This window comes from Schistocerca piceifrons, chromosome 6, assembly GCF_021461385.2.
Source record: "Schistocerca piceifrons isolate TAMUIC-IGC-003096 chromosome 6, iqSchPice1.1, whole genome shotgun sequence".
Classification (NCBI taxonomy): Eukaryota; Metazoa; Arthropoda; class Insecta; order Orthoptera; family Acrididae; genus Schistocerca; species Schistocerca piceifrons.
Genome location: NC_060143.1, coordinates 473,813,293 through 473,957,471, shown reverse-complemented (window position 1 = coordinate 473,957,471; position 144,179 = coordinate 473,813,293). Strand labels below are relative to the sequence as shown.

The 144,179-nt window shown below is 39.2% G+C and overlaps 1 protein-coding gene across 1 annotated transcript; it reads left to right on the top strand.

Moving 5' to 3' along the window:
- The first annotated feature begins 23,232 nt into the window (after positions 1 to 23,232).
- LOC124802791 (succinate dehydrogenase [ubiquinone] iron-sulfur subunit, mitochondrial-like) lies at positions 23,233 to 138,687 on the top strand. Its single transcript, XM_047263793.1, has 5 exons — positions 23,233 to 23,379; positions 57,419 to 57,617; positions 83,340 to 83,441; positions 128,598 to 128,720; positions 138,577 to 138,687. The coding sequence occupies exons 1-5, from the start codon at positions 23,246 to 23,248 to the stop codon at positions 138,679 to 138,681; spliced, it is 663 nt and encodes a 220-aa protein (XP_047119749.1). The 5' UTR covers positions 23,233 to 23,245; the 3' UTR covers positions 138,682 to 138,687.
- The last annotated feature ends 5,492 nt before the right edge of the window (positions 138,688 to 144,179 follow it).

Sequence of the window (144,179 nt, the reverse complement as noted above, 5' to 3'; positions counted from 1 at the left end):
GTTAACTTTTAAATTAAAAGTTTGTTCTTAAGTATCCATGCAAAGTGAAGTAAGAAAAACCTTACACTGATTCCTGATTACAAAAGCACAAGGACAAAGGTAAGATAGAGGCAGGTGAGCTAGAGATTACACTAATGCTTATGCAGTTAAGTAAGGACATCACTGTTGCTATTTTCTTTGATAATGTGAAAACTGAAATATTTTTTCATATTAAAATACGTGATTGTAGAGGTACTCCAGCGCGACAATTTTCAGGATGTTTTCATTTAATTCTGAAATGTCCTATCCTGTTCATTGCGGTGGAGGATGAATTCTACATGTTGAAATGATTGACTGTGAATCCAGATTTTCTTTTTGATACAATTAGAAAATAAAAAGATAAAGAATAACCAAATCAACACATACACAAAATCATTAGTATGTGCTTATTAAATATAAATGTGTATGTCTTGTTCAGAATATAAGTGACCTCACCTCATATACTGGTAGTTATCTCTGTAATAATGGTAGTGCTTGAATAAAATTGAGTAATATGGTGCTTTATCATATTTAGCCCATAAAACTGCAGTTCGTGTGCAGTAACATTTTCGGTGCAGTGCATTACTTAATATCAATAGTAGTGATGGAGGAGTAAATATTTACAAATTTTTTTCTCTAAACTTGACCATCGATGTTATATTTCATTCAGATTTCATACCTCTTGAAATGTTTGTGTAAAAGTGTGTCAAACATTGCTGGTACATAGTTAGTAGTGTGAGATGGTAGGATATTGTTTCAAAGATGGCATCCGTTTTAACAGGTGTAATTACTGGAAATAGATCCCACTTTTGAGTCCATGATAATATTTGAAGTTTTTATTCCAATTTCTATCTATAGGCCTACCCTACCTTAACTAACATGATTAAAAAATAACATATACGTCATAAGGTTCATTTAGTTACTTACATGTCTCTATATTACTTTACTGTTACCTTCCTTGGGCAGCAACATTAGAGTCAATAAAATGCCATGAAATTGCAGCCCATCTTATCACAAAGTTGTATTCATGTTTAAAAGCATGTTGCAACCAGTCTGATTAGTAAATGTTGTAGTGTTTGTTATACCAGACTTATCATACCCACACCAGTCATTTATTGAAGAAAATACTTTAGTGATTTCAGTAAGTTATCATCTATGATTATTCTCCAAGGATGATTTCTTACTCAGCAGCAGTGTATCTTTTCTGCATTAGTCATATAATTCCACTTACTAGTTTGTCAGTGAACATAACCTTCAAAAAAGAAAAGTTCCAGACACGAATTCCAAAATAGCTTGAGGGAAACAGTAAATTTTGTCCAAAGTTTTTCTCTTGTTATAAAACAAACAGCTTTATTGAGCATTGTTGCTTCAGTGCTTAAAAGGTAATTTTTGGTGACTGGAGCATAAAATACTAACAAAAATTACAAAAAGAACAGTCAGAAAGGTTAGTTTCAAGTTAGATTGTGGTTGCAAACTTTTCAATAACACAAGAATGGTATCCCTTAAAGAAATGGCAGCAAGGGATAAGTTGGATCACCTTGTGCACTCATTGTGTATGCCTGAGAGCCTCATTCAACAGGTTGCAGCTGTTCTAGCAGCCATTGAGCAGTGGTGCATGCTTGAATAAATGATGCCTGTCCTCTCAGCTGCGAGACCGTTCTGGATCATTCCAACAATTTGTAGATGGTGCTCAAACATCAACCTTGCTAATGGAATTTCAACAAGGTTCACAAACTCACAAACTGCAGCATTCTCTCCAGAACTGATCCCAGTCTCCTGGCTCTGAGTGTAGCGGAAGACAAACCAGGGTGTCACTTTTTTGACTTGATGTACAGGGGTGAGAAAGTAGGTTCTACCTAAATGGGTCAGGGGTGCACTACACATCAGAGACTGCTAAGTAGTTAATTAACTGTATGTGGGGTACATACAAGAATTTCTATATTAGGTATCTCTCCATCCAGACATTATTGTGATAGTTGTGGTTGGAAATGCTTAAGTATTAGTGCAAGACCAAAATAAATGCAGCACACAGATGAAACTGTTATAATCCTGGTGATAAACTGCAGAAGCATTCACAACAATGTGTCAAAACTTTAAGCACTGGTAGAAAGCAGGGGTCTCACTTAATACTAGGTATATAAAGCTGGTTAGAACTAGAAATTCATTATAGTGGAAGTATGGGGAACTGATCTGATGTATTGTGGCTGTAGATAGGAAACTCATATCCACCAAGATAGAAATATGAGGAAGGGCAGAAACTTTTAATTGGGTCCTTGTAGTGACCACCAGATTCTCCCTCAGATGTAACTGACAACTTGAGAAAAAAACCTCAGATTTCTAATGCATATGTTCTCCAGTCATACTATCATCATCGGAGCAGATTTTAATCTTCCACTAACTGGTAGGGATAATAACAGTTTTCTAAGTGGCAACACATCCTGAGAAACAATAGTAAATGATTTCTTTGAAAACTACCTAGAACGGGTAGTTCAGAAGCCTAGCAATGACAGAAATATAGTGGATCTAATGACATCAAATAGACCGGATCTCTTTGCAGATGACCACATTGAAACTGGTGTCAGTGACCACAGTGAGTACGTAAGTACAAATGACAACTAAAACAAGTACAAAGATTTACTTGTCCATAAAGCTGGTAATAAGGCAATAGGGTCATATCCCGAGGAGGAACTCAAAACATTTGTTTAGCTTTAGTCAGCAGCATTTGGAGGAAGAGTAACTCAAGTTTAGATGAACATTTGATCAAATGATGGATAGATAGTATACATTTCTTGTAAGATCTTCACTAACAAAATAGCTAGCACTGCACAATAGGTGTAAAACAGTGCACAGTGCTGTAGCTTGAGAAATGTTCATGGGAGGGATCTTCATGGTGTACAGTCTCTGTAAAGAACATTATCCCTCAAAAAAACTTGCAACTACTGCATATTAGATATAAAACGTATTGTGACAGAGCATAAGGCAATAGATAGAGAGAATTTGATCAAAATGTTTGGTTGCAAAAGAGCAATGAGTGAAGTCTTCAATAACTACCACAGCAGAATGTTACTAACGTATCTCTCACAAAACCCAATAAATACATAAAGGCTGTTAATAGCACCAAAGTTAGTATACAGTCAGTCCTGAATGACACAGGAATGGAAAGTAGATTCAGATTCAGATTCTTTATTGGTCATTCAGCATTATTACATGCAATAGACTTCATCAGTTCACTTAACCTATCAATTTTACAAAATAAATTTTTACATATTTAAGTTGATATTAGGCATTTCTCAAAATTCTTCTAATGAATAGAATGGATTAGTGAACAAGAAGTTATGTGCATTTTCTTTAAATAATTTGTCAGGCTTGATTGATGCATTCTTAGACAACTTGTTATATATTTTAATTGCCATATGCTTATGACTATTGTTAGTTTTAGCTAATCTATTTTGTGGCAACAGAAGAGAAGTACGGATTCTGGTTTAGTAGTCATGCCTTTGATTTGTTACACTTAAAGCTGGCTGGTGTGGCCGTGTGGTTCTAGGCGTTTCAGTCCGGAACCGCGTGACCACTACGGTCGCAGGTTCTAATCCTGCCTCGGGCATGGATGTGTGTGATGTCCTTAGGTTAGTCAGGTTTAAGTAGTTCTAAGTTCTAGGGTACTGATGACCACAGATGTTAAGTCTCATAGTGCTCAGAGCCATTTTTTTTTTGTTACACTTACATTAGATAGTTCAGAAAGTATGCAGTTAACACTGTAAGGATATATAAATTAAAAACTGTTAAAATTCATTATTTAATGAACAATGGTTTACAATGTATCCTATTATCTACCTTAGCCATTACTCTGATTGCTTTCTTTTGGATCACCACAATTTCATTTATTTTTCTGCTGTTTTCCGAGAGTATTAACCCATACCTTAAAACAGATTGAAAAAAGGCAAAGCATGCTGTCTTTATGTACTCAAATCTCACACAACACATCAGTCTCTTCAACAAATATATAACTCTTGACAACCTAACCACTATGTGATCAACACAAGAGTTCCGTGTTAGATTGTTTTCAAGTATGATACCTAAAACCTTGCCTTTTGTTTTTCTATTTTTGTAGTCTTTGATAGACTGAACCACATATTCTGGGTCTTTTCCTCATTTAATAGTAGACCATTTGCATTAAACCATGATGTTGCATTTTCTTTTGCCAATTTCATACCAATTACAAGGTCATCAAATACATGGTTTACAGATCATCTGCATTCATGTACGTCTTTACAGTTATATTTCCTGGTAAGTCATTTATGTGTACAAGGAAGAGAAGTGGTCCCAATTTAGATCCCTGTGGCACTCCATGTTGAACCTCGAGTATGTTTGACAGATGACTTCCTGAACTCACCACCTGTTTCCTTTTATTGAGGTATGATGTGATGAGTTTTAAACTTTTATTGCATATGCCATAGTACTCAAGTTTAGAGAGCAAAAGGGAGTGGTCAACATAGTCAAAGGCTTTTCTCAGATCACATACGGTTACCCGTGTGTGAGCATGGTCCTTGAATGCTGCTAATATGTCTCTGACTAAGAGCTCTATGGCAGGTATAGCTGGCCTTCCATTTCTGTAACCAACTGTTATGCACTTAACATATCATTTAGTTTAGTTCATGCGTCTGCTGATATATTATGCCTTCAAAGACTTTTCCTACTACTGGAATTAGTGAAATTGGTCTGTAGTTTGCAGGATGTGATTTGATACCCTTCTTAAAGACTGGAGTCACCTTGGATAGTTTGAGAGGATCAGGAAAGACCCCTTCTATGAGATACAGGTTTATAGAATATGTTAATGGTGCTGTAATGTAATGTATGATTTCTTTCAGTAGATTGTTTGACATATTAAAAATATCTGTACTGTATGAATTTTTCATTTCTTTGACTATTTTAAGAACTTTGTGTTGGTGTACCTCTTTAAAGTGTTTCAATGATGATCTGGCCCTATTATGATTTAGGTTTGCGCTCTTAAGATAATCTATATATGTTACATTGGGTTTACTGATCAACTTTTTGATATCATCAGCACGGCTTACAAAATATTTGTTGAATGTATCTGCTGTTATTGAGACTGTCTTGATAAAGTTTCTGACTTCACCTTTAACAGTATTAATTACTGATCAGGCTGTTTTGCATTGGTTTTTACCATTTTTTATGAGATTTGTGTTGTATCTTTGTTTTGCCAATTGTAATTCTTTCTTATACAGTTTCTTAGTGGTTAGGAAAGTGGAAGCAGTGAACTTCATTTTCAGTAGTTACTTTACAAAGAAAGATACAGGAATACTGCCCCAGTTTAATTCTTGCACCACTGCAAAGAAGTGATACAGGTATTAGTTTCAATGTCATTGAGAAACGATTGAAACTTTTAACATTAAACAACATTTGGGGTCCCTGTCAGATTCTCTGCAGAATTTGCAACATGGTTAATGCCAGTTTTAACCACTGTATGCTGTAGATCTGTAAAAAGTGAGTAAGATGGCAGCACGTGTAGATGTACTAATAAACTGATCCGCGGAAAATTACGAGTTTTTAAATCCTGTGTGTGTAAAATGCAGTAAGAAGATGAAATATGGTGTTAAATTATGTTCGTGGTAACAGTAATGGATCCATCGTCAATGTTTAAATGTCTTAGAGGAAAAAAACATGATCTGTGACTGTGGAAATGTGCACTGTAACTATCGTCATATCGTGTGTTTACAAACGGAATGCGAAGAAGAATGCACGACTTCTTCATTAAAATATGATCTTATGTTAGCTAAACTATATGTAGAGAAGCTTGAATCAGTGATAGATAGTGTACAGAAGCTGGAAGAAGTGATAGACCATTCAAAGGGTAGTGAACCGGTTGTAAACGAACAAAACGGTAACTTTATTAGGGCTAAAAAGTTTTGTCGTGTTAATCGTAGTGAAAACAACTTTCGTCTCCCACAAGCAAATAAGTTTGAATTTTTAACGTGTGATGAATATGAAATATGTGAAAAGAGCCAAAGAAAGAAAGTACTTTCATCAAATGCAGCGACCACAAATCATTTCAGTAGCCCTACGAAGTCCTGTAATAACATGAAAGGAAATACCAGAAAATACATGGAACATACTTATCATTCAAACAAGATATCTACCAATACAGGTAAGAAGAAAAAAGAAGATATTTTCATACTTTCAGACAGTCATGGAAAGGGCTTAGCCGACATTTTGTGTAACATGCAAACTATATTCAAGGTTAGTGGAATAACGAAACCGGGTGCCCCTTTGCGCGAAGTTTTAAAAGACTGTGAACATTCTTTGAAGCTGGGAAGCAACTGTCTAATAATAGGAGGTGCTAATGATGTTTATAGGAATGAGGGCAAACTCGCCACAAGAGCTCTAAGAAGTACATTACAGAAAATTACAGATGTTAACTTCTTCATTGCCAGTATCCCACAAAGACATGATCTCATAGAAGAATCCTGTGTCAACAAAGAAATCACAGTTACTAATAGGAAATTTGAGAAAATCTGCCGAAGCCTCCCAAATGCCACATATGTGGACGTACCATCCGCAGAGAGAAGTCATTTTACAAGACATGGGCTTCACAGAAATAAACTCGGAAAATCATTCATTAGTCGAGAAATCCTTAATGCAGTGAAGGCAGTTAAGGACAAGAAATGCACGACCATACCACTTCCACCACCAAACACAGCAACTGAAAATTTCCAACAAGAAAATGAAACTGAATCACTGACAACAGGTCCAGCACTAGAATCTCCACTTTCTTCAAAAACAGCTGAGATAAATGATTCAACTAGGACAGAAGTTTCCAAAGCAGCGTCAGCAGAAGCAGCTACATACTACGCAACTGCATCATTAACAAGAAAAAAAAATGCCTGATGTGCCAACAGCCAATGACCTTTCATCAGTATTGGCCGCTCCTCAGTCCTCAACAGTGAAAGACTTTTCACCAGCTTCACCATCATCAGCAGTAACAGAAGCAAACAGAAGAAGCACAAGAACCAGGAAACTTTCAACTCTGCAGGATTTTTGGTACCCGGCCTCAGTTACAAGACTAACATAAGGCAGATACCTTCAGATACACCAACTTCCAAGTCAAACCGGCAACAGACTCACCTCCACTGTCATCAACAGAAGAATAACCATGCCACCAGCTCATCTAAAGGATTTTTTAGCATCAGGTCAAAAGGGAAAGGCGCCACCAACATAAGTGAAAACAAATGCCTAACAGTGTTTCACCAAAACATTCAAGCCATAAAGAACAAAACACAAGAGCTGGAAGTAGAATTGGAAAAATTTGATAGCCAAATTTTGTGTATCACTGAACACTGGTGCAAAGGGAAGCAAATTGAACACATTGCATTAGCCTCATTTGACCATGCATGTTACTATAGCAGAATCTCAATGAATGGTGGAGGTTCATGTATCTATGTAAAAAAAGGTATGTCATTTAAAGTAAGATATGATCTTTTAGATCTAGGTGAGGACAAACATTTCGAACTTTCCGCTGTTGAAATAATAGGACCTGGCATAGCAAAAAAATTAGTCATATTTTGTGTGTACCGCTCTCCCAGTGGAGACATTGATATATTCATCTCAAAAGTGGAACAAAGCTTAGACAAGGTTTCTGGACCAAAAGCAAATGTAATTATCTGTGGTGACTTAAACATTAATATGATGAAGCCTGATAAGGCTAGCAACATATATGTGAATATTCTAAGCTGTTATGGAATATCCTCCCTTGTTAATTGTCCAACTAGAATAACGAAAGAATCCTCCTCATCTATAGATCATGTAGCTACAGATATTGATAGTAGAAAATGTCATATTGTTGTCCAAAACCTGGGCCTAGCAGACCACCTCTGCCAGATCTTAAAAACTAACATTCATGTAGAAACTTCTCCTAAACTTTGTACATACAAAAGAATGTTTTCCAAATCAGCCCTGCATCAGTTTAAATCCCAGCTAGAATATGAAGATTGGAGGGAAGTCTATGCAGAAACCAACGCAAATCAGAAATTTATCAAGTTCATGCCAATTTTAAATTCAGATTTGAAGAGATGTTTCCCAAAACTCTTTATTAAATTAAAACTACAAAGAGAAATCAGTGGGTGACTACAGGTATCAAAAAATCCTCAGAAACTCTTAGATATCTCAACTCCATAAAAAATAATCAATCTAACCCAGAAGTTCTGCAATCCTACAAAAAGTACAGGAAAATTTACAGAAAGGTGTTACTAGCCGCAAAAAAACTTTCAAACAACAAAATATTACTTGAAGCTGAAAACAAGAGCAAAGCAGCCTGGAACATCGTCAAACAGGAAACATCTAACTCTGCTAAAAAGGACCTCAATTCACATACTAAAAACAAAGATGTACCAGTAGGTAACCCTAAAAAATTAGCTGATTTTGTAAACTCATATTTCAGTAGTATTGCAAAAAAATTACAGCATAAATTTCCAGATACGTATGATTTACCTACTCTGAACCAGCCAACAAACTCAATGGTGCTCTTGCCAACTACAGAAAGGGAAGTGGCACTAGTAGTACACCAACTAAAAAATAAAACTTCAGTAGGACTTGATGAAATCCCAGTCTGCGTAATTAAAGATTGTATAGACTCCATAAAGGACCCATTAACAGACATAATTAATGAATCTTTCGAATCTGGATACTTTCCGGAGTACCTAAAACAAGCAAAAGTTATACCTATCCTTAAAAACGGAGATGTGGAAAATGTAGAGAACTACAGGCCGATCTCTATACTGTCTATCATTTCTAAAATAATAGAAATACTAGTCAAAAAGAGACTGCTAAATTACCTGAATAAATATAATCTTCTTTCCAATGACCAATTTGGTTTTAGGCCCGGAAAAGGCACACAATATGCTATAGCACAGTTCACTAAAGTAATTTTAGAAGCACTGGACAAAGGTGAAAATGTAAGTGGTATCTTTTTAGACTTGTCCAAGGCCTTTGATACAGTTGACCACAAAATCTTACTTCATAAATTAGGGCAAATAGGAATAAGAGGTGTGACAAAGAAGTGGTTCAAATCATACTTGGAAAACAGAGTTCAATGAGTTGAGATATCACAAGTTTCAAACAATTCCCTTATAAAACACCTGTCTGACCCAGAAAATGTGAATATAGGCGTCCCACAGGGAAGTGTATTAGGCCCAATATTGTTTCTTATATACATTAACGACTTCCCACAAAGTATCAGATATGGCGAAAAAATACTTTTTGCTGATGACAGCAACATAGTAATAACAGGTGAAAATCCAACACAACTGTCAGAAAGAGCAAACGAGGCGCTCAATGATGTCCACAACTGGTCATTAAAAAATAAAGTAACCCTAAATGTAAAGAAAACTAACTATATTAACTTCCAATTGAACAAAAAACACAATGCCACTAGAATAAAAGTTAATAATAATGAATTAGAATGTGTAACAAGTACCAAATTCTTAGGGATGAATGTAGACAGCCAACTGAAATGGACAAACCATGTCAACATTTTGGCAAAGAAATGCTCTTAGAATCCTTGCACCGGTATGCAATAATACCTGTCTTAAAATAACATATTACGGATATCTACACTCAGTCCTCAGCTATGGGATCATGTTTTGGGGAACAAGTGCCAGTAACATACAAACTGTGTTTAAAGTACAAAAAAGAGCCATAAGGATAATAACAAATAGCAACAACAGGGCCCACTGTCTAGAATTATTTAGAAAGCTAGGAATTCTAACTGTTTCTTGTGAGTATATCTTTCAGAACATAATGTTCATTAAGAAAAATCTCAACATGTACAACACAAACAGCCTAATACATGACCATGAAACAAGAGCTTGTCACCACCTCCATCTAGATAGAAAGAACAAGGCAAAGATGCAAAAAAGTATATTTTACAGTGGGATAAAACTGTACAACAAATTACCACAAGAAATTAAAGAAATAAATGAGCCCCTCACTTTCAGACAAAAGCTTAAAACCTTTTTAGTAAGTAAAAGTTGTTATACTGTAAAAGAATATTTAACATAGATGTAGATTATTAGCAACATATGACATTATCACCAAAATATTATGTAATTATAAATATGTGTATGACTAGTTATAAAAACTACACAAAATATGAGAAACCTGTTTAATTGTAAATGTAAATGTGTGCTCATGTGTTGTAATCTGACGACATCCATACAATATTTATTGTTCCACGGATGAATAAATAAATAAATAAAAAGATATAAGCTGTTACTAGTTTTTGTAAGAAAGTGCAGATCACTTCTGTCTACAAGAAATATAGCAGGAATGATCCACAAAATGACCATCCAGTATCATTGACATCCATTTGTTGTAGAATATTACAAAATGTTATGGGTTAAACTTTAATGAGATATCTGGGATAGAATCATTTCATTCATGTAAACCAGCATGGATTCCAAAAACATTGGTCACACAAATCCCAATTTGCAATTTTTTGTATTATGACACCCTGAAAGCCATAGCCCAAGGAAGTCATGTGGTTGCAGTATTTCTTGAGTTCCAAAAAGCATCTGTTCAGTATCACACAATATTTGTTAACATGAAAGCAGAGTACCTGGTATTTCCCAGGTATGTATTTATTCCGATTCCGTTAGCGCATCTCCTTCCTCTCTCTTTGTCCATCTTCTAAGTCCTTCTCTCTGTCCATCCCTTTGTCTTCTTTCTCTCTCTCTCTCTCTTTCTGTCTACCTCCTCCACCCTGCCCTCCCCAACTGTCTGTCTCCTCCAGTCTCTCTCTGTGTCTATCCGTTCCTCTCCCCTCTCTCTCTGTCCATCTCCTCTTCCCTTTCTCCCTTTGTTTCCTCCTTCCTCCTCCCCCTCACTTTTTCCATTGATCCTCCCTCATATCTGTGTCCATGACTTCTTTCCCCCACTCTGCTGTCTACCTCTTCTCCCCTCATCTCTTTCCATGTTATCACATTCACTCCGGTAGGAGGTAGCTGGTTCTTATCCCCACAGCATTTCTTTGCAGATAGTAAGAAGTGTATCACATTTGGTAGAAATCAATCCAGGGGTTTAGGAGGTGATTTTTAGCCATGGATTTGTCAAAGTACACATGTGTCACACATATTTCACATTTATTTAACATATTTCACAGATATTTAGACACATATTTCACCTGTATCTGAAGTACAATTCAACATGTAGTTTTTATTTCATGCAGCTCAGTCTATGTGATGTCACATCTCCAGAACAATGTATCATACAATGATATAATTTTACAAGTGTATTCAGTGATATATTTTTATACTGTTTGTAAAATTTGTTCCTAATAGCATTCATAATGTGGCAACTTTTCAAACAGCTCAGTGTGATTGATGTCATATCTCCTGGGCTATGTGTCATACAGTGATATAATTTATATCTAAAAAGAAAGATGATGAAACTTACCAAACAAAAGCGCTGGCAGGTTGATAGACACACAAACAAACACAAACATACACACAAAATTCTAGCTTTCGCAACCAATGGTTGCCTCGTCAGGAAAGAGGGAAGGAGAAGGAAAGACAAAAGGATATGGGTTTTAAGGGAGAGGGTAAGGAGTCATTCCAATCCCGGGAGCGAAAAGACTTACCTTAGGGGGAAAAAAGGACAGGTATACACTCGCACACACACACACACACATATCCATCCACACATACACAGACACAAGCAGACATTTTGTAGATACATTCAGCAGCACATGTGGCTACTGTCTTCAAATTTTGTTGTGACTAAAGCTGGTAGCAAAGAAGTAATAAATTTAAATGTCATGCCTGGCGTGGCAGTTTTACTGCATGAATAGTGAAAATGTAGTAAGCGATGAACTTTTTCCATTTATCATTTTGTGGGGGTTATCTGTAAGAGAAAGTTTCTCGAAGGTTTGAAATTAGTCAATAAGTGCTCTCATTCTCAAATACTGCCTGAATAAAGTCTTCAAATTTGCACGTCGCGAGCTACATTACTCTTTCACCCCCTCACCCCCCCTCCCCATTTCCCTGCCCATCATAGGCATGTGGTTCTTACCCCCGAAATTTATTATCTTCAGACAGTAGGTGATATGTGCATGAAGTTTGGTTGAAATTGGTCCAGTGTTGTAGGAGGAGACATGGAACATACATACATGCTCACATATGTACGCTGATTTTTTTAAATATGTATGTATTCTAGTCACATGGGATATCAAACAAAATTTGTGAGTGGACTGAGGATTTCTGGCAGGCAATGTCAATAAAATCTCAGATTTTTTGCAGATGATTTAGCTGTCTACACTGAAATACTAGAGTGGTAAAATTTCAAAGTGAAGAAAAGATTGGCATCTTGCTCTAAATGTTCAGAAATGTAAGGCTGTTCATTGCACAAAACACAAAAAGCTGTATCCTATGACTGCATATCAGTGAACTGCAATTAGAATCAGTCAACTTATACAAATACATGAGTGTGACAATTTGTAATGATATGAAATGTAATGATAATATAATATCAATTATACATAAAGCACGTGGCAGACTTCAAATCATTGGTAGGATGCTGGGAAAATGAAGTTATTCTACAAAGGAGGCAGCTTACAAAACACTTGTGCATTCTATCCTAGAATTTTGTTCTGGTGTGTGTAACTCATGACAAAAAAGACTAACAGAAGATGCTGAACATATGTTTAATTCACAGGAGAGCACCATGAAAATGATGGTAAATGGGAACTGGTAGATGCCTGAAGATACACACCACATATCCCACAAAATCTTACTTACAAAGTCCAAATAATAAGAATTAATTGAAGAATCTAGGAATATGCTGCAGTCCCCCTTAATACCACACCCACGGGTAATACCACTCCCACAGGGACTGCAGAGATAAAATTAGACAAATTACAATGTGCACAGAGGCATTTAAACAAGCGTTCTTCCCATTCCTCATACACAAAGGAATGATTGGAAACCCTTACATATAGTGAAATGGGAAGTACTCCATGCCATATACTTCACAGTAGTTTCAGAGTAAAGGCTGATTATAATTAAAGTTAAACTTTCAAAACGCTGTAGTAGTAACACCACTGGTCAGAATGACGTCAAATTGCAAAGGAATATTATCAGAGAAGGGGAAAAATGTATGGCAGAAGAAAAAAAATAGTGTGAAAGTTGATCAATAAATGGCACTGTATGTATAAGAACACATAAATGAAAATGTCTGTCAAGTGCACGACCCCTTGGTCAGTATAAAAACCCTGGGTACAGGGCTTTTCCTTCTTTCGCAATTGCGACGTTTGCCATGACTGTCTCAATGCAGGATCACGCTCTGCTTGTAAAGCTTTATTACAAGAATGATGACTTTGTACACGTTGCTCTGCAGAAGTTCCAGACACTGAAGGGTTTGAAATAAGGCGTTGGCCCAATGACTGGTCTGGCGAAAATGATTCGGAAATTCGAAAAGACGGGTTCTTTTGGTGTGCAACCTGGTAGAGGGAGGGAACAAATTGATTCATTGTCAGTGGAAGCAGAGGCCACAGCAATGCAGGAGGAGATGAGTGGTGGTGTGCAAACGTGTAGTGCATGGAGAACTGCGCGAACATTGGACATACCCATGAGCACGGTGTGTAAAATCCTATGAAACATCCTTCTTTGCTATCCATTCAAAATTACCCATGTGCACGAGTTGCTTCCTGTTGACCTGCCAGCAAGAAAGACCTTTGCTTTAGAATTTCTTGCTCACATAGAAGTGGACAATGATTGGCTGTGGAAGATTTGGTGGACAGATGAAGCTCACTTCCATCTGACAGGATATGCCAATACGAGGTGCATTCAAGTTCTAAGGCCTCCGATTTTTTTTCTCCGGACTGGAAAGAGATAGAAACATGCGCATTGTTTTAAAATGAGGCCGCGTTCATTGTCAATACATCCCAGAGATGGCAGCACTGTATGGGAGATGGAATTTTACCGCCAGTGGCGAGAATGAGAACTGTTTTAAATACTTCAAATGGCGACGTTTTCCTTACTTGAACAGCGTGCAATCATTCGTTTTCTGAATTTGCGTGGTGTGAAACCAATTGAAATTCATCGACAATTGAAGGAGACATGTGGTGATGGAGTTATGGATGTGTCAAAAGTGCGTTCGTGGGTGCGACAGTTTAATGAAGGCAGAACATCGTGTGACAACAAACCGAAACAACCTCGGGCTCGCACAAGCCGGTCTGACGACATGATCGAGAAAGTGGAGAGAATTGTTTTGGGGGATCGCTGAATGACTGTTGAATAGATTGCCTCCAGAGTTGGCATTTCTGTGGGTTCTGTGCACACAATCCTGCATGACGACCTGAAAATGTGAGAAGTGTCATCCAGGTGGGTGCCACGAATGCTGATGGATGACCACATGGCTGCCCGTGTGGCATGTTGCCAAGCAATGTTGATGCACAACGACAGCATGAATGGGACTTTTTTTTCGTTGGTTATGACAATGGATGAGACGTGGATGCCATTTTTCAATCCAGAAACAAAGCGCCAGTCAGCTCAATGGAAGCACACAGATTCACCGCCACCAAAAAAACTTCGGGTAACCGCCAGTGCTGAAAAATGATGGTGTCCATGTTCTGGGATAGCGAGGGCATAATCCTTACCCATTGCATTCCAAAGGGCACTACAGTAACAGGTCCATCCTATGAAAATGTTTTGAAGAACAAATTCCTTCCTGCACTGCAACAAAAGTGTCCGGGAAGGGCTGCGCGTGTGCTGTTTCACCAAGACAACGCACCCGCACTTCGAGCTAACGTTACGCAACAGTTTCTTCGTGATAACAACTTTGAAGTGATTCCTCATGCTCCCTACTCACCTGACCTGGCTCCTAGTGACTTTTGGCTTTTTCCAACAATGAAAGACATTCTCTGTGGCCGCACATTCACCAGCTGTGCTGCTATTGCCTCAGCGATTTTCCAGTGGTCAAAACAGATTCCTAAAGAAGCCTTCGCTGCTGCCATGGAATCATGGCGTCAGCGTTGTGAAAAACGTGTACGTCTGCAGGGCGATTACGTCAAGAAGTAACGCCAGTTTCATCGATTTCAGGTGAGTAGTTAATTAGAAAAAAAATCGGTGGCCTTAGAACTTGAATGCACCTCGTATGCAGAATTGTCAAATATGGGCAACGGAAAATCCACACACAAATCAACTAGTACCAATTCATCCTGAAAAGGTCACTGTGTGATGCGGGTTTACGGCACCATTTATCAAGGGCCATATTTTTTTGAAGAGACAGGTGCTTCCAGTCCTGTTACCTGTACCATCAGTGGTAAGCGCTATGAGTGACTTTTGTGCAACCATGTCATTCGAGCTCTCCAACAGCGTGGATGTGTGGATGGGATCATTTTTATGCAAGATGCCATACCTTCGCACGTTGCAAATCCAGTTAAGCAACTGCTGAAGCACCATTTCGGAAATGCTAGAAATATCAGCTGCCGTTTCCCTACAACCTGGCTGTCCTGATCACTTGATCTTAATCCGTGTGACTTCTGGCTGTGGGGCTGTAAGGTAACGGGATAATATGGAGCTCTTTCAAGTAGTTCATAATATAAATTTAAAGCACAGCAGCAGGAACAATATGTTGGGCAACATAGACCAGAAAATACTTATTTTGTGTTTTGATGGGCATTGTAGTTCTTTCGCATCGTGTTTTGTCTTTCTTTTAATTGCAATGAATTACAAAATTGTGGTGATAAATGTGTATATAATGTATTTATGTTTAAGTATTGAAATCTTATAAAAAATTGTAGACAAATTGTGGCCATCTTTAGGGATTATTTTGACTAATGTAGTGTCATGTGACCCGACCCAGGACTGTGGATATGAGCGGGAAAATTGGGGTCTTTTGTCGTTGTCCATTGTGGTGGTAAGTTGGGAGCGGCAAATGCAAGTGTAAGCATGGACGCCAGTGTATGTGAAGGAACAACGTGAAAGTGTGTAGGTGCGAACAACGTGAACGTGTGTAGGTGCGAGACAATAAACAGTGTACAAATTGCACCAATTATTAGTATTTATACAGATCAGATTTATTTGTGAACTTAAAAATGCATGTCCACAAGGTTAAAGTGTTTCTTTTGAATTAATAAGTTTCAGTCTGAACTTGTATAGTTCAATTCACTGCTGTTCAAAAGCTAGCCAATATATGACTCAATAGTAGGGGCACAAATGCAACTGTTAACTACCAACCCCCTTTGCAGATGAGCCACGTAAAAAAAAAAAAAAAAAAAAAATAAAAAAAATATATATATATATATATATATATATATATATATATATATATATATATATATATATACTCCTGGAAATGGAAAAAAGAACACATTGACACCGGTGTGTCAGACCCACCATACTTGCTCCGGACACTGCGAGAGGGCTGTACAAGCAATGATCACAAGCACGGCACAGCGGACACACCAGGAACCGCGGTGTTGGCCGTCGAATGGCGCTAGCTGCGCAGCATTTGTGCACCGCCGCCGTCAGTGTCAGCCAGTTTGCCATGGCATACGGAGCTCCATTGCAGTCTTTAACACTGGTAGCATGCCGCGACAGCGTGGACGTGAACCGTATGTGCAGTTGACGGACTTTGAGCGAGGGCGTATAGTGGGCATGCGGGAGGCCGGGTGGACGTACCGCCGAATTGCTCAACACGTGGGGCGTGAGGTCTCCACAGTACATCGATGTTGTCGCCAGTGGTCGGCGGAAAGTGCACGTGCCCGTCGACCTGGGACCGGACCGCAGCGACGCACGGATGCACGCCAAGACTGTAGGATCCTACGCAGTGCCGTAGGGGACCGCACCGCCACTTCCCAGCAAATTAGGGACACTGTTGCTCCTGGGGTATCGGCGAGGACCATTCGCAACCGTCTCCATGAAGCTGAGCTACGGTCCCGCACACCGTTAGGCCGTCTTCCGCTCACGCCCCAACATCGTGCAGCCCGCCTCCAGTGGTGTCGCGACAGGCATGAATGGAGGGACGAATGGAGACGTGTCGTCTTCAGCGATGAGAGTCGCTTCTGCCTTGGTGCCAATGATGGTCGTATGTGTGTTTGGCGCCGTGCAGGTGAGCGCCACAATCAGGACTGCATACGACCAAGGCACACAGGGCCAACACCCGGCATCATGGTGTGGGGAGCGATCTCCTACACTGGCCGTACACCACTGGTGATCGTCGAGGGGACACTGAATAGTGCACGGTACATCCAAACTGTCATCGAACCCATCGTTCTACCATTCCTAGACCGGCAAGGGAACTTGCTGTTCCAAAAGGACAATGCATGTCCGCATGTATCCCGTGCCACCCAACGTGCTCTAGAAGGTGTAAGTCAACTACCCTGGCCAGCAAGATCTCCGGATCTGTCCCCCATTGAGCATGTTTGGGACTGGATGAAGCGTCGTCTCACGCGGTCTGCACGTCCAGCACGAACGCTGGTCCAACTGAGGCACCAGGTGGAAATGGCATGGCAAGCCGTTCCACAGGACTACATCCAGCATCTCTACGATCGTCTCCATGGGAGAATAGCAGCCTGCATTGCTGCGAAAGGTGGATATACACTGTACTAGTGCCGACATTGTGCATGCTCTGTTGCCTGTGTCTATGTGCCCGTGGTTCTGTCAGTGTGATCATGTGATGTATCTGCCCCCAGGAATGTGTCAATAAAGTTTCCCCTTCCTGGGACAATGAATTCATGGTGTTCTTATTTCAATTTCCAGGAGTGTATATATAATAGGTAGTGAACGAGCCCGAGTACAGTTGCAATTGGGGGCTCATGCAGGATGGGACTTTCTTCTCTATTCCATAGTATTTCAGAATCGGGTGTCCATCTGATTTTTAGGCTTTTGGGCAGTCAGTGAGGGGGCTCTGAGCTAAATCGGTGCATTAGCAGTAGCGGCGTGTTTGTCCTCGACAAGATACGTGCTGCCCCTTGCTTACGCCGATATAAGGCCACCACGATTGTGAGGCAGTCATTAACACAGCCTGATGAGTTGACCACATGTTGCCTTGGGTAAAACTGCTGTCAGTGCCATGTCCATGTGTTGCCGTGGGTAAAATAGTTGTCCGTGCTGTGTCCATGTGTTGCCGCAGAAAAAAAACGAAACTGTCGTCCGTGCTGTGTCCATGTGTTGCTGCGGGTATAGCAGCTGAAGCTGTATCCATGTGCTGCCAATGATCAACGCCATCATCTGTGCTACCAACCAACACGACTACGTGCTGCCAGGGGCCCATGCAATGTTTTCTCGCTCCTGATCGAGTTTGCTGCATGTCCATGCCGCCGACTACGATTCATTGCATAGCTGTACTGCTGGCACTGACTGTAGACGTTGCATCACACAAGGATATAAAAGATAAGTATGCCAGCAACTACACTGCAAAATTGTGCCCTTTCGTTAGCCATGGCTGATGAGATGCGTGGATCTCAAAGTGAAGGTGAATCAGTGGATGTTAGGAGTAACTGTAGTAGCCCTATCATGCCAAAAGAAATAGGCTGGGTACCAGGAAGTGACCTGAGTGCATTTTTTGTAAAACTTACTAGTAAATTAGGAGAAATAGGTTCAAAAATAGGGAATATAAAAACTGAAATAGTTGGAGAAATGGATTCGAAAATAGGAGATACTGAATTGAGGCTTAGTGATAAAATAAAGACAGTGAGTGAAAAATGTGATCATCTACATCTCAAATTCACTCAAATTACAGATAAAGTCGAAAACACAGTTAAAATTGTTGAGGGAATTATTGAGAGAGTTGATGAGGTTGAAAAAGGACTAGCAGCCAAGGTGGACACTGTGCAAATTCAGGTACAGGAACAGAAATGCACATTATTTCAGAAACAAACAGAGGCAGACATTGAATCCATTAAGATAGGAGTGCTGGATTGCCATAAAGGGATTACTGACATTAAGAAGGAATTAGGAAGATGTAGGTGAATTGGTTACCAAATAGTATAGGCACTGAGTCATTAACAGGCACACAAACAAAACTGGAAACTTTACTAGCTTTTTGGATGAATCCTTTTTTGAGCTGTAGTACACACACAGACCCATCATGCAACTCCCCCCCCCCCCTCCCCCCCCCCCACACACCATGAAAGTCTATCTGTCCTCTCCTCCTTCCTCTCCCCCCCCCCCTCCCCCCTCTCTCTTACACACACACACACACACTCACACTCACACAAATGTGTAAAGGTACAGAAAGTACAGTATGGTAGCTGAATATACAGTACTGGGACTGCAGTTTTGGAGGTGGGCTGGGGTGAGAGGTTGTGGGGGTGGATTGGGTTAGGGGAAAAGGGAAGTGGAGGGAGGAAGGATTGGAGGAGTGTGGCTGGCTGCTTGGAGGAAGGTAGCAGGTGTGTGGGATAGGAAAGTGGATGCAGGCAACTGTGGGCTCATGTAGCACGTGATGATGAAGATGTGGGGAAGTGGGTTGTAAGGGTGTGACAGAACTGATGACGGGGAGACTGTGAGGAAGAGGGTGTGTATACAGAATGAGTGAAGTTGGGGTCCTTGGGCAGGGACATGTAGATCAGATTGTTGCTTTGCTTGGTTATTGAAAGATCTGTGGGCATCCTGAATGATGACAACTGAAGGCTACAGACTTGAAATTTGCCAGGAATCCCTCTGACATTACAAGACTACAGGTGATGGCTTTCTGTATTCAGTTGTAACTACAGAGATAATGTGGGTACACCACTACAGACCAGAGACAAAATGTCAATTCATGGAATATCAACACAAAGGTGCCATGGGGAAAAAAATTAAAGACACAGTCCTGAGCTGGAAAAATCATAGCATCATTGTTTTGGAACACAGGCAGTACTATCCATTCATGGAGGTATTTTCTGTGTATGCAACTAGTTGAAGACAGTTCATTTATTGCCATACGCATTTGCTGCTTTTATTTGTGAAGCATCTTCAGTGGCCTGTAAACATGCTTCTTTTTATACACATAATAAATTTATTATGTGACAGTTACAACATGTTACCAATATGGTACTATGGTACAATTTGTCATCTTTTTCCCTTTTTAAGGTAAGAATCAACTATTTTAGTACAAATTTCATGATGCAAAATAATTGTTCAGTGTTACCTACAATTTCCAATGTGTTAGCCCATGTGTATGGTCCTGGAGATGTGTTCATTAATCTCCATGCTCCAGTTGGTCGATTTCTGGCATTTTTTCACCCACATTTGTTTTAATACATTACTTACGTCACTTGCACTTTACATTTTGTGGTCAGCATGTATATGTTTAAGGTGTGTTGTGTTGCCAACTGTCGCTGTGTATTTATCTGTCATTATTTGTTTGTGTTGTATGTATGGATTTGGTCATTAAGTACCTTCTTTTCCATTGCAAGGGCTCTTTATACTTGAAAGTACACCTTTTGTTGTGATTATTCACTCTAATAACTGTCACGTCTTATGCCATGTGGGGTTGTTTATGCCCATGTGTTAGCAGATGTTTGGCGAAGGTAGAATGGTTATTTTCATATTTCCAACTTCTTATATGTTCTTTATATCTAGTTTTGAAGTTCCTACCTGTCTTCCCAGATATATTGATTCACATTCTTGGCACTCTAACTGGTATATACCTACTCCTTGGTAATTATCTGGTTTGTTTGTTGTTTGTAAATGTGACTGAAGTGTGTTTCTTGCTTTGTAAGCAATGTGAAATTCCCGTTTCTTTAATATATTTGCTGTCTTATGTGTTGCTTTGTGTTTGTACATTAAAGTGTACCATTTCTTCTGTCAGTCATGTCAAGAGGGTCACTGTTTTGTATTTCCGTGTGTTCTGTAGTGTCTGTGGGCTTCTTTGGCATTTGTTTTCTCTGTTTATTTTCGTTTTTCTTTAGTTGTGTTTTAATTTTTTGGTTAAGTTCTTGTACTACATGGGTGTTGTAACCATTGTTTGTGGCTATGAGTTGTAATGTTTCTAATTCTTTATCATAGTTTTCTTTCCTGAGTGGGACATTATTTAGTCTGTGTAACATGTGTCATAGGTCCACAAATTTTTTGATTTTGCAGGTGGTTGGATGAAACATGTCGCTGTTGGCTTTCTGAAGATGTCAAACGTGTGTTTATTGTCGTCTCTCTTTATTGTTATATCCAAGAAATGTATTTGCTTTTATATCTCTTTTTCCATGGTATGAAGTTTATCAATTTTCTCTGTTGGTTCATCTACCATATAGATTATGTCAGCCACATATCTGTACCAGTAAAATATCAAGTCACACATATGAACCCACCCACCCTCACACGCGCGCACACACACACACACACACACACACACACACACACACACACACACACACACACACACACACACACACACACAAAAATTATAAACAAAAGACAAATGATAAACACGCAGCGACAGTTGGCAATACTACACACCGTAAACACACACATGTTGAACACAAAACGTAAAGTGCAAGTGATGTAAGTGATGTGTTAAGACATATGTGTATGAAAAAAACACTGGAAATTGCCCTACTGGAGCATGGAGACTAATGAACACATCTCCAGGACCATACACATTGGCTAACAGCACTGGAAATCAAAGTAAGTAACACTGAACGATAATTTCACGTCTCGAAATTTGTGCTACAAAAGTTGATTCCAACCTAAGAAAACAAGAGAAAAACATGAAAAACTGTAACTTAGTAACATACTGTAACTACCACAAGATACATTTATTATACATATAAAAAGAAACATTTTACGGGCCACTGAAGATGCTTCACAAATAAAAGAGACAAAATGCTATTAATTTAGAGTGTTACTTCACAATGCTTCACAATACCTTTGATATGATGAACAACAAGCACCTGAAAGGTAAAAGGAAATGTTTTCCTATTGCTTGACAATACCAGACCAGGCACTTCACATGCCATCTGAACACAACTTCAGAGATGGAGGCTCACCACTATACAGGGTGAGTCACCTAACATTACTGCTGGATATACTTCATAAACCACATCAAATACTGACGAATCAATTCCACAGACCGAACGTGAGGAGAGGGGCTAGCGTAATTGGTTAATACAAACCATAAAAAAATTCACGGAAGTATGTTTTTTAACACAAACCTACGTATTTTTAAATGGAACCCTGTTAGCACATCTGAACATATAAACAAATACGTAATCAGTGCCATTTGTTGCATTGTAAAATGTTAATTACATCAGGAGATATTGTAACCTAAAGTTGATGCTTGAGTACCACTCCTCCGCTGTTCGATCGTGTGTATCAGAGAGCACCGAATTACGTAGGGATCTAAATGGAACGGTGATGGACCTTAGGTACAGAAGAGACTGGAACAGCACGTTATGTCCACATGCTAACACCTTTTTATTGGTCTTTTTCACTGACGCACATGTACATTACCATGAGGGGTGAGGTACACGTACACACGTGGTTTCCGTTTTCAATTACAGAGTGGAATAGAGTGTGCCCCAACATGTCAGGCCAATAGATGTTCAATGTGGTGGCCATCATTTGCTGCACACAATTGCAATCTCTGGCGTAATGAATGTTGTACATGCCATGGTACATTTGGTGTAATGTTGCCGCAGGCTGCCACAATACGTTGTTTCATATCCTCTGGGGTTGTAGTCACGTCACGGTACGGTACACATTCTCCTTTAACGTACCCCACAGAAAAAAGTGAATGTCTATAATTAAAGAGCACATTCTGAGGATTATCTCTGTCTTTAGTTTATTTGAAATATTCCTATCAAAAAGCAAGTTATGAAGGTGGAGCCATTACTGTTTCACAACCCTTGTACATTATTGTACTTTTTCCTTTCTGTTTGTGTTCTTCATAATTTATATATTTTATACTCCTTGACTTTGGAGTACTGAAATGAATGATGTTCTGTTTAGTAAGCACATGGTCACCATGCCATATTATTTGAAAAATCAGTTGGTGACCAAATCGTTACTTATATTATCATCTTAAAATTCACTATCTAATGATAAAGAAAAAAAATCTTCATACTTTGAAAATATATTGTACGCAAGATATAAATATATGAATCAGCAAGAAGATTAATCTTAATCTATGTCATAGTGAGGAAGTTTCGAATAGGTTTTTTGAGAAAATCTACTCTTTGGCTTTTTGCGGTATACCCACAGCATGTTCTTATTATGTTGCAAGCAGTTGTGGAGGGATGGTGTTGGATGCCTTGATGAAGATTAAGAATGAATATGATGGTTCCCTCACATTTCGTAGATCATGTCGTGAGGGGATATGTGGGTCATGTGGAATGAATATCAATGGGAGAAACCAGTTAGCATGCCTCAGGTAGGTTGCTGAATGTATTTACTGTTTCTCAAGTATTACTAGCTAATTAGTAGTTAAGTACTGGACAGCCAATGGACACATGACTAGTAAATTAAACACTCTTTGTCTTTAAATATGTCTGCTTGTGTCTGTATATGTGTGTGTGTGTGTGCGAGTGTATACCCGTCCTTTTTTCCCCCTAAGGTAAGTCTTTCCGCTCCCGGGATTGGAATGACTCCTTACCCTCTCCCTTAAAACCCACATCTTTTCGTCTTTCCCTCTCCTTCCCTCTTTCCTGATGAGGCAACAGTTTGTTGCGAAAGCTTGAATTTTGTGTGTATGTTTGTGTTTGTTTGTGTGTCTTTTGACCTGCCAGCGCTTTCGTTTGGTAAGTCACATCATCTTTATTTATTTATTTACATTTTCTTTGTGTGGAGCCATCATAATGATGGCTTTTCACACGTCAGACTTAATACTATGGTTATATTTATACTTATAAAGTACACTATATTCTGTAGCTGTTGCTTCTTATGTCTATTTTTTACATTTATCACATTACAACTGATATGCTAATGCCTCATGTTACAATCACTATCTTAAAATTAATTGAAAGAATATAAACATTTTTCTATTAGAAAAGATTTTAATTTTGTTTTAAAAACATTTCCCGTGTACATTCTTAGAGAGTTTGGTAGCTTGTTATACCAAATCAGACCACTGATATATGGACTTCTATCAGTCATTTTTAACGTTGTTCTGTTACGGAAATAGTTACACTTTGTTCTAGTGTTGTGATCATGTACATCACTGCCCTCGATCGCTTCTGTTGGTTGACTTATGAAAAATACAACTATTTTGAAGATGTACAGAGAATATATTGTCAGATATTCGTGCTGCACGAACACTTCACGACATGAATCTCTATGTCCTATCCCATGTATAAGTCTTATTACTCCTTTCTGTAGTAGTAGTGTTCTTTTTAAATGTACATCAGCTGCACAGCCCCATAGTTCAATTCCGTAATTGAGAAAGGGGTAAAGTGTTCCATAATATACTAATTTCAGTGCTTGGGTAGGAACTATCTTTACGAGCTGGCTGAGGAGATATATGGCACTACTGACTTTTCCGCATATGAAATTAATGTGGTATGTCCACCGCAAATTTTCATCAACATATACACCCAGGAATTTTCAGTTACCATTTTCTGTTGCAGAGATATTACACACACTATTCATATTGTTGTGATGAGAACTGCCTGTTTTAAATGTCAGTAGTGGAGATTTGGTGACATTCACCTTGAGTCCCTGATCATTGAAGTATTTTGTTACTTCTTTTACACCACTAGTAGCAAGCGATTCTAGCTCATTAGATTCGCTCCCATAAATAAGACTGACGTGTCATCTGCATAGCTTACAATATGGGAGTTAATGGGTTGTGCAATGTCGTTAATATATATAAGGAAGAGAAAGGGTCCAAGGATTGAGCCCTGTGGTACACCTTGTAATACAGGTTCACTGGTGGACTGGGAGTTCATGATTTTATTATCTAGTTTGTATGACAATTTAGTGCTTTGCTTATGATTCAACAGGTATGTGGTTAAAAGATTTATGGCTTGATCCCCAATACTACAAGGTTTTAGCTTTTTAAGAAGTACCCTATGGTTTACCATATCAAATGCTCTTGTCAGGTCCAAAAATATACCTGCAGTCTGCATCTTCTGGTCCAACAGACAGTAAACTTCATGGATGAACTGTGTAACTGCTGTGGTTGTACTTAGCTCGTTTTTGAAGCCATCCTGCGAATATACAAGCAGTTTATGTTTCGTGAAAGAGGCACTTAGCTGAGAAAGGATAATGCTTTCGAATATCTTGCTAAAAGTGGGAATTAATGATATTGGTCTATAGTTGGAGACTTCTTCTTTACTTCCCTTTTTATACACTGGTTTCGCTACGCTCATTTTTAGAACCGTTGGATACATGTTTTCTCTAATGCTGCAATTAATCAGGTGAGTAAGAGGTTTAGAAATTTCTTTTAAGCATGCTTTAGTAATAGCACTGGATATGCCATCCCATCCAGATGAAAATTTTTTCTTTAGCATGTATATTGCCCTGCGAACCTCCTGCTCATTCACTTCCACAAATTCAAAATCAGTACACTGGGTGAGATGGCACCGGAACTCTATCTGTGAATCTGTAATATGTGTTGATTGTTCACCAGAAATGTAGTAGTTATTAAAAATATTACATATAGTATCTGGGTTTTTTATAATGTTACCATCATGTGTTATGCTGAGTGGTTCCATGTTCATCATGTTGGGACCTTTTCGGTATTTGTCAATCAGCTTCCGAGATGCTTTGCTTATGTTGTCAGACCGTTCTATTGTTTTACTGTTAATCTGCTTCCTTAGATTGACTATTTCAGTTTTAAAAGTTTGCTTGGCCCTATTGTATTTTTCCTTGAAAACCTGCATAGTAGTACCTTTATAAAGCTGGTTTAGATCATGTACTTGCGGCCTGAGCCTAATCAGATTTGTTGGGAGTTTTAGTCTAGGAATACTTCCATTTTGACAGTGTTTAACTACCTTCTGGATTTCTCTGACTGGGCAACTATATTCATAATGATGCAATAGGGTTGAGTAAAATTCATTCCATTTCTCATCCGACCCTTTTACCTCCTACATAGAACCCTATTTCTCATTTACTAGTTTGTCTTTAAGAGCATTAATATTTGAGGTATTCAGCATTCGTTTCTGTAGCACAATTTTTGTTATTTTAGGCACAACTGAATTTTTGTATTCTATCACCTGACAGAAGTGGCCAGAATAAAGAAAATCTAAGTTACTGTAATTTACCTTGTCTATAACATCTTTGTTGATTATAGCATAATAGTGGAACATGTGTCTGTCACTCTGGTGTCAGGGTTCACTATATTTACAAGGTTGTATGAGGTCAGTACATCACTGAGTGTCAAGTTTACTATACTATTTGAGTTTGCATCTATATTAAAGTCACCTAATATAGTAAGGTCATTAGAACCAGCCTGACCAGGAACACTACTAAGTTAATCCATAAACAGCATTACATCAGCATTTGGTGGCTTATACACTCCAATCACTTTATGCTTTGGTAACTTAAGATCATTACTGTGGAGTACAATGCCTGTCATTTCAATTGATCCTTCTTTGGTGTGGTGTTCAAGAAAGAAAATTTTTTTAGCTTCTACATCCTTATTAACATGAATTTCCACACCACTACCTTTATGGTTTTGCCTACAATAACTACTTGCAAGTAAGTAACCTTCTAATCTATAGTATATTATTTCACTGCATTTTAGCCCATGTTCCGTTATTACTAGTACATCTGGCAAGTGTTCCTCTATGAATGTTTATAGAATGTCTAGTTTGTTTCTGAGATATTGCACATTTAAGTGCATTAACTTTAAGGGTGTTATCCCTTCTTGTTTATTTACCATTTTGCATGAATCAAAATTGTTTGAGTTACACTTTTTATGACATTTTGCATACACTGGTTTTTTGGAACTGACCTGCAATGACTGAGCACTTACTTTACAGCCTGGCTTTTCTTTGCGCACACGAGACTCAGTCACATCCGAAATACATCCCTGAAAACTATTATTATGGTCCTTTATTCTAAAAAAGTCTCGCTGTTGTGGCCCAGGGCAATTGGAGCTTTCTCCACACTGTCTTTCTAGCACAGTTTTTCTATACGTCATTGCCGACGCCAATAATCACAACGTGAGTGTCCTTGTCCAGTTGACTTGTTTCTGTTGTAATATTCTCCACCACTGCATTTAACATTGCACCAGGCTTGATTTTCGCGAAAACTGAATGCTTTGAAGGCATACTTTCGCGAAAACGTTTGGATAGATCTTTTCCATGACTGTTGGCATACAGAAGAAGCCCTTTGGTGCATCTTAAGGTTGGCAAGTTCTGTTTTGGTTCTTTAGCGGGAGTTTTGTGATAACTTTCTGGTTTTTTTATGTCTATTGTGTAACCACCATCCGCTACAAGTGCTGAGAATTTGTTTGATAATGGTATCACATGTGCGGCAGCTGCCACATAGCTTCGATCTCAGTGGCTACAGAAAATGGCCATAAATCGTTTATCTCTGACGAAGATCAAGTTACACATCTCAAATTTATGTACAGTGTAGATCGCTATAATGTCCCTAAGCATGTCAAAAATCTGCTCTTAATTTTAATTAGGGCTAGAGTTACGATAGCTCATTTAAAACAGATGAAATTTTCCTGTTTGCGTAAACAGCTTCAAACTTACCAAGTCATATCTTGAAAACTATTGAACACATAATCAATTATTCTAAATGACAGTCACAATCGCATTATTTATTTTGCCACCAACTGGTTTCAACCCGCAGTGGGGTCATCTTCAGGACAATTTACACCGTTTGGTGGCTCGCTGAAGTCATCACTCTTCTTGTGCACGGCTGGACAGTTGGACAGTTACCAATCGTGCACAGGCAGGGTGACGACTCTAGCAAGTGACCAAATGGTGTAAATTGTCCTGAAGATGACCCCACTGCGGGTTGAGACCGGTTGGTGGCAAAATAAATAATGCGATTGTGACTGTCATTTTGAATAATTGATTACAAGTAAATTAATTGCTGTATATCTCCATCCAACTATGTTGTCCAAAAATTTATTGAACACATGGTAATACTTTTTCTGTTGATTACTAGATACCTTCCATGACAATAAATCTTTGGAAAGTTGTGTATTACATTGCACTTCCTATACCTAAGCTTCTGAGAATGGCATTTTTATGAGGTTGTATTTGACTCAAAAGAAGTATGAAGTTTAAAGTTTCCATCTTGTACAAAAATAACATAAAAATTCTGACATTCATTTATGGTAAAGCTCTCAGTAGCATATATTTTTTTTATTTTAATTATGATTTGTGTTTTGTTTATTATTGAAATGGAAGAAATTTTCATGAATGAATGAAGTTTTTTGCTTATCACTGCATATCTCTAAAACTATTACGTGCATTGAGATAACATTTTGACGTCTGCACAAAATCAAATACATTTAAAATGAAGTCTAACTTTCATAAGCAGATGATGTCAGCAGGCTTAACAGTATTCCTTAGTTTCACAATGTCAAAGAGAAATTGATTGAGGTAAGTAGACAGACACAAGGCTTAATGCAAACAATAGGTTCATTTAAGTGCAGTAAACTCTATACACTGGTCAGACAATGGGAAAAAAGCTTAATTCAGTCTGAGTCAGTGAAACTATCAGTGTTGCTGCTTGTAGTGACATATATATATATTTAAATCTTCATGTACCATTGTAATATACCTGTGGGAATCGAGATGTTACATACAGTAATATCAAACCTAACATTAAGTATTCGCTCGTTTATAATGAATTAACTTTATTTTGATCATGTCGGTACAAACACATCTGCTCGAATACAGAGTTCGGAACACACTGAGATCAACAGTTTTCAAAGAAGTTCATTCTCAAAGATGAGGCGGTCGACTCTTGCAGTCAATAACCGCCACAGAGCCACCGCCGGTAGTGCGGAGCACAGTAAGGATTATGAGAGGTGTGTGTGCACCTGGCCGGCTGATGGCACAGGTGCGCATGACCGATCGTGTTGTGGCAGGCGCTTGTGTGAGGTGCGATCGGACTGTTTCTCGATGTCTTGGTAGGCATGACCAGTGGAGGGAAGGAGGCACAGAAGGCGTCCTCAGGTTGACCATGCCATGCTGCTGATGGCACAGTGGAAGCAGAAGGCGGCGGCGTGTCGGTGCGGAGAACATTGTCATGTTGAGGCTGTGCGGGGCAGCAGGGTTTTGATCCAATCAAAGGTGCAGAGTGCGTCGAAGATGTGATGCGATGTATTGCCAAAGTATTTGCCGGTGAGTGCCACGGTAAGTGCAACTTGTCCGGTAACAGTTTGTTATTGGCCGTATGACATAAAGGAGCAAGCATGCTGTGGCTTAACAGGTTGTGTAAGAGATGCCGGATGAGCAACACTCGTGGTAATGACAGAGCTATAGAGGTGCTTGATGTCACAGCAGGGGAGAAAACAGCAAGCTGCACATGACTGACCTTGGTGGTGGATGACTTTGGTGTAGACGGAAGTGTCACCTTTGAGTCTGTGGACGGTGAGTGTGTTATAGCGGTAGATGGCAGGATGTTCCAAGGAGTTGACAGTGTCGGTGTTTTGATGTGCAAAACAGCTGTGATTGAAGTTTGGGGCGTGTGGCCGTGAGCCCTGTGCATGAGGCACGGCAACGGCGAGAGGTGGTGGTGGTGGAAGACAGACGTGGTCGGTGAAACCGTGGTCGGAGCAGAAGGCGATGAGACGTAATGTGAATGTGAAGGAGTCAAATCGGCAGATGAACTACTGGTCCACGGCGGAGAGGTGACACAGTTCAATGGAGCTTGAGCTCTGTGTGTGTTGTCGCTGCGGTCGAGTTGTAAGGCTGCAAGCTGCTCGCGCGAAACTGCTGCACAGTCATGTGTCGGAGCGGAAAGATGCTCATTCGTCAAAGCAGAAATGGCAGATGTGTTGGTCATACATAGCAGAGGTAGTGAAGAGGGCGGCAAAGCAAGCAGCACTGGAATGCGGCTGGTTATGCCATGGTACAGAAATGAAGTGTCTGGAACTACCAAGGAAAGGTGGCAGCGGCGTAAATAAGTTGCTTGTATCACATCAGTAACATAGAATTTCCACTTGAGGCGGCGTGATGATGACAGTTGTGACATCTGGGACATAGATCCATGTAGCTTGATTGTCAGGGTATTGGTTGTAGGTGGTAGTAATGGCAAAGGATCGTCAGCAGTCAGAGGTGGAACAATGACAGGTGTATCTCGTTGCATGTCGTGCTCGGTCAGTGTCGACTGCAGCATATTTAACTGATCTTGTACCAACAAGTTGTATGACGCAATTTGCTCACGTACCTGTTGCAGTTGTTCAGGCAAAAATGTATGTAACGGCGAAGGATTGTCAGCAGTCAGAGGCGGAACAATGACAGGAGCATCTCGTTGCATGTCGTGCTCGGTCGGTGTCGGCTGCAGCATGTGTAACTGATCTTGTACCATCAAGTTGTATGTCACAATTTGCTCACGTAGCTGTTGCAGTTGTTCAGGCAAAAATGTATGTCATGAAGCAGTCTGCTGTGTATCACTGACTAAGATGGGGTCGAAATCAGAATCTGTCTCTATCAAAGGGTAACCTGGCGTACAAGACAAGGTTGGCGGCACAGTGTTGATGTAACAGTTCGAGTAGAAGAGATCGTGTGTGCGATCGCAGTTGTGAAACTCAGTACTCAGCGGCGGTGGAGTGAGAACACATTCACTGCTGTATGAAGCGTTGATGTGGCTGAAATCATCTTCTGGGGTGGGTGAACAAGTTGCGGACACGATTGATTAGTGAACGGCTGGGCGGTAAGCGAGCGTATTGTTGGTGAGCTATTGACAAGATGCGGGTGCGGTAGCCGTGGCAGGATCGTATGTCACGCAGCTGTTTGTTTTGTCTGGGTCGAGGTCAGTGAGCCAGCAGGCGGCGGCCGTGATGCCGCTGTCGGTAGCAGTCGAGCAGAGTTGGTGCGGCTCGGGTGCTGCGTAGAGGGAGGCGTGGCATGTCGTGTTGCACTGAGAAACAGCCGGCATTGTTGTCGGTGTAATTGGTGCATTGTCATTGATCGGTAGGATGCCCTTGATGAAATTGTTCCTGTGATGTTGGTGACAGGCGCTGAATTAAAGCAGATTTCGCTCTGGTGTACTTGTCACTCAAATTGTCACAGATAATGTCTGTAATTATATAATGATAGTCCTTTAGGTGCCTGAAGAGTACGAGGTATTTTTCACTTTCGTTGGTGATGCCATAAGAGGAGAATATATACTCCGCGGCCATGAACCACATTGAAAGTTGGTCCGAGAGAAATGTTGGTAGTTGAATGCTGCAAATGAGGGACAAGCGCGGAGAAGCAGCTGAAAAGTTGGCGCAAACATTCGAACTCTGGAAAACGGGCTGTACGGAAACTGGGTCGAACGAATTTGCATGCAGCGTGGAAGACATGGTAGCCGTGATGGGCGTTTGTGAATTCGACCAGGCATGCGATTTAGCCATAGTTCAGAGTTCATGCGAACTGGGACTTGCAACATAGTCTCCGTTTGTTGCAGTCCATTGTTTGGCATGATTGTCCGATGTCGAAGCACCACACAAAGTTAATTCATTACACAAAAGCAAGTCAAAATTGTCCAAATTAATCGGCAAAGGAGCACTGCACTGTCTGGAAGTGAAATTACTGACGCGTTGAGTGGGTTTTGATGGGCGACGTGTGTGCCTCAGTCGCATTCTCGATGTGTGAGAAGGTGACGAAAGTTACCAAAAAGCACGATTCACACAAGAGTCGGGAATTTACACACTAATTACACTTACTGTACACTGCATCCAGATGCGGCGCGATGTGAAGTCGATGGACGTAGAAATCGGACAAACGGTTGCTGCATTGTTTGTCCATGGTGATGTTCCAGTACACATTTCTGGCATCGTAAGTGGCGTTCGTGAGCGTCGGGGTCACCAGTGTGGGAATCAATGTTACGTATGGTAATATCGAACCCAACATTAGTATTCGCTCATATGTAATGAATTAACTTTATTTTGATCATGTCAGTACAAACACATCTGCTTGAATACAGAGTTCGGAATACACTGAGATCAACAGTTTTCAAAGAAGTTCATTCTCAAAGACGAGGTGGTTGACTCTTGCAGTTGATAACTGCCACATACCTTTATCATTCTGTGCTGCTTGTATCATTCATTTCACATATTTCACTGCCTTTCGACTGTCACCAGGTCTCACTTTTTCAGTTCCTGCCTTTAAAAAATGTATTCCACTTCAGCCAATGTATTTTTTTCTGTTGTGTAGCAATATGACATTTGACGTAAGCTGACATGAGTTCCGTTAGATAGATAGGGATACAATCTGAGAATTTTATACTTTTATTTTTTTGCAATTTCATCCACAAAGTAAACTGGACATTTTGGCTTGTGTTGCAACACAATCTGTAATAATTAAGCTCTTTTCAAGCCACTGTCAACTGGTATGTTAAGTTTCTCTAGCCAGCAAGTCATGTCTCTCCTTGTTGCTTTTGTGGGCCCTTATCTTGTATGTCGAACAGAGAAATCGGAATGAGACATTTTGAAGTTCTGGCATGTGCTGCAGTATTTTCTTCCTTCTGCCAATTGGAGCTACCATACTACCGGTGATGGTATTGACTATAAAGCATTTTTTTTTTTAAGAACTGTGTCCAACATATACCCATGTTTCATTAAGACAAGTGACATCATCAGAATTTGTCCCTACTACTTCCTGCAAAAAATGGAGTTCCAGGCAATAATGTCTTGCTGTTCCCATAATAAATTTTGGCCACAATACATTTATAACAAAATCCTAACTTTTTTTCACAGCTTGTAGCAGGAACATTTTCTTTCTCTAAAACAGGTCTGCTGCTACAAGAGTGGAATTTAGCTTTTTAAGTGTCAAATTCTCTTCCCTTGAATCACATAATTGCATCTTCCAGAAAGGTGTTGAGTTTTACAATCCTCCTCTCAAGGCACCTCTTCTTCAAAGTATTGCCTATTTGCACTGAAGAGCCAAAGAAACTGGTACACCTGTCTAATATCATTTAGGGCCCCTACGAGCACACAGAAGTGCCATAACATGACATAGTGTGGATTCATCTATGTCTGAAGTAGTGCTGGAGGGAATTGACACTATGGATCCTGCAGGGCTGTCCATAAATCCATAAGACTATGAGGGTATGGAGATCTCTTCTGAACAGCATGCTGCAAGGCATCCCAGATATGCTTAATAATGTTCATGTCTGAGGATCTTGGTGGCCAGCATATAATACCATTTTGAAAGATTGCGCCAAGTATATCGCTAAGCTCACAGACCGCGTTACCCTCTGGGAGGATTTTTTTTAGTGTTTTGACCCTGTGTTTGCACCTAACGGATAGAGGGTATTGAACAATAATTTTGTATATATGGCAATCAATAGAAAACTTAACAGGCTGTACTTTGCGGGTAATGAAAGTAGAGAAGTGCAAACAAATGAAATAACAAATGGACACCAGCCTAATTAGGCATAATAATTTTAAACATTATGTTCAAGGAAATTGAATATGAGTAGCTAAAGTGACTTTCATTAACACTCCCTTTGAATTGTGCAAAGGGTGAACTAAGTTATAGGTAGCAGTAGGTACCATTAGCACAAATCAGTAATAATAGGGAGATAACTGGTACTTCCCTCTTAATAATAATAGTTATGATTGAAGTCATTAATCAACACAGTACTGTGATGTTACTATATGAAACACTGGACTAAAGTTGGGCATGAAAGGAGTTCTGACTTAACTAACATATAAATACCACAACTGAAATTAAATAATACTACATAGACACTTTTTCTACTCTCATTTATGGGAATGCATCAGTTTTCTTTAGTAACAACAAATATCCCAGTTACCTGTCTAATATGAGAAAAACTACAATGAAACCATAAACTGTTACTGTCTCTCCAGGCAAACTCTGTGATTATTTCAGAACCAAAGTGTAATTCACTAATATTGATTCCTAACCTCACCTGGAATAGTTTATATTTTATTTTCCTCCTTTAAAGCAAATTACTCAAACAGAAAGCTCAATTAACCTCAGAAAATAGTTCACGTTAACAATCAATACTAAATTACATTTCATATAAGTTCAATTTATGTGCCTTTTTCACCACCTGTGAAGTGGTATTTTAGATAGCAATATTTACACACTCTGGCACTGAACTTTAGCACATTTAATCCAGAAGTAAATCACTATTTAGTTAGAAACAGGATACTCAGTTTCTGCACATTTAGGATGGAATCCTGCATTGGTTCATGATTAGGACAACTTTAAGGTTCAAACACAGGTTTACAGCACTTGTATTATTATTGAAAAACACTCACACAAATATACTGGTCCATGCGATAATACATATCTGTGTTCCTGAAGTTGGCGGAGCAGTGGGGCAATAGTGGTGGCAAACAATGTGGCAGCCAACTGGTCTCACACTCTTGATGTTGAATGCTCTATACAGTTTCTTCTTGGTGATGGATTTTTCTCGTTTTAGAGCCATTCCATAATACCAAGAGCACTATGCAACAACCGAAACCACATCCGAGGCAATTTTCCATATAAAACGGCTTCCAAATGCCTCGACGTTTACAGTACAATGGCTAGCCACTGACTGCGTAGTGTTCTCACCAAGTAGCTGCCCAGATCGACCGCCAAAACCACCTTTCATGGTGCACCAAGCCATTTTTGTAGCAGAGGGGGTTCCCTGCAGCTTTTATACTGTACAATACAAGTTCCCTAAGCATGAACCAGCTTCCAAAACATTAATCTTTCTTTACAACCATACATATTTTATAAAATGTCATTATTTTTTAAACATTCTTTAACTTTTACAATACATACACAATAAACTTTAAATTTCCTCTCACCAATCAATTAGTAAAGAACTATCACTTCATAGCCACACACATACATACTTACCTAGTATAACCTACTTACAGCCGATATTGGTGTTACAAGCAGAAGTGTTTAACCTTGGAAGAGTGTTCCTGGAGCCAATCTGTAGCAATTCTGGATGTGTGGGGTGTTGCATTGTCCTGCTGGAATCACCCAAGTTTGTCGGGATGCACAATGGACATGAATGGATGCTGGTGATCAGACAGGATGCTTACGGATGTGTCACCTCTCAGAGCCATATCTAGATGTATCAGGGGCCCCAATCATTCCAACTGCACATGCCCCACACCATTACAGAGCTTCCACCAGTTTGAACAGTTTCCTGCTGACATGCAGGGTCCATGGAGTCATGAGGTTTTCTCCATACCTGTACACATCCAGCTGCTAGATACAATTTGAAATGAGACTCATCCAACCAGGCAACATGTTTCCAGTCATCAACAGTCCAATGTCAGTGTTGTCGGACACTAGTGAGGGGTAAAACTTCGTGTCATGCAGTCATCAAGGGTACACGAGTGGGCCTTTGGCTCTGAAAGCTCATATCAATGATCTTTCATTGAATGGTTTGCGTGCTAACACTTGTTGATGGCCTAGCATTGAAATCTGTTGCAATTTGTGGAAGTGCAGCACTTCTGTCATTTTCAACAGTTCTCTTCAGTCGTCATTGGTCCCATTCTTGCTAGATCTTTTTCTGTCTGCAGTGATGTCGGAGATTTGATTTTTTACTGGATTCCTGATATTCATGGTACACCCGTGAAATGGTCATACAGGAAAATCCCCACTGCATCACCACCTTGGAGATGCTGTTCTATCGCTCGTGCACTGACTTTAACAGCATATTCAACCTCTCTTAAATCTTGATAACCTGCCTTTGTAGCAGCAGTAACTGATCTAACAACTGCACCAGACAATTGTTGTCTTATATAGATGTTTCTGACCACAGCATCTTCTTCTGCCCGTTTACATATCTCTGTAGTTGAACATGCATGCCTAACCAGTTTCTTTGGCACTTTAGTGTAGATGACTCACCCAATTCTTTCATCTTGAATTTATCCTTGCTAATTCTTATTACTGTTTGTTCACTGATTTGAAGAGCAACTTAAATTCACTCCATCACTTTGTCCAAAGGACCATGTGACCTGCTTGCATCTGTCTTTCAAAATATTACCTCAAGAGAGACACAAATTCACACAATTAACTGCATTTAGTCAGCCACTCTCCAACTCTTTTTGAAAGTATCCTAGGAGAGTGGATCCTACATCTGCCCTTCTTTTAATTACTTTTGTCATACATGGCAAGGCATGTGAAATTGAAAGTTACCCAGTTGTTTTACTACAGTGGCTCACTGAGGACTGGCTTACACAATGCTTTACAGAGAATAGCACAGTGCAACTGAAGTGACAACACAGTGGGAGCTGGTAGTGCCAGTCTCTCATTGATGTACTGCTGTTGAGGGCCTTCTGGCATGCTACCTGTCAAGTGACAGCTAATTTCAGTCTGACTATAAAATGTCACATCCTGCATGTAGGTACTGGCCAGCAATTCTGTATCAAAATTTTATGGTTTTCTTGAATGAATTTTCCTTTTTATATTTAACACATGTTACAGTCTAACAAATAACCCTTACTGCTCAGTTTGGATTGCTACAGAAATAACAGGCAATTCACAAAACCAGTCAGCTGGGTCTTAGTGACTTTGTAGAAAGCAAGCTAAGATAGTTCTGAAGAGTCCATTATGATACCAAGTATTTCAGCAGCAATGTAGTTGGCAATCCTTGGAGTATCCAAAGAAAAATCCACATAAACATTGAGGATGGTATTGTAGCACAGCATGATATGCAGTGTCAATCTTTTTGTGCAGTCAGTTTTATATGCTGCCTGAAAATGCCCACATGATAGTCTTTTGGTTCTTTCTATTGGCTGGTGGTGGTCCTCAGCAATGATGATAGTAATTTATTGACCTCGCTAAGGACGGAGATATATTTTCCCTTCCCCCTTAAACTGGCCTGTATGGCTGAAAGTGTCTTTGCTGGTAGTGGACTTGCTGTACTGGTAGGGGACAGGACAGTGAGGGATTTGATGTTCATCTTGACATTGATTGGTATTGGTGGCTGTGGATCAGTGATCACACTTCCCTCTGGTTGTAGCAGGGTGTCATCTCGATGTCAGAGTCATTAGCACTGAAGGAGATAAGGGGGCCAGCTCGATGGGGGTGGACCAACTTTGACGTTTCTGGAAATGTGTTTGTTAATTTGACTTAGTGTGGCATTAAAAGTTATAGTGAGCCAACTCCAGGCCAGTGGGGGAGCTTGTGGTGGAATCTGTGGGGTGTGAGTTCACTTGGTTTGCATCCCATAGCAACATGGTGCCACTGGGTTCCACAGTGAACATTAGTCATCCTCAATGGCTATGATGATGATGCTGGGTAGCTATGCTTGTGCACTTCCAGAAGTGAAAGCCCAGACCTCTGGTGCCCAGAGAGTAGCAAGGGTGACAGCTGAGCTGGTGTGGGCATGTTGTTGGTCACAGGAGGTGTTGGCAGCCGTACAGCAGTTCTGCCAGAATTTATTCTTGGATTGGTGTTGTCCTGTAGGATGCCAGGAACTTGTTTGCAGGTCAGCCGTACATTTTTTCACACTTGCTACCTTAAAGGTGCAAATGGACCACTTGGCTTCACCACTGGAGTTGGGATGGAATTGTGCTGTTGTTATATGCATTATGCTAACACAACAGCAGAAACACTGAAACATACTAGAAGAAAATTGAGGACAGTATCCTGAAATGATTTTTTCTGGATACTATACAGTGGTGAATATTTTCTGCACGGCACTGATGGTTTTCCTTCCTGTGGTATTCTGCAATTGACGGACATAAGAGAATTAACAGGCACTGATGACATCGAGCCTCATCTCTTGCAGGAATGGAACGGCTATCCTCATGTACATGCTCCTGCAGGTGCTATGGCTTTGGGCAGATGTGGAGTTGTTATAGAGGCAGTGACTTGGTTGACACAAGGGTAGTGCAATAGTGGGCTGGCGGAAGTAAAGCTGTGAGGATGGGGTGTGAGTCATGCTTGGGTAGCTCAGATGGTAGAGCACTTGCCTGCAAAAGGGGAAGGTCCTGAGTTTGAGTCTCGGTCTGGCACACAGTTATAATCTGCCAGGAAGTTTTATATCAGCACACACTCCACTGCAGAGTGAAAATCTCATCCTGGAAACATCCCCCAGGCTGTGGCTAAGCCATGTCTCTGCAATATCCTTTCTTCCAGGAGTGCTAGTTCTGCAAGGTTCGCAAGAAAGAGCTGTGAAGCTTGGAAGGTAGGAGACGAGGTACTGGCGGAAGGAAAGCTGTGAGGATGGGGCGTGAATTGTGCTTGGGTAGCTCAGATGGTAGAGCACTTGACCGTGAAAGGCAAAGGTCCCGAGTTCGAGTCTCGGTCCGGCACACAGTTTTAATTTGCCAGGAAGTTTCATGATGTTACAGCTTCTACATATTGCTGGGTTGATTACAGTCCTTTATGACTCAATATGTGTTTTAAGTATTACACCAAAGCCCATTTTGCTGTAGTATTTGGAAAATTAGACCTTTGTTTTCAAGAGATTGCTCTTTTGTAGCTCCACTTACTAATATATCATCCAGGTACTTGACTGAATTCAATATGTGTTGATCAATTGCACCAAAAACCCTCAAAAATTCTGGTGCACTCACAATTCCTAACGGCAACCAGTTATATCTGAAAAAATTTTAATGGTGTGTTAATAATCATGAATTGGTGTGACCGTTTGTCTGTTTGTAATTGCAGATATGCTTTGGATACAGGGCCATACCAAAAGTATGATGCGGTAGGCCACCTGGAGGAAGGGGATGGTGGTGGTGGGGGGGGGGGGGGGTTATGAGAGAAGAAGATACTTGCTTTCAGAATTAACTGGGAGAGGTGCATAGGACCAGTTTGAGTAAATTTTTCCACACAAGTAATTTATTTGCTTGCTCCGTCCCCATTCCTTCCCCCTCTCAGCTCTTTACCCTCTTACACTTTCATCCATGCCAGTAATTACGATATGCACAGTATACAAATTGAGCACCTGGGTAGTCAGGTGCTTCTCTCAGTTTGGTACCCCAAGCGGCCTCTGCTAAATGCAATACACCGTAGGCATCCACTTGTGTCTCTTGGACTTTAAACCAGCCCTGGAGGTGTGTCAGTTATTGTACCCAAGTTTCTATCGTCTGCATATGAGAAGAACCCCTTCCCTTGGCCCTTGATTGTAAGCTCATGCTTTTAGCAGGAGAGCTTATGTGAAATTTGGAAGGTAGGAGGTGAGGTATTGACAGAACTGGAGCTGTGAGGATGGTTTGCAAGCTGTGCTTGGGTATCTTAGTAGGTAGAGTACTTGCCTGCAAAAGGCAGAGGTCCCGAATTTGAATCTCGGTTGGGCACACAGTTTTAATCTGCCAGTAAGTTTCATAACAGCACACACTCTGCTGCAGAGTGAAAATTTTACTCTGGAAACACCCGCCAGGCTGTGGCTAAGCTATGTCTCCGTAATATCATTTCTTCCAGAGGTGCTATTTCTGCAAGGTTCGCAGGAGTGCTTCTGTGAAGTTTGGAAGGTAGGAGATGAGGTACTGGCAGAATTGGAGTTGTGAGGATGCATTGTGAGTTGTGCATGGGTAGCTCAGTTGGTAGAGCACTTGTCCACGAAAAGGCAAAGGTCCTGAGTTCAAGTTTCAGTCCAGCACTCAGTTTTAATCTGCCAGGAAGTTTCATGCTGCCTTCATTGTACCATCCTAACACCATAATTTCATCCGCCAAAAAAATCACTGCTACCAAAGAGATGTCTGTCACTAATGTGGTTTCTGTGGCAACAGTGCATTTAGGTCACTTGACTGCTGACCGTTGCCTACAGAGCTCACTCATGTTCAACAGTGGAGTTCTTGCAGCTAATTTGCTCCAGATTGTAGGATCTCAAAAATCAGCAAGCGGATGCTGAAGCAAATATGTTATTTCAATGAAGGCTTCTGATTTTTGGCAATTTCTGTTTACTGAGGACTGGAGCAAGACTGTTTTGGGTTAGAGGGCTTGGAAGTATTTCATAGAGTAATAAGAGAAATGAAAAACAGATCTTAGTATGTCACAATAATTTATCTGACTTTGATTTTCTGTCAGGAAATGCCTTACATGAAAGATCTGTGTCTTATTTTGAAAAATATGCAGCTGCTTTTGGTACCAAGTATCTGCTTCCAAGTTTGATTTAGGAATTTTAATGTTTTTTACACAGTATGGGTTATATCCAAATATCACTATAATATTTAGGATATTTATGACAATGACACTGAGTGGAGCATCTTGTGAATGCAATTTCAGCACATAAAAAATGAAAAATACTATTCAAGTTTGAATATGAGTCAAGACAGACTGTCAAATTTAGCTATATTTTCCACAAAATATGACACAGCTGCTAAACTTGACTTCAAAGAGGTAAAGAATGATTTTGCTTTGTTCAAATCAAGGAAATGCAAAGTAAAATTATAATAGAAACACAATTCCTGGAGAGAGAAATTTTCTCAATTCTTGACTGTACCCCTAATGTTTTATTCCTAATTACTAATTTATGAGGAGCAAATCACATCTCTTCTTTATCATGCATTATATTAAAACCAGTGTACAGAATTCAGGAGTAAAGATAATAACTCACTGAATAGTAGAAAAGTCAAACCATTCACAGTCGCATTAATGAATCTGAAAACTTTGCTAGCTTATGGACAAATTGTTTTCCCAGCTAGAGTACACATAAACACACATACACAAATACACCAAGTCTTTGATTCAGTTTAGTAGTCAATGACTCAATGCCTCTACTATTCAGTGAGTTATTACCTCTACTCCTGAATTATGTATATGTTCTACTAGAGCTTTCCAATTCCATATTTAAAATGTATACACAGTAGCTGCCATAAACTATAGTACATAGATTTTGTCATAAGCAATATTTTTCGTCAGTAAAGTTCATTTAAGTAATATTTTTGAATAGGGCTTCATTTTTGCTAAACTACTTACAAAATCATAAAATTTGCTGAATATGCATAGAAACAGTTGAAGAGAGATAGTTTTACAGAAAACGTGGAAAGGCAGGAGAGGTAGAGTGGGGGAGGGGAATGGGTGAGGGTTTGATGGCACTGTTCAGATAAGATAGACAATTTTAGAGAAGTGCTGGCCACCAGATAGTTGTGACATCGGCTCTTGTGGCCATGGAATGGGATAGAAAGCAATACCTGAGTGTATATTTATGGTTGCTTTGGAATTATTGTAAAGACGAAAGGAACCATTTGGTTTGTATAAAACTACCAGTGATGTTGTCTATTGACTTAATGTGAGGAGTATGAGGATGTCTTGTTACACTAGATGATCTAATTCCATCTTCAGGTCATTCCACAATGCTAATGACACTTGTCCAGTTTTAAAGTAATAAGGTACTTTGAAGACTTTTGAGATACGTAATTATTTGCACACCCTAAGCCTGATGAAAGTAGATCTGAAAATTCAATCCACTTTGATTCTAGGTCATCAGATTGTAATAATTCTGTTGGTAATGTTGACTGGAATAAACTCTTCGAAGCTCTGAAAGTATCAAGGATAAAATACAGGGAGCAAAAAGTTATATATAACTTGAACAGAAGACAGGGTGAATGGTATGAGTCTAAGGGAAGTGGTGGTTGAGAAAGGAATGAGACAAGGTTGTCGTGTACCCTCAATGTTATTTAATCTGTACATTGAGGAAGCAATGAAAGAAATAAATGAGAAATTTGGAAATGGAATTATAGTTCAGGGAGAAGAAATTAAAAAATTCATGCATGCCAGTGAAACTGTAATTCTGTAAGACAGTAAAGAACTTGAAGAAGCATTTGAACTGAATCAATAGTCTCTATAAAACGGGTTACAAGATGAAACTTCCCGTCAGATTAAAACAGTGTGCTGGACTGAGACTCAAATATGGGACCTTTGTCTCTCGTGGACAAATGCTCTACCGAGTGAGCTACCCAAGCACAATGCACAATCCATCCTCACAGCTTTACTTCCAGCATATCTCATCTCCTACCTTCCAAACTTCAAAGAAGTTCTCCTGTAAAACTTTCTAGAATAGCGCTCCTAGAAGAAAAGATATTGTGGAGACATGGCTTAGCCACAACCTGGGGGATGTTTCCAGAATGAAATTTGCACTCCGCAGTGGAGTATGCACTCATATGAAACTTCCTGGCAAATTAAAACTGTGTGTTGGACTGAGACTTGAGCTCAGGACCTTTGCCTTTTATGGGCAAGTGCCCTACCAATTAAGCTAACTAAGCATGACTTATGACACAACCTCACAGCTTTACTTTTGCCAGTACCTTATCTCCTGCCTTCCAGACTTCACAGAAGCTGTCCTACAAAACTTGCTAGACTACCACTTCTGGAAGAAAGGATGTTGGGGAGACATGGCTTAGCAACAGCCTGGGAGATGTTTACAGAACGAAATTTTCACTCTGAAGCAGAATGTGTGTTAATATGAAACTTCTTGAAAAATTAAAAGTTTGTGGTGGACCAAGACTTGAACTCTGAACCTTTGCCTTTCACAAACAGTTTCATCTGCCAGGAAGTTTCATATAAGTGCACATGATGTGCTGCAGAATGAAAATTTCATTCTGGAGTTACAAGATGATCATCAAAAGTCAAACAGGAATAATGGAATTGATCAAATTAAATAAAGTGATGCTGATTGAATTAGATTAGGAAATCAAATATTCAAAGCCATAGATGAGTTTTGCTATTTGGGCAGCAAAAAAAATGGTTCAAATGGCTCTGAGTACTATGGGACTTAACATCTGAGGTCATCAGTCCCCTAGAACTGAGAACTAGTTAAACCTAACTAACCTAAGGACATCACACACATCCATGCCCGAGGCAGGTTCCGAGGCAGGATTCGAACCTGCGACCGTAGCGGTCGCGCGGTTCCAGACTGAAGCACCTAGAACTGCTTGGCCACAACGGCCAGCTGGGCAGCAAAAAACTGATGATCACTGAAACAGATATTACATGAAAATTCAATAAGTTTGTGGTACTTATGATGCTCATCCTCTCATGAAACAGTGGAAGGTTCAGGCAGGAACATCAAAACTGTTGTGAAAAGGATAGATTGCTACTACCTGTAAAGACGACACATTGTGTTAGAGACAGGCACAACGAAGAGACTGTTATACACTGAGATTTTGGCCAAAGCTTTCTTTGAAAAGAACGGAAAACACATACACATTCACACAAGCAGGCACACTTCATGGACACATGATCACTATCTCTGGGTGCTATGGCCAATCTTTAGTTGTTGCACTGAGTGAAAGCAGCAATCCAGAGTTGGGCATGGAACAGGGAAGAATAGCAATGTACAGGAGGAGATGCTGAATTGCAGATAGGCACATCAAAAAGACTGTCTGAAAGAGGGCTTTCGGCCAGCAAGGCCTTTGTCGATTATAGACAACATACACGCACACACCCACACAAATGCAACTCACACACACATGACCCCGGTGTCTGGCAGCTGAAGCCAGACTGTGAGCAGCAGCACATGATGGGAGAGGCAACAGGGTGATGGGGGTAAGGAGGGGCTGGACGGGGAGGGGGAAGGATAGCAGGGTAGGGATGGGGGATGGTGAAGTGCAGCTTATGGGAGTGTACAGGGATGAGGTGGAGAGAGGCTTGGGAAGATAGATGCAGTCAGGAGTTTAGATGAAGGATGAGGGCAGTTGGTAGTGGAAAAGGAGAGAAGTAAAAAGAATGAGGGTGGGTAGGCGGAATAGAGGTCTGTGTATGCTGGAATGGAAACAGGGAAGGAGCTCGATGGGTAAGGACAATGACTAATGAAGGTTGAGGCCAGGAGGGTTACACGAACATAGGATATATTGCAGAGAAAGTTTCCACCTGCACAGTTCAGAAAAGGTGGTGTTGGTGGGAATGATCTAGGTGGCACAGGTTGCAAAACAGTAATTTAACTGAAGAACGTCATGTTGGGCAGTGAGCTCAGCAACACGGTTGTCCAGCTGTTTCGTGGCCACAGTTTGTCAGTTGCCATTCATGTGGATTGATAGTTTATTGGTTCTCATGCACACATAGAATGCGGCACAGTGGTTACAGCTTAGTTTGTAGATCTCATGACTGGTTTCACAGATAGCCCTGCCTCTGATGGGATAGGTGATGTTTGTGATCGGACTGGAGTAGGTGATGATTGGAGGACGTATGGGATAGATCTTGCATCTAGGTCTATTACAGGGATATGGGCCACGAGGGAAGTGGTTGGAAGCAGGGGCTGTTTAGGAATGGATGAGGATATTGTTTAGGTTTGGTGGGTAGCTGAATACCATTGTGAGAGGTGTGGGAAGGGTAGTAGGTAGGACATTTCTCATTTCAGGACATGATGGGAGGTGGTTGAAACCATGATGGGGAATGTAATTCAGTTGCTCCAGTCCTTGGTGGCACTGTCTTATGAGGGGAATGCTCCTCTGTCACAGATGGTGGGACTTTGGCAGGTGGTGGGTGACTGGAAAGATAACACATGGGAGATCTGTTTTTGTACAAGATTAGGAGTGTAATTATGGTCAGTAAAGGCTTCAGTGATACCCTCAGAATATTTTGAGAGAGAATGCTCACCACTACAGGTGCGATGGCCACAAGTGGCTAGGCTGTGTGGAAGGGACTTCTTGTTATGGAATGGGTGGCCACTGTTGAAGTGGAGGTGTTGCTGCTGGTTGTTGGCGTTGATATGGATGGATGTACTGATGTAGCCATCTTTGAGGTGGAGGTCAACAATGATGAAGATGGCTTGTTGGGTTGAGAAGGACCAGATGAAGCAATGGCGAAGAAGATGTTGAGCTTCTGGAGGAATGTGGACAGGGTGTCCTCACCCTCGATCCGTATCACGAAGATGTCATCAGTGAATCTGAACCAGCTGAGGGGTTTGGGATTGTGGGTGCTTAGGAAAGATTCTTCTATATGGCATAGGATGGTGCCATGCAGGTACCCATAGCTGTAAACTGAATTTGTTTGTAGGTAATGCCTTCAAAGGAGAAGTAATTGTGGGTGTTGGAGTTGGTTATGGTTACTAGGAAGGAGGTTGTTGGTTTGGAGTCCATTGGGCATTGGGAAAGGTAGTGTTCAATAGTGATAAGGTCATGGGTGTTAGGGATGTTAGTGTAAAGTGAGGTGCATCAGTAGTGATGAGCAGGGCACCGTGTGGTAAAGGAACAGGGACTGTGAAGAGTCAGTGGAGGAAATGGTTGGTGTATTTTATATAGGAGGGTAGGTGGCAAGTAATGGGCTGAAGGTGTTGGTCTAAGAGAGTAGAGATTCCGTCAGTGGGGGCGCAGTAACGGGCCACAATTGAGTGCCCTGATTGGCTGGGTTTATGGACTTTAGGAAGCATGTAGAAGGTAGGAGTGTGTGGGGTGGTAGGGGTGAGGAGAGAGGTGGACTCCAGGAAGAGATTCTGGGAAGGACCTAAGGATTTGAGGAGCGACTAGAAATCCTGCTGGATTTGTGGAATGGGGTCACCTGTGGAGAGGAGTCACTATGGCAGGGTTTGTAGGTGGATGAATCTGACAACTGGTGGAGTCCTTCTGCCAGGTAATCATTGCAGTTCAAAACAAGATTGGTGGAGCCTTTGTCAGCAGATAGGATTATAAGGTTGTGATCAGTTTTTAGGTGGTGGATTGCAGTTCTTTCTGTGGATATAAAGTTAATTTGCATGTTGGGGGATTTGGGGAATGATAGTGAGGCAAGGTTTGAGGTTAAGAAATTCTGAAAAGTTAACAGTGGGTGATTTGGGGGCAGTGGGGGTGGATCATGGTTGGATGGAGGAGTGAACTCAGTTGTCAACCCCTCCCCCGCCCTCCATCTGACCTCCTGACTGCACCTAGCTTCCCCACCCTCTCTCCACCTTGTCCTTGTACGCTTCCACAAGCTGCACTTTACCATCCTCCACCCCACCATGCTGTCACTCCCCCCTCCCCATCCAGCCTCCTCGTTACCCCCATTACCCGGTTGCCTCTCCCATCATGTGCTGCTGCTCGCAGTCTTGCTTCAGTTGGCAGAGACTGTGGTCATGTCATTGTGGGTTGCATCTGCATGTCTGTATATTGTCTGTTTTTGACAAAGGCCTTGTTGGCCAAAAACTCACTTTCTGGCAGTTCTTTTGTAGTGCCTATCTGCAACTCACCATCTCTGCTATATGGTGAGTAGCAACCATCCTTTTCATAATATTGTTACATTCCATCCTTTCTTTTCCGTTGTCTGAATGTATAGGTGGAGGGAGAGGAGAGCACTGTTTGGCAAAGTGTGCTGGTACTAGAAGGTGGCAGGCTAAGGCTGCCAGGTGTAGTGCCTGAAGGCTCTGGGAGAGAGGGTGGGGAGGAACGGGGAGTGGAGAAGGAGAGAAGGAGAGGAACACAGAGGGGGAAAAGATTGGTGGGTGCACTGGAAGGAGGAGGTGCACAATGGGGGTGAGGGGTTGTGAATAGAAGGAGGTGATAGGACAGAGGTGGTGGAAACTGCTGGGTGGAGTGTGTGGGGATAACCTGCGATAACCTACAGCCTGAAGAGCCTCCACCCAAGTTTTCACCCCCTGTATCCTATCGCCTCTCTCAATTCCTATCTCCTAATCCTCGTTGTGTGTGCTGCTCTCTGCCAATGCACCCATCGACCTTTGCTCTTCTCAGAGCATCTCTCCTTTTATGCTCCCAATTCCCCCCCCCCCCCCCCCTGCCCCCCTCCCTTTGCCATAGCCACAGCCTCCCGGTGCTGCTCCTGGCAGCCTTTTCCTGCTGCCTTCTAGTCCCTACACACTCCGCCAGACAGTGCTCTTCTCTCCTTCCATCCATACTCTGCTATTCCTCCCTCTTCCCTGCCTCACTCCAGATTGGCGCTTTTGTTCAATATGATTGTTGCAGTCTGGCCAGAGATAGCAGTCATATGGGCATGAGGTGTACCTGCTTGTGTGAATGTGTATGTGTTTTCCTTTTTTCTGTAGAAGTCTTTGGCCAAAAGCTCAGATGTGACAGTATTTTCGTTGTACCTGTGTGCAACTCAATGTGATATCTTTACAGTGAGTAGCAATCTTCTTTTTCACATTATTGCTCCTCATGTTTCTTACTTATCCTGTGTCTCTGTTTGCACTATTTTATATATTACAGTGCAATCTTTTGTTTCATACAAAAAAAAACTCTTTGCAGCAGGAAAATGGTTGCATCAAAAGTAGTCCATTATTGTTCAGAAAGAGAGTGAAGATTTTTCGCCCTTTTACAGCCAAAAAAAGAGTTAGCTGGTTGCCTTAAGTCTTTGTAAAAGACACAAGACAGCAAATTTCTGATTGAGATCATTTTACTCCAGTAAGCAATGAAATTACTCATAGCAAGAATGAGGACTACTCTACAATTAGCCTGTGAATTTTAAAAAGCATTTGTAAGGTCCCTGGGATACACTGTAACTTTGCAGACGCACATGCTAAAGAATTATTGAAAGACTGATGTGTTGTGAAACAAGTAATGCTATAGGGGAGAAACAAAAAAATTATTTTATTTATTTATTTATTAAAAACAGAGTTCAGTATACCTGTGTTCTGGCGTAAGTAAAGGCACGGTATGAATGCCTTTAGATTTGACCATTTAAACCAAACTTTGTCTCCACCAGTTGTCAGATTCGTCCCCATACAAACCCTGCACAGTGACTCTACAGCACAGGTGATCCCATTCCACAAATCCAGCAGGATTTCCAGTTGCTCCTCAAATCCTTAGGTCCTTCCTAGAATCTCTCCTCAGAGTCCATCTCTCTCCTCACCCCTACCACTCCACACATTCCAACCTCCTACATGCTTTCTTAAGTCCATAAACCCAACCAATCAGGGCACTCCATTGTGGCCCATTAATGTGCCCCTATTGAGAGAATCTCTGCTCTGCAACCTACCCTCCTATATAAAAGATACCGACCATTTCCTCCACTGACTCTCCACAGTTCCTGTTCCTTTACCACATGGTGCCCTGCTCATCATGACTGATGTCACTTCCTTTTACACTAACATCCCTAATGCCCATGACCTTATCACTATTGAACACTACCTTTCCCAATGCCTGATCCCAAACCAACAATGCCTGATCCCGTGAGATATTCAGATACTGTGGTTTGGACATGCTGGTGTTGGATGTAAAGGTAAACCTATATGTGATAGATATTTATCATCAGCACATGTGGAGGGATCATTTTTAAAGTAGGGTCTATATTTTAATAACAAGAAAACTAGTAATTATATCACCAAATATTTTTTATTTTACCATTTATACCTCAACCTTTTTTCCTACACATTTTTTAAAGTAATATCTGTATTTCAGTAACAATGAAACTAGTAAAGGTATTGCCAATTTTTTTTCTATTCCATTTCTTAAACCATAAGCTTTTTTCTACACAGTTTCCTCCATTATTTAACAAATTATTGTAGTATTGTACTAATTTGCTTATGCCCACATCATGGACGCCATCCACCTGCTAGTACAACCAATCTTCAACTACTTTTTTTCACTTCTTCCGTCATTGTCAAACTATTAACCAGTGAATAATCCCGTCAGGTAGCATAACAAGAGGTAATCTCTTGTTGCAACATCTTGGTTCTATAGGGGTTGGTCCATTTGCTCCCATCCAAATGATATGATTAACTCTTGAGCATGAGTGACAGAATGAGGTCATGAATTGGCATGCAAGGGAAAAAAAAAACCCTCCAGATGACAGTAAGCCATATCACTTCTGCTGTATAGTTTGCTGAAAGTTACTCAAGGCCATAAGTAAGCAGCTGAATTTGTTGTTGTTCCTTGTGACATAAAGATAACTAACAGAGCACCAAATCTGCCCAAACAAAAGTTGCTACAATCTTGCACATTGAAATGGTTTCTTTGGCTTTCACTTTGTTCAAGAATTCCTGTGCCAACATTCTACTGACTGATATTTTGTTGATGGAGCCATGCAAGACACTCACTGTTCCAGCTACAATGTAGTCTAGAAGTTAATTTTCCTCACTGAAAATTGGATCACAAATTTTAAAGCACTGGCCATTCTCCTGTTAAAATGCTTCACTGAAAGCAGTGTGAGAACCTGACACAAACAAAATTTTCTTAACTTTATCTTTTCAGACATTCTGTGTAGCAGTCTCTTGCACAGATGTGGGAATAGCAGTAGAAATCGTGAACAAGTTTTCAACAATTTCTGTATCAACTGCTTGTTCTAAATTGTCTCCAATTACAGCAGGTCAACCTGATCACTGTTCAACACTGTCTCACTTATCTTAGAATGGCATTTCCCATTTACACACATTACTGTCACCCACTGCTTTAGGGCCATACACCTCTCATATCTGGTGTTGAATGTCTGCTGCAGACAAATTCTTTGTTGTTGAAAATCAAATTACAGGCCATATTTAACAGTTAGTGTTGTCCACTCAGTTGTCATATATATTTTAACCTCAGGGTATAAAAAAGCACAAAAAAACCCAGTGACTGCAAATAGAATCTGCTTGTTCACAAGCACACTGGGAGTTGGCACACATATTTTTTTCTACAGGTGTGCAAAATTTATACAGCTGGAGTTAGTTTGAACTTATTTTAAAGAATACTCCACACTGAAGAATGATAATTACCTGAGGTTACAGTCACACTGGATGTGCCTCATATGGCACCTAGGTACCTTGCTACTCAGATGGCAACCCACTTTGCTAAGCAGACAGCTGTGACTTTTTGAGACCAGCCACACTGAGCACTAGATGACTAAGCTAGTTGCTCGGTGTATCATTAGATGAACAGTCATGTTGGTTCTTCCTGGATTGCCACCCAGTGGCTTCAAAGATTATACTACCTGATAAACACTTCTGCATATATAATTGCATTTTTTTCTTCTCTACCATGTGTGATGAAGCATTAATATCATAAATTTTCAAAAGAGAAAATCTGTGGAATCTAGCACATGATCTTCATAAAAATTAATGGTTCTAAAGATGTAGGAAGGTGTTGCAAAGGAAACTGGTAGCTCCAGTAAGTTTCAGTTTTATTTTTATTCATGAAAGCAACTACAAATTAGTTAACAATTGCAATTCCACAGCAGTAATCATAGTGGTTTACAGAATTTTTAATTTTGTAGGTAATTTAATTCTGAATACATTCCATGTCATGACCATCATGTTCAATAATGTTTTGAGACAGACAGTTAATTTACCAGGGCACCAAACCACTCCCATTGAAATAGTTATCCAGATATTCCTCATTGTAGATGAATATGGATTGGGGCTAAGAAATGAAAGAGGAAGCCGTCTAGTAGAATTTTGCGCAGAGCATAACTTAATCATAGCTAACACTTGGTTCAAGAATCATAAAAGAAGGTTGTATACATGGAAGAATCCTGGAGATACTAAAAGGTATCAGATAGATTATATAATGGTAAGACAGAGATTTAGGAACCAGGTTTTAAATTGTAAGACATTTCCAGGGGCAGATGTGGACTCTGACCACAATCTATTGGTTATGAACTGCAGATTAAAAATGAAGAAATTGCAAAAAGGTGGGAATTTAAGGAGATGGGACCTGGATAAACTGACTAAACCAGAGGTTGTACAGAGTTTCAGGGACAGCATAAGGGAACAATTGACAGGAATGGGGGAAAGAAATACAATAGAAGACGAATGGGTAGGTCTGAGGGATGAAGTAGTGAAGGCAGCAGAGGATCAAGTAGGTAAAAAGACGAGGGCTAGTAGAAATCCTAGGGTAACATAAGAAATATTGAATTTAATTGATGAAAGGAGAAAATATAAAAATGCAGTAAATGAAGCGGCAAAAAGGAATACAAATGTCTCAAAAATGAGATCGGCAGGAAGTGCAAAATGGCTAAGCAGGCATGGCTAGAGGACAAATGTAACGATGTAGAGGCTTATCTCACTAGGGGTAAGATAGATACAGCCTACAGGAAAATTAAAAACACCTTTGGAGAAAAGAGAGCCACTTGTATGAAGATCAAGAGCTCAGATGGAAACCCAGTTCCAGTTCTAAGCAAAGAGGGGAAAGCAGAAAGGTGGAAGGAGTATACAGAGGGTCTATACAAGGGCGATGTACTTGAGGACAATATTATGGAAATGGAAGAGGATGTAGATGAAGATGAAATGGGAGATACAGTACTGCGTGAAGAGTTTGACAGAGCACTGAAAGACCTGAGTCGAAACAAGGCCCCGGGAGTAAACAACATTCGATTAGAACTACTGGCGCCCTTGGGAGAGCCAGTCCTGACAAAACTCTACCATCTGTTGAGCAAGATTTACGAGACAGGCGAAATACCCTCAGACTTCAAGAAGAATATAATAATTCCAATCCCAAAGAAAGTAGGTGTTGACAGATGTGAAAATTACCGAACTATCAGTTTAATAAGTCACAGCTGCAAATTACTAATGCGAATTATTTACAGATGAATGGAAAAACCAGTAGAAGCCGACCTTGGGGAAGATCAGTTTGGATTCCGTAGAAATGTTGGAACACGTGAGGCGATACTGACCTTACGACTTATCTTAGAAGAAAGATTAAGGAAAGGTAAACCTACGTTTCTAGCATTTGTAGACTTAGAGAAAGCTTTTGACAATGTTGACTGGAATACTCTCTTTCAAATTCTAAAGGTGGCGGGGGTAAAATACAGGGAGTGAAAGGCTATTTACAATTTGTACAGAGACCAGATGGCAGTTATAAGAGTCGATGGGCATGAAAGGGAAGCAGTGGTTGGGAAGGGAGTGAGAGAGGGTTCTAGCCTCTCCCCGATGTCATTCAATCTGTATATTGAGCAAGCAGTAAAGGAAACAAAAGAAAAATTCGGAGTAGGTATTAAAATCCAGGGAGAAGAAATAAAAACTTTGAGGTTTGCCGATGACATTGTAATTCTGTCAGAGACAGCAAAGGACTTGGAAGAGCAGTTGAACGGAATGGATGGTGTCTTGAAGGGAGGATATAAGATGAACATCAACAAAAGCAAAACGAGGATAATGGAATGTAGTCGAATTAAGTCGGGTGATGCTGAGGGAATTAGATTAGGAAATGAGACACTTAAAGTAGTAAAGGAGTTTTGCTATTTGGGGAGCAAAATAACTGATGATGGTCGAAGTAGAGAGGATATAAAATGTAGACTGGCAATGGCAAGGAAAGCGTTTCTGAAGAAGAGAAATTTGTTAACATCAAGTATAGATTTAAGTGTCAGGAAGTCGTTTCTGAAAGTATTTGTATTGAGTGTAGCCATGTATGGAAGTGAAACATGGACAATAAATAGTTTTGACAAGAAGAGAATAGAAGCTTTCGAAATGTGGTGCTACAGAAGAATGTTGAAGATTAGATGGGTAGATCACATAACTAATGAGGAGGTATTGGAGAGAATTGGGGAGAAGAGGAGTTTGTGGCACAACTTGACAAGAAGAGGGGACTGGTTGGTAGGACATGTTCTGAGGCATCAAGGGATCACAAATTTTGCATTGGAGGGCAGCATGGAGGGTAAAAATGGTAGAGGGAGACCAAGAGATGAATACACTAAGCAGATTCAGAAGGATGTAGGTTGTAGTAGGTACTGGGAGATGAAGGAGCTTGCACAGGATTGATTAGCATGGAGAGCTGCATCAAACCAGTCTCAGGACTGAAGACTACAACAACAACAACAACAACAACAACAACAACAACATATTCCTCATATGTATTGCACTGTTTTTGCATCTGTGCTGAGGTCCTTGGGAACTGAATGTTGGCAAAAATTTTGTATCAGTTGTTTTTTCGAGTTGTTCATGCTCCATCACAAAGTTATGGAGAGTACATACTGCTTTTTTAATTATTATGGCAATACTTACATCAGTTTGAATAGCTTTTTTGCAGTACTCTGCACTTTGTTGCTATTATGCCAAATTCACAGTCAATGCTTCAGTGAGATCTCTAAAGAAGTAACTGTACACACTTTTTCTGTCATCAGAATACCTTTCAGGAAAAGGTTTCACCAAGTAATCCAGTAGAGGATAGCCATCATCCCCAATTAAAAGCAATGGAAGTGTGACATTTGTTCCTGGAATCTGTCTTGTCGTGGGAATGTTGAGGTGACTTGAGTCTAGTATTTGAAGCAATGCTAAATCTCAGAAGTTCATCAAGTCACTTTATTGCCCTTCTGTGGCAGTGTCAATGACAACAAACTTACAATTTGTATCTACTACAGCCTGCTTTAAAATAAAAGAGTATTGTTTGTAGCTGTAATTCATAGGTCCACTGTGATATTTGCCTTTTACATCCATGTCTTCCCCATCTGGTGCACCAATGCAGCTTGGAAAATTCCATTTCACAAAAAAGTTGTTGGCATTGTTTTACCATTGCACAATAGTAGCGATGGCAAGTCTTTAGCCTTCAGTGAGCCCCAGAGTATTTGACAAGTCTCCTTTACTATGCTGAGCAGCCTAGACAAAAATGGTACCCAGGAGATCTATAACTATGTCCAATAGCTAAAAATCTGAAATTAAAAATAATGAATATATTATTGTGATTCTTCAGTTTCTCACAGTGTACAGTTCACAGGTCTACTGCAGGTCCTTACTGACCCATTGGACACTATGAACTGGCAGTACACCCGTGGACTCTTTGAAGACATTATTATTTCACTTTGGTACCAATTGTACACTCAGTTTCTAATCCTGATATAATAAACTTAAGGAACTGCACAAGTCAACCAGCAAAGTGCAAAATGGAAATGTAGCTGATGATGTTGCCACAACATCTTGTCACTTTTTCAAACAGTTACAATTTAAGAAAAAAAAAAAAGAAAATACTACAGTGATCTCCGAACACAGAGATTCTAGTATTTTAGAAAGCGAAAGCAAACAACAGCATATGAAAGTGCTATGCTGTATTAAAATGTCCAATCTTCAGAGTTTGCCACATGTTTTTCACATATTGAATTTATATTTATTCATCTTTATGCTACCACTAGACACTCCTCAGGAGATAAACTAGCTTTGTAATTAATATTTTCTTTTTGTAGTTTTTCTGTAGTAGCCATGAGAAAGATGTTAAATGATTTTGCAGTCATTCATAAATAACCAAAAAATTTGCCTTGAAACTCCCAAAGTTGTTTGTACAACATGTTGAGTTCACCACATAAATTTCTCTCACAGTTAGTACTATGTACCCAACATGATGGGAGTTTCCTCATTTCAAAGAAACATTTTCTGACAGAAGCATTTTCTAACTCAGCATTGGAAGAAACATTTTGACAGTGTGAGCTAGCACTATGCCTATGGCGACTGGCATTGCTGTTCCAGTGTGGCCACCAAGCATCCAAGTACTTGGCACCAGGTGAGTAACAGTGTATCTAGGTGCCAAGTGAGGCACATCGGTCTGGCCGTAGTTTGAGTTATAGTCTCATGTGGTACAGAGAATGCCATTAACAAGAACTATAAATGATTCAATAGATAAAAAATCCACTCACCAAGCAGTGACAAGAAAACATAAATATAAAAGCTTCTCCTGCCATCGCTTAGTGAGTAGACCTTTTATCTATCCAATTACTTACATTTTCAAAGACTGATAAGTTTTGTTGACACATGAACAAGAACTGTATGACCGTACTCTCTTTACAAGATCTCTTGAATGTTATTTAAAAAAGTAAATAGTTTGATTTAGGAAACTATAGTTCCTTCTAATTGTTTGATAAAAATATTTTGAGTGTTATCATGCAGACAAATATTTCTTTCTTAGTTTACTGTTATGATCTTTTGAAAAACCTTTTTTCATATCTTGAACCGATAATGAGTTATAAGAGTTGTCCACTTTGTGTGAGGCACTTTCTTTAGAAATATATCTTCATGGTACATGTGAAATGTTATTAAGAAATCGTTGCCAGCCTTTAGTTGTAATATTCCTATGGACAGAAAATTTTTTTGTTTATGCCATGTTGTACACTTCCCATACAATCAAAGATGCTACTTTTATAAAATCTATTGTACTGCAGTCAGCCTCAAATGCTGGTTCTCTAAATTTCCTCAGTAGTGATTCACAAAAAGAACGTCGCCTTTCCTCTAGAGACTCCCACCCAAGTTCCTGAAGCATCTCCGTAGCACACGCATGATGATGAAACCTACCAGTAACAAATCTAGCAGCCCGCTTCTGAATTGCTTCTATGTCCTCCCTCAATCCGACCTGATAGTGATCCCAAATGCTCAAGCAGTACTCAAGAATAGGTCCTATTAGTGTTTTATAAGCGGTCTCCTTTACAGATGAACTACATCTTCCCAAAATACTACCAATGAACCGAAAACGACTATCCGCCTTCCCCGCAACTGCCATTACATGCTTGTCCCACTTCATATCACTCTGCAATGTTACGCCCAAATATTTAATCAATGTGACTGTGTCAAGCGCTGCACTACTAATGGAGTACTCAAATATTACGTGATTCTTTTTCCTATTCATCTGCATTACTTTACATTTATTTATATTTAGAGTTAGCTGCCAGTCTTTACACCAATCACAAATCCTGTCCAAGTCATCTTGTATCCTCCTACAGTCACTCAACGACGACACCTTCCCGTACACCACAGCATCATCAGCAAACAGCTGCACATTGCTACCCACCCTATCCAAAAGATCATTTATGTAGATAGAAAACAATAGCAGATCTCTCTCTCTCTCTCTCTAGTTGTGTGTGTGTGTGTGTGTGTGTGTGTGTGTGTGTGTGTGTGTGCGCACATGTGCACACACTCCCTTTGTGTAGAGATGTTTGCTTGTGATATTGTTTACTTTTAAAGATAATGATGAATATAGTAATTATACGGGATAAACGTTTTAATAGCTATGAAGAACATGTGTGGAAATATTTCAATCTTTGTTATAATATGTGATTAAAACTCTTTTCAAACAACTCATTCAAATCCTGTAATGTTATTTTAAAGCTGCTTTTAAGTAGTTTTACAAATTCTTTTGTTTGCACTTAACGTACTATTTTCATATCTACATTATATACAGGGTGACAATTATTGAACTATATGAAAAGAACATAAATTGGTTTCAAACTGTGGCATGCACACACTTTATTCAACATGTAAATGTCACTACAGAGATTTGCATTTAGGTTATGACATGTTTGATAGGGCTGCCATCCTTACCGATGATGTGGCACAGATGAATAGTGAAATTCTGCATAACCCACTGAAGTAATGTAACATGGATGCTATCGATGACCTCCTGAATAGCTATTTTCAGCTCAGCAATGGTTTTGGGAGTTATTGCTGTACATCTTGTCTTTAATAAAGGCCCACAAAAAGGAGTCGCATGTGTTCTGATCCGGAGAATATTGTGGCCAATTGAGCCCCATGTCAGTGGGCCGTGGGTACCTCAGAGCCAGAATGCGGTCTCCAAAGTGCTCCTCAGGGCATCAAACACTCTTCTGCTTTGATGGGGTCGAGCTCTGTCTTGCATGAACCACATCTTATAGAAATCAGGGCCACTTTATATAATGAGGATAAAATCATCTACGAAAACCTTCACGTACTGTTTGGTAGTCACAGTACCATCAAGGAATATCCCACCAATTATTCTGTGACTGGACATTGCACACCACACAGTCACCCATTGAGGGTGAAGGGACTTATCTATCGCAAAATGCAGAGTCTCAGTCCCCTAATGTGCCAATTTTGCATATTGATAAGTCCATCCAAATGAAAGGGGGCTTCTTCGCTAAACCAAACCATTTTCACATCAAAGTCCAGTTTATCAATTCTGTGGATGATAGTGTTGGTGAAACACAATCGCTGTTCCCTGGGGCTTAATGGCTGATGGGTTTGAATTTTGTGTGGGAAGAGATGCTGGTCTTCAACAACAATTTGTCTCAGTGTCTCCTGGGTGATTCCCACCTGTTGTGCAGCTCATCTGATTGATTTCCTGGGGGTGGGTTGAAAGACAGCGCACGTCTTCTCAGTGTTTTCAGGCATTTTCACCCTTTTTGTCTGACCAACATTGTCAACACTGTCATCACGAACACTACCCATTCTCTCAAAACTGTGAATGAAATTTTGATTGTTAGCACACTTGGACCAGTCATCTTCAGCTTGAACTTGGTTGTAAACTTCCTTTGAGTTGCGGCTTGGCTGTTATTGCTTCTCAAGTGCTATATGCTCAGGCATGCTGTACCGTGACATTTTCATGTGCAAATGGCTGACAACAACAAGGTGCATGTGCATGGGTGTGCTGATTCCCATCATGCACACCAGCTATGCAGTTTGAGCATTGTAACACAAACCATTCAGAAGTCATGATGATTTTATTTCATATAGTTCAATAATGGTCACCCTGTAAATTGTTTTGTAGGAATGTTATGAAAGAATATTAGTTATAAAACAAAGTGGTTCACTGTGTTCTGTACTGTAAACAAATATCTTTTATCACTTGTTTTCAGTTTTATTGATCAGAACTTAAAAAAGCCAACCATAATATATCCTCTGCCACACATGTATGTCATTAAAGATCTTGTGGTTGACATGAACCATTTCTTTAAACAATATGCTTACATAGAGCCATGGCTAATGAGGAAAGAAGATGAACAAACATACTGTGGTATACAGTATTTGCAGTCTCAACGAGATGCTAAAAAAATGGTATGCAACCATCCATCTTTTTAAATTAATGATTTTTTTAAAAAATAATCACTCTCATACCTAGTACTGACATAAATTTTTAATTTCCACAGAATATTTGTTTGGTTGCAGGCAGAAAAAGCTGAGCACATCATGGAAATGTGCAAAACATATCTTTTAATCCTTTCAGTAGAAAGTGATTAACATTTATGTATTTATTTATTTATTTACATATACCATAGATCCTTTTGTATGTGTGAGATGTTAGGATGTGGAACTAGTTTAAGAATATGTAAATGTAAAAAATTACATATAACATATAACGAGGGAAGTACAGTTAATTCATAAACCAGTTACAGGAAAAATAAAAACATAAAACTATAACAAAAACAGAAGCTAAGTGAAACAAAGATATCATACAGGCACTAGATCACATTCCACAACACTACATATCAAACAATAAAAATATACATGTAAAAAAGTGTATATGTCTGATAAAACCTCATATAATGAATACCCATAAAAAGTTTTATCACATAGTGGTGGTACTGCATAGACCTTTGATGTTGTTGGACAGGAATTAAATATTTTAGTACTGGAATATATTACACCTTTGATTTTTCAAATCACAGTAGAGGTCTTGTACGATTATCATGGTACATTAATTAGTTCCATAGAGCACAGGGTTTGTCAACCATGAAGCTCATAATGAATAAGTTGGGAGTCATCATAAGTATCACAAGTTACTTAAAAAGATTATGAAATATAATTTTTCAGCATAGGGAGCAAATAATAGGATGGAAGTATCCAAAGTAAGTGGTCATTGTGACACTGATGTTTCCAGTATGTGAGATTGTTCTAAAGGCAAAAGTAGCTGACAACAACTTTTTCATGATCTTGAGGACTTGATGTTCCCAGCTAACCATGCTACCCGTGTGGAGACCTGAGAATTTGGTGGACTGCAATGAGAATCTCTGAACAATTGTGAGCCAAATTACCAACACGTCTACTAGTAAAACGTGTGGCTGCCACAACCTTAGTGCACAGCAGTTCGTACCCTGCATGATCACAAGACTGACACCTTACTGGTACTAGGTTATTGGGTCACCCATTACCCGTAAATAATAATAAGCCCATCGGCTTCACAAATTTTGCCTTAAACTTAACACAAGACTGACACCTTACTGGTACTAGGTTATTGGGTCTACCATTACCCGTAAATAATCATAAGTCCACTGGCTTTGCAAATTTAACCTTAAACTTAATTGATCTAATAATCACAAACTAAATCTAATAACTCAGAACAGATACTGAATCAAACATAAACAAAATGGGACTTGTCACACAATGACACCCCATTGTGCTAAGCCAATACTACCGAGCTGGAGATGTGCCATGTACCACTAGTTTTACACATTAGCAAAGTATCCAATCTTACTACCACACCACAATGTTTGGGTGTCGAGAGTTATCCAGCAATCACTTCTCTAACATTGGGATGGATGAGAGAAATGGTGAGGGAGGGGGCAGATCATAGATTCATGCCAGGGCGTTCATTTAAGCTGTGGTAATATTGACAGGTGTTTATTCATGCAGGCTTGTATAACACTCTAAGTAGTCTCCAGGCCACACTATGTGCATGCAAGTACAGCCAATTACAGAATGCGCTGAGGCCCTGATCACACTGGTGACATTCATTGTCCTGGATTTTGGGTGGCAACTGCCACAAAACCATGTGGGTCACTAGCAGGTGAAGAAGAGTGTGGCTCATCCTGGCCTCTGGAGCTATAGCAGTTAGTAACCCCCACGCATGCTCATCATTGTCCCCATCTCATGTGCTTGGATGTGATAGCTGACACTAGGTGCCCTGATGCCAAGCAGCAATGCCCCATTCATCCTCCAGCGGTGGACCAGGGCGGTGACCAATGATATGTAGGTGGATAGGAGGCCACAAGGGTGCACCTTCCCCTGCAGAATTGTAGACAGCTTGCAGTCCATCGGCCAAAATCCCTCAGAGGGCACTGCCTGGCTGGACACCAGCTGCCCCATTGGTGAAGTTTCCCCAAGTCCTGCAGTCACCACACCGAAGATATTGCATGCCTCATGCTAGAACTTGATAAATTAATCACTGTATAGGTAGTCAGCCAATCATCATCACCCAATAGTAAACATGGTATCCTTGAAACTCAAAAGCCCATTATTTTCTCCAGTTTAAGATGCAGATGGCACTGTGAGTGAATGCCTTGAGACCCTAAGCTTGTCTGGCTGGAATGGTCAGCGATACTGCTCAGTGGTGTACTCTATTAGCACATCACCTGAGCTCACCCATACTGCCTGGCTGTGGCTGGAATTCAACTGTAACAATTTACAATTCACGTACCAAACTCTTCTGGGTTACAGCACATCTCCCCTGGTGTGACCAATTTGTCCTGAATCTTTCAATACTAGTCTTCCCTTAAAATTACTCTTAACCAACAGAACTCTGTACCATGGATGGCAAAAGCTAGTTTTAGCCAATATTTGTCCCAAATGGGTTTCTACCTTATCCACTACTACATGGGGTTATTCTTAAAGTGCAGTTTCCAGGACCTTATTGCAATAGAATCCTTAATCTAATGCTTACACTACTTAAATGCAGTGGGTTTACTTCCATCAACTATTGCCTCAGCCCATGCTGGTTAACCACTCAATTGGCAACTGATGTGTCAATGGATCCATAGACTGTGCTTGTCTGTGTTTATTACAGAAATGCAATACGCAAGTACCTAGTAGAAACATGCCACAACTGGTAGCTGAAATGATTACTGATGTAATCTTCTGCTGACAGTGTCCTTGAGAATTTTGAACATTTTGTAACATCTGCTCCATTGAAATGTTTCCTTGCTGAGACTTGATAAATTTGTCTAATGAATGCATAAGTTCAGGCTGAAGGCTGGTGTTAAGATAAATTAAATGTTGTGTTGGTAATACCCTCAGAGACCCTTCTGTACAGTACAACATATTCCACATCAATGCCATAATAGTCATATCAGTGAAGGTAGCTGAAGATGGAAAGCTTTCCCGATGATCTCACATGCTGTGCTATTAATGATATCACCACTTCCTTACAACTCTAATTTCCTCAATCCCTTAAGTTTCCATTTTTCATAGCATGTTGTCAACACAGTTTCTGGTAAGAATACTGAGTACAGCCATTATTTTCCTACCTTTTGGAAGTAAGAACATGTGGACAAGATTTCCTTTTTGCAAATAGTCTCATTTATTTTCCCCATAAAAGTATTTGCCTCACATGTGTGCATATAACTCTGTACTGGTCTATCTGGACACTCAACAGTACTCCCTTGGGTGCACTTCTCCAAATCCACTAACGACATAACTACATGAGCTTCCCTATTATCCGAAGTCAACGACACTTCCAGCTGCCTTATTTGTATCCTGTACCCTATAATGCAGGATGTCCCCACATTCTTGTCACATGAGGAAAAAAATTGTCCCCTCCTACCTTCTGAAATGAGTAACTAATGACAACCAGAAATAAGAAACAACACCAAATAAATCTGACAATAACCTGCAACAATAAAAGAAAAATACACTTTTCAATGATATGAAAACACTGAATCACGCAACACAGTGTGAAACATATTTATAAACTCAAATAACATGAATAAATCAAACACCTCCAAAATATTGCAAAGAACCTAACTGTAGAACAAAAGCAAATTGGTGCTTTTTGTTTATTATTAAGAACCTAACTCGTTACAGCATAAGGCATGTCATGTAATTTGTGCTATCTGACCTTTAGAAGTTCCTTCTCCTTACCTTCTGCACCTTCATGTACAGGGTTGGTCACGGATAATTGTGGTACTGCAACCATTGTAACTTTAAATGGTTCTGCATGACTGATGTGAACATTACACGTTTTAATAGGGAACTGTAGCTTTACATTAACTGATGAGGTCATCTCTGTGACCTGATATGCTCCATGATATATGGTCAGGAACTTCTTTGTCTTTCCCTTCAGCATATAGGGATTAGTGACCAATACCCATTGCCCTATATGATACTGCAGTAGTTTTCCCATGTGCCTGTTTGGCTGTTCCTGTCATTCCAGAGCCTTTGTGTTTGCCTTTTATCTGTTTCTCCATACTTCCCGTATTCTGCTTGTAAACTTCTTTACTGATTTACAATCTTGTCCTAATTTAGGCCATAAAATATCAAAGGGGAATGGCATCTTCATCCCGTACACCACATCAAAGGGTGACATGCTTATTCCTATATGAGTCTTCGAGTTGTACACACAAACCACATACTGAAGTTGATATCCCTGTCATTGTGTCTAGTGCTCATGCAGCTACTTAGCATATTTAAAGTAGTGTCATAGAAGGCTTCATCATTCCATTGCTCTGAGGGTGGAATATGTAACTCATGTCATTAGTTCTGAAATGAAGTTTGTACCCTGATCCATGACTAAAGCACTCCAAACTTCAATACCTAACTGTTAATTAATGCTTCTGCCACAGTACTGGCCTGTTGCTATCATTACCAGAAACCATAAAAAATTGCCAATGATCAGAAGCACGTACCTATTCCCTGCATGTGTTTTGTTGAATGGCTCGCAAAAGCCAAGGCCAAGTATTTGAAATGGCTTCAACGCCTCTGGTAACCTCTGCAAAGGGATTTTCTGATGCGAAATATCTGGTCTTTGTGTGTATGGTACACATTCTCCGACACACTGCTCTACATCATGCTCCCTATTCCTCCACCAAAACTGTTTAGCAACACACCTATCCGTTGCTTGTTGGCCACCATGACATGACAGCACATGGTATAGCCTGTTGTAACAACTTTTTTGGGAAATAGCTGGGGCCATGACACTTAGTCTGAATTTTGTGACTCTGCACAACAAATCCTCATGTATGGTAAAGAGCGGCTGTGACTTAAAAGCCTAACACTCTTTACCCTTCACCTATACTTGTCACCATTCCAAAACACCCTTGCCCAGTGTGCTCAACACAGCCAATTTGCAACTTAACATGTCTGCCTTCGTGTCTTTTCTGCCTGGCTTATGGGTACCTCATAATAAAATTCACTAAGCTTGAGAACCCAGTGTGTTAGATGACTAGGTGGGTCTTTCAGACCAAGTAACCATTTCAATGATGCATGATAAGTCAGAGCATTATATCTTCTACCATACAAGTAACATTATAATTACATTAATGCAGTGTATGACCGCTAACATGTCCTTCTCAGTTGTTGAGTAGCTACATTCTGCTTTATTTAACTGCCACAAAGCATATGAATTGTGGCTGTAAAATAACAGGACTGATACTGTCACAGAGTAAGTATGCATGTGCCAAAAGTGAATGACAAATGATTGTGAAGCTTGAAGACTTCTCATTCGAATGAATCATCTCTGTTGTCTGTACACAGATCATTGTGGCCATGACCTTCCTTTGTGTAAGAGCTGTTATTTTGTCTTGTTAGAAAAATGGTAAGTGTAATAGTAGAGCAATGAATTGTTGAAGTTTCAGTTGAAACTTGGAAAAACTGCTACTGAAACTTACCTGTTACTAAAAGAAGTGAATGGTGAAGACTGTTTATCATATATGCTAGTTTTTGTGTGGTTCAAGTGTTTCAAATATGGCCAAGAAAATGTTATTATGAAAGTATAAAAAAAGTAGGTAATCTGATTCGATATGACAATCAGTTAAGTATGTGACTGATTGCTGAAACTGTACAAATTAATAAAGAATGGAGAAAGCAAATTTTACATAACTAGTTTAACATGAGAACATTGTGTGAACTAGTGCTGTAAATTCTTGATTGAACAAAAGAAGGTCATGAAAATGTTTGTACTCACACTTTGAATACTATTGAAGATCATCCTTGGAAAGAGTGATAATGTGACAAATCTTGGTTTTTCACATATGATTCAGAAACTAAGCACCTGTCATACCATTGAAGATCATCCTTGGAAACAGTGATAATGTTACAAATCTTGGTTTTTTGTGTATGATTCAGAAACTAAGCACCAATCAATCATTGGAAGGCCCAACTTCACTGACAGCAAAAAAAGCCTGAATGAGCAAATCGAGATTCAAAATGATGCTTCACTGGGTGCCTGAAGGTCAAACTATTGGTTGATGGTACTAGATTGAGGTTCTCACTCAGTTCTGTGAGGAAATAAGAAAAAAAAATGTTACCTGAATTGTGGAAGAACAAGTCATGGGTTCTGCATCAAGACAACACACTCGCTCATACTGCATTGTCCATTAAGAGGTTCCTAGTGAAGTACAGCATCTTAGCATTAGGCCACCCACCTTATTTGCCTGACCTAGCGCCATGTGACTTTTATCTATTCCCCAGGGTCAAATCTGAATTAAAAGGAACAAAATTTCAGTCCTTTGAAGCAGTGAAAGAAAAAGCAGCATATGTCGTCAAGGATCTCACAGAGGAAGAGTTCCATCACTGTTTCCATCATAGCAAAATTCACACAGAGCATTATAGGGATATAGGAGGAGAGTATAGTGAGAGTGAAAATCGATAAATATGTATGCTTTTGAATTGAAATGTTTTACAAAAATGGTCCCATTATTTTATAGCCACAACTCATATGTTACTCTGACCCAAAGTACAGCCAAGACTTGTTAGAAGCAGCAAATGAGAGGATGAATTCATTTTCAAAGTGTAGAAAAACCAATACTGGATCCAAAAATCAATGCCTCTGTGGGGATGTAGAACCACTGGCTCTTTTCCTTCCCCCCCCCCCCCCCCCCCCAATAATATTGCTGCCTGCTGCCCTATCGCAGCAAGAACAACTGTATCTTTGTTAGATCATCCTCTGTAGTGCGTGCTTTATGCTGTACGCATTGTGTATACTGTGCGAGAATAAAAGTATTCATAGCAAGTGACAGGAGTGCGAGTGATTATTTATCATCGTAATTACCACGCCCGCTCCCCGCTACCTACAGCACCTTCAGTTTCTCATGCTCCTTTGTCCACTGAAATTTTACACCAATTTTGAGTAATCTGTTCTTAGGTTCAGCTGTTTTCACAAAATCCTTTACAAATGTTGTTAAACAAACCGATGAATGAATGTATTTTTTTGGTTGTTTGTCGTGTTGAAAAATTTTAATTGCTTCTGTAAGACAAGGATTGGTCTGAACACCTTGTTCACTAATTCTGTGTCCTAGACAGCTTGAGCAAAATGGCGCTTGTCAATGCTGAGTATTAACCATGCTGATTATAATCATTTGAACCCATCCTCCAATTGTCTCACTTGCTCTAGTGTATCCTTGTCATAAACTATTATGTAATCTAAATATACAATACAGGTTTTAGGCCTTAACCCTCTTAAAACTCCATCCAGTAACTGCTGAAAAGTAGCAGGTGAATTTTTCAAACTGAATGACTTTCGCTTACACTGGTAATGACCACAAAGTGCCATAAATGCTGTTTTTGGTCTATCCTAAAGTGCTACTTCTGACTAACGATAACCTCTTTTGAGATCCACTGTTGTAAAGTAATGACACTGACCCAAATTATCCAAGACTTCCATAATATTAAACATGTGTGACCTGAGGCTGATATTTGTAATAAATATTATTTTAGGAGATTCATTATTTGTGATTCTTGGAGTTTTCCCATCAGATAGAATATTTCATCACATTTCAGATTTGAACCCAGGACAGCATAACTCATATTTGAATATTTCAGCTGTTAACCATTCATCAATTTTTAAAATGAGTCAGTGATAGTTCTTTATTTATTTATTTATATACTTGTTCCATAGATCTGTACATGTGAGCAAGTCACTCAGATGTGGAACGTGTCAATGTACATAATAAAATACATAGAATAAAGACATTGTTATAGTATTAATAACAGTGCACAAAAGTCATACTTATTAGCCTAAAAACTAGTCAACATAAATGTGAAGATAGCAGTTTCATATTTAGGGCATTATTGCATCTATTTTAACCTTGAACAGTAATCAAAACTTCCCACTTTGGGTTTAAAAGTGACTCAAAAATGGAAATGAGAAAAACAGGAATTTTTACATTAGGGCATTATTACATTGGTTTAACAGTAAACAGTGTCAAAAAATTTAAAAACATCTTTCCAATCTGGGTTTTACTTATTTCTCTGAAAGAATTCCTCTAGTGAATAAAGTGAGGTCTCAAGTAAATAATTTTTCAAGCTACGTTTAAATACTGATGTACTACTCCTTATACTTTTGATGCTGTTGGGTAGGGAATTGAAAATTTTCGTTCCAGCGTACTTTACCCCTTTCTGCATAAGTGTCAAGTTCTTTAACTCACAGTGGAAATCCTCTTTTCTTCTGGTGTTATGTTCATGATGTAGGCAATTCGTTTCATACAGAGTGGGGTTATTTATTATGAAGCACATCAGTGAATATATGTACTGAGATGTTGCTGTCAGTATTTCAAGTCGTTTAAAAAGATTTCGACATGAGGTTCGTGGGGGTACACCACAAATGATTCTTATTGCTCTTTTTTGTGCTGTGAGGATTTTCTTTGCGGCAGGTGTATTGCCCCAGAAGATGATGCCATCACACATGACTGAATGAAAATAGCCAAAGTAAGCTGACTTTGAGATGGTAATGTCATTGAAGCGTGACAAAATTCGTAAAGCAAATGTTGCCGAAGTCAGCCGTTTTAGTGTTTGTAGAACGTGATGTTCCCAGTTCAGCCTACTGTCCACGTATACACCTAGGAATTTTGATAAGTACACTTGCTTTATCATCTGATTATTCTGTGTGATAACTATTCCTTTTGGGTTTTTGTGGGTTGTCTGGAACTGGATAAAATTGGTTTTTTTCAGGTTTATTGAAAGGGAGTTAATACTAAACCAACCCAGAACTTCTTTAAGGAAATCACTGACCTCGGATGCTAAGTCAGTAGTTGACACATTATCCACCACAATGCTCGTATCATCAGCGAACATTGTAAATTTACACTGCTTATTGATGGATAAAGGCAGGTCATTAACATATATGAGGAACAGCAAGGGCCCAAGCACTGATCCCTGTGGCACTCCATGCTGCACAATTCCCCACTCAGAGTCCACTATATATTGTGATACACTATCTGAAACATCTAGAATAATCTTCTGCTTCCTATTTTCGAGGTACGATTTTAACCAGTTCCCTACAGGTCCTGTAATTCCATAATGACAGGCCTTCTTGAAGAGTATCTGGTGATCTACACAGTCGAACGCCTTTGATAGGTCGCATAAGACACCAATTGGCAGCCTCTTGCTGTTTATAGACTCTAGAACATCATTTGTGAATGAGAAAATTGCGTTATCTATTGAAACTCCCTTTTGAAAACCAAACTGCTGACTGTTAATGATGTTCAGGTCACCAAGGTGTGCCACAATCCTGTTGTACAGAGCTTTTTCTAGGACTTTTGAAAATGTTGTTAATAGAGAGATAGGGCGATAGTTTGACACATTTGTAGCATCCCCTGCTTTGTACAGGGGCCTGACAACAGAGTATTTCATTCTGTCTGGAAACACTCCTTGTTGCATGGATGTGTTGCAGATGTGAGACAAAACTTCGGTCACTTCACTACAGCAAGCCTTCAACAACATGCTTGTAATATCGTCGATACCAGCAGAATGTTTATTTTTCAAAGACTGTATGATTTTTTTGATTTCATTGGCAGTAATGGGAAGCACACTTATTTGACTGAAAGGTTCTGGAAAATTATTTTTCATTATACAGGCAGCTTTATCTACAGAACCATGGCAACCTATCTGTGTTGGGACAGTTAAAAAATGTTGGTTAAAGATTTCAGCAATTTCCTCACTATTAGTTATCTCTGAGTTGTCAACAGTTAAAACAATGTTTTTGTCTTTGGTGTAGTTTACAGTCCCTGTTTCTCTCTTTATCACATTCCAGATTGTTTTAATTTTATTTTCAGAATTAGTAATTTCAGATGCTATACACATACTTTTAGAGTTTTTAATTACTTTGGCAAGAATTTTACAGTAGAGTTTATAATGTTTCAGCTGAGCAGGGTTGTTAGAAGTCTTTGATGCTATGTAGAGTTGTCTTTTTCTCTGACAGGAAGCTATGATGCCCAAAGAAGCCATGGTTTTTTTGCAGACCTAGCAGGTTGGACTCTGTATGACTTTTTTGGAAATACACTTTCAAAGATACCTGCTATCTCATTTGTGAATAAATTGTATTTTGAATTAGCAGTTTCTGCTAGATAAACAGGTGTCCAGTCAGTATGCTGAAGACATGATCTGAACGTTTGAATAGCTTCCTCACTTATTTTCCTTACTGTTTTCCATCTAAGTGGCGTGTCACTCAGAGGAATTCCCAAGCTGTTGAAAGTAACTCGTTGTCCGTCATGGTCAGACAGACCATTTATAACCATTTCAATATTAATATGGTTGACTTTACTCTGATCAACAAAAACGTTATCAATGAGAGTACTGGAAGAGGTTGTGGTTCTGGTGGGCGAGCTAACCACGGGAACAAGGTTGTACGTGCACATGAGATTTTCAAACTCCACCTTGCAGTGAAAATTAACCAAGAAATCTATGTTAAAATCCCCAACAACTACCATGCCCCTATTTTTTCTACTTAAGTACAACAAAAGAGTATTTATTTGTTTAACAAACACTTTAAAATTACCAGATGGTGCCCTGTAAACTGCCACAACTGTTAATCTGGAGACAGTGTCTGGCACCTCTATAGCACATACTTCAAAATGTAGCTCAAAGCAGAATCTTTGTACATCTATTGCCGTGAACAAGACATTGTTTTTTACATATACAGCTACTCCTCCTTTGTCCATATAGTTCCTGCAATAAGACGTTGCCAAAACATAGTTGGGAATAGGGACCACTTCAATACCAGCAGTGATGTGGTGTTCTGTTAGACACAGAATGTGGGCACTGTTTATACTGTTTATCTATATTTGCTGTGAACTGATCCAGATTGCAGTATAGGCCTCTTATGTTCTGATGAAACACTGTTAACTTTTGTTTGTCTTTAATTGTATTGCTGTTTGAGTGAACTTTCGTTTGTGTATTAATTACTTGATGCAGATTTTTGTTACTGGACCAAATCCTGCTAGAGTTGGCCCAGCTCACTAGTTTCCCTCGTTAGTTAGGGCTATGACTGGTCTGCTTTCATGATCGTTATTGTTTAGGCCTATTATTTCATGAAAAGCTTTTCCAATGTCTGCTGCTAGTTTATTTTTGCCAAACTGATTTAGATGTAGTCCATGCTTTGTGAAGCAGTGTCTCTCATACCTGTGTGTATCCAGTAGTGTCACATTCGTAAACTTAGTGCAAAAGTGTTTCAGTTTACTATTCGTTAGGCGAATTTCTCTGTTCACACAAGACCAGTCTGCCAGGTCATATCTCGTGGGCACAGTTGTTAGTATTATGTTTGTAATAACCATCTTGAGCAGAGTTCGACATGCATGTCAAAATATTGCGAGCATGACTGTCTCCAAATATTTTTACGTTATTTTTCCGTTGTGTTTGTTTACGTACGCGATCGGAACTTTTTCTTACGCAACCACGCGTGTTTTGTGTACACGTGTTGCCGTCTACTACAATTTTAGATGCACTGTTTTTGTTATTTGAATTATCACTGTTTATCAAGCACTGAACTTTGTCCACTGTTGAGGCTTCTTTATTCACTTGTGGGTTTCCTTTCTTGTATATAAATGTGGTGTCGTCGACGGTTACGTTTTCACGACGTACATAACACCGATCTACACACACTGTCGAAGCACTACTGTTTTGTAGAGCTGTATATCGGTCTTGGAGGACAGCGTATTTCACTTCTAGCTTGAGGCTTCTTTATTCACTTGTGGTTTTCCTTTCTTGTATATAAATGTGGCGTCGTCGACGGTTACGTTTTCACGACGTACATAACACCGATCTACACACACTGTCGAAGCACTACTGTTTTGTAGAGCTGTATATTGGTCTTGGAGGACAGCGTATTTCACTTCTAGCACTTCAATATCGGTTTGTAGCATTCTGATTATTTCGTCCTTATTTTTGATAATGTTTGAAAATTTACTTTCACACGCGGCTGCTATGCACGGCTCACAGGTCCACAAATAGTCATCGGTTACGAGTTTTAAGTTGATCTTGCAGCAATTTTCATGAAACCAGTACTTGCAGGTTCTACACTGAATTCCTTTACGAACTTTTCTGATACACAATTTACAATTACTATTACTTTTATCTTCATAACTGGGAGCTGAACCTACACGTACTTTCTCTATCGGCGCCATCTGAGTTACCAGTGTCCAAGTTTGCCTGTTTATGTGTGGAAATGCCAAAATTATGCGGTAAATAGATATACTGTGGAGTAAAATTAACATAAGTCGGCACTCCAGCAGCACAAATCGTAGATAAAAATTATGCAGCTCAGACAAAAAAGCAGCAAGTATTGAGTCTGCAAATCTACAGTATTTATGCTCTCACATTAAGTCACCTGGGATTTCTGAATGGTGTGGAGGTTTGACAAGGAGAAATGTGGTATCATCCAGAGATCATGGTGCCACACCAAAGTTGGAAACGCGAATCAATACCACAGACATTAGTGATGGTTCGCTGCAATACACAACAATTGGAGGCACTCCAGAAGACCACGCATCCCCCTCAGTATAGCAGTGCTTTCACACTGAGGTCAATATAGTGTTGAGGATGCAAGGACTTCAAGGAGTCAAAATCATAGTGTAGGACCAATGAGCCATTGAAGTTTCTGATGAACTTGTACTTTAGCAAAGGTTGAACATTGTACCTCAGGAGACCAGTTTGTTAATTAGTGAACCAGGTGATTAATTAAAAATCAATGGCAGTTGTAATTTGTCCAACAATCCTGTGGCAAAGAAGTGTGCCAAAGTTAAGTAAACCATTTATTTATGTAATAGAGCGAATTAATACTTCATAAGTTACAATTGCTTTGTGCCACCTCACCGAGCAGTCAAAGAACCCACATTTATGGCTGGATGATTGTAGTTTTGTTTAGTCACAACAATTGCATTGGTAGTTTTCAAAGAAAATGGTTACATAAATTTGTAACAAATCAAGCCTGATGATAATACACTACTACTTTTGATATAGTTTTACACTGAATGCTGCTGTTTGCCATGTAGCTAATAGGAATTTTCAATCCTTGAATCAAGTTACCATAAGCAGATAATTTGTAGAATTTTCTTTTGGGTTAGTAACAATTCTCGATTTCTTAATGTGTGCTATACAGTAGTTTGTTTAATACCTTTATACCGGAGTATGTATCTCCACTGTGAATCATAGACAAGGAGATAAAGTTTGTGTGAAAATTATTTTTGTGTCTTGTATTGTGATCGTACAATCAAAGTTCAGCTGAAAATGGTCTTTGTTAATAGCATTTTATTTTTTTCTTGTTTTGAATTACATAATATAGTGTTTGTGAGATTGAGATGTAAAATATTTGTTGTGAATCAAGTGTGTTCAGCTGTCATTTGAGCTTAATCTGATAATGTTGAGTTTGGACTTTTGATTAGTACACTAATGTCATCAGTATACAGTTCAGGTTTTGAACCATTGTTTAAAGCTGTTGGAGGATCATTTATGTAGCTTAAGAACAAGAATGAACGAGGCACTGGTCCTTATACGGCCATACTTGCTATGTTGTCATATTCTGAGGTTAATTTCAGTTCTGTCTCAGTCTGTCAGTATGACCCTCTTCTTTCTATTATGATAAAACTGTAACTACGCAACAGCGATGTCATTAGTGCCATAACATTTTAGTTTTCCAAGTAGAATTTTATAGTCTGCTCATTCGAGAACATCAGTAAAACCACAGAAAGCCCCAGCAGGATAAACTTTCTTGTTTGGCTCAGCTAGGACTTCATAAGTGAGTTCCTGTGCAGCATTCTCTGTGGAGAATGTGCAGAAGCTGAACTGACAAGAAAACTACACCAACTTCACCTCATATTTTAAGGAGAAAAAAGTACACTTGCAAAAATTAACCCCAGCAATTGACCCCATAGGAAAATTTCAGCCATAATTCTGTTAATATGCAGTTATGACAGTCTGAATATACAGCTTTTGAATTCATGTGCACTGGTTGTTTGTCACTTGATGTGCCCACCAGGGCTGGTCTGAGAACATTTTTTCACACAAGCAACCTCTAAATTGGTGACACCATTTTCCATACAAACTACATTTAGTTAGTTACATGCTCACAAAATAAATAATAATAATTAAACAGCACTACCTCTATCTACATCTATATCTACATCCATACTCCGCAAACCACCTGACGGTGTGTGGCAGAGGGTACCTTGAGTCCCTCTATTGGTTCTCCCTTCTATTCGTGGAAAGAAGGATTGTCGGTATGCTTCTGTGTAGGCTCTAATCTCTCTGATTTTATCCTCATGGTCTCTTCGCGAGATATACATAGGAGGGAGCCATATACTGCTTGACTCTTCGGTGAAGGTATGTTCTCAAAACTTTAACAAAAGCCCGTACCGAGCTACTGAGCATCTCTCCTGCAGAGTCTTCCACTGGAGTTTATCTATCATCTCCGTAACGCTTTTGCGATTACTAAATGATCCTGTAACGAAGTGTGCTGCTGTCCATTGGATCTTCTCTATCTCTTCTATCAACCCTATCTGGTATGGATCCCACACTGCTGAGCAGTATTCAAGCAGTGGGCGAACAAGCGTACTGTAACCTACTTCCTTTGTTTCCGGATTGCATTTTCTTAGGATTCTTCCAATGAATCTCAGTCTGGCATCTGCTTTACCAATGATCAACTTTATACGATCATTCCATTTTAAATCACTCCTAATGCGTACTCCCAGATAATTTATGGAATTAACTGCTTCCAGTAGCTGACCTGCTATTTTGTAGCTAAATGATAAGGGATCTATCTTTCTATGTATTCGCAGCACATTACACTTGTCTACATTGAGATTCAATTGCCATTCCCTGCACCATGCGTCAATTTGCTGCAGATCCTCCTGCATTTCAGTACAATTTTCCATTGTTACAACCTCTCATACACCACAACATCATCTGCAAAAAGCCTCAGTGAACTTCCGATGTCATCCACAAGGTCATTTATGTATATTGTGAATAGAAACGGTCCTATGACACTCCCCTGCGGCACACCTGAAATCACTCTTACTTCGGAAGACTTCTCTCCATTGAGAATGACATGCTGCGTTTTGTTATCTAGGAACTCTTCAATCCAATCACACAATTGGTCTGATAGTCCATATGCTCTTACTTTGTTCATTAAACGACTGTGGGGAACTGTATCGAACACCTTGCAGAAGTCAAGAAACACGGCATCTACCTGTGAACCCGTGTCTATGGCCCTCTGAGTCTTTTGGACGAATAGCGCGAGGTGTGTTTCACACAACGACCTTTTTCGAAACCCATGCTGATTCCTACAGAGTAGATTTCTAGTCTCCAGAAAAGTCATTATACTCGAACATAATACATGTTCCAAAATTCTACAACTGATCGACGTTAGAGATATAGGTATATAGTTCTGCACATCAGTTCGACGTCCCTTCTTGAAAACGGGGATGACCTGTGCCCTTTTCCAATCCTTGGGAACACTACGCTCTTCTAGAGACCTACGGGACACCGCTGCAAGTAGGGGGGCAAGTTCCTTCGCGTACTCTGTGTAAAATCGAACTGGTATCCCATCAGGTCCAGCCGCCTTTCCTCTTTTGAGCGATTTTAATTGTTTCTCTATCCCTCTGTCATCTATTTCGATATCTACCATTTTGTCATCTGTACGACAATCTAGAGAAGGAACTACAGTGCAGTCTTCCTCTGTGAAACAGCTTTGGAAAAAGACATTTAGTATTTCGGCCTTTAGTCTGTCATCCTCTGTTTCAGTACCATTTTGGTCACAGAGTGTCTGGACATTTTGTTTTGATCCACGTACCGCTTTGACATAAGACCAAAATTTCTTAGGATTTTCTGCCAAGTCAGTACATAGAACTTTACTTTCGAATTCATTGAACGCCTCTCAATAGCCCTCATCACACTACATTTCGCTTCGCGTAATTTTTGTTTGTCTGCAAGGCTTTGGCTATGTTTATGTTTGCTGTGAAGTTCCCTTTGCTTCCACAGCAGTTTTCTAACTCGGTTGTTGTACCACGGTGGCTCTTTTCCATCTCTTACGATCTTGCTTGGCACATACTCATCTAATGCATATTGTACGATGGCTTTGAACTTTGTCCACTGATCCTCAACACTATCTGTACTTGAGACAAAACTTTTTGTTGAGCCATCAGGTACTCTGAAATCTGCTTTTTGTCACTTTTGCTAAACAGAAAAATCATCCAACTTTTTTTAATATTTCTATTTACAGCTGAAATCATCAATGCAGTAACCGCTTTATCATCGCTAATCCCCTGTTCTGTGTTAACTGTTTCAAATAGTTTGGGTCTGTTTGTCACCAGAAGGTCTAATATGTTATCGCCACGAGTCGGTTCTCTGTTTAACTGCTCAAGGTAGTTTTCAGATAAAGCACTTAAAAGAATTTCACTGGATTCTTTGTCTCTGCCACCCGTTATGAACGTTTGAGTCTCCCAGTCTATATCCGGCAAATTAAAATCTCCACCCAGAACTATAACATGGTGGGGAAATCTACTCAAAATATTTACCAAATTATCCTTCAGGTGCTCAGCCACAGCAGCTGCTGAGCCAGGGGGCCTATAGAGACATCCAATTACCATGTCTGAGCCTGCTTTAACCGTGACCTTCACCCAAATTATTTCACATTTCGGATCACCGTCAATTTCCTTCGATACTATTGCACTTCTTATCGCTATAAACAGGCCTCCCCTTTCACTGTCCAGCCTGTCTCTGTGGTATACATTCCAATCTGAGTTTAGGATTTCATTACTGCTTACGTCTGGTTGCAGCGAACTTTCTGTCCCTAGTATTATATGGGCATTGTGACTGTTTATTAGTGAGAGCAGTTCTGGGACCTTTCTATAGACGCTCCGGCAGTTTACTATTAGCACATTAATATTGTTATTCCCTGTTGCATTTTGCGTACTCCTACCTTGCCGCTTCTCAGGAGGCATCTTGTCAGGCCTAGGGAGGGAATTCTCTAACCTAAAAACCCACATATTCACTCCATACGTACTCCGCTACCCTTGTAACCGCTTCCAGCTTGTAGTGCATGCCTGACCTATTCAGGGGGACCCTACATTTCTCCACTCGATAGCGGAGGTCGAGAAATTTACACCCCAGATCTCCGCAGAATCGTCTGAGCCTCTGGTTTAAGCCTTCTACTCGGCTCCAAACCAGAGGGCTGTGATCGGTTCTGGGAATGATACTACAAATAGTTAGCTCGCGAGTGAGGCTTTCCGCCTTCACCAATTCCGCCAACCGCCTGTACGAACTGAGGATGACCTCTGAACCCAGACGGCAGGAGTCATTGGTGCCGACATGAGCAACAATTTGCAGTCCGGTGCACCCAGTGCTCCCTATCGCCACCGGCAGGGCCTCCTCCTCATCTCGGATGAGACCCCCCGGCAACCATACAGAGTGAACACTGGCTTCTTCCCCGACCTTTCCGCTATTTCCTTAAGGGACCCCATCACCCGCCTAATGTTGGAGCTCCCAATAACTAATAAACCCCTCCCCCCATGTGCCTGCTTGGACCTTGCTGAAGGAGCAGCCACATGTCGACTCACAGGCAGAGTGGGTGATGCCACACGGCCAGCCTCCAAATTGACCCTCTGCCTCGTGCGCCGCTGAACCCGCCACACCCCTTGGGGAGAGGGTGGCCCAACGGCCAGAGCAGGGACAGTGGGTGAAGCATGTAACACCTGGGGTGTACCATGTGACGCACCAGACTCCCCACTGCCGCTACACTCCAAGGCAGCAGCCTGAAGACGGCTGACCACGGCCACCAACACGTTCAGCTGTTCGCGAACAGTAGCCAGCTCCTCCTGCGTCTGTACACAGCAGTCACACGTCCTATCCATCCTAAGAAATCAATTTACTGTAGAGAGTTAATCAACTTTTAACTAGACTGCTAATTCACTAAAGGCAGCTGATTGTTGACTAAACTGTGGTTGCTAGACACTTCTTGTAGAAAACAATGAAAATAACACTACCTGTCTCTGGACTGTATTGAAAACAAACACTAGCACTACTGGCACTATGGTTGACAAAGGGACTCTCTCTGACTGTATTCAAAACAAACACGAAATCTATGGAACACTATTACTAGCACTCGACAATTAAAGCTTCCTAAAAGCAAAAACACATGGAAGAAGAAGTGACAAGTGAGGAAAATACAGTTAATACTTAAATTAACGTAGCTCGCTGCACAGCAGATGTGAAGCAGATGGCAGTTATGATGAGCTACTCATTCATTTCATTAACTTACACAGCATTTGTGAGTTGAAGCATAAAAATGTTAAAAGAAAAGAGGTCTCTGGCACCGTCTACAGGTTATAAACTATGCATTGTGACCCAGTGAACAAACCTTGTTACCTATATCCAAACAGTACTTCACAAACCTTTCACTCACTTCACTGTACAGTGCTTTGCACTCGGGCATTAGGTGGCTATAGTAGGTGGGAGAGAGTGACAACCATTGTATATTCAGAAGGTCATGACTGCATACTGTCATAATTATGGCCCAAATATTCACACAGGATCAATTGCTGAGGCTGATACTTGCAAGTGTGCTTTTTTCTGCTTAAAATGTGAGGTTGAGTTGGTGACATTTTCTTATGAGAGGCAGTTAGTAAGTCCTTCTGGAGGGAAAAAAAAGGGCGGGGGTCTCAGTTTCCTACTGAAGGCCACTTTCTCAAAACTTTTGAAAAGGCTGTAAATAGTGAAACAGCCTTGTGATTAGACGTGGCTTGATTATCTTCACTTTTATTGACTGATGTTACTGCAATGTATTTAGCCTGTCAGAAAGCATGTCCGGAGTCATTGATGGATTGCAGTGATATCCCCATCAAGTTACTACAAGATTTTTTATTACTCTCCTAGAATCGCCACCATAGTAAGCTACTTTCCTCCAGGACTTTATGCAATATATCACCATTAGCCATTTGAACTATGCAACTAATCTTCAACATTCTTCTGTAACATGAAATGACAAAAGAGATGCTATGTTCTTCTCTGTAATGTTAATTGGACCTGTTTCACTTAGGACAAATACTTAAAAAAAGACTTCTAGTAGTTAAATTCTTATGTGATATTAATGTACTTCTCTTCTTCAGAAAACCTTTTCTTGCCATTGTCAATATACATCACATATTCTCCTTATTTCTGTTGACATTTATTATTTTGTTCCAAAATATCAAAACTTATCTATTATTTTTAGGATGTAACTTCCTGATTTAATTTACCCAGAATCACCTTGCTTAATTCTGCTAGACTCCATTGCCCATGTTTCAGTTTTATTGATACACAGCCGGCCGGTGTGGCCGTGCAGTTCTAGGCACTTCAGTCTGGAACTGCGTGACCACTACGGTCGCAGGTTTGAATCCTGCCTCGGGCAAGGATGTGTGTGATGTCCTTAGGCTAGTTAGGTTTAATTAGTTCTAAGTTCTAGGCAACTGATGACCTCAGAAGTTAAGTTGCATAGTGCTCAGAGCCATTTGAACCATTTATTGATACACACCATTTACCCCTTTTTCAAGACACTGCCTATTATGAAACTTCCTGGCAGATTAAAACTGTGTGCCCAACCGAGACTTGAACTCGGGAACTTTGCCTTTCGCGGGGCAAGTGCTCTAAGCAAGAAAATCCAGCTTGTTGGTGTAGACTATGACTTTATCAAGAACTTTCATTATGTGGACCATAATTCTACCCATCAAACTTAAATTGCATCCCTCTTGCAAGAAAGGAGTCTTATCTTCAAAGCTTGTAGCATGGGGTCATACTGACTAACTGCATCACAGAATAAAACTAAATTCAGACTGAGAAAACATTCATAATGCTATAATGTTTGTTAATATATTCACTCTTCTTCATAACTTCCAAAAACTTGAAAGAACTATTATTCTTTTTCAATATATTCTATTAAATTTCACTGATTTATTCAAGTAAAATTAATTTTGCAGAGTAAATTGCTATTCTGACAACAATAGTTGTATCATCTGTAAACTGTGGAATGCCTTATGTAGTTTATCCTTGTGGAAGCTTGTTCTCTGCCTCCAGTGATCTTATTGTTGAAGGGATCTAAAATCTTAATCTTCCTTCAGTTTGGAACAATGGAAACTCCTGTAGGAATATCAACAATGTAGGAAAAGACAGACTGCTACTTACCATAAAGAAGAGACATTAAGTTGCAGACAGGCACAATTAAAAGACTTTCATAAAGCTTTTGACCACAGGCTTCATCATTAAAAGAGAGACACACTCCATTTATACACACAGGCAACCACACTTCATGCCTGCCAACTCCAGCATCTCAGGGCAGAATGCCTTCCTTCAGTGTGGGGAACATAATTTTTCAATTTCTTTCAAGCTTCATTTACATTATGATTTAGTTTTTATGTAAGAATTATTATTTTTTAGCTGCTCAGTGCAGACCTTTGGTTTGTAATATTCAGGATAATTTGCACCGATTACAGAGATGTTCTTCTTTATAAGTTCCACAAACTACAATACTGTCCAAGAAGTTTGCACAAAGGACTGGTCCCTGTTAGTTGTTCTAGTTATCATCGGAAAATATTTCAGATTCTGTCTTCTGCTACAGTTTTGCCCCCTATAGATTCCTCAAGCACTACGGAAGTCATTCTTTGGTGTTTTAAAATATATCCTATTATCCTGCCCCTTCATCCTGTCAGTTTTTCCACAAGTTCCTCTCATCACTGTTTCTGTGGATAGCCTCCTTGCTCCTTATATTATCTGTCCAACTAATTTTGAACATCCATCTGTAGCACCACATCTCAAATGTTTCAGTTCTTTTCTGTTCCAGTTTTTCCACAGTCCGCTTCCAGAGAATGCTCTGCACCAGAAGTACATTTTCAGAAATTTCTTCCTCAAATTGAGTCCTATGTGTGACACCATTAGAGTTCTCTAGGTCAGATGTGCCCTCTTTGCCTGTGAAAGTCTGCTTTCTATGACCTTGTTTCATCCATCACGGCTTATTTTGTTTCCAAAATAGCAGAATTCCTTAACTTCGTGTACTTAGTGACCACCAGTTCTCATGTTAAGTTTCTCATTATTCTCGTTTCTGCTACTTCTCATTTTTTTTGGTCTCTTGTTCCAGTGTACTCTAAAGCCATATTCGGGAACATTAGACTGTTCATTCCATTCAACAGACCCTGTAATTCTTCAATTTCATGGAGGATTGCAATGTCATCAGTGAATCTTATCATTCGTATTCTTTCCCTATGAATATTAATCCAGTTCCTGAACCTTTCTTATATTTCTGTCATTGCTTCCTTGATGTATAGGTTGAACAGTAGGGGCAGAAGACTACATCCCTGTCTAATACCCTTTCTGATCCTAGCACTTTATTTTGGTCTTCAATTCTTATTTTTACCTCTTTATTCTTGTGCATATTGTATATTATCTTTCTACATCCTAGTCCTATGGTATTTCTAATACTTGCACTTCAGTCTAAGTCTTGCACTCCTATTGTTCCCTCTTGGTGCTCATAAATATACTGTAGAGAAATCTGACGTTGCACAGATATTTATTTATAGCTCTGTGTCCACGCCCATACCACACAGTGGATGGACTTGTGCTTAATGTTTATGATTTCACATCTCCTGAACTGTGTGTTGTACAAAGATATAATGTTGTAGATACATTCAGAGGCATATGTGGATACTATCTGCAGCTCGTGTTGCAAGTGGAGTTTGTAGGAACAAAGTAATAAATTTAAACATTATGTATGATGCGGCACTTTGTCATGCATCTCACTGTTTATGATATCGTACCTCCTGACCTATGTGTCATACACTGATACAATATTGTAGGCACATTCAGTGGCGAGTGCATACTGTCTGTGAAATTTATTGCAAATAGAATTAGTACCAAAGAAGTAATAAATTTACAGGTCATACATGATGCGGCAGTTTTTCATGTATCTCATTGTTTATTATATCATATCTCATGAGCTCTGTATCCTACAATGATGTAATTTACATTCAGTGATATAAGTGCATACTATCTGCAGAATGTTTCACAAATACAGTTAGTAGTAAAGAAGTAATAAATTATGATGTTGTGCCTCATGCAGTACTATTACTGCATCAACAGTAGGAAAGTACTAAGCAATAAACCTTTTTTCTTTCATCATTTTATAGGGGTTGACAGTGAGAAAAAATTTGCAAGGATTTGAAATTATGTTTAAAGTTTGTTTCAAGTCACTAAAAACTCTCATTCTCAAATGCCGGATGAATGAAGTCTGGGAATTCACACATTGTGGGCTAAGCTTCTTTTTCAGCACCACCACCCCTTTGATCCTTAGATGGTTCTTACCCCCATAGCAATTGTTGCTTGACAGTAAGGTATATGTGTACCAAGTTTGGGTGAAATCTGTTCAGTGGTTTAGAAGATGTGGAACACACACACACACACACACACACACACACACACACACACACGGAACACACACACACAATTTTATAATATGTATGGATTACCCATCTATCCCTAAATATTACACCTATTTTCCTGAGAATTTGAGCATCTTGTACCATTTTACATAGCCAAATATTTTTTGTAGGCTCACAAATCCTATACACATTTATTGATTTTCCTTAAATCTTGTTTCCATTATCAGGTATAAGTCAGATCTACCTTTGTGGTGCCTTTATCTTCCCTAAAACCAAACTAATCATCATCTAACAAATCCTTGATTTTCCTTTCCATTGTTCTGTATATTGTTCTTGTCAGCAATTTGGATACATGAGTTGTTAAAGTAAGTCACAACAGTACAGTGTTCTCAACCGCTAGTCTAAAGCACTGTCCTCTCCTAAATTACCTTGTATTATCCAAGGGTCTCGTGTTCAGCCCTAAACCTCCATTTAATCATGCTATTATGGTGAAGGACCTACTTCCCTTCACACATAATGTCAATGGGAAATACCACTTTTCAACCCAATCCCAAAACCTTTCAAACAGCAAACCTGACATTGAACCCTGCTTTAAAAAGTTCCAACTATGGTCCCAACTCGATTCACCACTGCTACCTCAAAATTATCCATTACAAGCCTTCCAAGAATTCCTCATATCTAGCATTGCTTCACAGCACTCCCTTAGGTCCCTACAACGTGAGCCTAACCTGTCTTCTGCACAACTCCAAGCTCTTCGTACCCCAAAAGCTGATGACTACATTATTATCCTTCCAGCAGACAAGGGATCTTCCACTGTGGTACTTGACTAACAGGAAAGTATCATTGAAGGTCTATGACAGCTCTCTGACACCTCTACACACAGCATCTGCCATCAAGATCCCATCCTTGTGATTAAAACTGACCTGCAGTCCCTCCTTGAAATCTCAGGCCCCTCACAGGGACCAACACCTCAATCCATAGAACTTCTTACCTCATCCAAACAACCCACCCTCACCTGTTCCGAATCCCATGACTTTCCTTGATGTTGATCTCATCCTCACCAAAGGCCAGCTACACACTTCTGTCCACATTCAACCTACTAACAAACAACAGTACTTATATTTTTACAATTACCATACTTACCATACTTCCCATGTCAAATATTCCCTCCCATACAGCCTTGGCATTCGAGGCAAACGTATTTGTTCAGATGCAGACTCTTTTCAACAATACACTTCTATTCTCACCTCAGCCTTCACCGAACATAATTACCCCACCAGCCAAGTTCAGAAACAATTTTCCTGGGCCATCACATCCAATTCTGATACTGCTGATCCCTCCAAAAAACATACTAGGAGTACACCACTTGTCACTCAGTATTATCCTGATCTTGAATGTATTAATCAGCTACTACTACAAGGCCATGACTTCCTAAGATTATGCCCTGATATGAGGTCCATTCTGTCTGAGATTTTGCCCACCACACCCAGAATAGCTTTGTGTCGCCATCTCAATCTCCACAATATCCTTGTCAGACACTATGCTCCTTCTGTACCCGTCTCCCTACTCTATGGCTCGTACCCCTGTGACTGCCTCCAATGCAAGACTCACCCTTTGCACCATTCTACCAACACCTATACCAACACTGTAACTGGCTATCAAAGGAGAGCCACCTGTGAAACGAGACACGTCTATACCACCTTTTATGTAAACACTGTTTGGCCTTTTAATTCAGGATGACTACCACCAAGTTATCAGTTAGGATGAAGAGGCATAGGCAGAGGGTGTACACTGCCAACACACTATATCCTGTTAGAGAATATGCACTACAACACGACAGTAGTGACCTTGACACCTGTTGCACCACATGTGCCATCAGGATTCTTCCCCAGACGCCAATTTCTCAGAACTCTGGAGGCGGAAACTGGTGCTACAACATGTCCTTGGTTTTTGCCATCCACCTGGCCTTAATTTACATTAATTTCTTCAGTCTTAACATTTCTTCACAGTAACTATTCCTTCCTTCACTCCATTTTAGTTTTCTACATCTTTCATTTTCTGAACTGTCTATTTTTTTCCATCCTCCTCCCACTTCTAATCACATGCAATGTACTTATCTTTTTGCTCTTGTTAATGTGTGCACAATGTTTTAGCAGTAATCTCTATCTTGAATATTACCATATCTTCCACCTTCAAGCTCTCAGGTTTTCAAATCTTGTATAGTGCAGCGCCAACAATTAGTCTTTCCTTCTCATCCCATCCAGTAAGTTTCCCCCGACCCGGCATTCTGGGTGACTTTTCTGAAATTTACCCCTTTTTCTAAACCTCTCCAGTTCATTTCCTTCACCCCTCTTTCTTCCCTTTCAACCTTCTGCCAGAAGAAGGAGCCACTGGCCTCAAAAGCTTGCATATGTAATGCCTTTTTTATATGTGTGTTGTCTTTGCTTGATGAATAGATTTTTGATCTACCCAACTACATTATATTTTCAAAAATTGAGTATTTTCGTTGATACAAGGTGATTGTGTGATAGTTCATGCCCATATCTTCCCTTGCCATCTTTGGGGTTGTGTGGATGATATTATTCTCAAAGTCTCTACAAATAAATTTGCATAGAGACATGATTGTCACTCCCTGTCTTCAATAATTTTAACAGGTGTGACATGAAGTCAAGTAAGATTTATGCACCCATTTTTATATCATTAGAAGATTGTGTCAGTGCTGTTATGGATGCAATAAAAATATATGGAGATTGCTTCTCTTATCGGGTGCAGTTGCTGTATGCAGTCCATCCGCAGTGGCCAGAGACAAGGTCATGTGTGTGTGAATTGTGCTTGTGTGAATGTGTGTGTGTTTTCTACTTTAGAAGAAGGCCTTTTGGTTGAAAGCTCAAATGTATAGCAGTCTTTTTGCTGAGCCTGTCAGTGATTCAACATCTTCTCCATACAGTGAGTAGCAATCTAATCTTTTCATAATATTGCTGTTTTTCCACCTTGTATTTTCCAGAGTAGAAACTGCTTATATCTTATTTCATAAATAAATTTGCCATGAATTTAATTTTAGTACTGAGATAAACTGACAACTTTATTGCTTCAAAAACTGAGTCTGAAGATTGTCCCTTTATTGAAGTCCATCTGTGTTGTGTTGGGGCATATAAAGTAATTGCATTGTTTCTTTCAGGAAAATCTCTATGAATGCATTTTGTGTGCCTGTTGCTCTACATCATGCCCTTCGTACTGGTGGAATGGCACTAAATTTCTGGGACCAGCAGCACTCCTGCACGTAAGTGTCTGAAGTCCTCTTCACATTGCTTTTCAGGTTCCTTTTATTTTCCAAGAAAATTCACTTTCACTCTTTCTAGGGCATTTGTACAACATATTTTCTGTGAGATAAATGGAAAAAGTTGCTAATCACATATGAAACTTACAACACAACAGGGAGGATGGCAGATGCATTAAAACTAAAATTCTTAGCTTTTTAAATTATGCAGTTCCTGTTAGCAATTTTTGTGGCTGAGCTACACAGAGATATTTTGCGACGTGGGTTTACTGACTTAGGTGACCACACAATGATTGGTTGCCATGAATAAGAAAGTAAAAATAATTATAAATGAAAATCAAAATAATGTGTATATACTACAGTATTAATTTATTTCATTTACTGGTTTCCATATTACCAGGCCATCATCTGACTTTAACTATCATGGCCAAAGAGGCACAACTTTAGTGAACAACGTTGAAAAACATGTGTGACTTCCAGAGTGACATATGAATATGAAGTAAATGTCATCTTGAAAGTGTAGTGGCAATGAAATTAAAAATGTTGAAGTTAAATGACAAATAAATATGGAGGGAACAAGCCAGAAAAATGTTGATATAAAAACACAAAAAACAGTGCCTTTATAACAGTTTAAATTAAACTAACAATCACAATAAAATGAAATTGATACAAGACAAGAGTGCTGAAGAATAGCTTGAAGTGGTATTACGTACAGAAGGTGGAAAAACTACAAGGAAAATGTATGTATTATAAAACAACAGAATTTATGGAGTACATAGACAGTCACAATAAAATAAATAAATATATGGAAAATTGTGAAACTTGCAGTTACCAGTGCCTCCTTATCTGGAAATAATTTTCTGTGGTGTAAGGAGTGTTTAAGAAGTGAATGTGACTGGCCATTCTGAACCATTTGGTACTTTTGTGATCTAAGAGCCCCGATGCTGCATGCTGATGCATTCAAAGTCAAAGCAAGAGGTAAATGAAGCTGATACAATGTCAGGCAAGAACCAGTTTAAGACATTGCTTCGGCTTATCAAGTACCTAATGACAGTCTGGAACTACTGAAAAGACTTGCCTTTTCTCAGCAGTCAATTCAATGGATGGGCTATCATTACAGTTTGGGGGATAAATTGTGCATAATACATAACCTTGCCCATACAAACCTGCAATTCATTTATGTTCTTTGGTGTAGGAACATGAAAAATGGCTACCACATTTTTTGATGTTGGTTTATGGCCATCACAGCTAAGGATATATCCTATATACTTGATGGAAGGCTGAAAGAAGGAGCATTTCTAGTTACACTTTAGTCCGGCTTGTGAAAGGACTAAAAATACCCACTGGAGATTTGAGAGATGCTCCTTCTGAGTCCATCCTGCAATAATTATATCATCCAGATAATTGATATGTGGTGGAATATTGGCAATAGTTTGTTCTACAGATTTCTTGTGTGCTAGCAATGCTGACAGTAACCTGTTGTATTGATAGAGGCTGTAAGGAGTATTTAATACCAGTATGACTTTGGAAAAACTTGTCCAAAGGAAGTTGAAAATAAGGTTCCAAAAGAGAGCAGCCTTAGGGAAATACAGACCCTATTAATTTTGAAAATAATTCATCAAGATGCAGAAGGGCATATGAGTCCACAATTGACTGAAAATTTCCCAAACTTTTTAAATCTTCACAGTCTTGCATTAGCACACCTGGTTTGTGAGCAGTGACTAAAGGTGATATCCTTTCACAAGCCGGACTAAAGTGTAACTAGAAATGCTCCTTCTTTCAGCCTTCCATCAAGTATATAGGATATATCCTTAGCTGTGATGGCCATAAACCAACATCAAAAAATGTGGTAGCCATAGAAATGGAAACCTGAGCTGCTTGCAGAATCTTGAAACTTCTAGCAATATGCAAGACTCAGCTAAAGAAGGCTCTGACTACCATAACACTCCAGCATGCACATCAATGCCCAGCACTAATCTAATCAGCACATAACATATTAATGATTCTGCATATGATACTCTACAAGAACACATAAACTTGCATTTTCTACTCAGACCTTCTAGGTGTGCATTCCGAGATGCATAATTGTCTGATTTTGCCTTACAATGTTGCAGGAACTCTAAATGAATGACCACCACATGCGTTTTTATAAGAAATGACCACCACATGCATTTTTACATCAAACTGTTCACTTAAAAGTAACTGAGTAGTGGCGATGTAGGTCTGAAGATAATAGATAGGCTTGCAGTTGCTCAGGGCACTCAATATAACTTGTCTAGAAATGAAGTCCTAAATGTTTTGTACACCACCCAGTTCTACTGAATGGCTGGGAACCCAAGATATTGGAAGCAACTGTAAATGTAAGAACCTTCAACATCGCAGCACGTCAGCAATCGTTGGTTAATATATTAAAAAACTAAAAATCCGCCTCGATTGCGAAAAAAGCACCTAGTGTTAAGTGTTAACCCAGGTTTCGGCGTAGATAACTACACCTTCTTCAGAACAATAATAAAACCCGCAAGTGCCTAAGAAGACCTTTGTCAATGATTAAAAGAACACCATAGCTATACATTTATAAACGAAAAAGAAAAGGAAAACACAAACAGTACATATGTGCAAAGTCGAAACCACTACTTAACTTTATGGTGTACACTCCACCTCACACCGGCCTATGTTCGATGGGCCATGACCTACCATAAACTGCAGCTACAAACGGTTGCTCACTTACAAGCCTCACCTGCTATGCATGCACATGCACAAGACAAGGGAAGTTACTTGAATGCACATGTGCATACAAATACGAGAAAGTTTTACATGGGTTGAGGCTAAATAGCCCATATATTCCCAACCATGGATCAATGTATATCAAAAAATGAAATGGATAGAACAAGAGACGAGCTAAATAGGAGATGAAACCTAAATATAACTGCACACGGTTACTTATGCTAGTAAAGAAACTTATATATGAAGCCACCTATGCAGTTATATTTAGGTTTCATCTCCTATTTAGCTCGTCTCTTGTTCTATCCATTTAATTTTTTGATATACATTGATCCACGGTTGGGAATATATGGGCTATTTAGCCCCAACCCATGTAAAACTTTCTCGTATTTGTACGCGCATCCACATTCAAGTAACTTCCCTTGTCTTATGCATGTGCATACATAGCGCGTGAGGGTGGAAGTGAGCAACCATTTGTAGCTGCAGTTTATGGTGGGTCATGGCCCATCAAACATAGGCTGGTGTGAGGTGGAGCGTACACCATTAAGTTAAATACTGGTTTTGACTTTGCACATATGTACAGTTTGTGTTTTCCTTTTCTTTTTCGTTTGTAAATGTATAGCTATGGTGTTTTAATCATTGACAAAGGTCTTCTTAGGCACTTGCGGGTTTTATTGTTGTTCTGAAGAAGGTGTAGTTACCTACGCCGAAGCCTGGGTTAACACTTAACACTAGGTGCTTTTTTCGCAATCGAGGCAGGTTTTTAGTTTTATAATATAATTGTAAATGTGCCCAGTTTGTCAGATTCTGTATGATCTTGTGCTACTGATTGAGCTGTTGTTTCCATAGTTCAAAAAGCTGCTTGCCAATAGTGGTTGAAACAAGCAGCAAAACACCCTGACAAGCACGGGTTGGGTTATGGTTCCAAAAAATCATCACTGCAACTGTTGCAATTCTGCTTCTTCAACAACACAGATTTTATTAAGCACAGATTATTTACAAATAAATCAGAGGAAGTAATAGTTCCTAACTCTCCTGGAAATATACAAAATTAAAATCCTCTGGAGGTGGGTAGCTTTTGACCAATACAGTACCCTGGAAAATTTTTGAATAACTCCCATGATAGTGCAGGAGAACATTGTTTGCAGATTCAATTAGGAAGCACTCAGATACGAAGCATCATCTCAGTGCACCGGTATACCATCAGTTAGTTTACTGGGAATGCAATGGTCAGCTGAATGGTGAGCAAAGACAGTATCACATTATGCAGACAAGCAAGTCCATGTGCTACTCGAAAATCAATGATAGATAATGACAAAGTCCAAATCACAGTCCAGGAGAAAACTGCCTAGCACAGGATCATTGTGAGTAGGTACATGGGAGAACTGCAGTAAACATTGCCTGTTTGCAACAAGTGAGTCTGTGGCAGGCAACCCATGGGAGCCATTAAATATGTTGTGGGTATTTTGCCCCATGACATGGTGCTGGCAGATGTAACCTTTTACCTCACAAAAAGTCACCTCACTTCATGTATGAATAATTATATCAACTGATCTACTGATTCATCCAGTGGGGTTACAATATAAACTATCATTATACTGCTTAATGCTATTTATGCTATTATGATCTAAATTGAACCAAATAAATTAGCAAGAAAGCTGCTACCTTGAGAAACATGCTGCCTCCTCAGTTTTTGTTATGTTGATGCTGTTCGTCTGCTATTAGTAGCCTAATAATTACATGAATACAATGGTATTTTTCAAATAAAATATTTTTTACACCTATAAATAATGATTCTAATTATAGTGTGTTATTAGTTGTCATTCAGGTGTGTAACAAGCACTAATACTCGGCACATAGCCAACAGAACCTTTCAGTCCAGAATCAAGATATTCAGATAACTTTTACAATGAGTAGCTAATGAGGTACATTTTTAATTTTCTTTCACATAGCAAAGGTTTCATAGTGGCTCTAAAATGCCTTTGGGAGTGGCAACTAAATTGTAATAATAGCCTATCTATGGAAAGTTACTTCAAAACCAGCCTCAGATAAGGACCTCTACATCTACATAGATATTTCGCAAGTCACTGTATGGTGCATGGTGGAGAGTATCCTGTTAAAAAGAAGGAATCTGGACAGGAACAAAAAAAGTTTTAGAAGAAGAATAGTGGAAAGATGGGGGAAAGTGGAGAAGTACCATAAATGTCCCAATCTGGCTGATCCTGGATAAAGAGGAAACAAAGAAGATGCAAATGATGATGATGAGCAGGGATTTCCATCTTCTTGCCCTACCTTAAATGGGAGCTTGCTGAATACCTTACCAGAAGATACATAACTCCAGTCTGAAACCTGAAGAAGTTGGCAAAATCAACATGAAAATAATTTTTATGGCCTGTATTGCAGTAGCCAGTATCTTTATTGTGTCAGTGTATATCACAATTAGGTTGAAACTGATTTTTATTGTTGTTGTTGTTGTTGTGGTATTCAGTCCAGAAACTGATTTGATGATTCTGTCCATGCTGCTCTATCCTGTGCAAGCCTCTTCATCTCTGAGAAACCACTGCAATGTACATCCTTCTGAATCTGCTTAGTGTATTCAATATCTTGGTCTCCCTCTATGATTTTTACCCTCCATGCTTCCCTACAATACTAAATTGGAGATTCCTTGATGCCTGAAAACATGTCCTACCAACTGATCCTTTCTTCTAGTCAAGTTGTGCCACAAATTCCTCTTCTCCCCAATTCTATTCAGTACCTCCTCATTAGTTACATGATCTACCCACATAATCTTCAGCATTCTTCTGTAGCACCACATTTCAGAAGCTTGTATTCTCTTTTTGTCCAAACTATTTATTGTCCATGCTTTACTTCCATACATAGCTACACTCCATACAAAAACTTCCAGAAAGAACTTTATGACACTTAAATCTATACTCAATGTTAATAAATTTCTCTTCTTCAGAAACACTTTCCTTGCCATAGCCATTCTACATTTTATATCCTCTCTACTTTGACCATAATCAGTTATTTTGCTTTCCAGATAGAAAAACTCATCTACTGCTTTAAGTGTCTCATTTCCTAATCTAATTCCCCCTGCATCACCTGAGTTAATTTCCTTGTTTTCCTTTTGTTGATGTTCATCTTAATCCTCCTTTCAAGACACTGTCCATTCCGTTCAACTGTTCTTCCAGGTACTTTGCTGTCTCCGATAGAATTACAATGTCTTAGGCAAACCTCATGGATTTTAATTCATACGCCAAATTTTTCTTTTGTTTCCTTTACTGCTTGCTCAGTATACTGATTGAATAACATCAGGGATAGGCTACAACCCTGTCTCACTCCCTTCTCAATCACTGCCTCCTTTTCGTGCCTCTTGACTCTGGTTTCTGTACAAATTGTAAAAAGCCTTTTGCTCCCTGTGTTTTACCCCTGCCACTTTCAAACTTTGAAAGAGAATATTCCAGTCAACATCATCAAAAGCTTTCTTTAAGTCAAAAATGCTAGAAATGTAGGTTTGCTTTTCCTGAACCTATCTTCTAAGATAAGTTGTAGGGTCCATATTGCCTCACGTGTTCCAACATTTCTATGGAATCCAAACTGATCTTCCTCAAGGTCAGATTCTACTAGTTTTTCCATTCATCTGTAAAGAATATGTGTTAGTATTCTACAACTGTTACTTATTAAAGTGATAGTTCGGTAATTTTCACACCTGTAAACACCTGCTTTCTTTGGGATTGGAATTATTATGTTCTTCTTGAAGTCTGAGGGTATTTGCCTGTCTCATACATCTTGTTCACCAAATGGAAGGCTATCAGTAGTTCTAATGGAATTCTGTCTACTCCCAGGTGCTAGTTTTGACTTAGGTCTTTCAGTACTCTGTCAAATTCTTCATGCAGTATCATATCTCCCATTTCATCTTCATCTACATCCTCTTCCATTTCCATAATATTGTTCTCAAGTGCATTGCCCTTGTATAGTCCCTGTATATCCTCCTCCTACTTTTCTGCTTTTCCTTCTTTGCTTAGGACTGGTCTTCCATCTGAGCTCTTGGTATTCATACAGATGGTTCTCTTTTCTTCAAAGGTCTCTTTAATTTTCCTGTAGGCAGTATCTGTCTTGCCCCTAGTGATATATGCTCCTACATCCTTACATTTGTCCTCCAGCCATCCCTGCTTAGCCATTTTGCACTTCCTGTCAATCTCATTTTTGAGACGTTTATATTCCTTTTTCCCTGCTTCATTTACTGCATTTTTATATTTTCTCCTTGTCATCAATCTCTTCTGTTACCCAAGGATTTCTACTAGCCCTCACCTTTTTACCTACTTGATCCTTTGCTGCCTTCACTTTTTCATCTCTCAAAGCTACCCATTCTTCCTCTAATGTATTTCTTTCTCATGTTCTGGTCAATCATTCCCTAACGCTCTCACTGACACTCTCTACAACCTCTGGTTCTTTCAGTTTACCCTGGTCCCATCTTCTTAAATTCCTACATTTTTGTGGTTTCTTCAGTTCAAAACCAATAAATTGTGATCAGTGTCCACATCTGTTCCCCCAGAAATGTCTTACAATTTAAAACTGGTCCCTAAACCACTGTCTTACCATTATATAATCTATCTGAAATCTTCCAGTGTCTCCAGGCCTCTTCCATGCACACAACCTTCTTTCATGAGTCTTAAACCAATTGTTAGCTATGATTAAGTTATGCTCTGTGCAAAACTCTACCAGGTGGCTTTCTCTTTTATTCCTTACTTCCAGTCTATGTTCACCTACTACTTTTCCTTCTCTTCCTTTTCCTACTATCGAATTCTAGTCCTCCATGATTATTGAATTTTTATCTCCCTTAACTATCTGAATAATTTCTTTTATTGCATCATATATTTCTTCAATCTCTTCATCATCTGCAGAACTAGTTGGCATGTAAACTTGTACTACTGTGGTAGGTGTGGGCTTCGTGTCTATCTTGGCTACAATAATGCATTCACTATGTTGTTCATAGTAGCTTACTGCATTCCTATTTTTTTTAATTCATTATTGAACCTCCTCCTGCATTATCCATATTTGATTTTGTATTTATAACCTTGTATTTGCCTGATCAGAAGTCCTGTTCCTCCTGCCACTGAACTTCACTAATTCCCACTATATCTAACTTTAACCTATCCATTTCCCATTTTAAATTTTCTAACATACCTGTCCAATTAAAGGATCTGATATTCCACACTCTCCACACTCTCTTGATAACGACGTCCTCCTGAGCAGTCCCTGCTTGGAGATCTGAATGAGGGACTATTTTACGTCCAAAATATTTTACCCAAGAGGATGTCATCATCAGTTAACCATGCAGTAAAGCTGCATGCCCTCAGAAAAAATTACGGCAATAATTTTCCCTTGCTTTCAGCCATTTGCAGTACCAGCACAGCAAGGCCATTTTGGTTGATGTAATAAGGCCAGATCGTCAATCATCCAGACTCTTGTACCTGCAACTACAGACAAGGTTGCTGCCTCTCTTCAGGACCCACACACTTGTCTGGCCACTCAACAGACACCCCTCCATTGTGGTTACACCTACAGTATGGATATCTTTATCGCGGAAGCTTGCAAGCCTCCCAGCCAATGGCAAGGTCCATGGTTCATGGAGGTGATTTTTATTTACAGCAACAAAAACAATTAAGGAGTAAATATATTGAGAAGTGAGATCAAGAATTTCAAGATGCTTAAAAAGGCTTCCGCGAGATGTACTGTGATATACTGTACATAATATTCTTACAACTCGCTTCTGCTGAACAGACACTTTATTTACTTCAGTTGCAGGTCCCAGAAGATAACAGCATAAGACAACAAGAAATGAAAGTATTCCAAATGCGCCACTACACTTGTCTGTAAGTGAACACAATGGGAGATGCTTCTAAGAGCATAACATGCCAAGCTGAGATTTTTGATTAGTTTATGCATTTTAACCTCTCATCTAGCTGGCCGCCAAGGAATTTCACACACTGTGCCTCATTAATGTTTACTCCTAGTGCTAGCATGCCACTATTGTTGGTTTGAAATTGCGTAATACAGCACGAGTCTTTGTGAGGTTAAGACTTAAACTGTTAGCTGTGAATCACTGTTCAGCTGTCATCTGAACTGTTTTTGCTAGGGTTGAGTTTGGGTCCTTGATTAGTATGCTTGTGTCATCAGCAAAAATTAAAGATTTAGAATTGTCCTATAGTTATTGGAAGGTCATTTATGTGGGTTAGAAACAAGGGTGGGACCAGTACAGTTCCTGTGGCACACCTGAGGTTATTTTCACACCTGAGATACAGTCTTTTTCTGAGACCCTCTGCTTTCTGCTGTAGGGGCAAGATTCCATGCCTGCAAGAGGGATGCCAGTAATGCCACAACATTAAGCTTACTGATATGGAACTCCTTGAGTGTGAGGTCACATGTTCAATCTTTAATAAGGCATATTTGAAGGTGGTGTGTTAACAGTCATGACAGAAAAAATATCAATTGCTAATGACAGACAGTGTGCATCAGGAGGGTGACAGAAAATGAGTGTCTGGGAGGTGCAGAGCAATCTTCTATGGGATGAATTTATTACACTTCATGAAATGGACATCTTCAACAATCAAGAAATGTTCAAAACTTGCATCAGGAACACTGAATGAAAAATGGTGCGCCAGAGTGATCATGAATGATCACACCATCCAGATCAAAGGTGAACTCCTCGGGAGCTATGAAACCATGCAGAATGTTCCGCTAGGTATCCACTCCTTAAGGATGCGTATTGGTGTAATGGGTTGATGAGAACTGATGGAATGTGATGGCTTGCAACTGAATGCAAAACAGTTTGTCGTGCATCTTATGATGAAACTGGCTATTTTAAAGTGTACCTGCAAGTAATGCAATAATATGTATTATAGGCAAGGGGAGGGGGAGCATTCAGAGGCTGAATTTGTCCAGTGATTCCAGGTGGTATGAATTGCAATGACACACACTTTTGAGGAGGGATAGTTTGCTCTGAAAGAGTATGATTTTTGTATGTAGACCAGGAATCAAGGAAAAGCAAGTTATTTTGACCAGCTGCTGGCCAAAAGCAGTGCTCATACTGTAGCTGTAGTTCTCTTATGCCTTTTTCCCACTCTTGCTTGCTGTGATGTAAATATTCGCTACTGATCTTGCATGATCACTCACACAAGAAAAAATCATAGGGGGCAGAGGATCTCCAACTTCTCACAGCACAATAAATAACTTTCCAGCCAATTTACTACACAGCTAACAGTCAGCGTAATTGTATGTTAATGCTTTAAGACATTGATGTTAGTTTATCTTGATACCTCTAATTTCCAGGGTTCCTTTCAACATGTGCATTTCCTCTTCAAATCCTGATTGGTCAAAATTCAAACCAAATTCCTTACTGAATGATGGGATATGTTTATTTACCTCATCTAAAAATTTTATGCCAATTCCACAGTTTTCTCTGCATCGTCAAGTTGATGGTTTGTTTGACATTTCATTATCTTACGTCTTCCAGTTCTATAGCATTGTTTAATGTTATGCTACCCTCCTCTAGTTCCCTTGAAATTACTGTAATCTATATATATCACACGCAATGTGATGTGCATAATGTAGTAGGTCACTATCATGCACATCTTGTAAATTTTATAGAGCATTCTTGAAATGCACAAACACCAGTTTTTGTAATAAGTGTGCCTTGTCCTCACTTGAATACCCATAGTTTTTCTTATGCATTACATGGTGATGTTACTGCACACTTATTTGAAATCCATTCATAATTGTTTTGTACTATGCCGCGGATGATCTTACATGTACATAATTATGTTTAGTACTCACTCCTTGGACAATGGCTGTCCTTTACTACATTTCACTGGAATCAGGATTTGTGGCTCCCTGTCCAAAAACGAGGATGAGCTCCATGTCTCGACACTTGTTTCAATATCAAGCATGTATTGTCCTCATTGTACTCCTCATTTACATTGTCCACACAGTCAACCCTCACAAGACCACACATTCCATTGACTGATGTCGCAGAAACACTAATGTTTCATCTGCCACTTCTTTCTCACTTTGTGAAATTCTTTGGTTTTTTTTCTGACAAAATGTCAACTTTGGCAACTGTTGTTGTAGATATAATGTAATGTTTGCTTTATTTATCATTGCTATTGCTCTGCTTTGTATCAACACCACTAGCACTACAGCACTGTTGTGAGTTACTCGTCGACTAAGCAGTTCAACTATGCACTGTAGTCTCATGCTCGCCATTGCACACCTGCAAGTCCTGCCCCCTGTTGCCATTAGCAGCCATTATTATGGTTGCTTGAAAGACAATATGTGGGGTGTTGAAGGCCGTAAACACCATTGGCATTTTGCAATCTCACACTGAAGGGGTTCTCATGGGTGCAATTTTGTGATCCACACAATGAAAGCATAATTTTGAGTGTTTAGTTCTGCTAGGTCCTGTATTCCTTTCTGTGTGGAGAATCTGTTACAGAAGCCATACTGAAAAGTGGTTAATGAGTTCTGATCAATTAAATGGGTCAGTATTCTATCATAGGCCACTTTCTCAAACACTTTTGAAAAGACTGGAAAGAATATTTAGGCCTGTTGTTGGAGGTGGCTTGATTATCTCCGGTTTTGTAAATGGGTGTTATCGAGTGTATTAGCAAACATACCCTGAGACACTGATTGATAGAAAATATATCTTAGGTTTAATTGTATCAAACCATCTCAAGAGAAAAAGATAAATGGATGTATAAAATGACAGAAAGCATCACAAGTGTGTGTTGACACCAGATGAATATTGAGAGCACCATATAGAGTTTTACCACACCACAATTTTTATTTCACACTGAATACAAAATTAGTTATTAAATAAATGGTATAATTTTTTATTTGAACAAATCTCATAAAAATAAGAAATAAAAATAAGAATGTTCTTGTATGAAATTCAAGCCAGCAGTCATTTTGTGTGACTTCTTGCAACCATGCATCAAATCTGTTCTTATCAACAGTAACATGTTTTTCATATACTTTTTCTGAGCTGACTGTATCCACAACCAGTACACTTCAATTGAAGAAATACAAGATCTAATGGAATTACAAGATTTATCAGGCCACTGTAAGGTGAAAATTCTGCTAGATGTGATGGTTTTTCTAGCAGAGGATCAAAACTTTGTGCTGATTTGATAGCAGCTATCTCTGCAATCTGTCAATGACTCAGCATATATTTCATCTGAGACTTAACTATTCTGTAGTAGCACCAATCTAAAAAATGGAGGTAAGCATACCACCTCTAATTACAGATTAATTTTACTATTTCAAGTCTTTTCAAAGGTTTTGATAAAGTGGCCTTAGAAAGAAGACTTACTCATTTTTCTCAGTAGAGCTTGTTAACTATCTGTCAGTTTATCTTTTGTAAAGACCTGTAGAGATAAAACCAAACAATACTTCACTTATTATCTAGTAAAGTCATAAGAAGATCTAAACCATCTGCAAAACAAGTTAGATATGTTTGGTGCAAAAATTGGCAATTGACCTCTAAATAATGAAAAATGTGAGGTCATCCACATGGGTGCTGAAAGGAATCCATTAAACTTCAGTTACATGATTAATCAATCAAATGTAAAGGCTGCAAATTCAACTATATACCTAGGAATTACAATTATGTACAACTTAAATTGGAATGACCACATAGAAAATGTCGTGGGGAAGGTGAACCAAAGACTGTGTTTTACTAGCAGAACACTTAGAAGAGGCAACACATCTACATCTACATCTACATTTATACTCTGCAAGCCACCCAACGGTGTGTGGCAGAGGGCACTTTACGTGCCACTGTCATTACCTTCCTTTTCTGTTCCAGTCGCGTATGATTCGCGGGAAGAACGACTGTCGCAAAGCCTCCGTGCGCACTCCAATCTCTCTAATTTTACATTCGTGATCTCCTCGGGAAGTATAAGTAGGGGGAAGCAATATATTCGATACCTCATCCAGAAACGCACCCTTTCGAAACCTGGCAAGCAAGCTACACCGCGATGCAGAACGCCTCTCTTGCAGAGTCTGCCACTTGAGTTTGCTAAACATCTCTGTAACGCTATCACGGTTACCAAATAACCCTGTGATGAAACGTGCCACTCTTCTTTGGATCTTCTCTACCTCCTCCATCAACCCGATCTGGTACATTCCAACACTGATGAGCAATACTCAAGTATAGGTCGAACGAGTGTTTTGTAAGCCACCTCCTTTGCTGATGGACTACATTTTCTAAGGACTCTCCCAATGAATCTCAATCTGGTACCCGCCTTACCAACAATTAATTTTATATGATCATTCCACTTCAAATCGTTCCGTATGCATACTCCCAGATATTTTACAGAAGTAACTGCTACCAGTGTTTGTTCCGCTATCATATAATCATACAATAAAGGATCCTTCTCTCTATGCATTCGCAATACATTACATTTGTCTATATTAAGGGTCAGTTGCCACTCCCTGCACCAAGTGCCTATCTGCTGCAGATCTTCCTGCATTTTGCTACAATTTTCTAATGCTGCAACTTCTCTGTATACTACAGCATCATCTGCGAAAAACCGCTTTGAACTTCCGACACTATCTACTAGGTCATTTATATATATTGTGAAAAGCAATGGTCCCATAACACTCACCTGTGGGATGCCAGAGGTTACTTTAACGTCTGTAGACGTCTCTCCATTGATAACAACATGCTGTGTTCTGTTTGCTAAAAACTCTTCATCCAGCCACACAGCTGGTCTGATATTCCGTAGGCTCTTACTTTGCTTATCAGGCGACAGTGCGGAACTGTATCGAACGCCTTCCAGAAGTCAAGGAAAAATAGCATCTACCTGGGAGCCTGTATCTAATATTTTCTGGGTCTCATGAACAAATAAAGTGAGTTGGGTCTCACACGATCGCTGTTTCCGGAATCCATGTTGACTCCTACAGAGTAGATTCTGTGTTTCCAAAAATGACATGATACATGAGCAAAAAACATGTTCTAAAATTCTACAACAGATTGACATCAGAGATATAGGTCTATAGTTTTGCGCATCTGCTCAATGACCCTTCTTGAAGACTGGGAGTACCTGAGCTCTTTTCCAATCATTTGGAACCTTCCGTTCCTCTAGAGACTTGCGGTACATGGCTGTTAGAAGGGGGGGGGGGGCAAGGTCTTTCGCGTACTCTGTGTAGAATCGAATTGGTATCCCTTCAGGTCCAGTGGACTTTCCTCTGTTGAGTGATTCCAGGTGCTTTTCTATTCCTTTGACACTTATTTCGATGTCAGCCATTTTTTCGTTTGTGCGAGGATTTAGAGAAGGAACTGCAATGCGGTCTTCCTCTGTGAAACAGCTTTGGAAAAAGGTGTTTAGTATTTCAGCTTTACGTGTGTCATCCTCTGTTTCAATGCCATCATCATTCCGGAGTGTCTGGATATGCTGTTTTGAGCCACTTACTGATTTAACATAAGACCAGAACTTCCTAGGATTTTCTGTCAAGTCGATACATAGAATTTTACTTTCGAATTCACTGAATGCTTCAAGCATAGCCCTCTTTACGCTAACTTTGACATCGTTTGTCTGAGAGGTTTTGGCTGCGTGTAAACTTGGAGTGAAGCTCTCTTTGCTTTCGCGGTAGTTTCCTAACTTTGCTGTTGAACCACGGAGGGTTTTTCCCATCCCTCACAGTTTTACTCAGTACATATCTGTCTAAAACACATTTTACGATTGCCTTGAACTTTTTCCATAAACACTCAACATTGTCAGTGTCGGAACAGAAATTTTCGTTTTGTTCTGTTAGGTAGTCTGAAATCTGCGTTCTATTACTCTTGCTAAACAGATACGCCTTCCTCCCTTTTTTATATTCCTATTTACTTCCATATTCAGGGATGCTGCAATGGCCTTATGATCACTGATTCCCTGTTCTGCACTTACAGAGTCGAAAAGTTCGGGTCTGTTTGTTATCAGTAGGTCCAAGAGGCTGCCTACACTATGCTATCCATCCTCTTTTGGTATATTGCTGCACAGCGTAGGATCCTTACCGGATGGGATTAATGGAGTACATTGCAAAATTTCAAAAAAGCACAGCATCTTTTGTGTTATCGAGAATTAGGGGGTAGAATGTCACAGACATGATACAGGATTTGGGGTGGAAATCATTAAAAGAAAGGTGTCTTTTATTGTGGCAGGATATTTTCACAAAATTTCAATCAACAACTTTCTCCTCTTGTGGGGTGGTGGGTGAATTATCTTCACCATTTACAAGAGCCTGAAAATTATTTTTTCCGTCAGCCAGAAAATGATGGAGAATATATTGACCACAACTTCCAGTCGGCAAGGCCACTTCACTCATTGTACATATTGAAGTTTTGAATTTTAACTGATAGATATATTCAGTAAACATACACATGCACAAAATATAATAATATTCCTAATAATAATAATAATAATAATGCTCGGTGGATACAAGCAGAAACAGACACATACAAGATGATACCACAAATGCCTGACATAACGTCTGAGAAAGGAAAGAAATAATAATAATAATAATAATAACCATGGTGGCCCGGGAAAAGAATAGGCCTCCGGTATGTTCTGCCAGTTGTAAAAGGCGACGAAAAGAACAAACCACTAAGAGGGCTAACTCCCCTTTTAGTGTGATTAATTGGTTCAGGACAGAACTAATGAAGCATCAGACAAGCGCTGTCAGCTGTCATGGTCGGGGACGATGTTTGAACACTATGCCCGTTCACAAGGGTAACGACATTGCTCGACACACGGAAAATGATTTAAATCCAAATAGAGGTGTTTTGCAGGATATGCTTCCTGCAACCACTCTAGAAGGAAAACGAAGACAGAGGATGAGATGGTCAGATGAAGTTAACCAACACCTCATGTTCTGTTATTACCAAGCAACAAACTTAGGAACCAACACAACTGGATACAGATCACAAGTATACACAACATTTATTACCAGATACCCAGACCAATGATTAGCTGATCAGATCCATGTAGTAATAAAAAATAACAGGATACCCCAGTCAGAATTAGAAAACATCAAACAATAAGTACAACAAATACTAGAACAAAATAATGTGCAATCAGAAGAAGAAGAAAATACAGTAATGGACTCAAACATCCCAGAGCAAACAAACAAAGAACAACACACATCAATTAAACAATCAGAGGAAAACGAAATCTTAAGACAGCCACCAGAACAAGCACAAATAGAACACGAAGTGACACACATGCTAGATATAGAAGAAAAATTTCAGCTGACATACGTAGAATACAAAGACACAAATACAGACATTAGACCATTTTTGCATAGACCAACAAATAACCCACAAGTCAAAACAACAATAACAACTATCAACACAATCATACACAACAAAATAAATGAAAATACAACTATGGAAGAGTTGCAACTATTGATTTATATAGGAGCACTCACTACACTAACTATACACACTAGGCAGAGATCAAAACCAATCAACACACAGAAGAAACCCACAAAACCAACATGGCAACACAGGCTACAGATCAGGATAGAAAATCTGAGAAAAGACATCAGACAGCTAACACAATTTACAAGAAATGAAATATCAGACAAAAAACGAAAAAGGTTAGGTAAAATCTCACAACAAGAAGCGATAGAGCAATTAGATGAAAAGAAGCAGAAATTACAAGCATTGGCCAAACGACTTAGAAGATACAAAAAAAGTGAAAATAGAAGGAAACAAAACCAAACATTCAACACAAACGAAAAGAAATTTTACCAGACTATAGATAACACACACATTAAAATAGACTATCCACCAAATGTAACAGACATGGAACACTTCTGGAGCAACATATAGTCAAACCCGGTACAACATAATAGACATGCATGGTGGATATAAGCAGAAACAGACACATACAAGATGATACCACAAATGCCTGAAGTGATAATTTTGCGAGATGAAGTCACCCAAGCAATTAATTCTACTCACAACTGGAAAGCCACTGGAAAATATAAAATAGCAAATTTCTGGCTAAAGAAGTTCACCTCAACACATTCACATCTAACTAAATTATTTAATAGTTACATTGACCCATACACATTCCCTGATACACTTACACATGGAATGACCTAAAGATCAAGCAGACACAGCAAACCCAGCAAAATATCACACCACAACATGCCTACCAACAATATACAAAATATTAACTTCAGTCATTACACAGAAATTAATGACACATACAACACAGAACAAAATTATAAATGAAGAACAAAAAGACTGTTGCAAAGGAGCATGAGGATGTAAAGAGCAACTGATAATAGATGCAGAGGTGACATATCAAGCTAAAACTAAACAAAGGCCGCTACACTATGCATACATTGATTACCAAAAAGCTTTTGATAGTGTACCCCACTCATGGTTACTACAAATATTGAAATATACAAAGTAAATCCTAAATTTATACAGTTCCTAAACATAGTAATGAAAAATTGGAAAACCACACTTAATATCCAAACAAATTCAAATAATATCACATCACAGCCAATACAGATTAATCGTGGAATATACCAAGGAGACACATCAAGTCCTTTCTGGTTCTGCCTTGCTCTGAACCCACTATCCAACATGCTAAATAATACAAATTATGGATATAGTATTACTGGAACATACCAACACGAAATCACACATTTGCTATACGTGATGGATGATCTAAAACTACTGGCAGCAACAAATCATCAACTCAACCAATTACTAAAGATAACAGAAGTATTCAGCAATGATATAAATACGGCTTTTGGAATAGACAAATGTAAGAAAAATAGCATAGTCAAGGTAAAACACACTAAACAAGAAGATTACATATTGGATAACCACAGCGACTGCATAGAAGCGATGGAAAAAACAGATGCCTATAAATAATAATAATAATAGCTTTATTCAACATCGAATGGTACACTGCACATGTACAAAGAAACAGTAATGATTAAAGTTATTTGTACAATACACAAGACACTTTCTTCTGACTACGTCATTAATTTACAACAAAATTACTATAAGGTGTTTAGTTATTTCTGTTCACATAATTTCACAAAGCATTTGTTGTTCTTCATATAAGTATGGTACTCTTCTAATGTGTAGAAAGGGTGTTTTACTAAAAATTTCTTAAGCTGATGTTTCAGTTTAATTGTAGGAAGAGCCATGACTGCTCTAGGCAGTGCATTAGCTAATTTTATACCTGCATACTGAGGCCCCTTTTTGTAAAGTGCTGTTCTGTGGCTGCCAATGTAAAATCTTTCTTTATTTCTAGTATTGTACTGGTGGAAATCTGAATAAGTGTTTGGGTGCAATCTTTTCACAAGCAATATGGCTTTTAGAATGTATGTGTTTATAACAGTTAACACCTCTGTTTTTGGAAACAAGTTGCGGCAAGATTCCCTATATTTTGCTCCACAGATTATTCTCACACCCCTTTTTTGAAGAATGAGTAGCTTATCTAGATTAGCTTTGGTTGTTGCCCCCCAAATTTCAATACCATAGTTCAAATGAGAGGAGAAAAGAGCATGGTATGCAGTCTTTAGGACTATGGTGTCTCTACAGAACTTGCTAATAGTACTGATTGCAAATATATTTTTTGACAACTTAGTTGCTAGAGAGTCAATATGTGTGTCCCATTTCAGGTTGCTTTGGATTGTTACGCCAAGGAATTTTACACTAGACTCTTTCTTTACCAATTCGTTGCCCATGTATAATTTAATTTCATTATTCAAACTACTTTTGTTAAACTCCATCAAACATGTTTTACTGGTGCTTACATTTAAGTGGCTTTCATTAAAAAACTGAACAATTTCTTTTGTCACATTATTACACTCGGCCTCTAGTTCATTACATGGTTCCTTTTTACATACAATGGACGTGTCATCGGCATACAGAACAATTTTGGAATTTATAGTACAGTATTTAATATCATTTACATAGATCAAGAACAGAAGGGGGCCCAATACCGAGCCCTGGGGCACCCCATCTTTTATGCAAGTGATCTCTGATTTGTAGACACCACTTTCCGTTTTAAGTAGAACAAACTGCTTTCTATTGCTCATATAACACTTTATTAGGTCATAAGCAGCGCCTCTAATGCCCATGTTCCATAGCTTGTTTAATAGGATGTCAACGTTCACACAATCAAAGGCTTTTTCCAGGTCTAGGTATACACCTGCCACATGTTCCTTGCTTTCGATACCCCCTAACACCTCTTCAATTAGTTGAGCAGCTGCAGTGCTAGTTGATTTACCTTTTACGAATCCATTTTGATTTTCGAACATCAGGTTGTGTTTGTTAAGAAAGTTTATAATCCTGTTGTATATAACTTTCTCAACTATTTTGGAAAAGACAGGAAGGATTGAGACTGGTCTGTAGTTTTCTATTTTGTTGTTGTAACCTTTCTTAAAAATGGGTGTTACCTGTGCTATTTTTAGTCTGTCTGGAAAGGTGCCTGATTCTATTATATTGTTGACTGCTGCAGACAGAGGTACAGAGACATTTTGGCTACAGGATTTTAAAACATTAGTATTTTGGCCATAATGCCCAGCTGAATTAGAGGGTTTTAGAGAGCTAATGATGCCCATTATTTCTGCAAAGTTTGTGAGGGCTAGATATATACTATGGTCACATGTATTACCTTTAAAACTGTAGTGCATGTTTTTATGTTTGTCATTTATGGCTTCCCCTATGGAAGAAAAATATTCATTAAAAATATTTGCACTTTCCAGTTGTTCTTTTATGAGCATGCCATTGTAGTTAATAGTAAAGTCCATACAGGATTTGTCATTGCCGGTTCTAAAACTGTTTATGACTGCCCAGATACCAGTAGTTACGTTGTGTGAGTTTTGAAGCTTATTTGCAACATAGTTGCTCCTGGTCTGTGTAAGTAAGTCCTTATAGTGTGCTTGATATATTTTGAAGGCTTCTTTTAGCTCAGGAACCTCTCTATTATTCAGCATTGCACTGTGGAGTAGTTTTAATTTTTCCCTCGCTTCAGTGACATTACTATTTACCCAAATATTTTTGTTTATATTTTTTGTTTGTTTCATTTTTGTGATTACAACTGGGCATGTGGTATCAAAGCAGTAATAGAAGTCAGCAGCAAAGTTATCATATGAAAAGCTATTATTTTCAAACCATTTTATTTGTGCTAGCATCCAGTTCAGTCTATTTATGTTGTCATTATACATTATTCTTTTAGTTACAAACTGTTGCTTTGTGGTGACAGTGGGGGCCTCATGGCATTCCAATTTAAGCTGTACTGCATGGTGATCTGAGATGGCTAGTTTTAAAACTGATGCACTGAGGGATAGGTGGGTCATGTTTGTTATTATGTTGTCAAGACATGTTTTACTATTGCCAATTTCTCTAGTGGGTTCCTGAATGAGTGGGGTCAGGTTAAATTCATCACACAGACGATGTAACTTTTTGGTGCTGACATCATTTGTTAATAAATCTATATTTATATCCCCAGTAACTATAATATTTACATGACCATTTGGCCCAGAAAATGTTGTGTCTATATATATAAGCAAGTCAGAAAGATTTACAAAAAAGGTATCTGTATTTGCTGCAGGTGGCCTGTAAACGCTGATAACTGTTATGTTATCTCTACCCCATTTCAGGTTTATTGCAGCAAATTCTGAGACTCCTTCCAAGCAGAAGGCACTCACATCAATAACATTAAAATTACTTTCATTTACAGTGAAAATTGCTACACCTCCCCCAGTCTTGTCTTTTCTACTGAAGGCTGTGCAGAATTTCATACACAGTGGTTGACTAATGCTAATCAGAGCTTCAGTGTACCAATGTTCAGTTACAACTAATATATCGGGTTTGTCAATCTGTGAAATTACATCTAGATCATTATGCTTATTTCTAAGACTACCAAGATTCTGGTGTATGATTTTAAGGCCGAGTTTTACCTGCTGGACCCTAGAGGATGATTTTGGACTAGCAATGAGGCCAGCAGGCTTCACAAGTTTCCCTGGCTTGCCAGCAGTGGCTGGTGTTGTGGCAGATTTTGTTGAGGTGGGTTGTACCACCCCATGGCAATGGACATCTTTTCATCACTTTGTGAACAATGTCGCCTGACTTCCTCAATAATTTTGCTACTAATGATCTTTTTGCCTCTTTTGTTCATGTGCAGACCATGAGATGTGTGCAGCTCCCTTTCTAGATAGGTGACATCTGCTAGAGACACATTCTGAAATTTACTACATAGATCTTTAATCCTGTCATTTGTTTTATGAACTTCCCGGTTCACAATAGACTGTTTCATAAGATCATGCCTCTGTGGAATGTTGACAACAACTGTTTTAGTGTCATTTAACTTACCCAGTACCATTTTCATATGTCTACTTGCATCATTTGCTTGATTTCTTGCTAGATCAAATGAACCTCCCATAATAACGACACAGTCATTGGATGAGAAGGAGTTACACTCCTGCATGCACGGTTTCACCACAGCAGAAAGAGGCGCTCCAGGCTGGATGTGGCCTACAGCTGCAAAGTTGTCTTGCATGTTTGCAATGTTTTGCACTATTTCACGTCCATGGCTGTCTCCATATAATAGAATCTGGCCCTGCTTATGTTTCTGATTGTCGTATCTAGGATATGACAAAAAATAGGAATAGATAATACAAATATTAAAGAAGAACTAAAAGAAAAATATAGACAAAGACTAACAAAAATACTGAAAACAGAATTGACAGCAAGAAACAAGACAAAAGCTATAAATACTTATGCTATACCAATATTGACCTACTCATTTGGAGTAGTGAAATGGAGTAACACAGACCTAGAAGCACTCAATACACTTACACGATCACAATGCCACAAATATAGAATACATCACATACATTCAGCCACAGAAAGATTCACATTAAGCAGAAAGGAAGGAGGAAGGGGATTTATCGACATAAAAAACCTACATTACGGACAGGTAGACAATTTAAGAAAATTCTTTATAGACCGAGCAGAAACTAGCAAAATACACAAAGCAATCATTTATATAAATACATTGGCTACACCACTGCAATTTCATAACCAATTCTACAACCCTTTAGATCACATAACATCAACAGATACGAAGAAAGTAAATTGGAAAAAGAAAACACTACATGGCAAGCACCCGTATCATCTAACACAGCCACACATCGATCAAGACGCATCCAACAGATGGCTAAGAAAAGGCAATATATACAGTGAGATGGAAGGATTCATGATTGCAATACAGTATCAAACAATGAACACCAGATATTACAGCAAGCATATTATTAAAGATCCCAATACCACAACAGATAAATGCAGACTTTGCAAACAACAAATAGAAACAGTAGATCACATCACAAGGGGATGTACAATACTAGAAAATACAGAATACACCAGAAGACATGACAATGTAGTAAAAATAATACATCAACAACTTGCCATACAACATACACTAACAAAACAACATGTTCCCACGTACAAGTATGCACCACAAAATGTACTGGAGAATGATGAATACAAATTATACTGGAACAGAACCATCATAACAGATAAAACAACACTACATAACAAACCTGACATCATACTTACCAATAAAAAGAAGAAATTAACACAACTAATCGAAATATCCATACCCAATACAACAAATATACAGAAGAAAACAGGAGAAAAAATTGAAAAATACATCCAACTGGCTGAAGAAGTCAAGGACATGTGGCATCAGGATAAAGTTGACATTATACCAATTATACTGTCAACTACAGGAGTCATACCACACAGTATCCACCAGTACATCAACACAATACAGCTACATCCAAACATATCTATACAACTACAGAAATATGTACTTATATATAAATACAAAGATGAGGTGACTTACCGAACAAAAACGCTGGCAGGTCGGTAGACACACAAACAAACACAAACATACACACAAAATTCAAGCTTTCGCAACAAATTGTTGCCTCATCAGGAAAGAGGGAAGGAGAGGGGAAGACGAAAGGAAGTGGGTTTTAAAGGAGAGGGTAAGGAGTCATTCCAATCCCGGGAGCGGAAAGACTTACCTTAGGGGGAAAAAAGGACAGGTATACACTCGCACACACGCACATATCCATCCACACATACAGACACAAGCAGACAAATATGTCTGCTTGTGTCTGTATGTGTGGATGGATATGTGCGTGTGTGCGAGTGTATACCTGTCCTTTTTTCCCCCTAAGGTAAGTCTTTCCGCTCCCGGGATTGGAATGACTCCTTACCCTCTCCTTTAAAACCCACTTCCTTTCGTCTTCCCCTCTCCTTCCCTCTTTCCTGATGAGGCAACAATTTGTTGCGAAAGCTTGAATTTTGTGTGTATGTTTGTGTTTGTTTGTGTGTCTATCGACCTGCCAGCGTTTTTGTTCGGTAAGTCACCTCATCTTTGTATTTATATATAATTTTTCCCACGTGGAATGTTTCCTTCCATTATATTGAAATATGTACTTATTGATACATGTTCAATTACCTGAAAGTTCCTAAATGCAATGTAACATATACTGTACAGTTAAAAGGAAGTCACGCTTGATCAAGGTCTGCGTCACTTTCCATTTTTAACCAGACATAACATCTGAGAAAGGAAAGAAATAATAATGATGTCCCTACCAGAAACAGCACTATTAAAAACCCAGAGGCAACCTCTGTGGAAAGTTCCAGGTAAAATGATCTGTTGCCCTATCTTCTAATCACCAAAACTTAATTGCTCACCCTAAAATTAGAAAATAATCCCGCCACTTGCCATACAGTTTCGTCAGCATGATGGATGGCACACAAACAATTACTTCCATGAAATCTAAGCGATCCAGGATGGTATATAGTCCTCATATAGGTGCAGTGGACTGCTGAACAGAACATCTACTATCAACAGCCCTAGGCACAGGTTGCAGCATGTAAATGGCCCCTTTCTTGACACATACAAGTTAATTTATCTGTTGTTTAACAATTTACAATGTTCATAATTATTATATAAATAGAGTGAAATTTCTTTTATCTATTGAAAAAAAAAAAAAAAAAAAAAAAATTTAGCTCGATTGCATGTGAACTTTGCCAGCCAGAATTTTTATAATGGAACTGACAGTAGAACATGACCTCTGAACTACCTCTTTAAGAGACCTTGTATTCACAGTTATTTATAACACATTCTTGAAACTTGATACAGCTGTATTATAGCATTTTTGTAATAGAGTGCTGCAAGTAGAACTTTCTATCACAAATACAAACAATACATAATATATTATGAAGACATTTCCTTTCCAAATTTGTTTTGTTTTTAGTAAATTACTTGAAAACTGTTAGATATAGTGTAACGGACTCACATTGTTAATATAGTTATATCAAACTGAGACTACATATGAATTTTCAACTTTCTGAGTCTAATATTTAGTGCCTTCAATTTATCATAAAAATGCTGAATTTGACCAAAATATTTCCCCGATAAAGTTGAGACTTGTAACTTTTGATTGTGACATACATTTGCACATTTTGCACAATTTTTAGCTTTCTAGTTTCATTATTTAGCAGTTCTTATTTTTTCTTAAAATAATGTATTTAGCAAGACATATTCATAGGATCATTCTGAGACTTCACAATGTTAACATTAATATACTGAAGCATACATTGACAAAGTTTGGAAAAGTTATTTTAATTTTTAATTTCACTCTTAGATTATGGGGCAATCCTTTGTCTGTTAAGCACAGGTGCATTTTGATGACGTGCCACTGGTAGTAGTGAACTAGAGTAAGTCATGGAACACTTGCTTGCCTCTGTATCTCTCACAGTGATACAATCCTTGTTTTGCCACATGACCCCTTATTTATTTTTGTGCAAAAATTTATTTTTGAACAAAGTTAAATATAAGAAACAACTGATATTACTATAGCTGGCAGCCGTTAAAGGAAATTGATTATGGCTAAATTTTCCTTTATACTACTCCCACACTGAATTAACCATATGTATATAGACATGGAAAAACATAATATAGTGGGTTTTTACAAATTATGCACATAAAATAACAGAGAAACATGAAATAAAAATTTCGATTATTTCAAAATTAATTTTGTGATTTAGAATTTTCAGTCTTTACCTGAAAGAGAAATACACAAAAACATTTCACTTTTCAGTAGTCACTTATTTAATCACAACTGTAGGCAGTGTTGCGTGTGTCCTTACAAACCACTTTCACTAAAACATTTAAGGTAGAGGGTGGGAATTAACTGTGTAAGATGTTCTTCACGACGCTCTACTACAAAAGGGAAATAGGAGGACGTTGATTTCCTTCTCACTTTCTTCTCCAATACAGCTTGTATGCTGCCTTTCATGAAGCCTCCACATCTCTGAGAAACAGCTAACATAGCCTAAGCTTCTGTTCTCAGCTTACGTCTAAGGGAGGACAAAACACATTCTGTATTTTATTTTTCTTCTATAATTAAAATGAACAATTGAGAAGTTATCACAAAGAATTTTTCTTTTATTTTTTTAAATTTATTATCTGGAAAACTGTTATTACGTTTTTCAAAATGATTGTTGACATTCGTTGCTTCATAGAATCGTGATGTTACTCTAGCTCACTTTTACCAGTCACATCATTATTGAGCTTGAATTACAAAATTCACAATTAAAAAAAAAAAATAAATAAAAATGATAGCTATTATGCTCTGAAAGTCAATATAGGTTTTTCAAATAGTCACATTTTGGGTTAGTCTATAATTTACTACATTACCAAAGATGTTGCTTTACCTAGAAAATCAAATGGCCTTTGTAAGTTCTATCTTCTTATGGCTGAATTATTGTATGGATTAGTATGCTAAAAAGTTGACAGCAGTTACTGTGCTTTGTTACACACACCATTGAAAAGCTGTTTTTAATATGACCTACCAATACTGTACAATCTGCTTTTCTTAACACATTTGTATATCTGTATTTTTACCTGTATCAGTCAATATTTATCTGTTAATTGACCATCTGCCTTAGGCAAGATTACACATTTCCCAACACTTTTATTTATGAGACGTAACAGAACTATCCACCAGTTTTTCACCATTTTACCATATAATCAGCCTATTGACTTCATTTCTCCTATTTCTCCCTATTTTCATTTACCCATGTATTTCACTTTCCTACATATTTCGACACTTCTTTCTCCTTTCTTTTATCTTTGTTAGCACACTGACGTCATTTACACATATTTTTGGTGTGATCCTCACACCACTTCCACACATCTCCTTTAATTAATATCAAGATGCTTTGGCTTGCCTTAATTGGCACCATATTATTACTCTCTTTTATCTACAGACAACCTTACTTCCAGCATGACAAACTATTTGTTTATGCAGAGTTGATTCTTTCAGATTCTAAGAATTTTCAGCTTCAGTTACTTCTCTTAATGCAAAGCATCTGTATTTTCTTGTTAACAATTCTTTTGGTTGTTGTTGTTGGAGTCTTCAATCCAGAGACTGATTTGATGCAGCCCTCCATGCTACTATATCTGTGCAAGCCTCTTCATCTCCCAGTACCTACTGCAACCTACATCCTTTAGAATCTGCTTTGTGTATTCATCTCTGGGTCTCCCCCTACGATTTTTACCCTCCACGCTGCCCTCCAATACTAAACTGGCGATTCCTTGATGCCTCAGAACATGTCCCACCAACCAATCCCTTCCTCTAGTCAAGTTGTGCCACAAATTTCTCTTTTCTATTCAGGACCTCCTCATTAGTTATGTGATGTACCCATATAATCTTCAACATTCTTGTGTAACGCCACATTTCGAAAGCTTATATTCTCTTCTTTTCTCAACTATTTATTGTCCATGTTTCACTTCCACACATGGCTACAATCCACACAAATGCTTTTAGAAACGACTTCCTGACACTTAAATCAATACTCAATGTTAACAAATTTCTCATTGCCAGTCGACATTTTATATCCTCTACTTCAACCACCATCAGTTATTTTGTTTTCCAAATAGAAAAACTTATCTACTGCTTTAAGTGTCTCATTTCCTAATCTAATTCCCTCAGCATCACCTGATGTAATTTGGCTACATTGTTTTCATTTTGTTGATGTTCATCTTAATCCTCCTTTCAAGACACTGTCCATTCCATTCAACTGGTCTTCCAGGTCCTTTGCTGTCTCTGACAGAATGACAATGCCACTGGCAAACCTCAAAGTTTTTATTTCTTCTCCATGGATTTTAATTCCTACTCAATTTTTTTCTTTTGTTTCCTTTACTGCTTGCTCGATACACAGATTGGAAACATCGAGGATAGGCTACAACCCTGTCTCACTACCTTCCAAACCAGTGCTTCCCTTTCATGCCACTCGACTCTTTATAACTGCCATCTGGTTTCTGTACAAATTCTAAATAACCTTTTTCTCCCTGTATTAGACCCCTGCTACCTCTAGAATTTGAAAGAGAGTATTCCAGTCAACATTGTCAAAAGCTTTCTCTAAGTTTGCAAATGCTAGAAACCTAGGTTTTCCTTTCCTTAATCTATCTTCTAAGATAAGTTGTAGGCTCAGTATTGCTTCATGTATTATAACATTTCTATGGAATCTAAACTGATATTTCCCGAGGTCGGCTTCTACCACTTTTTCCATTCGTCTCATAAGAATTCATGTTAGTATTTTGCAACTGTGACTTATTAAACTGATAGTTTGGTAATTTTTACACCTGTAAACACATTCTTTCTTTGGGATTGGAATTATGATGTTCTTCTTGAAGTCTGAGGGTATTTCGTCTGTCTCATACATCTTGCTCACCATCTGGTGAGCAAGATGGTAGAGTTTTGTCAGGACTGGCTCTCCCAAGGCCGTCAGTAGTTCTAATGGAATGATGTCTACTCCCAGGGCCTTGTTTCAACCTAGGTCTTTTGGTGCTCTGTCAAACTCTTCACACAGTATCATATCTCCCATTTCATCTTCATCTACATCCTCTTCCATTTCATAATATTGTTCTCAAGTACATCACCCTTGTATAGACCCTCTATATACTACTTCCACCTTTCTGCTTTCCCTTCTTTGCTTAGAACTGGGTTTCAATTTGAGCTCTTGATATTCATACAAGAGGTTCTCTTTTCTCCAAAGGTCTCTTTAATTTTCCTGTAGGCAGTTTCTATCTTACCCCTAGTGAGGTAAGCCTCTACATCCTTACATTTGTCCTCTAGCCATCCCTGCTTAGCCATTTTGTACTTGCTGTCGATCTCATTTTTGAGATGCTTGTATTGCTTTTTGCCTGCTTCATTTACTGCATTTTTATATTTTCTCCTTTCATCAATTAAATTCAATATTTCTTCTGTTACCCAAGAATTTCTACTAGCCCTCATCTTTTTACCTACTTGATCCTCTGCTGCCTTCACTATTTCATCTCTTAAAGCTACCCATTCTTCTTCTACTGTATTTCTTTCCCCCTTTACTGTCAATTGTTCCTTATGCTCTCCCTGAAACTCTGTACAACCTCTGGTTGTTTCAGTTCATCCAGGTCCCATCTCCTTAAATTCCCACCTTTTTGCAGTTTCTTCAGTTTTAATCTACAGTTCATAACCAATAGATTGTGGTCAGAGTCCACATCTGCAACTGGAAATATCTTACAATTTAAAACCTGGTTCCTAAATCTCTGCCATACCATTATAAATCTGTCTGATACCTTCTAGTATCTCCAGTCTTCTGCCGTGTATACAACCTTCTTTCATGATTCTTGAACCAAGTGTTAGCTATTATTAAGTTACATTCGATGCAAAAATTTTATCAGGTGGCATCCTATTTTATTCCTTATCCCCTTCCATATTCACCTACTATTTTTCCTTCTCTTACTTTTCCTACTATTGAATTCCAGTCCCCCATGACTATTAAATTTTCATCTCCCTTCACTGTCTGTATAATTTCTTTTATCTCATCATACATTTAATCAATTTCTTCATCATCTGCGGAGCTCGTTGACATATAAACTTGTGCTACTGTGGTAGGTGTGGGATTCATGTCTATCTTGGCTACAATAATATGTTCACTATACCGTTCATAGTAGCTTACATGCACTCCTATTTTTTATTCATTATTAAACCTACTCCTGCATTACCCCTATTTGATTTTGTATTTATAACCCTGTAGTCATCTGACCAGAAGGGTTGTTCCTCCTGCCATCGAATTTCACTAATTCTCACTATATCTAACTTAAACCTATCCATTTCTGTTTTTTAATTTTCTAACCTGCCCGATTAAGGGATCTGACATTCCATGCTCCGATACATAGAAGACCAGTTTTCTTTTTTATCCTGATAATGACGTACTCCTGAGTAGTTCCCACCCAGAGATCTAAATGGGGGACTATTTTACCTCCAAAATATTTTACCCAAGAGGATGCCATCATCAGTAAACCATACAGTAAAGCCGCATGCCCTCGGGAAAAATTATGGCTATAGTTTCCCCCTTGCTTTCAGGCTTTCGCAGTACCAGCACAGCAAGGCTGTTTTGGTTAGTATTACAAGGCCAGATTAGTAAATCACCCAGACTGTTGCCCCTGCAACTACTGAAAAGGCTGCTGCCCCTCTTCAGGAACCACATGTTTGCCTGGCCTCTCAACAGATACCCCTCGATTGTGGTTGCATCTACAGTATGGCTATCTGTGTCACTGAGGCACGCAAGCCTCCCCACCAATGGCAAGGTCCATGGTTCTTGGGGGGGATCCTTTTTATGGATCTTATTTACTATTTGTTAACTTTAGCCATTATTTTTTCTACCATTAGTGCTACCCATTGTTATTTCAACATTTTGAATTTGCTACTGCAAACTACCTCTCATATACTCTTATTAGTCATTGTTCGGGTTTAGTCACTTTCAGGAATCATTCTTATTTACTAGGAAGATATTACAAAGTAATAGCATATGTATAACATGAAGGCATATATTACTTATGTTGTGTGTCCTTATGTTGGATAGATAATAAATCTACTCACGAAACACTGGCAGAACAAACACATAAAAGACTGTTTAATTGGCAAGCTTTTGGAGCCAGTAGCTCCTTCTTCAGGCAGAAGGGTTGAAGGGGAAGGAAGAAGGGTGAAGGAAAAGGACTGGAGAGGTCTAGGAACAGGGGTAGGTTTTGGGAAAGTCACCCAGAACTGCAGGTCAGGGGAGACTTACCGTCTTACTCTTCAATCCTTCTGCCTGAAGAAGGAGCCACTGGCTCCAAAAGCTTGGCATTTACAACCTTCTTTTATGTGTGTGTTTTGCTGCCGCTTGGTGAGTAGAATTTTTATCTATCCAGTTAAATAATTTTGTCAATAATTGGTTGTTTTTGTTGATCTGTATGTAGGAATCCTGCATCCTGAGTTCACTAGACAAAGAATCAAACAACTAGTGTTAATGAGTTTTATTACAAAAGACAATTACAATACTTAACTTGGACATGCGTCACAAGCAAAGGGTGAGATACAAAATAATCAGTCTTCTTCAGAATAGAGAAACAAGTCTGTGCTACATAGAGATTCCTAACGAAGTGGCTAATGTTGACGCTGCTATCAGGTGCGGTGCCGATGTTGTCTTCACCTAGGGGCCGCTGCTGTTCCATTGTTGTCCTGGAAGGGAGGTCAGTCAGCATGCAGTTGGCTGACTTCTTCTCACAGCCTTCTCTTTCCTGTCTTTTCCAACTGGAGTGTTGCTGCTGACTTCATGGTCCTGTCATCGTATATGGAGCATGACAACGAGGGTGTGGGGGGGGGGGGGGGGAGGGTGAGGCAGGAGCTTGGACACTCTGATGGACTGGAAGCTGTGATGCAGCAGATGTTAGACTTCTTGTGATACCCTGCTCTGGACTTTGCTCTGGTAGAAACGTCTCCCCGGAAAGGGTACGTGTCCACCTCCTGAGGCCCATATCCAGATGTCAAAGGCATTGGCAGCTGCAGTGTGGGTGGGTCCAGCTCAATTGGTAAGACGAGAGGAGGCAAAGGCTCCATCTCCATGGGGTCGTCCTGTGGTATCGTGATGACATCCCTTGACAGCTGCTGTGGTCGTGCTGTCCTCTGAATCCATGAATCGGGGGGAAGAGATACACAAGGATCACTGTGCACATGACAGAGGCGAATTTGATTGTGATGTTGGCACTGGAATCTGTTTGGGCCTGAAGTGAGATACATGCATGCACCAAGTTCTCAAAGGATCTCGCCTTGTGCCCACTGTGTGCTGCTGCTAAAAACCCTGAAAAACACAATATCGTGGGGCATGAAGTGATACTTGCGGCCTTCTGTTGGTGCCGGATGGTGAGGAGGGTGGAGCAGTGTCCGATGGTGGCAGCTGTGAAGCAATTCCACTGGCGATGGCCCACCTTGTGGATGCGAACAACAGAAAGTGAGAAACAGTTGCAGTGCTTGATCCCTGGTGTGTACAGTGCGAAGTTTGGCCATCTGCTGCTTGAAGGTTCTGAAAACATGTTCCACTTCACCATTTGACTGTGTATGGAATGGTGCACTAGTTAGATGTTGTATGCCATTGTATTCACAGAATGATTCAAATTCATTTGAGTGCCATTGTCCAACACTATGACTTCAGGAAAACCTTGGAGGCAAAAAGTAGAGGACAATGCCTGAACTGTGCTACGTGAGATTGTCGAGTTCATTGGTACAGCAAAAGGAAACTTGCTGTAAGGGTCTACCACAATCAACCAATGAATGTTCCAAAAATATCCTGCAAAGTCTATGTGCACATGTTGCCATGATGATTGCAACTTAGGTCAAGCAGAGAATTTTGTCGTGGAACAGACTGATTTTCTACACACACATGACACTGTGACATCATCTGTTCTATTTGGGTGTCAATACTCTGCCAAGTACAGTGTCGGTGCACTAACTGTTTCATACAAACAGTCCCCCCACTGTCCTTGGTGTAGTAACTGCAACACTTCTTTTTGCAAAGAAGTGACTGTCCAGTGTCATTTTTGTTGTGTTGGCAGAAGAGCCAACACTGTGTTACGAATGGAGGCCGAAACGCATACGTTTTAGCTCACGCAGGCTGGCGTGACGAGGGAAGAGCTATACTGACGTGAGGTCTGGAACATGATAAGGAATTAGAATTCAGAAAGTGAACGTAATTAGTTTGATACTTAAGTTTAATCCATTAATGATGAACATCGCTCTTGATGGTACATGATTCACAATATTATCTGTTCAGAATAGTAACTGAATATGGTGCATTGCTAGGTTGTGGCAAATGACGTAGCTGAAGGCTATGCTAAACTGTTGTCTCTGCAAATGAGAGTGTATGTAGACAGTGAACCATCGCTAGCAAAGTCGGCTGTTTAACTGGGGCGAGTGCTAGGGAGTCTCTCTAGACTAGACCTGCCGTGTGGCGGCGCTCGGTCTGCAATCACTGATAGTAGCGACACGCAGGTCTGACGTATACTAACGGACCGCGGCCGATTTAAAGGCTACCACCTAGCAAGTATTGTGTCTGGCGGTGACACCACAATTTTGAACAATAATCACACCTTGCTGTACAGCAAGGCTATGCCATCGTGCAAAGTATCGGCAAACTACAGAGATCGTTATGCCATACAATGAGCGAGGCCAAGATGTGCATATGTATTTTAGCAAAATGTTCAAATCTAAATCAGCTTCTGTGGCCTGTGGAATTTTCCTATAGTTCAGAGGAAAGGATTGAAGCAATTCAGAATTGTGACAACAAGATGCAGCAGAAGCATCTAAGTCTGTATCAGGGCCAATTGGAAGACGCGAAAGTGCATCTGCATTAGCATGTTAAGCTGTCGGATGATACACAATCTTGTACTGGTACTGAGACAACAACAAAGCCATCATTGCAATTTTTGTGCAGTTCGTACAGGAACTGGCTTCATCGGATGAAACAAGGCTGGCAATGGCTTGTGATCCATTGCCAAGTAGAATCTTCTGCCATACAAATAGTGATGGAATTTGATAACACCATACACCATAACCAATGCCCCTTTCTCTATCTGAATAGTTACACTGAGCTTTGAACAACACTTTTGTTGCTAAAGCAATAGGCCTGTCTTTATCAACAAATCTGTGCAAAAGTACCGCACCAATTCTGTGAGAAGCAGCACCAACGTGCAACACAACTGGTTTGTCAGGATCAAAGTGAACTGAGCATCAGTCACTGAGCAATGCATCTTTATATTTTTGAAAAGCTTCCTGGCACTCATCTGTCCAAACAAAGGGGGCATTCATGTGATGCAAGTGATGCAATGGAGCTGCAATTTGTGCAGCATTCGGTATGAACCGAATATAATAGTTCATTTTCCCTAAGACTGACTGCAATTCTGTGATATTGCAAGGAACTGGCAGATCACGTATGGCTAACAAATGTGACTGATGAGGATGTACACCTTGACATGACCAAGATACTGCAACTCATGTTTAAAGAAATCACACTTGTTGAGTCTACTCTACTGTTTAGTCCTGCATCAGATAACACACAAAGCAAAGCATACAAATTTGCAATGTGGTCTTCAGGTGTATGAGCTGCTACAACAATATCGTCCAAATAGTTTGAACAGTTTGGCACTTGAGGAGTCTGCTGTTCCATTGGAAAAAGGGTGGTGCACGAGCACTGTGAAAAGGCAAACACAAATATTTAAAAAAGCCGAAATGAGTGTTCACAAAGCACATAGTTTGAGATTCTTCATTGTGGTATTTGAAGATATAGATCACGCAAATCAATTTTTGAAAAGTAGCGGCCAGTGCCTAATCTATCCATGACATCCTCTGGGCATGGCAATGGATTGGTATCAATCTCAGTTTGTGAGTCGACTATAGACTTAAAAGTCAACACAGAGGTGAATGCGACCTGAAAGTTGGGGAGCAAAACCAGAGGACATGACCAGTGGATAGCTTGTAAGGGCACAATAGCTCCGCTATCTTGCAATTCATTAAGTTCAGCAGCCACAGTGTTCCGTAATGCAATAGGAACAGTTCTGGCCCAGCGAAAGTTTGGCTGACCATTGTCTTTCATAGTAATATGTGCAACGAAATTATTAGCCTTGCCTAAACCTTCAGAAAAGAGTCCAGGGAATTCCTTCAGCAAGCTAGCTACACTGTCTTTAGCATTGAGTGCAGTCACTGACAACACATTGTCCTGAATTTGAAAGCCGAACAAATCAAGGCAAAATGTGTTCTCACAATTGCGCAATTGTAGCACAGTGAAAGTTACAGTTCATGTAATGTGCCCAATCTCTCTTCTGACAGCTCTATCAAAAATGTTTGAGAAAGTAATGTATTCAAGAGTATCCTCCCATATTTGTAAAAATAAAGTACTAACAAAATGACAGTTTGGTTTTCAGAATGGCTTTTCAACAGAAAATGCTATATACGTTTTCACTGATCAAATATTAAATGCTCTGAATAACTGGACATCACCCATTGGTATTTTTTGTGATCTCTCAAAGGCCTTTGATTGTGTAAATCATGGAATTCTTTTAGATAAGCTAACTCATTATGGTTTGAGTGGGGCAGTGCACAAATGGTTTAATTCATACTTAACTGGAAGAATGCAGAAAGTTGAAATAAGTGGTTCATGTAATGTTAAAACAACAGCTGATTCCTCAAACTGGGGGGCTATCAAGTACGGGGACCCACAGGGTTCGGTCTTAGGTCCTTTACTGTTCTTGATAGACATTACCATTCCACATTGATGAAGATGCAAAGTTAGTTCTTCTTGCTGATGATACAAGTGTAGTAATAACATCCAAAAACCAAGAACTAAGTGATGTAATTGTAAATGATGTTTTTCACAAAATTATTAAGTGGTTCTCAGCAAACGGACTCTCTTTAAATTTTGATAAAACACGGTATATACAGTTCCATACAGTAAATGGCACAACTCCAGTAATAAATATAGACTTTGAACAGAAGTCTGTAGCTAAGGTAGAATTTTCAAAATTTTTAGGTGTGTCCATTAATGAGAGGTTAAACTGGAAGCAACACATTGATGGTCTGCTGAAACGTCTGAGTTCAGCTACGTATGCTATTAGGGTTATTGCAAATTTTGGTGATAAGAATCTCAGTAAATTAGCTTACTATGCCTACTTACATTCACTGCTTTCGTATGGCATCATATTCTGGGGTAATTCATCATTGAGTAGAAAAGTATTCATTGCTCAAAAACCTGTAATCAGAATAATTGCTGGAGCCCACCCACGGCCATCCTGCAGACATCTATTTAAGGATCTAGGGATCCTCACAGTAACCTCACAGTATATATATTCACTTATGAAATTTTTTTGTTAATAATCCAACCCAGTTCAAAAGTAATAGCAGTGTGCATAACTATAACACCAGGAGAAAGGATGATCTTCACTATGCAGGGTTAAATCTGACTTTGGCACAGAAAGGGGTAAATTATGCTGCCACAAATGTCTTTGGTCACCTACCAAACAGCATCAAAAGCCTGACAGATAGCCAACTAACATTTAAAAATAAATGAAAAGAATTTCTAGATGACAACTCCTTCTACTCATTGGCTGAATTTTTAGATATAAATTAAGGGGGGCCAAAAAAATCTTTTATTAACCTGACACGTTCCACATCATTATGAAGTGTTGTATTCATGATCTATGGAACAATAGTTAATCTAATCTAATCTAATCTGATCGATAAATGGCAGGCAAAATGCATTTTCCAAGAATGGGAATGTCTTGTCCATCATAAGCCGTCAGGTGCATACTATTTTAGACAGGTGTGGGTAGCCTAACAGTTCACATGTGTTACAATTTAACAATGTAACAGGGGCACCCATGTCCAGCTGAAGATGCAAGTGAACAAAAAGTTTGTTGGACTGACATAGCACTGAAGAAACTGTTTGCTTGCTAGTTTTGCTAATGCCTGCAGCACCCTTTGAATACACTGCATTGATTACATGGGCCTTGTGACTAGATTTTTGTGAGTGGGCAGAATTCTTATGTTTGTTCCATTGCAAATATATGAATTGAACATGAACTTTCTTGCCACAAGCATGACACTGTGCTTGTCTGGACGGGCAATCTTGGCATTTGTGCCGTGAATTCACTGATGTAGTTATCTGTTTAGAGAAAACTCTTTACAGAGCTTGGTGCATGCATGCTGTTGCTGCCTACTGGGATGGTGATGAGGAAGACGACTCAACCCGACAAATTGGTGGCTGCTCAGATTTATCGGCCACTATGGCACCTGAATCATACTGATCTAGAATTTGTACTGGGTGATGGAATGATGGATCTGACTATTTCAGCATCTATTCTCTAAGGTTGATATCAGTTACATTGTACACAATTGCATCATGGAACATAACTTCTGAATATAAAGCACATTTGAATTTGCATTTCCTCATCACACCCAGCAAATCTATTATCCACTTGCAATAAGTTTGTTCTGACCTTTTCCGCAATGAAAGAATTGGTACCTAGCTGCTCCCACACCCACTTGTTGGTCATAATAATTCGAGAATCTGCAACCTGATCATAGGAAAGTTCACTTGGAATGTGTGGCGGCCCGGTGTAATGTTAAGCTCTCTCTATACAGCTTAAGCATTTTCGTGGACTTACTTGTTGAAGAATGCTGGTTCTGCTTTCTTGCAGCGCCGATGTCTTCTGCTCACACTGGATGCTTCTCTGAAGATTTCACTGCTAGGAAGGGGAAATTTTCACTCTCTCACTCTCTCTCTTCTTATTTATAAAATACGCTAATCTTGGAATATCATTCAGTGCACCAGAACATATTTATTTCCACTTTGTACAAAAAAACAACTTAACTTTATGACGTAAGCCCACACATTACCGGGCGCCCAGAATCAGTTAATTACACATTTTTGAACACAATTAATACATAAGCTTTTATCGTGGCTGACTATCCACGTCTAGTCCATATACTCTCAACAGCAGTTCAGCGTCTAATAAACAGTCACTATTTTGAGTCTCTCCATTTGTTTTTTAACAATACAATGCTACATTACTCTTTGCAGCTGGCCACGGAGCTTCCGGGCCATATTTGCTTATTCTTGGCAGGTTGCGCTGATAACTTGCCAGCGCTGATGAATTATCTCAGTTATCTCCCTTCCAGTTTTGCCTGCACAAACAATAAATGGGTGCAGTATCCCATGCTCATCCTTACGCCCTGCTTTAAAATAACACGTGTTCGAAATGGCTGGAACGCAAGTGTCTCCAGACTTTCGTAAAATTCTTGGGGCACTACAAATGGTGTTAGGGAACAATTTCTGAATGAGGAGAAAGACTGCACTTCCTACCCTCGACAAAAAATATGTAGTTTCACAGTACCTGATACTTCATGAGCAATGATGTGGGCTTCATACTGTTGCAACGACTTGAGCATTCCTCTTCTGTTTTGTTAAACAGGCAAAAAGGCGGTATGGCACACGGTATGGCTCTTGGAGCTACAGTTGTGGCATGTTGTGCTCGGTTGGCGAGTAACTGCAGTACTGTGTTTAGAAGGGTTTCAGTCTGCTGCATCTGAAACTGAAACATCTGTGTTAGCTGCATTGCATCTATTGCTTGCAGCTGAGGTGCTTGAGCAGGGGGTGGAAGAGGTGGGTTGCTCATTTTGAAACAGGCAAATGCAATAAACAGACAATGCAAGCAATAAAAATAAGCACACAGGCAAAGAAAATTTCTCCAAACCCACCTGAAAACACTGCATAGAAAAAACACTATAATAGACACTCTTAAAACATGTTAACACACCCGACAAAGAAAAAACAAAGTAGAATTAAGGTGCCAGCAAAACATAAAAGCCCACGACAAAACAAAATCTCTGGCAGCTGGTTGGCTCTGGTAACAGGCTGTTGCTACGGTATTCATTCACCTCATCACCAGTGTTTTTTTTTTTTTTTTTCTTCATCTCATTGCCATTGTTGTGTCTAGGAGCCCTGCATCCTCGGTTTGCTAAACAAGCAGTCAAACAACTTGTAGTAATGAGTTTTAGTACAAAAGATAATTACAATACTTAACTTTGATATGTGTCACAAGCAAAGTGTGACATACAAAATAATGTCTTCCCCAGAATAGATAAACAAGTCTGTGCTACATAGGTTCCTAATGAAGTGGCTAACATTGACACTACTATCAAAGTGGGGTGCCACCAGTCAGGCATGTTGCTTATGTCTTCTTCACCTAGGGGGCCACTGCTGTTGCACTGTCATCCTGGAAGGGAGGTCAGTCAGCGCACAGCTGGCTGAATTCTTCTCAGATCCTTCTCTTCCCTGTCATTCCCGACTGGCATACCAGTGCTGACTTCACACCGTAACACCTTACTTGCTAGTGCTAGAACAGAAGAAGAGAATGAAACTTGATAGGGAAATAAAGTTTCAACCAGCTGGGCCACACAGTGCGCCAAACTGTGTATCCACCAAAGAGCGGCAGGCTTCATACAGAATCTAATTAGTAATTATTGTCAGTTTTGAAAGGCCTCTGCTTTACAGTGTTTCATAGACCTAGTTCTTTCTTAGTTTTTGAGTATTCCAAATGGTATGCATTTGCAGGAGGCTTACCTGTTGTCCTGAATCATCATTGATAAACATGCATAAACTCCTTTATTTCTGCTGAAATTTTCTTAGATTCTTCTTTAGTTCCGACTAACACTACTTCACCAATGTGGGGGAAGATTTCTGTCATACCTTCTTTTCCTGTCCAAGGCTTTTTCACCAGAAGTTTGATGTATTGACTGTCCCTTAGCATCTGTTTCATCGAGGATATAGTTCTCTTCTGCACCAGCAAATCACACATTATTTTCAAACTCAGTATCATTTTGCAAGTATCCCTTATTTCTTATTACTCTAATAGGAAGTTCCCATGCTTAATTATTGCTGCCAACATAATTTCCAATGAAAGGCTCTATAACCACTTGAGACTCTGGTAAAATTAGTATTAAGTGGCTCTGATCAAAGTCAATCTTTCCTAGATATTTCAGTAAAACACCTGTACCAATTAACGTTTTGACACTTAAACCATGCATGACTAAACAGTGATGCTCTATTATTATGTTGTTCATACCAACTGGTATCAAAGCTTTGTGCTTTACTGGTCTAGAAACTTCTCCTGTAGCATCCATTATTCTTAAATCACTTACTTTCATGGCAGTTAACTCATTCTTATAAGGAACAGAATCAAAGAATATTTGGGACAAAGCACTTACATCACTGCCACTATCAAGAAGACAATCCACTGTTACTCCTGAGATGTTAGTTTTTATAATAGGGTGAATTATTCTTACTTGAACAGGTTCCTCTTAAAAGGCTTCTAATAATCCTTTTCAATGTTTCCAGTTAAACTAATTATGTTCAGCTGCAGGTGTATTTTAACTCAGATTCACAGGGCCATCAGTCTCTACATTCACAGTTGCCTTTTCTAACCATTACACCAATTTTAAATCAAAGCACATGACAACTTCCTCAACTTTTGTTTGCTACAAATCAGCTAAACTGCTCTCTATCTCTAAGCAACTGTGTCCATGCACAACATTGCTGTCTATAATACTGTTGTCAACTTTTACAGTTTGTGGCAAGTCAATACAGCCAATAGGTTCCTTGACCTCATTATTATTGCTACGTCCTTCATCTAATGACTCCTCCTCTTGAAAACTTTTGCAAAACTGACTCTACTTCCTCTACCAAAACTTAAGCCTTCAGATTGCCATTATTTTTGAAGATATAAAGATTTACTTCATCTTCATCCTTATCTGATTCAGACCAGTCAATTTGTTCTTCCCTATTGTATATAGCATTTTCTTTTTCCTTCTTGTCCATTTTTCTAATGTGTCCAAAATGCTGTCAGCTCTATAATGAGAGTGGTTTAGCACATCACTGGTACTGTCTGTTCCTATTTTATCATCCCTATTATCAGTTTGCGTGTGCTGACTGACTGTAGTCTGTGTTTTTGTTGCTGGCTGTGTTACTGTTTCTACCTTGTGAGCACCAGTTCCTTCATAGACAGGACTTAGTTTGCCACATGCAGCCTGTTGTGTTCATTCAATTCAGCATCAGATTGGGTAGCATTCTGCTCTCCATCTTGTCTCAGTGGTACATTGCTTTCATTTCTGCCTTCATCATAATAATTATTGCGAAAGCACAGTGGCTTTCTGCCTCCTCTCCCTCTACCATGGCCTTGACCATGATAATTAGGTATGTATTATCAATGCCCATATTTCTAACCTTCATCTTCCCATTGTCATTATTTTTGTTGTTTATATGACTGTTGGAAGATCTATTATTATTCTGCACCTGCTCCTCAACAGCAGCTATTCTTTCCACTCACTCCAGATACTCAATGAACCTATCCATGTTATCTCTGGGTATGGAGGTGATTCTTTTCTGTCAATCCAATGCCGTTAGCCTTCTAGTCCCATGACTGTCATTTCCAGTGTAATTTTTTCTGTCATATGTGACAGCCATGAATCCCATCTTCTAGAAAACTCTTCAACTGATTCACGACCTGTAGTAAACTTTGTACCAGTCCAAAGTTGTCTCAAAACTTTGTTTTGTTTGTTGTGTGACCAGTACTCATTAAACAATGCAGTTTTAAATTCAGAAAGAGTTTTGCATCTAATCATTACATCAGCTGGCCATCGCAAAGCATCTCCTGACAAATGACTTCTTATGAAAGAAATTTTGCTCACATTCTGTCCATGCATTTGGTAAAGCATCCTCAACATCATTGCAGAACTTTAATGGGTGAATTTGTTTATCTGGATCAAAACATAGAAATTGGCAACATCTGATAAAAGCTGTGTCAAGTGAAGCAACGGGCTGTAATGTAGCACTGAAATAACTTCCAGAGATTACTCTATTTTCTGTGTTAGTAATACTAGTATTTAGTTCTTCTACCTGTAGTTCTACTGCTTCCACTCAATCAGAAAATTTTTTATTAACGTCCTCACGTAATTTCTCACAGTCAGATTTTACTTTCTTAATATCCTTCTGAAAGACAATTACTTTATTAGTTACTTCCTCATACTGATTAGAGAAAAATTTGGATTGATTGCTATTCTTTGTGACAACCTCACTTCCATAAGATCATCTACATCTTTGACATCTTTATGAACTTCACCAAGTTTGGTTCTGAAAATACTATGCAATTTAATTTGTTGTTGCCCTACTTTGACTTGCAGAGCACTTTACTTAGAATCAGTTTTGTAATTTAAGCTATACAATTTTGAGGTCATTTCATCCTTTAGTTCTTTGCTACTACCCTTTAGTTCTTTACTATCATCCTTTAGTTCTTTACTACTAGATTCAGTCGTACTGTTCAATTTTTTACTAGTATCCTTTAGCCCTTTATGAAGCGATTTAAGTTTAGAAACAATAATTGCATCCAGTTTGATGCCTCTACCTTCCCAATTGGCATTTCCACTCGTTTTCCATTTTTTCTTTTTTGACCTCAACTTCATTTACATCATCATCAAAGATTAGTTCTGACTTTGCAGTAACATTGAATTTTACCTACAGTTCTACTTTTGACAAATCATATTCAGATTTTTGATTTATTACTTTCACAGAACCATACTTATTAATTTCAATTTCTAATTCTGAGGATTCATCGTCAGAGCCTGATTCCATCATAACTTTCACATTATCCCTATCATTTGATTCCATCTTTAATAACCTGTTAGAAACAATTAACAAATCCTTTAAATATTCATGACTTAATTGCTTGACCTCGATGAGTGATGCTGGCGTCGTGTACCAGCAAATGCGATGTGACGTGTTGCGATGTAATGCAGGCAGCAACAGCTGTTGTGGTGAGGATGGTGGTGAATATTGCCTACTGCAGTAGCACAAGGGGGGGGGGGGGGGGGGGGGGGGTAGCAGGGAGTTGGGCACTGGTGAGCACACACAATAGCTTGCAGGTAACTTGTAGATCCACACAGCTCCATGATAATGCACCATCTTCTTCTAATCTCAGTGCCAGTGGTAGCTGCAGTGTAGTGTCGCCTTCTTACCTCCTTGCACCATGTTCAAGGATACTGAGGCTGACCTTCACAATTCAGTTTCCACACTTGTGAGCAAATCTTAACACCGTTGTTGTACTGATTTTGTCATATTTCACTTCAGCATCACGTTAGTGCCTACCGAGTTCCGTGTTTTGTACTGAACACTTCCACAGTTCAGTTTCTGAGCTTTGGAACCATATGTGGGGTGGTGGGTAAATTATCTTCGTCATCTACAACAGCATGAAAACTATTGTGGTCAGCCAGAAAACGATGGAGAACATACTGACCATAATTTCCAGTCTGCAAGTCCACATTACTCACTGTGCTCACTGAAAAAAATGTTCCTACTTGCTATTTACTCACCGGGATCAGAAACAATGACTAGTCTATAAATAAAAGTTATAAATTTTAACTGATAGATATATTCAGTAAAAGTTCAAATGCACAAAATATGATAATATTCATGATAATAATAATACTAATGTCCCTATCAGAAACAGCATATTAACAGTTCAGAGGTGACCTCTATGGAAAGTTCCTGGTAAAGTGGTCTGTTGCTGTGGCCTCTAATCACCAAAAGTTAATTGCTCAACTTAAAAGTGGAAAACAGTCTTGCCACTCCCCATGTAGTTTCGCCAACATTACAGGTGGCACATGAACAGTTACTTGCGTGAAATCTAAGCGATCTGGGCTGATGTTCTCACAAATTCACTTCCTACTTTTATCAAAAATGCTTTTGGTAACTGCCCAACTGTGACATCATTCAAGGCACAGTGCAAGCAGGCATTTAACTCATACAGTCAGACTGATATCTCTTTGTGAAATGTCTCCACTTTACTGCCTCTGTGGCCATGTTTATATATAGGTGCAGCGACTGTCAAATGGAATATCTACTATCATCTGCTCTAGGCACAGGTTGCAGCATCTAAATGGCCCCTTTCTCGGACACATATTGATTAATATCTCTGTTATTTAATAATTTACAATTTTCCTAATTGTTATAGGAGTTGAATTTGCTTTAGTTACTGAAAAAGTTTTAGCTCAATTGCATGTAAACTTTTCAAGCTAAAGTTTTTATAATGGAACTGGCAGTAGAACATGACCTCTGAACTGCCTCTTTAAGAGTCCTTGTATTCATAGTTATTTATAATAAATTCTTGAAACTTGGTGCAGCAGTATTATAGCATTATTGTAATCAAGTGCTGTAAGTAGCACAAATTGCATAAAATATATTCATTAGGTCATTCTCTGAGATTTCACAATGTTAACGTTAATATACTGAAGCATACACTCACATAGTTTGGAAAAGTAATTTTAATTTTTAATTTCACTCTTAGATTATGGTGCAATCCTTTATCTGTTAAGCACAGGCACCTTGTGATGATGTGGGGCTGGTAGTAGTGAACTGTGGTAAGTCCTGGCACACACTGGAAATCTCACTTAGTAGTACCTTGTCTATCTAAAGCACCCAGAATAATAAAAAAAGGAGCAAGCAGCAGCTGCGGGATCATTCATATATAATGAGACAGTATGTATTTATATATTCATGCTCTGTGGTTTATGAAGTTCTTTTGAATATCCCTACAGTTTAAATTTGGAAAACTGCTTTTAAGCATTCTATGACATGTCTGATATGCAACTTTAAACATTGATTATTCAGTGAGAGCATAGTAGATCACATTGTCAAAGAATATAGTGGAGTAGCCCCCTTCCCCCCTCTCTCTCTTTCACCTTTCTCCATCTGATTCCACACAGTATTGTGATTCATAATGATACCTTAATCTGTCTGATTCAACTAACTGGTTAATAAGAATGCTTTGTGGAATGCTAACTTGAGAAGTTGTTCTTGGATGGCAAAAAAGGACATAGAACTAATGTAAGCTTTAGTTATATGATTTATTCATATGGAGAAATACCTTGGTTATACACAGTCCAAAGACATTATCACCATGCTGTGCATTTCCTCTGTATTTTCCTGAGTTACTACAAATTTTATCTGTTCATGAATGGAACATTTTTACATCACCAATAGTGACTCACAGCTCACTTGATCTTTACTTCTACATGATTTTTTAAGTTTCTCGTATACCAGAAATGCTTATCAAGATGATGAATGACGTGCCTCACAACAACGGAGAATTACAAATTTTTGCATATAAAATGAATTTACTACTTATCTAATCAAATAATGGTAACTCTATCTTTTCTTTTTGCTGAGTATGTATACATTACATCCCACAGCTTCAGGTCATTAACCAAACTCTTAGGCACATTTTAACCTCCTAACTGCTTTTCCTCTTCACTCAAAGACTATTTTTCTCTCCACCTTTTCTCTCCTTTTTTCGCCCCTCTCCTTCCTAGGATAAGTATTGTCTGTGTGTAACACTTACTGTATTGTAAATTAATAGTGTATGTTCAGGAATTACTTTTATGTGTTACATAAAAATATAAATGCCAACATTGCAAAATGATAGTGTCTGAGCCAATGTAAGGGAATCCCAAAGAGTGAAACTCTGACCAGTGTATATAAATAAATAAATGTGTAAGCGAACTAATAAAAGAAATAAACTTTTCTATATATGTTTGTATAATCAAGGAGGAGAAGGTCTCAGATCTGTTGTACCATAGCAAGTTGAAAGACCTGTTTGACAAGTCAGAAGGGGTTCAAGCAAGTCAAAAATGCTTAACTAGCAACTTGAGAATTTCTAACATCTGCACATGTGCATTCAGGAATCATCATATTTCACTAAGGCAGCTTGAATGCACATGTGGTTTCAGGATTACTAATTGCATATCCTTGTGCTGAGACTGTTGCTGCAAGAGTAGAGCAATACTCATTGACAACACAGTCAACAAGCAGTGTACTGCTTCAGTCTATGAAAGCAGGAAATATAAGTTACTCAGAAGGGAAGTACAAAAGATGAAGTTAATTTTTTGTACCTTCCTCTCACTGCCTATATCCTTCTCTTCTTGCCCACTCCATCTGACACAACTCCTCGCACTAGTCTATCTTCAGAATTGCAGTCATGGCATATTCTACCTCAAAAAAGGATTTGTCTGAGAGCTTGTGCAATTTTTATGTGCCTGTCGATGACTCAATGCACTACTGTTTGTTGAGCTGTTACCCTTACTCCTAAATTATTTATGTTTAACCATAATATGTTTCTACTCTTACCTTCTTTCTTGTTTTTCCCTTTCTCCAGCACAATTCTTGTTTGGATTTCCACTCCATGTTAAAGACTGGATGCTTGTTTTCATTTAATATAATATTATAAAGGAGTACACCCAATGTGATTGTGATACTGCTTATATTTTATGTACATAATATTTTAATGTGGTGTAGCTTCTGTGGATGACGTTATGAATAAAACACATTCTCACAATTTTCTGGCAGGGCCTGATAATCATGTTTCATTGCAGGCATATAGATGGATAATTGATTCACGTGATGAATACAGTGAACACCGACTGAGAAGACTTAATGATAGTTATTCTGTTTTTCGTTGTCACACGATCATGAACTGTACTGTTGCATGCCCTAAGGTAAGCATATATTTTAGTAAAACTCTCACTGTGATCCACACTGTTTACATATGTTTCTAGACGTACACCTGGGCTTACATTTGTACTCCACAAGTCATCTTACAATGTTGGAGAAGGGTGCATAGTTTACCAGCATAACTATCCCCCATTCTATTCTATTCATGGATGGTATACAAGTAGAAAGACAGGCAATACCTCTGTGTGTGAGCCTGAATTCTTTAATGTTAGTTGGTTCATTGATTGGCGGAAGAGGGGGGGGGGGGGGGGGAGAGAATAAACAGTGAGGTCATCATCAGTCTCATGATCTGTGGTGGCAGAAACCAAGGGAGGAACAGCACAAACAGCCAATCCAATCAAGGGGTAAGGAAAAAGGGCAAACAAAGAGGTAAAAGGTGTAGGGGAAGAAGACACAAGACAAAGGGAAACAAAATGGCACAAAAGATGAGGCAAACTATAGGGAAAAGGGGGCAGAACCTGGCCAGTATGAAGCCAAGGCTAAGGTGTCCACAACCAATGCAAATACTAACCAAGGGATTCCAGTTCCAGATGGAAATTCAGGTACTTAAACCTGGGAGGACAAACCACTTTCATATAGAAAACCGAGGACAGGAGTAACAGGAGTAACCATGTGAGAGTCGTCTACTGACACCTGGGACAAGAAAGGTGGGATGGTGTACTTAGCAGGGCCAAAAGGTGGGGGCAGTCTAGAAATCTATGTCACTGTGAATGGGCCCCGTAACTACAAAAGGGGGGTGGCACATTGCAGAATAAAAAACCATGAGTCAACACAGTATGGCCAATAAAAAGATGGCAGAGGATGGTACATACCCACGAGGAGAGATGGAAGGAAGAACACCATGTGATGGGAGTCTCCTTGATTGTATGAAGTTTATTAGACAAGGGGATACCTCCTCAAGAAAAGGGATTGGACACAAAGCTGCAAATCTGTCCCTGGAGGGGTCATTGAGAACAGGGGGCTAGTTGGCTGCTGCCCCCCTTCCCCCCACTCTCCCTCCCCCCCCCCATCCGTCCTCACACCCTGCTCCCAGGCAGGTGATCAGCAAGTTCATCACCCGGGATACCCATATTTGCCAGCAACCCAAAGGGTGTCAACAAAACAAGCAGCATTGCCAAGATCGGTGAAAAGGTCATGGATAGCCGAAGCCAAGGGATGATGGGAAAAACACTGAGCTATAGCCTGAAGGCCACTCATTGAGTCCATGCATAACAAAACTTGAGTGAAGGAGAACTGTTTACTAAAGTGGATGGTCCAATAGATGGCCATCAATTTCATGGTAAACACCCCACATGTGGCAGGCAAGAGATGGTGTTCTGTCCTAACAAAAGATGTGAAAGGTGTAAAAATCAGTAGCATCCTGAAGCTGCCATAAGAGTGGGCAGAACGAACAATGGAACACAATTGGAGCAATGGAGCTCTTTAGAACCCTGGAATTGATCCATCTGAATCTGGGGTCAAGGAACTAACCAGGAGGGCGGGGGTTAGGAGAGAATGTTGGGGGGAGGACAATGAGGGGAGATGGAAACTGCAGCAGAGAAAAGCAAGGTGGAGCCCAGCCAGTAAACTCACCCTATGGTGGGCAGCAAGTGGGCAATGTCCCGAAGGCACCAAAAGAATAGAACTAGAGGGGTGACGAAGGGAAGAGCGGATTGTGATGGCATAGGAAACCAGGAGCTGGGACTACTGAACTGATAGGGGAGGGATCCCAGCATCAGCTGGAAGACTGTCAACAGGGCTAGTGCTAATGGCACTGGTGATTAAACAGATAACATGATGGTGAACAGGGTCCAAGAGGAGCAGCATGGAAGGGGCATCTGATCCATAAACTTGACAGCTATAGCCCACATGAGATGGAACTAATTCCCAATAAAGATGGAGAAGAGTTAAATGATCTGTGCCCCAAGAGGTGTGGGTAAGGAAGTGAAGGACATTAAGCATTAAGTTCATGAAAAACAAAAAGACCCAAGAAACGGAACTGGGGGAACATGGTCAGGTGACAGGCATTGAGTTACAGCTGCAGGTCAGGATGGACTGTAGTATAGTGACAGAAATGCACCACCCTCAACTTAAGAGGATATAATTGAAAATCGTGTGTGTGTGTGTCCAGGTGGAAGTGCACTGGATGGCACCAAGTGGGAGCTAGCCCAAATACAAAAATTGTCCACATACAGAGCTGGAGTGACTAATGGTCTGGCAGAGGCTGCAAGTCCATTAATAGCAATGAGAAAAAGGAAACTTAATATGGAGCCCTGCGGAGCACCATTTTCCTAGGCCTGCAGAGAGCTGAGAACTGTGCTAGCGCAAACTCTGAACTACCAGTGGGGTTGGGACTGGTAAGTAAAAATCAGGAGGGGGTCCCCGAAGATCCCACTCAATGGAGTGTAGTAGGATGTGATGGCACCAAGCTGTGTCGTAAGCTTTATGGAGATCAAAGAACACTGTGACTAGATGGCAGCACTGAGAAGAAGCCTGCCGAACTGTGGTTTCCATTTGAAGCTGATGATTGATCAGAGACAATCCATCCTGAAAAAAAAAAAAAAATGGTTCAAATGGCTCTGAGCACTATGGGACTTAACATCTGAGGTCATCAGTCCCCTAGAACTTAGAACTACTTAAACCTAACTAACCTAAGGACATCACACACATCCATGCCCGAGGCAGGATTCGAACCTGCGACCATAGCGGTCTCGCAGTTCCAGACTGAAGCGCCTAGAACCGCTTGGCCACACTGGCCAGCTCAATCCATCCTGAAAGCCACAGTGGTAAGGAGATAAAAGGTTCCAAGATTCGAGGACCCAAGTGAGCTGACTAGCCACCATCTGTTCAAATAACTTGCAGGTGAGATTGGTCAGACTCATTGGTCCTGGGAGGAATCTCCATCAGTGGCACCAATGAAGGGAGGAGGAGAGGGGGGCAGGACTCAGGCAAGGAGGAGAGGGGAGGGGGGATTGACATAACAGAGGCGAAGTTAGATGTCATCAACACAGGGTGAAGATGGTGATATTTCTGATGAGCCACAGTGTAGGATGAATGATGAAGGGACTTGTACTCCTGTATCTTCTGTTCCTTCTTATAAACCAGGCAACCTGGTGAGCTAGGAGAGTGATGGTTGTGACAGTTAACACACATGGACAACAGGGACTCCCCTCATGGACGGGTGTCCATGTTCACTGCATAGAGGGTCCTCCATGCAGTGGGAAGGCATATGCCAGAAATGCAAACACTGAAAACAGCTCATGGGTGTGAGACATACAGCTTCACATCACACCAGTAAACCATAACGTTGACCTTCTCCAGGAGCGTATCTCCCTCAAATTCCAGAGTAAAGGCAGTGGTATCGATGGAATTGTCCTTACAACTTTTCTGAACATGCCAAACAGAATGAAGGCCACTTAGTTCCAGATTGGCCTGTAGTTGCTCATCAGTTTGAAGAATGGGATCCCATATGAAACATGACTCTCTGAACCATATTCAAAGACTGATAACAAGTAATGGACACCAGAATGTCGCCAAGGTGGTTGCAAGCATGAAAGGCTGCAGACTGGGCAGCAGAAGAAGTTTTGATCAACAGTGAACCCAAATGTATTTTGCTGAGAGACTCCATGTCACCAAACTTGTGTTAGATATTTTCCACAAAAAATAACAGCTTGGTGGTGGTGAAAATATCCCCATCAATCCTAGTGTAGACAGGGTAGCAGAGAATGTGTATCATACCAAGCCAGTGAGCCTGGCCTTATTCACAGGGTGTAGCCAGGAAGGGAGGGCTGCAGGGTCATAAGAAGCAGCATTAAATAATTCATTGCCAATCAAAGAGATGGCCGTAAAAGAGCAGCCTGTTTTCTGGAGTTTTATGGATTTAATATGAAAAGAATCAACCCTGATACGACCCACTCTGATCAGGGGCTTTCCCCGTGGGTGCAACCCAGCCACAACAAGGGCTGCCTGGCACAGTGACCCTTGCTGGGAGTTCCGATGCTCCATAATGACAAGCAATCACTCCTAGGCATACACATGGAGGCAACAGCTCAGGTATCAGAAGTGTGACCCCAGTGTTGTCAGGGGGCTTAGGCAGTTGGGTGCACAACAGCTCCACCACACAGGCTGGCTACATGTAGTGGTGGCCTAGTGGGTGGGATGGGGCTACGGTGGGGAAGGCAGAGGGGTAGGAGGAAAGAGAGGGATCAGCATAGATCCTGTGAAGGGAGTTCTTCCCCAAATAGCTCACACTACAGAGAGAAAATTGCTAAGTGGAGCTCAAACTCCAGAGGGGGACCAAAAATTTCAAAACAGCAAGGGGAAAAAACTGGAGGGCATACAAGAAAATAGGTGGATAGTCAAGTCGACATAAGTAAGAATACCAAGAGATAGGAAGGAGGGGCAGAGGGGAAGGATTGAGGACAGGAAGGGATGGGCACAGGGGAAGACACACAGTCCAGGAGGGAAGAATGGGCTGCAATATCTTGGGGTTCCATGTGTGCCACACCCCACAAACTCAAGAAAAAGCTGTGAGCCCCCTGGGGGCTCTGAAATTACTGTTATGGTCATTGTGCAAGATGTATCAAGAAGAAAGTAATATATTTCTTGACTCATTTTGGAATATGGGGATCTTTGCATTTAGGTAAAAAGGCACTCAGCAATGCTCCTTCATTAATCTAATCTGGTAAGCATCCCAGACTAACGGGCAGTGCTCAAGAATTGGTTGATTGCAGGTTTTGTAAGCAACATCTTTTATGTATAATCTTTTTGGTGTGAATCACACTTTGTTAATATTCTTTCAGTAAATCTGAATTCAGTTTTTTCCTTCCCCACATCAGTATTTACATTGTCATCCCACTTTAAATGGCTCAGAAAAGGAATTCCTAGATACTTGAGGGTTATGCATGATTACCAACCACAGTTGAAAAATGTGAGTTATTTTCATCCATATACATGTGTTGTATTGTATTGCATTTATTTATGTTATCTATGGGTATGCACATGTGTCTCATATTTAGAGAGGTACACTAGTTTGCTTATGATAATTATGTCTGTTTATATATTTTTATGTATGTATTTGTTCTAACAGTGTAATTAATTTCTGTGAGTTTTCTAAGCCTTTTTTATGCCAATAATAGCTTTATTTCATTGGCAAAGACTGATGATATACATGGAAAAATCTCTTAGCAAGAAAGGAGGTTTATTGGAGATCTGCACATCCTGTGTTGTGTTTGATGAAATAATCTTTCTGGGGAAAAATATATTAAGAAAACAATGTAATCATATTTCCTCAAAAATTACCAATAAAAGTACAAGAGCACAAGGTACAATTATTGTTGTTGCACATCATAAGCCAAAACTTATTCAGGGAGAACATCAGCAGTATATTATAAGTACTATGACAACCTTCTTTTCTTTTTTTCCCAATACAGGTGTGCAGTCTCTATTCTTGTGCTGAAAACAGCAGCTGTCCACACTATCTTGTGCAAGTCTCTTCCTCTCCACATAACTACTGCAACCTACATTCACTTGAACCAGCTTACTATATTGAGGCATTTTCTACCAAGGATGAAACTGCACAACAACTGGCCAAAGGAGATTAAAGAAATTGCTGAAAGGGAGTTAAAAAGTACTTGTTAAACAATACGTTCTATAAATTGGAGTATTACTTATGTATCACAGAGTAGGTGTTTGGTAGAAAATGTAACACAAAAAAACAGTTCAGTCACATGCATTACTGAACATTGGTGTAGAGGAACTGAAATAACATTAATAAATTTAAACTCATATATACTAGCATGTCATTGTAGTAGAACCACCATTAGAGGTGGTGGATCATGTATATATGTTAAGCAAGGAATTGCCTATAAAATTAGAAATGATATTAATTCTGTAAGTGAGGAAAAACACATAGAAAAATCAGCCATAGAGATAAGCAAGACAGATGAGGCACAAATGTTAACTATAATATGTATTTACTGGTCACCCAGTGGTGATATAGATACTTTCACTGCAAAACTAATCCAGATTCTAGACATGGCTTCGAATCCTAAAGGGAAGGTTCTCATTTGTGGAGACTTACATATAAACACACAAAACCCAGATAGATTCTGTAACTCATTCTTGAATATATTGCACTGTTATAAGTTATCACCATTAGTTAACAGAGCCACGAGGATAGCCAAAAACTCATCATCAACAATTGATCACATCATCACAGACATAGATAAAGAAAGTTGTGAAATTATTGTAGATAACCTTGGCCTTTCTGATCACTCCTGTCAAATCCTAAAATTAAACATAAATATAGACAATACATACAGAAGGGTTTTCTCCAAACCAAACAGATCAGAATTTGCCAAGCAAATAAACAGTGTAACTTGGGAAGAAGTGTATGCTGAAACTAGTGTAAATAAGAAATTTTCTAAATTCATGTCACTATTTAAACTCAGATTTGATGAAGCATTCCCAAAGGTGCAAACTGCAGGACACTCACACAAAAGAAATACCTGGGTGACCAAAGGAATAAGGAAATCCTCTGCAAAACTCAAACAACTGAACAGGTTAAAAAACTACCATAGTGATCCTGGTTTCCTAAACTACTACCACACATACAAAAGAATATACAGAAGAGTATTACGAGATGCAAAAAAAAGCCCACAATGACAGTATTATAGAAAAGGCAGAAAATAAAATTAAAGCAGCCTGGACTGTTACCAAACAGGAAACAAACAGTAATAAATTAAAAACAGTAAACATTCAAATTAAACATAATGGTGCTATTATACATAACCCAAATACACTAGTGAATACTGTAAATGAGTACTTCAGCAGTGTTGCTACCAAGCTACAGCAAAAGTTTGGCAAAAAACAGCCTGAACAAAAATTGAACTATATGGATAACTCAATGTTACTGTTACCGACTTCTACAGAAGAAGTAAGGATGGTTGTGAAGAATCTAAAGAATAAAACATCAGCAGGTTTAGATGAAGTGCCAGTGTGCTTACTGAAGGACTGCATAGACAGCATACAACATCCTTTGGCACACATCATAAATGAATCTTTCACTGCAGGCTGCTTCCCAGAATACTTAAAATGTGCAAAAGTCCTGCCTCTATTTAAGAAAGGCAATCCAGAAAATACAGAAAACTATAGGCCCATCTCATTACTCTCATCCTTTTCCAAGGTAATAGAAAATATAATGAAAAAGAGACTAATGGATTTCCTAAACAAGTACAGCCTACTGTGTAAAGAACAGTTTGGTTTCAGGCCAGGAGGAAGCACAGGTTCATCAGTAGCTCACTTCACAAATTTTGTCTTAGAAGCACTTGACAAAGGTGAACATGTAACAGGCATATTCCTTGACCTTAGCAAAGCATTTGACACGGTAGACCACAAAATACTACTATACAAAATGGAGGCACTAGGAATAAGGGGAACAGTAAATAATTGGTTTCAATCGTACTTGGAAAATAGGGTACAGTGTGTAGAGATCTCACAAACGAAGTTCAGCAGATTGACAAAACACATTTCCAAACCAGAACATATTAACATAGGAGTCCGTCAGGGAAGTGTGCTAGGGCCAATACTCTTCCTAATATATATCAATGATTTTCCCCAGAGTGTCAAATACGGGGAAGCAATACTATTTGCAGATGATAGCAGCATCCTTATCAGTGATGAGTCACCAGACAAATTGAGAGACAAAGCTGAAGAAACTCTCGATCATGTATGCAAGTGGGTAGTAAGCAACAAATTAACCCTCAATATTTAAAAAAAAAAAACAGTATTAATTTCCACATAAATAAAAAACATAATAGCATAGGCCTAAAAGTTAAAGATGAACTTATAGACTGTGTCACAAACACAAAATTCCTAGGAATGCATGTTGACTCACAGCTTAACTGGACTGACCATATTGCAGCACTAGAAAAGAAAATTGCTACTGCTTGCTATGCACTCCGGATAATTATGTCAGTATGTAATAGTTCATGTGCTAAGACTACATACTTTGCATATGTGCATTCAATAATTAGTTATGGCATAACCTTCTGGGGTACAAATGTGCAGAACATACAAGCAATTTTCAAGCTGCAAAAGAGGGCTGTACGAATAATAACAAAAACCAGCAAGAGAGCTCACTGACTGATTTATTCAAAACCATGGGAATCTTGACAGTACCATGTGAATACATCCTTCAGACTGTGATATATATAAAAAAACACATTGACCAGTACACACAAAACAGATCTATACACCAACACTGGACTAGATCCTGCCACCATTTGCATCTCATACGAAAAAACAAAACAAAAACCCAAAATAGTTTATTATTTAATGGAATAAAAATGTATAATAGACTTCCAGAGGAGATCAAAGCTGAAACTGGAATACATGCCTTTAGGAAAGCTGAAAAAAGTTATTTAGCAGATAAATGTTACTATACTGTCAAAGAATACTGTAAATGACATGTGTTCACCCCAATTCATGCAAGAGTACCTTTGTAAATTTATATTTATCTGTAATTAAGATTGGTGTGTATGTGTTTTGTGTGCAAACGATTAAGTTGCACCATAGAAATATGTACTACCAGAAGTACTATTATGTATATACTCATTCCATGTATACAGTTGACGACATCCATACAACACAAGTTGTCTACAGATGAATAAATAAATAAATAAATAAAAAATAATAATAGTGATAAAACATTTATCATTTCATTCCCCATAATATTTTCATACCATATTTTTCTTTCTTTTTCTCTCTTCTGATAAACTTACTCCCAGAGCTCAACACCTCACTTGTTGTTGAGGGATGCTGAATCAGTTTTTCAGGCCAGAAAATGGGAGGTTGTGGTACACAAAATGAACCTGATGTCAGCTGGTAGGGTGTGTGTAGTGTTGCGAAACAATATGTGTATTACATTGTAGTGTGAGGTATGAATGAACAGTAAAGCATTAGCCTTTCCCAATATCGAACAATATTGTATACTAGGGACAAATCAAAAGAGGTAGCACTGTTTTAAGCAGAGTGGCTTCGTATTCAGGAGGGTGGAGGCTCCAATCTCCATCCAGCCATCCTGATTTAAATATTCCATGGTTTCCCTAAATTACTTCAGCCAACGATGGGATGGTTCCTACTATAAGATGACAGCTGACTACCTGTCCCATCCTTGTCATACTAGACATGGAAGTACATAGATGTATATAAATGTGAGTTATTTTTGTTGTTCTTAAATTGTAATGCCAAGACATGCCCAATACCTTGTAAAAGAGGTCTACAGGTGAATAAAACCACCACCACCACTACTACTACTACTACTACTACTACTACCCTACAATTTTTCTCTGTTATTTAATTCAGTACCTCTTCATTGTTTAATTGATCTGTCCATATAATCTTTTTTGTTCTTCTGTAGCGCTGAATTTCAAAAACTTCTGTTATCATTTTGTGTGAACTGTTTATTGTAAGTGTTTCACTTCCTTACAAATACCTTCACAAACGACTTCCTAACAATTCACTTTATACTGAGTATTAATATATTTCCCTTTTACAGAAAATATTTTTTTGTTATTGCTACTCTGCATAGCAATGATTGTATGCCTTGTCTAGAAATATATTATGATTCATTCTGCTCAAGTTATTGATTTCAACTGTAAAAATGAATTGTAGAGCAGTTTGCATCATATTTAGGCTGCTAATATTGCTATATTATTCATGAGTGTTAAAATTCATTTTTGTGAGGAAAAAAAAGAATTCTAGCCCTAACTGATGTAAGGGAATTTTCAGTTTTATTGTCCATCTAAATCATATATCTCTTTGTTAGACATGTCTAAGGAATTGTTGGTATTTGCACAGCACCTGAATCCTGGCAAAGCAATAGCTGAAATCAAAAAACTTCTAGTTGGACTCAGCAAGAAGGAGGAAGCAGATATGCCCCCAGCAAAACTGCGTAAGGAGTAAACCTGCATTGATATTTCAGCTCTTCAATATAGAAGAAATCCTGTGTATTATTGCTTTGTGTAAATAAATATAGAATAAAAATACATGATTTCACATTTAAGGTAGATATTGTACTACAGACTGCTTGAAAATATTGTTTAATACAGCACTTTGTTTGGTATTTCCTACAGTATATGAAAGTGACTTCCCATCCAGCCATTTGTTGTGGGAGAGATTTTGGAGTTGTAGGCAAAATTTGATTTCAATAAATCATTTTGAATTAACTGATGCAACATAGTATACCTGTTTCAATAAAAATCTGCTCTTATGTTAGGCTCTAGGGAGCCTGGCAACTGCACAATGAAACGTAAGTCTTAACAACACTGATACCAGCTTCAGATCATTAGTGGTGATTGTGGAGAATAAAATTACATTCTGTACATTGTAACAGATCTTGCAACATTAAATCATGTGTATGAAAATATACCTGACCAGGTTAAACATCAGCTTGCATCAACAATTGCAGCCAGCAACCAATTTGCAAATATCATGAGTGAATTATCAGCACCAAGCCATAGAATATCAAATTCCTGGTGTCATAGAATTTGATCAAACTTAGTATAGTAATGTAGTGTGTGTTCAGAAAGGTTGCCTGATGATCGGTTGAGGTTTGAAACAACTGAACAACATCCTTCATCATGGCTTTGATTATCTGTCATCATGCCCTGAAACGAGCTTTATCCTATCCAAGATCCTTCCCACCCCTCCGAAAGTGGTGTTCCATCACCAAACCAACCTGTGACAATGGCCTAGTCCATCCCTATGCCACTCCCAATCCCCGTGGAGGACCCAAGGGCAAGACGTGCCTAATCCACAGACCCTGCACTTCCTATTCCAGTCCTGTCACAGGCTCATCATACCCCACGGAGGCTGTGTCAACTGTGAAAGCAGCCATGTCATATATTAGCCCTTCCGCTATCATTGCACAGCTTTTTATATTGGTATGACTACCAGTCAGCTACCCACCAGGAATAACGGCCACTGCCAGCTGTGGAGAAGCAAAGTGGACTACCATGTGGCACAATATGCAGCTGAACTCTACATACTCGATTTCAGTGGTTGCTTTCCTAACCCAGGCCATCTAGATCCTCCCCTCCATCACCAGATTTTCAGAACTGTGCAGATGGGAAATATGCTTACAATGCATTCTCTGCTCCCAAAATTATCCCAGCCTCAACCTATAATAACCTACTGTCCCCACACCCTCCACCCAACAGTTTCCATCCTTCTGTCCTTCAACCTCTTCCCAATTTGTGTCCCCTCACCTTCATTGTGTGCCACTGTCTGCCATACACCTGCTGGTCTTTTCCCCTCTCTTCTCCCCTCCTTTTCTGCTCCCCTCCCTCCCCCACAGCCTCCTGACACTGTATCGGGCATCTGTGTCCTGCTGCCCTCTGGTCCCTGCACGCCCTGTCAGACAGCACTCTTCTTTCCCCCACCTGTCCCCTATCTCTCCCCCTTCCCTGCACCACTCAGTCTCACAGCTTTCATTCAGTGCACAGGCACTTTAGAAAGCTAGCTGGTACTCTACAAAGTGTAAACCATAAAATCCAAGTTACCAGGATGGTGAAGTCAGGAGTGAGAACAAAAAACATCATAGCAGACATAGATTTAAAAGGCAGAATGTTTCATACTAAATGTTTTTGTCATTAGTATAACAGCTACATCTGAAGTGGCATATAATGAAAATTATATTTGTATTGGCAGTTTGACTAATTTTCTAGAATGAGACAAATTGAAAATACATTTTGCTACCATTCCTCTACAGCATGATCTAATATACAACTCATATGTTAACAGAGAGATAAAAACAAAACAAAAAACAAATGCAAAAAATAAATTATTATGCTCACATTATGAAAATGATGATTCTAGGTATGGGCACATTAAATACAATCATGGACACTAAACATGGATAACATGAATTACATTGTAACTATGAGGGTAAGTGGTTTGTTTGTGAAAAATTAAGCAAAATGCTTACATTATAGGTCAAACTTCAACCATTAACACAGGAAAAAATTTCTGCTTGAAGTAAAAAATAAAAAAATCATAATTTTCAAATAGTAATGTAGTGTTATAGGCTACACAAGGTCTGATCTAACATGTGTTATATCTTCAGATATAACCGGGCACGTGGCATATTTGAGAGAAAAATTACAACATTTAATTTAGTAAAAGATTTTTATTCAATGTTTTGACGATTCACTGATAGGATTTATATGATTAAAAATGAAAAACATATCAAAACATACATTTTAAAAAGTGATATGTAATATAATATAGCCTTGTTCATGAAAATTGCAGAAAGTTTATTCTGTTGGTTAGTTGCTGATGAACATTGCATGTACTACACATTAATACTATCTCTTTTTACAATCAGGTCTTTTATATCTTTGCCTTGTGTCTGTAACTTGAGGGCAATGACATTCTACATCAGTTCAGACAGGCTTGTCAGGAACTGGTTTTGTTGGACCCTAATGCTTCTTGTATAACTGTTTTGCATCTACATTGGCTGAAGGCCTATCTCACCTTTTTTTGTGACTTCTTTTCCCTGCTTGTAGAGTGCATCTGCTATTCTTGATTTGAATGCTGGTAGATCGTCTTGTTTATAAAGGGGATCTTGAAACTGTCACAGTCCCTCTCTGTACGTGGAATACAATCTTTGAAATCTCTGTTTGCATTTCAGAAAGTGTAAAAGCTTGGGGATCCATTGCTAATCAAATAAACGCTTCAGAGTATTAGCAGTTCATTAGAATTTACACATTGCCACATTTTACAGTTAAGTTTATTAAATTAAGCGATTTTTTAAAGAATTTAACAGCTTTTATATAGTTAAAATAATTTAAAAAGGAGGTGTAATGAATGTAGATGACGTTGGTATCACTGCTGAAAAAACATTTGCTGGTAAAAAAAAAAAAGGGTCGATTCTATTTTTGTGATGATGTTTTGTTTACTGTCAACCTAACCTCACTTTCCCGTTTCCTGTATGTGTGCTCAGTATAATGTCTAAACGTAGTTGTAAAAGTGAGTTTAGAATTGAATACAAAAAGGAAGACTGGAGGCTGTTTATTGATTCATCCAAAACTAGTTTAAAGGCTGTTTTATTACACAATGGTAACATGTATGCATCTATACCTGTTGGGCATTCTGTACTTATGAAAGAGAGCTATGAAAACCTAGAAATTGTGCTAAATAAAATAGGCTATTCTGCTCATGGTTGGATGATATGTGGCGATCCAAAAGTAACAGCAAGGTGGCTTTACCAAATTTCCATGTTTCTCGTGTGAATGGGACAGTAGGGCTAGGAATCAACACTGGTGCAGGAAGAACTGGCCTATGAGGGAGTCTTTAAAACCTGGTGAGAAGAACGTTCTATGCAAAAATCTAGTAGATCCAAAAAACGTACTCGTACCACCTCTACATATAAAGTGAGGCCTAATGAAACAGTTTGTTAAGTCTTTGCCTAAAGATGGACCATGTTTTATGTATTTCTGCCAAAAGTTTCCACACCTTTTAGAAGCTAAACTAAAAGAAGGCATCTTTGTCGGAGCTGACATTAGAAAATTGATGTTTGATGTTAACTTCGAATCCACAATGACTTAAATGAGGAAGAGGCATGGGTATCATTCAAGCAAGTCATTACAAAGTTCTTAGGACATGAAAAAGATCCAGAATATGTTTCTATTATAGCTACAATGTTAAAGAAGTTCAAAACTTCAGGATGTTTAATGAGCCTGAAAGTTCACTTTTTAAACAGTCACCTTTATTACTTCCTGGACAATATGTGAGATGTTAGTGAGGAGCAATGAGAGCATTTTCACCAGGACATTAAAGTGATGGAAAAATGCTACCAAGGCCGCTGGAACACCAACATGAAGGGGGACTGCTGTTGGTCACTTCACCAAGAAGTTCAGTAAGTGACTCATCGTAGAAAAAAGCTACACAAGAAGCTTCAAAGAAAAAAGAGAAAGAAAATACAAATCAATTCCAGCATACAAGTGACACCTCTATTAACACATATCATTGTTTTAAGTAGCTTACTGTAAATGAAAAACATGCTTATGTTGTAACAAAGCATTTCATTAATTTCCCTGTTTACCGTATAGCATAGGATTTTTATGCTACATAATAAAAAGCATGTTGCTGGAAAACTATGGGTGATCCAAAAAAGCTAAGTCTAGATTTGGATTCAGCTCATAAAAAACTATAAAGATCAGCTATCAAAGTAAAAAAAGTTTTTTTAAAAAAAATTTTTGTTGGCCTGTGTACTTATCAAACCAGTGTTGAGGTTGGATGAACACAATTGGTCATCTAAGTATTCTGGTGCAAAAATCAATGGAAATATATGATTTCACTTCACTTGATTTCATCTCTTTCATGTGCCCACAAAGTTTCACAAACACGTAATGATGTGTATTTTACACATACAGTATTTTCGAATCCACTTGTATGAGTAACAACTTTATTACATCAAAATGTGATTTGTGTCACATTGTAGATACTTAAGATTAGATTTAGATTAGATTAGATTTACTTTCATTCCAATTGATCCATAGTGAGGAGGTCCTCCAGGATGTGGAACATGTCAGAAAAACAACAATACATGACAAATATTTACAACTAAAACAAATAAGCTAATGTACCATTCCACAGGTCCCAAGTGGAATGATCGTCATTTTTTAATGAACACTAAGAGTCATTTTACAAATACCAATGCACTGAATTTAAAATAAAAAAGTTTTTTATTTATTTATAAGGTAATAAATATGTAATACAACTACTGTAATACTTATTTACAATGAACACATTACTGCACTGAAATGGTGCAGAAGTTAGATTATACTTACACACACACACACACACACACACACACACACACACACAGACAGACACACAATTTTTCAATGAACACATTACTGCACTGAAATTGTGCAGAAGTTATGTTGTACTTATATACAAATCGGGTGGTTTTACTAAGAAATTCATCAATGGAGTGGAAGGAGTTGGCCACCAATAAATCCTTTGGGCTTCTCTTAAACGGAATTTCATTGGTTGTTAAGCTTTTTATGGCTGCTGGCAAGTTATTTAAAATGTGTGTTCCTGAATAATGCACACCTTTTTGTACAAGACTAAGTGACTTTAAATCCTTGTGAAGATTATTCTTATTTCTAGTATTGATTCCATGAATTGAGCTGTTGGTTTGAAAAAGTGATATATTTTTAATGACAAATTTCATTAAGGAATAAATATATTGGGAAGCAGTAGTTAGTATCCCTAGTTCCCTAAACAGGCTTCTGCAGGATGTTCTTGAGATCACACCACATATAACTCTTACTGCACGTTTTTGTGCCCAGAAAACTTTAGCTTGGCTTGATGAATTACCCCCCAAAAAAATCCCATATGACATTATGGAATGAAAGTAAGCATAGTATGCCAGCTTTTTTATTTTTATATCC

Bases quoted from the DNA above. Each gene is read 5' to 3' on its own strand.
- LOC124802791 (XM_047263793.1), top strand. From the start codon at position 23,246: ATGGTGTTGGATGCCTTGATGAAGATTAAGAATGAATATGATGGTTCC. The intron at 23,380-57,418 runs GTAGGTTGCTGA...ACTTGTTTTCAG, and splicing joins AACCAGTTAGCATGCCTCAG to TTTTATTGATCAGAACTTAA. The intron at 83,442-128,597 runs GTAAGTGTCTGA...GTTTCATTGCAG, and splicing joins GACCAGCAGCACTCCTGCAC to GCATATAGATGGATAATTGA.